Source organism: Salmo salar, chromosome ssa10, assembly GCF_905237065.1.
Source record: "Salmo salar chromosome ssa10, Ssal_v3.1, whole genome shotgun sequence".
Classification (NCBI taxonomy): Eukaryota; Metazoa; Chordata; class Actinopteri; order Salmoniformes; family Salmonidae; genus Salmo; species Salmo salar.
In genome coordinates, this window is record NC_059451.1 from 10,575,782 (window position 1) to 10,719,960 (window position 144,179).

Below are 144,179 nucleotides of genomic sequence, written 5' to 3' on the forward strand. Positions count from 1 at the left end.
GCTTTACCTAGCAAAGACTTGTAGATGACCTGGAGCCAGTGGGTTTGACGACGAGTATGAAGCGAGGACCAGCCAACGAGAGCGTACAGGTCGCAGTGGTGGGTAGTATATGGGACTTGGTGACAAAACGGATGGCACTGTGATAGACTGCATCCAATTTGTTGAGTAGAGTGTTGGAGGCTATTTTATAAATGACATCACCGAAGTCGAGGATCGGTAGGATGGTCAGTTTTACGAGGGTATGTTTGGCAGCATGAGTGAAAGAGGCTTTGTTGCGAAATAGGAAGCAGATTCTAGATTTCATTTTGGATTGGAGATGTTTAATGTGAGTCTGGAAGGAGAGTTTACAGTCTAACCAGACACCTAGGTATTTGTAGTTGTCCACATATTCTAAGTCAGAACCGTCTAGAGTAGTGAGGCTGGACGGGCGGGCAGGTGCGAGCAGCGATCGGTTGAAGAGCATGCATTTAGTTTTACTTGCATTTAAGAGCAGTTGGGGGCCACGGAAGGAGAGATGTATGGCATTGAAGCTCGTCTGGAGGTTAGTTAACACAGTGTCCAAAGAAGGGCCAGAAGTATACAGAATGGTGTCGTCTGCGTAGAGGTGGATCAGAGAATCACCAGCAGCAAGAGCGACATCATTGATGTATACAGAGAAGAGAGTCAGCCCAAGAATTGAACCCTGTGGCACACCCATAGAGACTGCCAGAGGTCTGGACAACAGGCCCTCCGATTTGACACACTGAACTCTATCAGAGAAGTAGTTGGTGAACTAGGTGAGGCAATCATTTGAGAAACCAAGGCTGTTGAGTCTGCCGATAAGAATGTGGTGATTGACAGAGTCGAAAGCCTTGGCCAGGTCGATGAATACGGCTGCACAGTATTGTCTCTTATTGATGGTGGTTATGATATCGTTTCGGACTTTGAGCATGGCTGAGGTGCACCCAGCTCTGAAACCAGAAATGGTCGGTAATCTGTTTGTTAACTTGGCTTTCGAAGACCTTAGAAAGGCAGGGTAGGATAGATATAGATCTGTAGGAGTTTGGGTCTAGAGTGTCTGCCCCTTTGAAGATGTCACCAGAATAAGACCATCAATATTTTTTGGAAAGGAGCATCAAGCTCATCACCATCCTTTGAAGTTAATTATAACTTATTTCATCTGAAGCCTAATTTACATTTTAGTCATTTAGCAGACACTCTTATCCAGAGCAACTTACAGTAGTGAATGCATACATTTCATACATTCATGCATTTCTTTTTATTTTTTGCACTGGCCCCCCGTGGGAATCGAACCCACAACCCTGGCGTTGCAAACACCATGCTCTACCAACTGAGCCACTGCATACTTTCCCGATTGTGGGAGGACCACACAACACATCATTGCGTGACTCACAAGTTTACCTCAGAGGGTTGTACTAAGTTCTGCAGGTGTTCCACAAGTGTGTTACTAACCAGGTTTCCATCCAACCTTTTTATGCAAGTAATGTACATGTAGGATAAAAAAAATTCACGACAGGCTTGATGGAAACAGCTAATTTGTTGATAAACTTTCGAAAGGTTGACAAAACAAAATATGCTAGACCAGGTGGGATCTTTTTGTGTCTGTAAAATGTATTATGCGTGAACTGACGGTGGAAACGCCTTTATTCGCAAATATTGATATACAGTAATAATCATCATATTGAAGTAGTCGAGAGACCTTGACCTCTTGGAAAATGCACAAAAGCTAGAGAGCAGGATCTGGTCTCTTACCACTAGTTTATATAACAGCATCAAAAAGACAAAGGACTTCACCATTCACCGGAAGAGGTCAGACATGCAGAGCAGAATGTCCAGCCATACACCCACAGAGCACTCGAACGTCTTGGGACTGAGGAGTACCTTTGTTTGACAAGCCAGGACTTGAGGCAAGCTAGTAAGAGTGTGCCTGTCCTGCCCAGTTTGAACCATGAAGTGGCGCTACACAGGTGTTAGCAAGAGTTCAAAACTTCTGAAACAGACGAGGCTCTTCTGACCAATAGTGCCAAAGGCCATTTCAACAATCTTGACCTCATGTGAGGACGAGATATCAAATTAATTACAATCTGATGTGTTCCTTGAGGTCAACGTGTTTGTAGGTGGTGTTTGGTTTCAGCTGAAGAACATCTCCTTGTCAAGATCCCCAACAAACACGTGATTTTAGTTACTCTGCTCCGTGGTCCTGGAATTCTCTCCTGAACATTAAGAAATGTGATGATCTAGTCACGTTGGTGGAGTTTAATGTTGTGTTAGTGTATGTAAGTCGTTTGGTCTGAATCGTTGTTCCCCCTGCTGCTATTGGAGCAGGTCTCTCTTGAAAAAGAGATATCTCAATGAGAAAAAACCTGTATTAATTAAGGTAAAAAAAAAAAAATACTTGTTTATCTACTGTACATCCACCACCTCTACTGATATTACACAAACCATGGTGAAAGACCTGCAGGAGCTCACCCAGAACATCCAATCATCTGACATGGTGTCTGGCACCTTCCAGCTCACCACTGGACAGATTTCTGAGAAAAGGATCTGGTCTGTTGCTTGTAACATCTATCACAGTCCGCAATTTAAGATGGAGTTCCTCAGAAAATATCTGCAAATCCAAATCTTTATAAAGCAGTTCTGCATCACAAAGAGCTAGTCTCGGCCATCTTGGGGTCAACCGGAGCAGTGTTATACCTTACGCAAAAGATAACTGTGTGGACATTCTGCATTAATTATTACCTAAGATCAAGTCCTCTGAAAAGATCTGAACAACCTGGAGGATATTGGCATTTGTCCATTGTAGGAGTGCTGACAGTCAAAATAAACTAAAGCCCTCTTCTTCAGGCTCCTCCATCTCTCCCACACCTACTTCAAAATCAAGACAGTCAGAATGGGACTTTGCCTTACCTGGTACTCCCATCCCCACTGAGTTGCCTGCTCAGAGTGACTGCCCAATTGTAAGAAACTTGATCATTTCAGGACTTGTTTCACACAGAGGACTTGCTTCCCGCACCTTTTTCAGACAAAGGCAAGCTGCTGGGGTGGGAGAAGACAAGATGGTGGAAAACACACAGGAAGATGGACCGGTTGCTTCTCAACCTGACGACCTCCAATCCACAGTTAGAAAATTGAGAAGAAGAATTTCCACTAGGACCATTCACATTTTCAGATAGGATAAGATAGCCACAGGTCCTCCTTCCTTTGACACCGCCTGATGTACTGGGCCGTCCGCACCACCCTCTGTAGCACTTTGCAGTCGAGGGCGGTGCAGTTGCCATACCAAGCGGTGATGCAGCCAGTCAAAATGGTCTCAATGTTGTAGCTGTAGATGCCAAAAAGAGCAAGGCCAGGTTAAGATTTCTTGTGAAGTTTCCCAAGATCAGCTTGAACCCAAAAGCCATAATGCATGTAAATCTTTCAGAAATAATACTTATTTAATTCAGTCTTCTTAGTATTGCTTTTTTGCAATTAATACTGAACAAAAAAATAAACGCAACATGTAAAGTGTTTCATGACCCAATTTTCATGAGCTGAAATAAAATATTTTTCATATGCACAAAAAGCTTTTTTCGCTCAAATTTCCAGCTAGGCAGGACATTATTTGGGATGTACTGGACCGTCCGCACCACCCTCTGTAGGGCTTTGCGGTCGAGGGCAGTGCAGTTGCCATACCAAGCAGTGTTGCAGCCATTCAAGATGATCTCAATGGTACAGCTGTATAACTTTGAGGATCTGAGGGCCCATGCCAAATCTTTTCAGCCTCCTGAGGGGGAAGAGGTACCCTCGTGCCCTCTTCACGACTGTACGAGTTTGTGTGGACCATGTAAAGTTCTTAGTGACAGCCCAGTCAATGTGGATGGGGGTGTGCTCACCCCCCGTTCCCTGTAGTTCACGCTCTTACTAATGTTGAGGGATTGTTGTCCTGGCACCACACTGCCAGGTTATGTGCCTTTTCCCACCAACCAGGGTTTCAAGAAAGTTGACAAAGACCTCTCTCTTCAAGAGTCCATAGAGAGCCTCTGAACACTTCCGTGAATGTGTACTTTACAGGTAAGTCCTACTGTTGCTTTGGCTGCTGCTCAGTCAAGACTAAGATATTATCCTTTAATCAGTTCATTCAGAAAGACTTTGTACTTACCTCTGAACTGCTACATATGACATACTGTACTCACCCATACTAGAATCTCTTTATTTGCAGAGTCAATGAAGCATTCTCAGCTCCTTGGCTCCAGAGGGAGAGGGTTCAAATCAAATTATTTTCCTCATTAAATGACATCGCATTTATTTGTTGCCATTCATTTGCATTTTACTTGGGGATTGTGTGGTCACATTACCACAACCTGTGAAATAATTTAAGCAGATGAGAATTTGTAAAATGATGCATCTGTTCTGCTGAAAAATTGAAATAAATAAAGTGAATGTGCACAACTGTGTCAAATTAGTTGCAAGTGTCAAAACAGAATTCAAGAATAGCACTTAACAAATATTCCTTTTATTTTCAAGACAGCAAATAGCCAATCAAATATCAACACGAGTGAAATTAAATACAGATTTAATTTGCAGTGAATAATTGTCTTGTCCAGCAACTCAACGACAGCGAATCAATGGCATCATTAGAGAAGCTTATTCACTACCCCAAAATGGAAAGGCTTAAAGACATTCACCTGACACCACATTAGATAATGCATATACACTAACACTGCCCAAGTGTTTCTTACCTGTCAAGAGGATTGATATCAAAATATCAAGTCGTTAAATATACTGAAAATGATGTGGAATCAAAAAGGAACTTAGCCCCCTCCTCTTTCTTCATAGCAATGTGACATGGTTTGTTATAGTCAATGTTTTCTCCATAAAATTATAAAAGACAGACATCAGTTTTTTTTGGTTTTTTTTTAAATCGTCAAAAACAGCAACCGTCCTTGGGTGTTCCTGAGTCCACAATAAAAGATTAAACTAGACACGTTGTTGGGAGTTCTGGAGGCAGCAGAACGTTGTTGGCGGTCAATCAAGGGCACTTTCTGTCCACACACTGCTTCCCGCCCTCCTCGTACTCTTGTTTCGAGATCCACATTTGCTGGAAAGTTCCCTAGGGTAAAAGAAAACATGACACTTATTAGGCCAAAGTAATATCATGTTATAAAATATATATATATATATACACACATAAAAATAAAACAAATCTGGCAAACACACAAATCATAGTGAGCAAGTGACCAGAAGCGTTGCAATACAGTAAAAGTATATGGAAGTGAACTCACTAGTGATGCCAGGATGGAGCCTCCTATCCAGGCACTGAACCTGCGCTCCACCGTTGTGTTGTTGGCTATCAACTTCAGCCTCATGCTCTGAACAGAGGAGAGAAGACAGGAACCATGATTACTAACATTAAGAGTACCACAAATGGATGAAGTAAGTCATTGAGAAATAGTTTAGTGTAGCACTCACAGGAGGGGTCTTCTGAGAGAGTTCTCTGGTGAGTCGGTCCGTGAAGCCAGAGATGAGTGTGTTGCCGCCGGTGACCACCACACTACCGTAAAGACCCTAGGACAAAGGTCAAAAGTCAGTTCTACAGAACCTCTTAATTCAAGTGGGGGAAAAGGTCAACTGGCCTCAACCTTGCTTTAACATGTAATTCTGAATAACATAAACATACCAAGTATCACTCACAAAATACATAGGTCTTGAATGTGGGCACCTACCGGCCGAATATCAATGTCACACATTCCCACACTGGTGGTCACCACGTGGCCGACTCCCAACATGGTGTTGCCAGACAGACCCTGTGGAGGAGAACCGGAACATTGAGTTAGAACACTGAACATTCTGAACACCACATTTCAGACAGGTCCAGAAGGATTTTTGGCAATCTGTGATTCTTACCTTGGCATTGGAGGGGTCGAAAAGGCCCTCTGGAATCTTCAGCCTCTCTGCCCCAAAGTCACAGTTGTATCCATTGGGCAGCTCGTAGTGAACTGTGGGCATCTGGGCTGCAACTCTGTGGGAGAGATGATTACATTTCAAAACAATGAGAATTAACTCTTTAAAAGGGACAGAACAATTCTGTGGTGGTTATTGTGAAATGTTTGAATGGAGTAGATTATGGTGGACTCACTGTTCATCGTACGGTGAGTCTGAAACCTGCAGCACGGAGGCCTGGAAATCCTGGATCACAGTCTGGAGGTAGGGCCAAAAACATCAAATATTCAAGCAGCAGGGCTTGACAAACCTTTTTAGCTACTTGTAGGACAGATTCTTTAACTTGTCCAAAAGCTCAAGTCCCACCCTCAAACAAATATCCGTTATAAATTAAGATAAAGAGGGGCAATCTAAAGATGCATCAAAGAGCATGGGTAATATGACTAGGATTATGCCTTTGACTACTGCACAATAAAATAAAGTTGATTTGAAAACCAACAGAACATAAGAAAAATTATAGTTTCAATGACAAAGTGTTTTAAATAATTCTCAACATTTTCATGGTCGGATTTTGGTTAAGCTAGGCTACTTTAAAACAAGGTAAGACACGCTTCATAAAATGTTCAGGTTTTAAACAATTACGTTTATGGTTAAATAGTTTCCAAATGCTGACCACCTACGCTCAGATTCAAGGTGGGTGATGTGAATGACTACCTCATCTCTGTAACCCACACATACAATTATCTGTAGGGTCCCTCAGTAGAGCAGTGCATTTCAAACACAGATTCAACCACAAAGAGCAGGGAGGTTTTGTAATGCCTCGCAAAGGGCACCTATTGGTAGATGGGTAACCGTTCAAAAGTTTGGGGTCACTTAGAAATATCCTTGTTTTTTAAAGGAAAGCACATTTTTTGTCCATTAAAATTACATACAATTGATCAGAAACACAGTGTATACATTGTTAATGTTGTAAATGACTATTGTAGCTGGGAACGGCAGATTTTTTATGGAATATCTTCATAGGCGTACAGAGGCCCATTATCAGCAACCATCACTCCTGTGTTCCAATGGCACGTTGTGTTAGCTAATCTAAGTTGATTATTTTAAAAGGCTAATCGATCATTAGAAAACCCTTTTGCAGTTATATTAGCACAGCTGAAAATTGTTGTTCTGATTAAAGAAGCAATAAAACTGGCCTTCTTTAGACTAGTGAACTAGAGTATCTGGTGCATCAGCATTTATGGGTTCGATTACAGGCTCAAAATGGCCAGAAACAAAGAACTTTCTTCTGAAACTCGTCAGTCTATTCTTGTTCTGAGACATGAAGGCTATTCCATGCGAGAAATTGCCAGGAAACTGAAGATCTCATACAGGCGACTCCGGGATGCTGGCTTTCTAGGCAGAGTTGCAAAGAAAAATACATATCTCAGACTGGCCAATAAACAAAAAGATTAAGACGGGCAAAAGAACAGACACTGGACAGAGGAACTCTGCCTAGAAGGCCAGCATCCCGGAGTCACCTCTTCACTGTAGACGTTGAGACTGGTGTTTTGCGGGTACTATTTAATGAAGCCGCCAGTTGAGGACTTGTGAGGCATCTGTTTCTCAAACTAGACACTAATGTACTTGTCCTCTTGCTCAGTTGTGCACCCACTCCTCTTTCTATTCTGGTTAGAGCCAGTTTGCACTGTTCTGTGAAGGGAGTAGTACACAGCATTGTACGAGCTCTTTAGTTTCTTGGCAATTTCTGGCATGGAATAGCCTTCATTTCTCAGAACAAGAATAGACTGACGAGTTTCAGAAGAAAGTTCTTTGTTTCTGGCCATTTTGAGCCTGTAATCAAACCAACAAACGCTGATGCTCCAGATACTCAACGAGTCTAAAGGCCAGTTTTTTGCTTCTTTAATCAGAACAACAGTTTTCAGCTGTGCTAACATAATTGCAAAAGGGTTTACTAATGAACAATTAGCCTTTTAAAATGATAAACTTGGATTAGATAACACGTTTCATTGGAACATAGGAGTGATGGTTGCTGATAATGGGCCTTTGTAGATAATCCATAAAAATACAAATAAATGAAATCGGCCATTTCCAGCTACAACAGTCATTTACAACATTACAATGTCTACACTGTATTTCTGATCAATTTGATGTTATTTTAATGGACAATTTTTGTTGTTGCTTTTCCTTCAAAAACAAGGACATTTCTAAGTGACAAAACTTTTGAACGGTAATGTGTATGTATATATATATATATATTTTAAACAGACACTGAATATCCCTCTGAGCATGGTGAAGTCATTAATTACACTGGATGGTGTATCAATACAACCAGACACTACAAAGATACAGGTGTCCTTCCTAACTCAGTTGCCGGAGAGGAAGGAAACCACTCAGGTAATTCACCATGAGGCCGATGGTGACTTTAAAACAGTTAGATTTTAATGGCTGTGATAGGATAAAACTGTGGATGGATGAACAACATTGTAGTTACTCCTAGGGTTACACATTTTGGGGAATATTCAGAGGTGGAAGCTTTCTGTGGGAATTAACAGGAATATGGAAATTAACAGAAATATTTAAATGTAGATGTTTTTTGCATGACATCTGGCCATATCATATGGAGACAGAAACATAAACCTTTTACCTTATCATAAGTAGACATAATTGCAAATTATTAAATCCTTCCAATAGAAAAAAAAGATTGTTTTTATTGAACTTCAATTAAATGAGTTGACTCTTCACATGGGATGATGTCACTGAACAACAAAAGAAATGGAATATTGAATGATCCCCAATGATCCATCGCATCTCCCAAAAACATTTTCAACATACATCTATAAAATTATAGTCTAGAAACTAAAGCTTTGGTTGTCTTTCTCTCAGGCTTCCATGTCTTCTCCCTGGACCTCCTCAATGTCCACCTCTTGAACATCAGACTCTGAGGCCTCATCTTCACTGTCACTTTCCAACCTTGTTGAGGATGGCACGTTGTCAGGCTCAAAAAGCCTCAAATTTGCCCAGATGGCCACCAATTTTTCAACCATTGTACTGGTCAGCCTGTTGTGTGCTTTGGTGTGTGTGTTCCCAAACAAGGACCAGTTGCGCTCTGAGTAGGCTGATGTTTGTGGGATTTGGAGGATGATGGAGGCAACAGGAGAAAGAGCCTCAGATCCAAAAAGTCCCTTCCACCAGGTGGCTGATGAGATATGTTGGCACGACTGCCATATTGCATCTCCATCGCAAAGCCCTTGCTTGGAAGTGTACTTCGCCAGACTGCCAAGAACCTTGCACTCATCCAGGCCAAGGTGGCGAGACACGGTAGTGATGACACCATAGGCCTTGTTGATCTCTGCACCAGACAGGATGCTCTTGCCAGCATACTTGGGGTCCAACATGTACGCTGCGGCGTGCATGGGCTTCAGGCAGAAGTCTTCATGCTTTTTAATGCATTTCAGAACTGCAGTTTCCTCTGCTTGGAGCAACACTGAAGTGGGCAGGGCAGTGCGGATTTCTTCTCTTACATCTGCAAGCATAGTCTGAACATCAGACAGGATGATATTGACTCCTTCAATCCATGCAATGGCTACTGCTATAGGTTTCAGGAGTTTCAGGCTGCTTACCACTCTCTCCCAAAATACATCATCCAGGAGGATCCTCTTGATGGGGCTGTCCATATCGGCAGACTGTGATATGGCCATTTCTTGAAGAGACTCCTTTCCCTCCAGGAGACTGTCAAACATGATGTGGTGCTCTTATTCTTCTCACTTTGCTTGGTGAGGTAGATTGCTGCTATAACTTGATGACCCTTCACATACCTAACCATTTCCTTGGCTCTCTTGTAGAGTGTATCCATTGTTTTCAGTGCCATGATGTCCTTGAGGAGAAGATTCAATGCATGAGCAGCACAGCCAATGGGTGTGATGTGAGGGTAGGACTCCTCCACTTTAGACCAAGCAGCCTTCATGTTCACAGCATTGTCTGTCACCAGTGCAAATACCTTCTGTGGTCCAAGGTCATTGATGACTGCCTTCAGCTCATCTGCAATGTAGAGACCGGTGTGTCTGTTGTCCCTTGTGTCTGTGTTTTTGTAGACTACTGGTTGAGGGGTGGAGATGATGTAGTTAATTCTTCCTTGCCCACAAACATTTGACCACCCATCAGAGATGATTGAAATACAGTCTGCATTCTCTATGATTTGCTTGACCTTCACTTGAACTCTGTTGAACTCTGCATCCGTAAAATGAGTAGATGAAGCATGTCTGGTTGGAGGGGTGTATGCTGGGCGAAGAACATTCAGAAATCTCGTCCAATACACATTGCCTGTGAGCAGAGGTGAACCAGTTGCATACACAGCTCGAGCAAGACATTCATCAGCAGTTCTCTGACTACGTTCCTCCAGTGAGTCAAAAAAACTTCTGATTCCAGGAGGACCATGAGCTGTTGCTATCAATAAGGTGTCTGATTCATTATTTTCACCCCGAATAAAAGTAGAGGGACTTTTGTCAGAGGAACTTTATGCACTTGGCCAGATGATTCTGCATCTTCGTTGCATTCTTCACATATGATTTGGCACAGTATTTGCAAATGTACACAGATTTTCCTTCTACATTAGCTGCAGTGAAATGTCTCCATATATCAGATAGTGACCGTGGCATTTTCCTAAAAAGATTAGAAAAAAAATTGTTAAAAAAACAAATACAATTCAATGTACAGATAAATAGTTAAGCAGTTAGATTAAACAGCTCCTTTGTAAGATAAATGTTTTAAAATGAAACGTATGGAAACAGGTGAATTAACACCCCTCAGTTAGCAGGCTCAGGCAAGCTAAAACCCACATGAAAGCAAAAACAAACTAACAGAAATTGTTAACAATTTAGAAATTATTTAAACACACATTGCTGTAGGCTAATATTTACTAGTTAACAAAAAATCATGGATGTCATAACATATATTCACCCCACCCAGTATTGTAATCAAAACTTACCAGAAAGCATATAGTCCTTGGCTCAGACAGTGTAGAAGTGTGGGCTCAATATCATCTCATTAGTGTGCAAGATCTTGAGAATCAGCTGCACATGTAATGGAAGAAAGCACTGTGCATGCAGAGGGTGGCAAATATATTGAAATAGGGATAGTTTAACCTAGAATTGCCTTATGTGCTTCCCACAAAAAAGGTTCACTGTCAATAGCTAACTTTTTTGATGAATTTAAGCGAAAGTTTCCAACCCTTTGCAACCCTAGCTGCTCCACAATACTAGCCCGTAAAGAATACAACATATTCCAAAACATGCATCCTGTTTGCAATAAGGCACTAAAGTAAAACTGGCAAAAATGTGGCAAAGAAATTAACTTATGTCCTGAATTAAAAGCATTATGTTTGGGGAAAGTCCAATACAACACATTACTGAGTACCACTATATTTTTAAGCAGAGTGGTGGCTGCATCATGTTATGGATATGCTTGTAAATTGTTAAGGACTGGGGAGTTATTCATGATTAAAAAAAAGGGCGGAATGGCGCTAAGCACAGGCAAAATCCTAAAGGAAAATCTGGTTCAGTGTGCTTTCCACCAGACACTGGGAGATTAATTAACCTTTCAGCAGGACAATACACTAAATCAGAGGGCCAAATATACACTGGCGTTGCTTACCAAGACGGCATTGAATGTTCCTGAGTGTCCTAGTTACAGTTTTGACCAAAATCAGCTTGAAAATCTATGGCAAGAATTGAAAATGGCTGTCTAGCAATGATCAACAACCAACAGCCCAAATTTTTTTTTTAAGAATAATGTGCAAATAATGTGCAATCCAGGTGTTCAAAGCTCTTTGAGACTTACCCAGAAAAACTCACAGCTGTAATCGCTGCCAAAGGTGATTTTAACACGCATTGACTCAGGGAGTTGAATATTTATGTAATCAAGATAATCTTTTTCTCATTTGAATTACATTTTTTTGCATTTTAAATCCATTTTAATCCTACATTGTAACAAAACATTTTGGAAAAAGTCAAGGGATGAGAATATTTTTCCGAAGGCACTGTAATAATAAATCCCCTACACTTTGACATGTAGCTAGGCTTTTTTGTTTATGTACATGAAAATTTGATTTCAATATTATTCCAATGTTGGCCTCTCTGATCCAATTCTGATCAGAGTAATTGTTTGATAGGCCTACTGTGATTTTTTCTTCTTCTTGTCCATACGGACAAAGTAAATCTATATTCTTCGTGTCCAACAAGAGGACACGTGTTAACTCCGAGCCCTGTAGCAGTAATGAAAATTCACTAAGAAAATGTAAATGATGAAGACAGGTTTATATCACGTCTATGATCCATATGATTTGGTGACACGTCACTGACCGCCTACATAGGACTGTTTATGACTTTCTGTTTATGATAGCACACATAACTACTTACATTACACATGTAGTTGTGCCAGGAACGGGTGACTTGAGGTAGTTTCTCCTTCTTCTTCCAGCTTGCTGGGGCTCCTTCACGTACTGCATCCTACAATGTGAAACACTAAGGTTAGCAGTGTGCCATCTTAATGGAAGAGGAGTACCCTGGTCCCAGATCGGTTTGTGCTGTCTCGCCAACTCCTATGGTCATTTCCATAGACAGCACAAACAGATCTGGGACCAGGCTAGAGGAGTAAAGAGAGTGTAATAATATAGAGCCAGTGATAAAAAGCTACCATGTCTTGATGTCAGGAATATGAGGAATTCCTGATAAATTCAGAGAAATCACATCTGAGTGTGACGGGTGAAGACAATCACAGGACAATTAAGAATGTCACATTTTGTGGTATGAGAAATCAAAATATGAAGGATGAATGGGATTCCTGTGAAGTCTGGTTCCTATCATGTTTCTTTCCCCTAGTGCTTATTAAATTATGGATATTGCTTTAGGTTTTTGGAAATTATGACTTTTTCAAGCATGCGTGTGACATGCTCATTTAAATTCATGCTAATGCAAGTACAAGACAATAGAGAATGACAAGGGAATTTCAATTAACTAGACCAATGTAGGGCTTTTGGTATGAATTCTGTCTATACCAATTTTATGGCCCATGTCAATTTGATGCTCATGCATGCAGTGTATGGGAACCAAAGACCTGAGTTAGAGCATCATTTGTATTAATTGTTATTGGTCAATCATTCACTTACAGACAGCCTTAATATTACATGCAGATTCCCAAACAGACCCAAGTGATTAATGAAACATTGAGTGGATGAAGGGAAATCCATGAGACAACATGAATATGTAAAGATATGTTTAAATATCTAAGTACTTACACCCCACCACCACCGTAACTTGAGGAATTGCACCAAAAAGTGAGATGTGGAATCTCTGAAATGAGTAGTTTTGACTTACTTTAGCAGGTCTCACCTTTGAGGCAATCATGTAAGGAGGGACTATTTCAACATTTAACTCTTGAAATAGCTCTCTACATTGCATGCTCATAAAATCCCCAGCAAGGGGAGACTTGACAATGCCTGAAACAAAATATCAAAAAGGTGTCACTGATTGTTTTGGGGAAAGAATATTGAAGACAGCATCATTTTCGTTTGTCGTCATGTCCAAAACACATATGTAGACAAAATAAATGATGTATCATCTATCATTTTATTTTCCCACCATTGGAACGTACACTCAGTGCACAAAACATTATGAACACCTGCTCTATCCATGACAGACTGGCCAGGTAAATCCAGGTGAAAACTATTATCCTTTATTGGAGGTCACCTGTTAATCTACACTGATTTAAGGATTTTTTTTTTAGCCTTGAGACATGGATAGTGTATGTGTGCCATTCAGAGGATGAATGGGTAAGACAAAAGATTGAAGTGCCTTTGAACGGGGTATGATAGTAGGTGCCGGCATACCGGTTTGTGTCATGAACGACAATGCTTTTTGCGGGGTTTTTCCACACTCAACATTATCCTGTGTGTATCAAGAACGGTCCACCACCCAAAGGGCACCCAGAGAACTTTACAACTGTGGGAAGCATTGGAGTCAACATGGGCCAGCATCCCTGTGGAATGCTTTCGACACCTTGTAGAGTCCATTCCCCAATGAATTGAGGCTGTTCTGAGGGCAAAAGGGGGGGGGGGGGGTGTTGCAACTCAATATTATGAAGGCATTCCTAGTGTTTTGTACACTCAGTGTATACACCTGCTATGATGGCTTATAACATTATGACATATACACAGGCCAAGGATACTGAATGACTTAGCACCATTGTGAACGGAGGCATCGTGTCCTCACGTTTGTCCTTTAATGACCCTAACCTAATACTCCTTTTCCAAATTAACATTCCCTCATATTATATCAACTAAAAAGGCTTCATTGATTTCTGGGTAACACAATCCCCTATCAATATGCCAGCCTGGACTCCTGTGCCATTCTCCTCAGTCTTGTATTTCAATGCAGCGCCGACTCAAATGCCCTCACTGCAGAAAGCCTAGCCCTTGATTCTTTGCCAAGATGGTTGCTATTACCTAATAAAATTAAAATATGCATATTTACTGTAAGGAGATGATTTGGAGGTGGATACAATGTCAAACCTCTTTCCTGCATTTCTTTACTTAATCTTACAGCTACCATAGTTTCTATCGGGGGTTCAATTTGTTGCAGGGAGGGACAGAAGTGTTACCCAGTTAATAGATTTTGGGGTTTCCACAAGCTTGAAGTATTCAAAACCAAATCTGTATCTATATTAATTCATTTCTACCCACATCATGAGACAATGGCTTCAATGTGGATGGATGACATTTCTGGTCAAGTGTGTCCAAAAAGATTGTTATTGCAACTAACTCATAAGGGTAAGAGTTTATCATTCCTTTATTAGACAAATGTGTGGACATGGCCCATGAAAAATAAAAACCCCAAACCAAAATAGAAGAGAGGGTGGTCGGAGAAGTGTACAATTTACCTTGCTGAAGCACGTAACCGTCATGCACTGGAATGGCTGTTGTGTGTGTGGCTCCGCTGTCTAACACCAACCCTGTGGATCGTCCATTGGCAAAGCTCAGGCACTCAGAGTTAAGGAAAAGGCACATTTCTACAGAGATCAAAATGTATTTTAGCCCAAACCCTTGTGTCAAAGTCACATGAGCAATAGCTAAAATGGCAAAATAAAAATCTACTTTGGAAGAGAGAAGTTCTCAATGAGACAAACCTGGATAAATAAAAGGTTAAATAAAAGGATTTGAAAAACAAAACTGTTAAGGAGATTTTGGGGTCATTGTCAAACAGCGGATGGATCGAATTTGACTAGTGTTTTATTACAGTAACACCATCAATCCACCACTTCAACCTTCCAACAACATCCCCATTTCATGTCAATCTACTCTGCAAGCCTGGATGGCTTAAGGATACGAGGACAGCACTGCCGTTTTACACAGGAAGAAGGCGGGAATGTTGTAATGCTCAAACATCAGCTCGGTTAGCTTCTCCCGCTTGGCTCGTGTGTTCCACTGCACAGAGATGAGAGAAAGAAGGGGAAACAGTGCTGTGTTCATTAGGGCACACCATAGCAAAACGTTTTTCAACTGAAAACGTGAACTAGCGTTTCTTACTGAACAAGTACAGAGACTCTGAAACAGAAGGTACTGTTTTCTTAATTTGGTGCCTAAACCAGCAGGACACCATATATACTTAATACCACAGAAAGAAATACTATATCACAGTATAGTAACTCTATAGTGGTTTGTTGTGATTCAAAATCAGAGGTGAGCCACTTTGGACATTGATGGCACGATTGGCAGTCGGTGTTCACTGTCATTTCAACTTACGTGGGGCTCATTCCATACTGAATGAGGTTATCACAAAACCAATGCTCTATTATGGGTGTGTGTGAACAAAACGACATGAGGCTCATTCCAAACTGAAGGTGAGGCCTACTCACCGAGGCTTCTGACATGAGTACAGGATGCATGCTGGGCTCGGACTTGAAGTGCATCTTGTAGGTGTGGTCTAGGATGGCCTGGAAGCTGTCCCAGTCCTCGACTTCACAGAGAAGAAAACAAAAACGCATATGAATGAGTAAGAGGATGTCATTGATAACCAGTGAAAAATTGGCACAAGAAAATCTATAGACAACGGGGTGGGCCAAGGTAGGTTTGCCTTGAATAAAAAAATTCATAGACCGGGCTCGACATTAACACTAAAAAATAGTCAGACAATAAGAATATAGATTTGAAAAAATAAATCACAGAAATCGCAATATCAAACAATTACTCCAATCAGAATTTGATCATTGTCCTATGGATGCAATGTATTGCTGTTTTCCCAATTTCTGCAAAGCACATCGAGTAGGATTGTATTGCATTGACAGGCAGGAGCGGGCTTTCAATCATCCCTGGTAGTGCGCTTTTGAGATCAAAGCATGTAGCCACGTGTGCACATTTGTTGATATTCCTTGCTAATTAGTGCGTTACTTGCACTGTTAGAGTTGTCACGATACCAGAATTTTGACTACGATGCCAGGTTTAGTCAGGCGTTGGAACTGGTTCAGGGAACAGAATTGAAAACCAGAAAATAACGAAATTATTCAAGCAACAGAATCAGAACGAAAGTGATCTGTTCTGTTCCGGAACAGAACTGTTATTTTAAAAGCATGGGAACTGGTTAATAAAAAAAAATTCCAGTCCCACAAAAATCGCAACAAAACGCCTTAGCAAAACCCATACTCGGTCACTCAGAAACGTATTCCAGCGTCTGCCTGCCAGCTGGAAATCTTTGCCGGTGATGTAGGGTACCTGCCCCTCTTCCTTCGAAGCCTAGGTTACTGTAGCCTACTGATGACGTAGGCTTTTAATTATAGAGGAATGGATCAACATTTAATGATCGCTTTAGTTGGGCTATCACGTTTCACATTGGATTAATTAACTACAAAAAGGTAAGACGTGTTATTAATTCTAGTGCTGCTCTGCACACACAAGCTAACTAGCTAACGTTTACTCTGGTCCAACGTTAAGCCAAGTCTCTGAAGTTCAAAGACTTGTCTGTCCATGGTGACTGATTAAACCATGCTTTTATGGCAAAATACAATTTGCTCTTCATAGCTTTCCTATAAAGATTAAATAGCTTACCTGCTCTATAGCAAGCTGCTCTATCTGCACTGATTGGTGAAGTAATTTTATGTCAAGCTAAATGTACAAAAAAAGATTGAGTTTTAAAAAGGAACAGAGGAGCGATATGGGCCTCCCGAGAGGCGCAGAGGTCTAAGGCACTGCATCGTAGTGCTTGAGGCGTTACTACAGACCCGGGTTTGATTCCAGGCTGTGTTACAGCCGGCCGTGACCGGGAGACCTATGAGGCGGTGCACAATTAGTTTAGCGTAGTCTGGGTTAGGGGAGGTTTTGGCCGGCTGGGATTCCCTTGTCCAATCCCGCTCTAGTGACTCCTTGTGGCGGGCCGGGCGCCTACAAGCTGACTTCAGTTGGCAGCTGGACAGTGTTTTCTCCAACACATTGGTGCAGCTGCCTTCCAGGTTAAGCAATCAGTCTGTCAAGAAGCAGTGTGGGGCGTTTAGGAGGACGCATGGCACTCGACCTTCGCCTCTCGAGTCCATAGGGGAGTTGCAGCGATGGGACAAGACTGTAACTACCAATTGGATATCACAAAATTGGGGAGAAAAAGGGATAAAAGTACAACAAAAATTATAATAATTGTATAAAAAAGGAACGATATAAACTGATACTTTTTTGATACGAACCGGTTCAGAACTTTATTTTTCTGGTCAGAACAACAACACAAAAACCAGTTCTGTTCAGAACGAAACGATGGGGAAATAATTTGTAATTTTTATCACAAACAGAGAACAAATATATAAAACGCAACAAGCAACAATTTAAGATTTTACTGAGTTACAGTTCATAAGGAAAATCAGTCAACTGAAAGAAATGTATTCAACACTAATCTATGTATTTCACAACTGGGAATACAGATATGCATGTGTTGGTCACAGATAACTTTTTTTTAAAGGATGTAGGGGCGTGGATCAGAAAGCAAGTCTGTATCTGGTGTGACCACCATTTTCATGCAGTGCGACACATCTCCTTTGCATATAGTTGATAATGCAAAGTATGCTTGATATTGTCAGGAACTGGAACACGCAGTTGTACACGTCGATCCAGAGCATCGCAAATATGCTCAATGGGTGACATGTTTGGTGAGTATGCAGGCCATGGAAGAACTGGGACATTTTCAGCATCCAGGAATTGTGTACAGATCCTTGCGACATGGGGGAGTGTATTATCATTCTGAAACATGAGGTGATGGTAGCGGATGAATAGCATGGCAATGGTACTCAGGATCTCATCACTGTATCTCTGCGCGTTCAAATTACCATTGATAAAATGTGTTTGTTGTCGGTAGCTTATGCCTGCCCATACCATAACCCCACCGTGGGTCACTTTGTTCACCCATCTACACACAATACCCCATAATGACAAAGTAAAAACATGTTTTTAGCAAATATTAGCAAATTTATTGAAAATAAAATATAGAAATATTTCATTTACACTCAATACTTTGTAGAAGCACCTTGGGCAGCAATTATGGCTGTGAGTCTTTCTGGGTAAGACTAAGAGCTTTCCACACCTGGATTGTGCAACATTTGCCCATTATTCTTTTCAAAATTCTTCAAGCTCGGTCAAATTGGTTGTTGATCACTGCTAAACAACCATTTTCATGTCTTGCCATAGAATTTCAAGTAGATTTAAATCAAAACGGTAACTCGGCCACTCAGGAACATTCACTTTCTTCTTGGTAAGCAACTCCAGTGTATATTTGGTCTTGTGTTTTAGGTTGTTGTACTACACAGAGTGAGTTCATGCAACTCATTATGACTTGTTAAGTACATTTTTACTCCTGAACTTATGTAGGCTTGCCATAACGACGGGGTTGAATACTTATTGACTCAAGATGTTACTGCTTTTCATTAATAAAAAAAACGTGTCAAAACATAATTCCACTTTGACATTATGGGGTATTTTAAATTCAGGCTGTAACACAACAAAATGTGAAATAAGTCAAGGGATGTGAATACTTTCTGAAGGCACTGCATCTCTTTGGGCAAGTCATACAGGTCATTTGCTGCTACAAATAAGGCCCAGTACTGTTGAATAATTAAGGTGTGCATGCATAGTGCATACGTCTCGTCACACAACTAAATTTTATTAGCCTACCTCTTTCATCTCTGTTGCTGGGTCGGATACTGGAGAAAAAAAAAGAAAAAAAGACTGATGAACTTTGCTAATTTTAGTGAAGTGTGCGAATAATGATCCAGGTCAGCACTCTAAGGAGGTCTCTGGTGCCATAGTGCTCCTCTGCGTCAATTAAGATTGCTGTCACACTTCTCTAAATAGTCCAACTCCCCTGTACTGAATTCAGATTAACATCAGTCAGGTCATCATTACCTCCATAACGACAGCTTGAAGGACCATGTAAGCAATGTCCTAAATGGCAATCTCATTTAAAAAAAACATTTAAAATGGGGTGGACAAAAACACATCAGCTCGTTTTCTTTTACTTCCCATTTTCCATTTGAGATGGCTAGCCTGTTATATTTACTGGCATCAAATCAGCACCATGGAGAGTTCATGAGAAAGAAACCCAACACCTACGTCATAACGGCTCTCAGTCTGACCAATGAACAACCGTCATTTCTCTTTTCTAACAAAGACCATCCTCTTCATAAACCTCTAATCAATGTTGAATGCTGATCATTTCAACATAGTGCCAAAGCATATACACAGGGGAAGCCTCTGGAAACACTGTCCAGATAAGGATCCTCTCCCAAAACATTGTGCAGTGTCATAGATGATGAAGGCATCACTGAGCCTGGCATTCCCTCTACCATACTATCTAGGGGCCACTTCACAGGACCAGCAGCATTTGCTCCACCAACTTTATGAGGATTTTAATTTCATCAAAGCAGAATGCTGTCAATACAACTTCCACATTGCCTACGATCACGTCGGGGAAGAGAGACTCACTCATGCCGTTTTTGAGCGGTGACATGACCTCCATGTTCTCGCGGGCCACCCTCAGCTGGTTGGTGTCGATGAAGTAGTTGGTGCCCTGCTTGCCCTTGTCCCCGCCGTCTGTCTCCATCGGGGTGCTGCCATCCTCTCTGTCCAGGGTCACGCCGATCACTGTGGGGAAGTCAGCCTATGGGCAGAAAGAAATGTATATAAGTGTCCATTCCATAAGTGTCAATTCCACTTCCTTATTTAGGTCACAACATTATAACATGGGCCAACTCAGAGGAATGGAGCAGGAGCACTTGGTTGTCTTAGTAGGCTAATTCTTGGGGCAGGTCTGAGAGAATGTCATTTTAATGCATTGTTTCTATCGCTACTGTCCAGAATGCTGTCGGTGAAACATGACTGTATTTTCTCCAACTAAAAAGGCGGAACCCCTTTTTGCTAGTTTGCAGAACAATGTAATTTGTTACGGCAAACAACATCAGCAACAATGAAACAACCATAGCCTCGCCCTTTGCCCTTGATCATGACCCTCAGTTCTATTACGTTACACATGTGGGGGTCATAAAGCAACGCGGAGAACACCATCGTGCTCGTGAGATTCTCATCTGTCCATAGAGTGGTCATATATTAGGCTGTAGACGGTTTGGACGCTACAGACATTTTCGTGAGCAGACCCATTTTCGGGATGTTTCATGTTCTGACAAACACCGCTGTAGCCTGGCCGCCGCAGATGCGGAAGGCTGACACAGGCAGATGGATTGAGACGCAGCCTATGCAAAAGAAACATATCTCTAGCTTAAACTGATTTTGATGGGGGACTTTTTTTTCTTATGTTACTTGGATTGGTCAATAGACTTCTTAATATAACATGTAAGGTCCTTGGACTAAGAAGTAATGTTAGGCTCCTATAGTCCAATATAGTGTGTTCACTGGGAACCAAACGGAAGCAAACGGCCAAAACAGGGAGGGACTAACCTGAACTTGTCCAATAAGAAACAACTTTTTGTTGATTATCGTTCACTGTTGCCAAATGTTTTGCTACTGTGTGCACTAATGAATAGACCCCTAGATAGTGGCACCTTGATGTCTACTGATGACAGAGGTGTTATTTCTATTAACGGGATGGGCAAATGGGCAAATCCACAATAACAGTGATTCTGAGACTCAGATTTTTCCCCCCAAAAAAACAATTATTGCAATATTAAATCATAAACCAATGCACGAGGACTGCTTTTAACAATTTCCACATCAAATGTTACAAAAACATATTTACTTGAAGAACAGTGCAGTTTCAAAGTTTGGTAACACATCAAACTTTGGATGGACTGTTCTTTAAAAAAGTCTCAGCACTTTGTTCCCATGGAATTGCCAAAATGCAAGTGCGACAGGAACTGACTACCTAAACCTAAATCATGCTCACTGTCATGGGTTACAGGCCTTATTTCCTGACATTGATATACCCTCTAAAAGAAAATTAATATGTAGAGGAAGATGCATAGTTAATCAGGTCACTAGACTAGGACACTTACCTTGGGACAATCTTCTCCAGCATAGCCAGCTCTCACTGTGTATGATCCTATGTCAAACACCAGGGCTCCAACCTCATCTGCAGAGAGAGTATGCACAAATGAATACATGACAACGGTAAGCAATGTGTTTACTTACGTCAAGACTAGAGGCTAGCTTAATTGACCACACTTGGCAACTAACGTTAGTTACATTTCTACTAAGAAAGCTAAAGAACGTTTTAAAAAGTCACTGCATGCAATCTAAACTTGTTTTGGTAGAACTTTCCAATAGCCTAATACCGTGGCCAACGAAAAACTAGCTAGCTAAAATAGCAAGCAAGCTAGCGTGTAATTCATCTGCAAAGGGCTGTTAGCCATGCAGCTAGCGAGTTAGCTAGTAGCATCTTTCACTCATTGTTGGCAGGCACGCTGGCAGTCATATTCGATAAATCACAAAGTAACAAGTGCATGAGAGAAAATAAATGATTATGCCCGTCATTGATAACTAGCTATATGCTAAAGATAACACCAGTCTGCAGATCACCTGCTAACAGGTTAGCTAGCTAGCAAGCTAGTTGTATGTAGTTGTCTCCTACTACTGTTAGCTAGTTACTGGTAGCTAACTACGGCACAACGTGGCGAATTCATTCATTTAATTTTGACCGCAGAAATTACACTCACCGCCTCCATACACTCCGCCACTCATCCTCTTAAATTATAAAAACAGACAAATATAACTTTGTGGATAATACGATTAAAGAAAATTTCCCGGCAGCTAGCTAAACGTTTTATCACAACAAAAGAAATTCATAAACGTGAATCAACCTAACGGGCGCCATATAGCTGTTACCAGGCAATCCAATCAAACGTTTCAACCGCATCACTAAATCCGCCTCTGTACGTGACGTCAAAGTTAAGTTACTATGAGAGGAAGAGGGGCTGTATTAGATGACAGGGAATACAATTTGATAGAGTGAACCTATGTGTGTTTGGCATTGTGTAAAATTTGAGCACAATTCAGTCCCTATACATCAATGGTTAGAGACTTGAAGAAGGTATGGAAAATATGACTTGTCAAATTGTCCATATTAGTTCATTTGTTTTAGAGTAATTGGCCTTATTATTTGACTGTCAATGGGTATGGCAACTAACTGTGTGTTTGTGTGTGTGTGTGTGTGTGTGCTCGTGCATGTCAAAGACATACATTTATAAATCAAAATAATATTGTATTTGTCATAAACTTTGTAAACAACAGGTGTAGACTAACAGTGAAATGCTTACTTACGGCCCTTCTCAACAATGCAGAAACAAAAAAAGAGAAATAGAAAAATAATAACACATGGAATAAATACACAACGAGTAACAGTAACATGGCTACTATTAGCAGCCATTATCATGTATTTGCATATTTTGGCCAGGTGATTCATTGAATCAGGTTGCTGTCAGCTCTGGCAGTTGCATTGTGCAACTTGCATGGTATTTTAATGATTGCCATTATGAAGCTGCTCTCAGAAGTAAAGTTCTATCCCTTTAAAAAAATAAATACTACCTACTGTCTCTTTTGCTCATGCCCCCCTCCACCACTCACACCCACCCACCCACCCACCCACCGCCTGCCAACACACACACACACACACACACACACACACACACACACACACACACACACACACACACACACACACACACACACACACATCCAGCCCTCAGCCTCATGCATCAGCTCTCTCTACATTACTGCTCTTCCTTGCAACATCCACAGTCACCGAGCATAGAGGAAGAACTGAAACCACACATCGTCTGTCTGCTTACAGTCCATGTACTTAAGGACGTATGTGGAAAACGCCTACTTCCTCTCCCACTTATCTGCACTGAAAAAAAGGTAAAAGCTGAATGCATTTTAGTGTCAATTCTGTTTTTGTACACGTGTCTTATGTGTGTATGGCATGAGAAGTTTATGTAGTAGGCAAGTCAGACTGACATCAGCTGTGAGTGTGGCTCCAAGCAAGGTGTGGTGTGTGTGTGTGTGTTTGTGTGTGTGTGTGTGAGTATGTGTGTGTGTGTGTGCATTTGTGTGTGCATCATTGCCACACAAGTCTGAGGTAATGCCTAGGTCTTATCTTATGTCTTGAGCCTGGGGTGCACCAAAATGTCAAATCAAATTAATTGCGGGCTTATGCCTACTAATGAATTAGTAATCGGGTATCACAGGGTTTCGACTGTGAAGGGAGGTGCAGTCTTTTTTTGTGTATCATTTTTTGATGAATAGAGAGGGGCCAAGTGGAATTCATTTTTTAAACATCTTGACAGTTAATAGAATCAGAACAGTTACTGTCAATTCAGATCTGGAATGACCTTTTCCTCATTTCTCAGAAAGAGATGGAGAGTTTAACATTTCAGTGAGAGTTGAACATTTCAGAGATTCAACAGAGACATGACTTTGTCTTGAGTCACTTCATAGGAAACATACTGCAGGTCAGCTCAAGCCTTGTATTGTTAATTCCATCTCTGATTTGAGCAAGTCTTATTGGGATTCCCCTGGACTGCCACACTGTCCTTTTCTCACTTCTTCTCACAGTCCATTTCCTCTTGAGCTTCCTCCCTAAAAACAAAAACAAATAATCATGGAGTTTAAGAGGCTACATCGCCTCAGTTTGGTTGTTGTCTTTGAATATGGAAACACTGCTGATAGGTTCTTCCACAACGTTAGAACCATTTAAAGTAAGGCACCATAGCAACTTTCCAGTGTATGTGCCTGTGTTTATCCCCTGGCAGTGTACATCTGGTGTATACTTGGCCAACTCCATCTGCATAGTACTGAGGTGCACTATTACGATCAGTGTCACGCTTCTCTAGTGTGTGACTCAGACACCGCACGAGAGGCATTATCACAGAAATGATGAGGACACTTCAGCAAGCTGCCACTGTGACAGCCTCTTATGGGCCAACAATAGCTCTGAGATAAGACAATAACCTTCCAATGGAACAGAGGTATTGCCTGTAGTTATGCTTTATGTTCACCAAGAGATTCGGATTGATTGTTTTGGAAAACGACAGCATCAGTGGGTCCCATTGGAATAGGTCATAGGGTTTATCACGTTTAGGATAGGGAGCAAGGTTTACTATTCATCTTATTGTCTTTTCAGACTTCGTTTCAGTGAGTATACAATCCTTTTATGCATACACATATAGAAATACAGAGCAGGGCCCATATTTTCTATCATATGCAAAAGAGCACCAGTGTATATATCAGCAACGCCCGCACACAAGGCGAGACCAGCCATCGCAAAACAATGGATGCCAAATTATATAAATGTTAAAGGATTTATTTTACAGTCAGCGACACTGTTCATCAGATGGCGAGATGGTTGATGAACAGTGGTTCCGAATGGCTCGTTTCAAATGGGTCCGGACATGCCAGGCAGTGAAAGCATGTGCAACTCTAGATGTGTCAATGTCTATTCTCCTCCACAGATGTAGAGTGGCAGAGAGGGAGGCGCTGAGCCCGAGAGGTGCGCATATTTTAAGTCACTTTAGCACTCTTCAAGAGGGCCTTTTTCAATGATCCATTATGCATACAACTCTGGCTCTCCCTGGTATTTCTCCTACCTTCTTGACGTCAGTTGCCATTTGTGAGGGTTGCCCAGGCAACGGCCAACCTCCCCTGGAGATATGTCTGGTGGCCTGATATAGCCTTTTAAGGGTTTACTGTTTGTACACATTTTAATTGCCTTTGATACACTGGCAGTATTACATGTAGGTCATTGGAGTACATCAGGCGTGAAAAAAAAATGGGAACGCATATAAAAATAGCATATCAAAAGCTATTCTGGCATGATATCCCATTAGTGCTTCTCATCTCCTCTCAACTTGGGCACCTACATATTGTGATAATGGCTGTTTCGGAGCAGTCCTCCAAGGGTATTATGTACCCTAAAATGGTAGCAATGAAGTTCAAAGTGAGATTATGTGATCTGGTATGATTGCTTGTTGCAGGCTATTCATTTGTAACAGCCTATGTTTGTTATTATAGTGTATGGTATTAAAGTAGGCATTGCCTAATTATTTTACCTACACTTGTTTTATTACAGTCCAATTTTTACCATAATGTAAATAATTCCAGCAATCAAGGGGAACTTTGTTAATTAAGGATATCAATGCATCATCTTCATCAGATACAGTATTTAAGCAAGCAAAATTCCCCAATCTCTCAATTTTCTCCTAAGTGTTTTACAAAGTGTTACTGTGTCTCAGTTTTAGACCGTTCCCATTGCAATGGTAGGTTAGGATGTGTGAAAATGGTTATCTGTCATGGCTGGAAGACAATAGAGATATTGTACACACAGGGTACCTGGTTCAGAGCTCTGCGGCTATTTATAGCTTCTGCAGCATCTTTTTTTTCTTCTCCAGACATCAAGCTATTGATGTTCTATTTTTAAAGTGCAATTCGCTCCCTCCCTCTCCTTTTGGTTGCCAAGCGATTGACCGAGGGACCAGATTGAAGAATGATGTGCAGCTTGCTGAACACCCTGACTCTGATTTTCAGTTGGTTAATGAACTCTTTCAATAAGGGATGGATGACACCTATGAGATGGTCGGAGGGTTGATTACAAAAAAACAACGTGATTTAAGATAATAAATGCCATTGCTATTTTACCCTTCACATCTAATCACCAAGCATGAGAGAAAAAATGCCACTGGGATGCATTTCAGTTAATTTACTTGATAGTTTACTGACTTGATTGTTGTGGCCTTGCTTTTATTGGAAATAGAAATCTGTTATGATTTTTAATAGATTCATCTGAATTTGATTATTGGCTACACAGCTACTAACATTATTGTATAGTTGTCAAGGTGAGCCAGGTTTGGTCTCTACAACATTTATATATGGCAATATTAGGGCTGCCCAGGCCAGAATATTACATTTAGCCACACCTAGGTGAAAGGGTTACAAAACAAAACATGACTAAATGTAATTTGCCCTGTATTGTGTTACAGGGGACGTAACTAACACCTCTCTTTTTCAGAGAAACTAGAGAGATATCAGCTAATATTGGAATATATGACGTTGATATAAAACTGCGAGAGTACTGCCAAAATTTGACAGGAATAGATTATGTTCTATCTTGTTGTGGTGATGTTCACACCTCAGAATAGTTAAATGTTACATAATTTCAGACATGAATTGGCAAAATCGTTCGGTTGAATTTAAAGTTATGACATCCTGTGATTTTCATCAGTCTTTTTGATTTATGTTAATGGCCTCCACAGCATATCAAACCCTGCAACATAGGTCCTACATCCTCGAATCAACAACATGTGACTCTCTACTAGCTATTATTTTAATCCTAATCCCCATAATGCATTTAGGAAAAGGGATCGATTGAGGTAATCTACTGCTGTGTGAATTCAATTAGACTTAATCTGACCCCATGCTATTCCAAAAGGAAACCAAGGGCTGTGCAACTTTCATCTCCCCTTCATTGATTATAGCTCTCGCAGAGATGAGGAAAAGCCTATCCCACTGCTCTCTTTCATTGGCCCCATAAAAAATTCAGCATGTCCTAATGGAGAGAAATCCTATTCTACTATTTACCCCCTTTACACTGGAACCAGACCAGACACACCTTTCCCTGGTGCTATCAAAAATGATCAGAAATGAATAAACACATACATGATGAATCATATGATACAGGTTCAGAACACCAGAAAGATATAGCTACATTTAACTGGCACTTTTAGTGTGTGCACAATATGAGAGATCTCCAGGATTGGATGAATGCGCAGGCCTATAGGTAGTCTGTTTAAGTATGCCCTAAGTGTGTATAATGGTTATCCCAATAATCCTTTTATTTCAGTACTACAAGATATCTAGATAATTAATTGGTACTTGCCTACATAAGCCAAAACCTTTAGCCTATTAGAGTAAGAACTAAATGTTTTGTATTGTAAGAACATAGTATTATATATGGCAATTCATGTTTTGGTTATGTTTTGCATATCAAGAGAAAAATGGTGAAGGCCTAATCACACAGAACTGACAAAGTCTTCAAAACAACTTGCATTGATAATCACTTATGGACATTTAGAAAACACTGAATTACATTGTAATTGCTTGATAGTAAAGTACTCTTTCATCCCCTTCCTGCACACTTTAGCCTACTTCCCAATGCTCAATCCACTGTATGGCTCAGAAGCCACAACTGTAACCATACAACATGATGAAGGAAGGAATAATACATGTAGTCGGCGTTACAAACTCCTTAAACTAAGAATAATATTTTAAAACAATATCGTATCGTTCAGACCTCTGCGATAGCTGTTCACCTACACTTGTAACAATTTGTTTCCTGTACTCCGTTCTTTCTTTTTGTTGAGGGAGCTAACAGTCAATACCATTTTCCTGTGGGTGAAACAAAGCTATTGCGACACGATTGATTTGGTCCTTATTGTACAAGAAAACAGGACACTTCTCTAAGCAGAGAAAAAATCACTGATAGAAATCAAGATATTGTCTTGGGAATACGTTTAAACATGTTTTAGGAATGAGTAAGATGAAAATGTACGACATCTCTGTGAGTGCACCCCTCGGCGTAGGCTGTTGCCATGTTCCCAGTTTCTTCATGGGTGTGGTGATTAGATTGCTTGGTGAACGTTCAGTCTAATCCTGCCAGAGTTGCGCGAGTGGCTGGCCCTTTAAATCTGTTAAATTGTCTTAAAACTAATACCGCTATCTTGACATTTCTTTCACAGCTGGGACCATGTATGCCATTTGAAAACGGACTACTGTGACACAGATTGGAACGACGTGGAAATTCCCCCAAAATCCAGTTTCAGGTAATAACGTGTGCTCTGGAGAGCTGTGTCTCTTGGCATTTTCTTGCCTTTATTTCCTGCTTTGGGTAAACCCCAGGCTATAGCCTACAATACGGCTTGATGTCGGCCTTTGTTTTGTATTGAGGTTTCAAAACATTAGGGGAGCAACTGATACATTAAAAAGCGATGTGTTGAGTAGTGGTCATCTTAATAGTTAATTATATCTATTTCAAGGCTTGCTGTTTTTCTCGAATAAGCTTTTATTGGTGAAAATTCGGTGTTATCGAAACGCGGCCTTTTACTGTCAAATCACCGTCAGACGGAAATTAACTAGCCTACTGTAGGCTATAGGATAAAAATCTATATTCACGAATATAACTAAGCCTTATTCAGATATGTAGAGCAAGATACCGGGAGTATTATATATATACATTTATTATATATATACATTTACATTCATCAATTATAGATGACATTCTGCCTTCATTCGAGCGGCAATTTGTAGCAAGGCTGCCAATGTAACGGCGCGCATATTGCTTAATTTCATAGTCTTGAAAATGCATGCCACAATCATTGATATTGTTTGGAGATTATATAAAATCTAATATATCTCAATATTTAATCTTGTCAAAGCAACACGTGTTCAAGATTCTGTCAGAACACTGAGAACAGATAACCTTCCAGTTCTGTGTGTGTGTGTGTGTTGTGGTGTTGTTACAATGTAACAATATTGTAACAACATTATAACAGTATTGTAACAAAGTTGGAACTTTCATGTATCTGCTAACGTTATCTGTCTAATATTATCCACAATCCGCATTAAAATGACAGCCATTTAACAAAAAAATAGTTATAGTCTAGGCCTATAACTAGCCCAGTGTTTGTTTTACCTGTAAGCCTATCAGTTATTGTTATACTTCTGCAGTATTATAGAGTTTTAAGCAATATCCTGACAAGACGGGTTTAATGAGTCCTCCAACAAGATTAGTGAGGTACAGATGTGGGACCTTAATATGATCACCCTGTTGCAGTAGAACTTGCCTGCAATGCAGGACATTTAAAACTTGTCGTGTATTTGAGGTTTTAAAAAGCTTCTGAAGTTTGTAATTTCAACTTTGACATTTCAGACTTGATTTTCCATTACGAAAATTGATCAACCCTTCCAAAAATGTCCTTTAATTATAATTCACATAATAATTCACATTTCCTTATAATTTTTCTGCTGTAGCAAACTGTCTCAAATTAAGATCCTACATCTGTAGTGAAGTGTTGTAAAGGGTAAACAGCATTACAACTGCTGTTATCATAGTATGCAAACTTTGACCAGTAATACTGTAGCTCTTTGTGCACAGGTAGGCTGTAGAAAAAACATACTGGGCAAATATTTTCGTGGTTACAATTACAGTGGATTTGTGGTAGGCCTAAGTGGCAAATGATTTATTAGAGAACATATGAAGATCATGATTGATATCCATATGCGTCTGTCATATACTGAATGTATTTAATGTATTTCCATATGGCTGCTCTTGACCAATGTAAATACTCAGCTTGTCCAGCAAATAATTTGGGAAGTCAAGTCACCTGATATTTCCGTCATTCTCCAGATGTTTGAATGTTCTGTGAACTGAACAAGTCGTCACCTGGTGGGGCTGCCCTGCCTCCTTTTGCTTTCACCCAATGTTTAGGCCACCTCCACCTCTCTGCAGAGATGTGTCACCTTATTGGAGTTAGAAGAACATATACATGTACATACGATTTCATCCCAAGAACATGTGCACCTACACCCGCTCAAACACAACACACACACACGTGTACGCACACAATGTTGTTTAATTCTCCCAAGACATTTCATACTCATATCACACTTTCATTGCATGATATGACCAAAATCTACCACTCCAAACATTAACAACAACAATTTCTACAAACATGGCTTTAGCCTATTACAGGGGTTTTAACATATATCAGACCAAACCCATGCATTACACGTTAATGAATCCTATTCAGCCAGCAATACCTATTCACCAGAGACAATGTTACTTGGAAAATCAATCCACTTATTCAATATAAAGCTTGATACATTACACAAATATGAAACCATGGTAATCCCTAGGATTAGGTTACAGACAAGTCTAACACGGTGACCTTCCCAGGAGAGGTGAAGTTAATAGCCTTGTGATCAGACACAATATTCCCAATAGTATTACAGTTCAAAATTGTAACTAAAAAATCTATTACTGCTCGGGCGACGTTGTTTAAATGGAGCGGATGTCAGGGAAGATGCAGCCTGGTAGTAGTATGTGCTTTGAGGTCATCTAGGCGTCAGTCTGTGTCTGTGTCTGTGTCTGTGTCTGTGTGTGTGTGTGTGTGTGTGTGTGTGTGTGTGTGTGTGTGTGTGTGTGTGTGTGTGTGTGTGTGTGTGTGTTTATTTGAGAGAGAGAGAGTGATATGCAAGTATTTATGTGTTTCACGTTGATTTGTGAATGCATTTATGCGCGCGCGCGAGCGTGTGTGTGTGTGTCTCGCCGTTGGTTACATTTGTGCTGAACAGGGCGGGCGGTGGCTGTCTTCACTGGGTAGAGTGGAGAGCTTCCCACCCATGGCCAGTCTTAGGGCCTGCCTGTTGAGGTGGTGCCAAGCAGCACTGCCACACACTAAACAATAGGGAGCCAGCGCAGAGCTCCCCTTTGTCATCCCTGTCTCTGTGCCATTCTCTGGGCCTCCAAATCAACCACCACCACTGGAGGAAAGCTACTCGGCCAGTCTGTATCCCACACACCACTAAATATGGGCAATTCGATTCTGGAATGGGGCATAAGTGTCATTTGACCACCAACTTAAGTTTTAGAATAGTTTACAAAATGCGAGAACAATTCAGATTGAACCATTAGGGCCAACTTTTAAAGTCTTTTCGTTGTAGAAATGTAGTACCTACCTATTGGGGATTGTTGTTTTCCATTTGCATTATTTTGCATGTCATATGCGCAAATAGGTTTAATTAAGCTTTTGTGCATAGTCTTCTGCCTAATAGTTGAAATTAAATTAGCTTTAATGTTGGCCAAGACATGTACACTAGTGTATAGCGTAGGACCCCCGTATTATTGTTATATTCAACAGTGTTTAAGAAATATATTACCTTATTTTTTTATTTTATTTTAATTTTCAATGATGGCCTAGGAACAGTGGGTTAATTGCCTTGTTCAGGGGCAGAACGACAGATGTTTACCTTGTCAGCTCAGTGATTCAATCTTGCAACCTTCCGGTTACTAGCCCAATGCTCTAACCAGTAGGCTACCTGCCGCCCCTAACAGTGTTATCTTGTGATCAAGCCATGTTTTGTGATTACTGGTGTCATAAAAATGTTAGCTAACGGGTTACCAATTAGCATGTTTGACATTTAAGTGGAAATACTACTACTATTAGCTTTTTGATAAGCGGTTTAGCAACAAAAATACTTACTGTATTATCGGCAGTTATTGGCGACCTTACTATTTTGTTCAATTACAAGATATATCTGTTTAATTTTGTTCAAAAAAGAGACACCAACCTCGTATCCGAAGTGATTACTTGATAGTTGACTAAAGTTAGTTGCCTAGCCTTCCAGTAAAAAAAAAAAGACTTGCCTGTCAACTGTTCAGTGCATAGCCTGGTGAGCCCTCCTGTAGACTTCTTCAGTGTTTTAACCAAATAATGTCTCATTATTTATTTTACAGATTAATCTTATGTTTTGAGAAAGTAGATAACAGTTTAATACTAACATAAATGAGTATGAATAATTTAGGTAAACAGTTATTAAATGATGTGTAGTCTGTCGCGCAGTTGAATTTTACAATATACAATGTGTCCCACAAAATGTGCATATATATAACTTTTTTGAAAACTCTCAAAACCTAACTTAACTTACATACACTGCAATGAAATTGGTGGTCAGCTAGCTAGAAGGGTGTCTTTAGTCGTAAAACATACCGTTATTTTCCAGGCCATTTAACTGTTGAGCTCAAAGTGATTTAATCCTCCAGCCGCTAGAGAGTGTCCGAAGTTAGGGGGTGTCCGATGTTGGGGGGAAATAAACTAGTGGATTATTTATTCAAAGAGCAGATTGCAGTAAGGCACCAGCAGCAGCACTTCACTGGTAAACTGACGTCAGGGGCTCTGCAGGTGGCTTGCGTCAGCAGGTGTCATGAAGGAAACGTAATTCCCAGGCAAAAGTGTGTTTCTTTCTCCACTGTCTTACTTTTGTTAGTGCGCCGAAAGGATGCAGACATCATTTTTGTAATTCTGCAGTCGGAAAAAATGGCAAACAGTCTCGACCTAAGCCCTAAATAGTGTCGATTTTGAATGAAGTTGTAAAATAGCATTCAAGTGCATGTGCATTATGTAGGCTATATGGAAGGAGTATGCTGTTATGTAAATTAAGATTATTTAAAACTGGGCAACCTGACCAAATTCACATAGAAATGTGTGTTAGATCTGTCATTCTACGAAGTCTAAGAAGTGGTGCGCAATTTCTGTGCTTCCCGTTCTTAAGTTTAAGTTTTTAAGTTTAGTTCTTCAGTTTAGTTTTTCCGTCTGTTAATTTCGGTTTTGTACACCAGCTTCTAACAGCTGAAAATACAATATTTTTGGTTATGAAAAATATATTTCACAGCGGTTTAGATGATACAATGATTCTCTACACTATACTTGCTTGTTGTGTCACATAAACTGAAATTAGGCGAACTATTCGAATTTTAACTACCAGGAAATAGCGGAGCGATTTCTGCATAGTGCAGAACGTGGTTTAACATGGTTATTAGCGAAAAGGCCATTAACGCTTGCTTATTAATGCTTATTTAACACTTATTTGTTAACCTTATTTCATAAAGCATCATACACCCATGGACATTCAATAAACAGAAATACCACCTGCTATGACTGCTTTGACGAGAGCTATTAAATGTGTAGCAAACTTTTTTTTTACTACATCATGAACGTTATTTGTTTTCCAATGTGGAACAAAAAATACATCTTACAGGCCTGCTGCCCTAGCTGCTAATTATAGAAATGGAACTAAAACATTAATCCAGGGCTGCATTCTGGACAGCAGGCTGCAAAATGTCCTGGAAAATGAGGGGGGCCCGGCGCTCCAAAAATTTCTGAAGAGTGTGTAAGTGCTCCGTGACCCACATTCAGAATCCCCTGGGTAAAGGATGTGGCGACACACACACAGCCCAGTGTGTGTATGTACAGTATGTGTGCGTGCGAGCGTGGGTGTGTGTATAAACCCAATCCACTCGATAGAGCTACAGTACAGTTACACCCCTCATTTGCACGTCAAATTATATTCAAACAGAATCAATTGCAGGACAGGGAGCTAAAACAGTACAATGCAAAACAGCCCGCCTGATTGAGTGGAAAAGGTCAGAGACTCAGAGCCTTGTGCTTTTAAATGGCCTTTTGAACCAGACTGGAGGTGATTGGTGCCTGTGTCTGGGTACAGGCCGACGCCCCACGATTCAGGCCAAAGCAGCCCTATCCGCAGGATGTCCGTGTTTGTTACAGCCCAGGGAAGTGCTCCTCTGAAAGTGTGTCTGTCCGTCTGACTGACTGTCTATCTATCTATCTGTCTGCGTTTTTCAGGTGTCAGCTGGTCTGTGTGATTTTTACAAACCCAGTTTTCCAAGTGGAGCGTGGCCTGAACACATCACAGAGGGACAATGAGCGAGCTGGAACAGTTACGGCAGGAAGCGGAGCAACTACGCAATCAAATCCGGGTATGGGGCGTGTGTGTGTTTGAGTGAGTGTTTGTGTGTGTGTGTGTGTCTGGATTGAATCCTTGACTCAAGAAATCTGAACAGTAAAGTTTCAGATGATCATTTGATAGCATTGCCTGGCATTATCAATCAGCCATTTAAATCATATTATAATATTAACACTGGACCACTTTCTGCAATATACTCTTTCAGTCTCTCGCGAACTCTGAACATTGCCATTTTGCTGTTGTGTTACAGGATGCTAGGAAAGCCTGTAGTGACTCCACTCTTTCGCAGGTAAGGGATTCAACAAATAAAGATTACACACTTACTTACAATACATATAAATGCCAGGTTATAGCTTGGATCAAGCTGTCATGTGTGCTTGATATAAAATACAGCCAAACATTTACCATTGTCTACATAAACAGGACCCCCCCCCTTAGGCTCTTTCCAATCACAACCAGTGAGCAGGTTTTCTTGTTACACTTGAATTTGATCCTGTTTTGACCACCTGAAATCCCAAGGTCTTTGTAGTCTTACCATGTACCATGTATCAGGGTGATTGATTGGATAGGGACCACTACGCTAAGACATAAATAGCTCTGAAACAAACATACACTGCATTCGGAGAGTATTCAGACCCCTTGACTTACTCCACATTTTGTTACTTTACAGCCTTATTGTTACGTTACAGCCTTTTTTTCCCTCATCAATGTACACACAATACCCCATAATAACAAAGCAAAAACAGGTTTTTAGAACATTTTCCACATTTATTAAAAATAAAAAACAGAAATATCACATTTCCATAAGTATTCAGACCTTTTACTCAGTACTTTGTTGAAGCAACTTTGGCAGTGATTACAGCATCGATTCTTCTTGGGTATGACGCTACAAGCTTGGCACACCTTTATTTGGGGAGTTTCTCCTATTCTTCTCTGCAGATCCTCTCAAGCTCTGTCAGGTTGGATGGGGAGTGTCGCTGCACAGCTATTTTCAGGTCTCCAGAGATGTTAGATCGGGTTCAATTCTGGGCTCTGGCTGGGCCAGTCAAGGACATTCAGAGACTTGTCCCGAAGCCACTCCTGCGTTGTCTTGGCTGTGTGCTTAGGGTCGTTTTTCTGTTGGAAGGTGAACCGTCTCCACAGTCTGAGGTCTTGAGCTCTCTGGAGCTGGTTTTCATCAAGGATATCTCTGTACTTTGCTCCGTCGATCTTTCCCTTGATCCTGACTAGTCTTCCAGTCCCTGCCGCTTTAAAACATCCCCACAGCATGATGCTGCCACCACCATGCTTCACTGTAGGGATGGTGCCAGGTTTCCTCCAGATGTGACGCATGGCATTCGGGCCAAAGAGTTCAATCTTGGTTTCATCAGTCCAGAGAATCTTGTCTCTCATGGTCTTGGAGTCATTTAGGTGCCTTTGGCAAACTTCAAGTGGCCTGTCATGTGCCTTTTACTGAGGAGTGGCTTCCGTCTGGCCACTCTACCATAAAGGCCTGATTGGTGGAGTGCTGCAGAGATGGTTGTCCTTTTGGAAGGTTCTCCCATCTCCACAGAGGAACTCTGGAGCTCTGTCAGTGTGACCATCGGTCTCTTGGTCACCTCCCTGACCAAAGCCCTTCTCCCCCGATTGTTCAATTTGGCCAGGCGGCCAGCTCTAGGAAGAGTCTTGGTGGTTCCAAACTTCTTCCATTTAAGAATGATAGAGGCCACTGTGTTCTTGGGGACCTTCAATGGTGCAAAAATGTTTTGGTACCCTTCCCCAGATCTGTGCCTCAACACAATCCTGTCTCAGAGCTCTAAGGACAATTCCTTCGACCTCGTGGCTTGGTTTTTGCTCTGACATACACTGTCAACTGTGGGACCTTATATAGATAGGTGTGTGCCTTTCCAAATCATGTCCAATCGATTGATTTTACCACAGGTGGTCTCCAATCAAATTGGAGAAACATCTCAAGGATGATAAATGGAAACAATTTAAAAAAAATTGTTTCCGCTTTGTCATTATGGGGCATTGTGTGTAGATTGATGAGGGAAAAAAACGATGTAATCTATTTTAGAATAAGGCTGTAACGTAACAAAATGTGGACAAAGTTGAGGGGTCTGAATAGTTTCTGAATGCGCTGTACGTATAAAGCAAATAGCCTAGCAATTAGTCTATGAAACTAACATGTACATATTTGGACTAGCGTGAAGTTTATGAATGACCGTGCTGGGTTATGCTGATGTTGTTTCCTTTGGGCCTGCGTATTGGCAGATCACAGCTGGTCTGGACTCAGTGGGCCGGATACAGATGAGAACGCGGCGCACTCTCAGGGGCCACCTCGCCAAGATCTATGCAATGCACTGGGGCACCGACTCCAGGTCTGACCATACTACTGTTACTACTACTACTACTGCAATACTACTACTGTAATACTTCTACTGCTACTATGCTTCTACTGCTAATATACTTCTACTTCTGCTGTTGTTATTTTACCCCCTTGATTCTAAATGATTTTTTATTGTCTTTTTATTGTTGCATAAGTCCTATGAGGTAACTCTAATGAAAAGTACTATACAAATGAAATGTATTATTATTAGTACTACTACTAGTTAGTACCACTACTACTAGTACTACTACTGCTACTATCCTACTAATATACTACTACTACTACTACCACTACTGCTGCAATACTACACAACTACTACTACTACTATTACTACTACTACTACTAAACCTCCATATTCTTAAGCACTGGCTGCTTGTGTCCTGTGGGTTTTGGACAGAAACTTTGTCCCAAACCAAAGCCATTAACATTTAAATTACAAAAAAGTCCATAGACTGTTAGAAGTAGATTTAACCCATAGCTAGCTATGTGCTACTAGTTCAATACTACAGCCACAGAGCAGTGGCACATTTTTACCAGTCAGTGTACTGTTGCCAGTCACACTAGTACAGTTGGACCGACTGATTTCCAATTGAGGCTCGATTTATATGTGAGCCACGGGACTACAAGTATGTATGCTTACCAGCTCATTCTTACTGCTCCCAAATACTTCTGAGTGTGCGTCTGCACTCTGGGTGAACCACCTGGAGGACAAACAGCCTGTGTTTATTTTATATACAGCAGTTGACATTTCAGCGGCACAGCTCTCCCTTTATTGTGTGCTTGGCTCGCTACAGATGGGTGCCAACCCACTTCCTATCACTGGAGAGACGGAAACACAAGCAGTTGGTGGCAGGGGGATGGGGGGTGGGGCAGGCTCTCTGTTTATCTTTCTCCCTCTCTCTTTCTTTCCTTCATTCTCTATCACCTCCCCTCTCCATTCTTCCTCCCTCTTTCTCTCCATTGTTTCCTCCCCCCCTTCTCTCCACTTTACTCTTGCTCTCCATCCCCTCCTCTATCCTTCTCTCGTTCTATCTCCCTCTGTCTCTCCCTGCCCCCCTCTCGACTGTAGAGCCTTTCAGATGACTGAGGCAATGAATATTACATGAAATGGCTCATCCAAAGTGGTCGCTATCCTGGACGGTTCACACTGCGATCCTGGCATGTGGGGTGTCCCACCAGAGAGAGGGAGGGAGGGGCTCTGGAGTTCACACCACATTTAAACTGCTTTGGAAGCAGCAGCTTTTCTGGCTACATTAGTTATGCATGCATTAGGTATGCTCTTAACTAGTTCCATGGCTTTTTTGTTCCTGTGAATATATGCCAGTGTGCTGTGCTGACAGGTCAAACTCTTCAATATATTGAAACCATACTCTTTTTTTAAATGGCGTCTAGGTTACTTGTAAGTGCCTCCCAGGATGGCAAATTGATCATTTGGGACAGCTACACAACAAACAAGGTGAGACCTACATTAAACTGCACCTGTGTAACCTCTCTCAAATAACATCAAAGACAAACAATCACCAGTAAAGTATCCTCGATATCTCCCCTCACACTGTAGCAAACAGTGCCACCCTCGTTGTCCTTGATTCTCCTCTGTATACTGCATCACATTCCACTCCCCTGGGTGATTGCGCTAAGCACGGTTGGGGTCAATTCAATTACCATTTAGGTTATATTAGGAAGTGAATTCGCCTGAAAATAATTTCCTCCTATTTTCTACCAGGATATTTCTATTCCCGAATTGAATGTCAATTCACTTCAGGAAGGTTCCTAACATAAGATCTGCACGTGTAACTTGGACTTGGAATTTGGAAGCCAAAATACAGGTTATGCGTTCAGATCTCAAGTCAGGATTTGGTCCTTCCTTTCAAGTCTTAACGCTTATGAATTTTGATTGCAACCCTGGCGGTAGCAGACGTTGATCGTGTGTGTGTATTCCGTAGATGCATGCCATCCCACTGCGCTCCTCCTGGGTGATGACCTGTGCATACGCGCCGTCTGGGAACTATGTGGCGTGCGGAGGCCTGGACAACATCTGCTCCATCTACAGCCTGAAGACCCGTGAGGGTAACGTGCGTGTCACCCGCGAGCTGCCCGGACACACAGGTACACACTGGAGAAGGCTCTTTTTAAGAGGCGGAATACTTCAATTTTAGAAAGGAAATAGCACAATTTCACCTCATCAACTTTTTTTGATTGGTTTAAACCCATATAACCTTCTTTCATTCCAAAAAGCTGCCGTCATTCCTCACCTCTGCCCTTATTCAATATCCCCTGCAGATCTTGGCCCGTTTCATAAAGCATCTCGGAGTAAGAGTGCTGATCTAGGATCAGTTACACCCATAATTAATATAATCTTATTCATTATGATCTAAAAGGAAAAACCAATATTAGATCAGCACTCCTACTCTGAGATACTTTATGAATACGGGTGAGACTAGTTCTTCTCCATATTGTTTACACCTGTCCATTACTGTCAAATATGTGGGGTGAACAAGGGCAATGGATGCACTGAGGACCACAGTGATGGCTTGTTATGGTATTGATGTGAATAGTGTGGATTAAGCCTGCGGGGTTATTTTCAACCTTTATTTTTCAGGCTATTTGTCTTGCTGTCGTTTCCTGGATGACAACCAGATTGTGACTAGTTCCGGCGACACCACCTGGTGAGTTTGTTGATCCAGTGTGGGAAGAACACTTATTCGGGGAACACAACTTGTGTCTAGATGATATCCTTTGTCCAATAGCTTCACATCGACCGCTCTTATAAGGTTGTTCTGGATCTGGTGCTACAAAAGCGCTATCTAAGCCAGCTCCCGTGAATTCTACTGACACAGACTATTAGGGTTATGATAATACGATAGCGTCGTCTATCGACGACGATTGACATCCATCGTCAATGGTGACGACATCGTGATGTGACCGACAATGGTTTAGCCTATTTGAACTTGACTGGCGCCCCGCAGTAAAGAACGGAGTCTCCAGCGCACAGCAGGGCAGCACACAAGTGACATTCTGAGTAATTTGCCTATTCCTATTTGCTATAGCCTATTTCAATAAATATGTGATACAGAACTCAAGAGAGGAATGTAGGGTAGATAGAGCAGAGAATTCCACCAAAACAGTACAAAAGGTCCAATATTCTCTCTCTCTCTCTGTTGGATGCATCGGCTTTTAGTCTATAGCCTGAACCTATTCATTTTTTTTTTAAATAAGACACTCCTTATTAACTATCTTGTGTTTAGCTGTTTTAAAAGAACGTAGCCTATATTCCCTTCTCTCTCCATTCGATAGGCTATGAATATGACAGAAGGCTATGCTTCATCATTTTATGCATGGCTTTCTCCCATCAAACAATGAATGTAACGGCATTCCATCTCATAAAGTAATTTGAGCCTAAAAACATAAGGTAGCCAGGGGACTTATAATGAGAGAACAAACAATATCAATAGCCTATAGAAAAATTGAATGACAATTTTAATCAAGTTTAAGTTTATTAAGAAAGAAATGATCCATACGGGCCGGGAAAATCCCTCCAAACGAGATTAAAAACCAAATGGCCAATAACTTATCCCCATTCCTCTTACTGGCCAATCATAAAAGTTTTAAGGCCAATTCAAGTTATGAACAGCAGCGTATTTCCCAAATATTCAAGCCTACGAAGGTGTTTTCCTAACGTTGTGGCTTTCAAGAATGAAAGTCAATAGCCTAAGCATTTCTGATAGATTTCTGATAGAAAAATAAATCATATTGTTTGTTCGATCTATTATTTTATGAGTCAAAATAAAGCAATTATTATCCAGTTTTGAAGACTGTAGACTTTTTCTATCCAGCCAATGATGTCACCACGTTAAGACCACCCATTCCTCAGACAATCACGGCTCCATCACACTGCGCCACACAGACACACACAAACAAACCTGCTCCATGCTGAAGCTCCTCCACCAGAAAGGAATATTAGGAAAAGATTTGCCTGCACTTAACCTCTGCCCAGGATTTCGTTGTGATCCGTCCAGTTGCATTCGATTTCACGCTATAGCCCAACTTATTTTCAATAAAAAACAAAATCAAATTGGGTTGGCCAATATGGGGCGATAGCATCGTATATCACAATGTTTTATGGGTACATAATCACGATAGGACAAAGGTTGACATCGCTCAACCCTACAGACTACACTGACACACACACACACAGAGAGGAGAACCCCATTCATCATCGATTAATTTCAAGTCTTAACATTTCCACTGTACACTCATACCTCCTCTCATTCTCGTCCCCCCCCACTCTCGCTCTCAGCGCTTTATGGGACATCGAGACTGGCCAGATGGCCACCAGCTTCACGGGCCACACGGGGGATGTGATGAGCCTGTCCCTCAGCCCTGACTTCAAGACTTTTGTGTCGGGGGCCTGTGACGCGTCTTCCAAGCTGTGGGATGTCCGGGACGGCATGTGCAGACAGTCCTTCACTGGCCACGTGTCCGACATTAACGCCGTCTGCGTGAGTAGGAGGCACAGGAAATATACGTTTCGTTTTGTTATGAAGAACCTTACATTGTAGGTACTGTAAAGCAGACAAACATCTGTTACCAGACCGGTTACCAAACTAGATATTCACTTTCTTTGCTAATACTGCAAGAATTTGACACAGATTTGTCTGACTATGTAATGTTAATCCTGAAAAGAGAAACTGAGCCTCAATTCGTTGGTGGTATGGACTCTACAAGGTGTCAAAAGCATTCAACAGGGATGCTGGCCCATGTTGACTCCAATGCTTCCCACAGTTGTGTCAAGTTGGCTGGATGTTCTTTGGGTAGTGGACCATTCTTGATACACACGGGAAACTGTTCAGGGTGAAAAATCTAGCACTGTTGCAGCTTGACACAAACCGGTGCGCCTGGCACCTACTACCATACCCCTACAGTGCCTTCGGAAAGTGTTCAGACCCTTTGACTTTTTCCACAATTTGTTTTTACGTTACAGCAGTATTTTAAAATTGATTAAATTGTTTTTTCCCCTCATCAATCTAAACACAATACCCCATAATGACAAAGCAAAAATAGTAAAAAAAATAAATAAAATGAAATATGACATTTACATAAGTATTCAGACCCTTTAGTTAGTACTTTGTTGAAGCACCTTTGGCAGCCATTACAGCGTTGAGTCTTCTTGGGTTTGGCACACCTGAATTTGGGGAGTTTCTCCCATTCTTTTCTGCAGACCCTCTCAAACTCTGTCAGGTTGGATGGGGAGCATTGCTACACAGCTATTTCCAGGTCACTCTAGAGATGTTTGATCGGGTTCAAGTCCGGGCTCTGGCTGGGCTACTGAAGGACATTCAGAGACTTGTCCCGAAGCAACTCCTGTGTCGTCTTGGCTGTGTGCTTACGGTCGTTGTCCTGTTGGAAGGTGAACCTTCGCCCCAGTCTGAGGTCTTGAGCACTCTGGAGCAGGTTTTCATTAAGGATCTCGCTGTACTTTGCTCCATTCATCTTTGCCTCGATCCTGACTAGTCTCCATGTCAATGCCGCTGAAAAACATCCCCACAACATGATGCTGGCACCACCATGCTTCACCGTAGGGATGGTGCCAGGGTTCCTCCAGACGTGATGATTGGTATTCAGGCCAAAGAGTTTAATCTTGGTTTCATCAGAGCAGAGAATCTTGTTTCTCATGGTCTGAGAGTCCTTAAGGTGCCTTTTGGCAAACTCCAAGCGGGCTGTCATGTACCTTTTACTGAGGAGTGGCTTTCGTCTGTCCATAAAGGCCTGATTGGTGGAGTTCTGCAGAGATGGTTGTCCTTCTGGAAGTTTCTTCCATCTCCACAGAGGAGCTCTAGAGCTCTGTCAGAGTGACCATCGGGTTCTTGGTCACCTCCCTGACCAAGGCCCTTCTCCCCCGATTGCTCAGTTTGGCCGGGCGGCCAGCTCTAGGAAGAGTCTTGGTGGTTCCAAACGTCTTCCATTTAAGAATGATGGAGGCCACAATGTTCTTGGGGACCTTCAATGGTGCAAAAATGTTTTGGTACCCTTCCCCAGATCTGTGCCTTGACACAATCCTGTCTCAGAGCTCTAAGGACAATTCCTTCGACCTCGTGGCTTGGTTTTTGTTCGGACATATACTGTCAACTGTGGGACCTTATATAGACAGGTGTGTGCCTTTCCATATCCAGTCAATTTAATTTACCACAGGTAGACTCCAAGTTGTAGAAACATCTCAAGGACGATCAATGGAAACAGGATGCACCTGAGCTCAATTTCAAGTCTGATAGCAAAGGGGCTGAATACTTATGTAATTAAGGTATTTCAGTTTTTTTCTAAACCTGTTTTTGCTTTGTCATTATGGGGTATTGTGTGTAGATTGCTGAGTATTTCCCAATTAAAAAAAAAATCTATTTTAAAATACATCTGTAACGTAACAAAATGTGGAAAAAGTCAAGGGGTCTGAATACTTTCCAAAGGCACTGTACAATCCATTTCTCAATTGGTTTAAAAATCCTTCTTTAACCCGTCTCCTCCCCTTCATCTACACTGATTGAAGTGGATTTAACAAGTGACATCAATAAGGGATTATAGCTTTCACCTGGTCAGTCTTATGTCATGGAAAGAGCATGTGTTCTTAATGTTTTGTATACTCAGTGTATATTTACTGTTTGGGGTATCTGTACTCGCTCGACCCTGTCGTGTTAAGGCGTCCGCATGCTTCCCAGCCGAAACAGTTCGGTAGAGTTCGTGCATATATTATGATGACATTTTGTGACGTTTTTCTTTCGACTTTTCGGGCACACAGCATTTCTTTCTGGATGCAAGCCGATGTTTGGAGCCGACGTCTTCGACGGTGATTGGTCAACAGTAGGGATTCTTCAATAAAGTCTTTGTTGTCATTCAACGAGAGACGACTCGTTTTAATGTAGATTATTTCATTGTAAAATACTGCACCAAACATCTTAGTTAGATGTAAAATTGCTATTTTGAGGAAGTGTATACTGGCTACGGTGTCTCAATATGGACAAACAGTACTATTGCCACTTTTTTGTCGTTTTTCAAGCAAAGGTCTTTTAAGGGAGTATGCCAGCACGCTTGTTCGTTTCGGCTAGCCGAGTTCGCGTTGCGCTAGCTGAACTGAAGCATGCTGACGCCTTTAAAAAGGAACACCATAGAATATGACTTTGTCCATGATACAGTAACACAAATTATTACAAAACATATTGTCATAGACATTAGATTAAACAGTGAGTATGACACAATACACTATAACAAAAATAACTTAATTCAATATATTCTCTCTGTCTCTGTGGTGCATGGTGCAGTTCTTCCCCAACGGCAACGCCTTTACCACGGGCTCGGACGACGCCACCTGCCGACTGTTCGACCTGCGCGCTGACCAAGAGCTTATGATGTACTCGCACGACAACATCATCTGCGGAATCACCTCAGTGGCCTTCTCCAAGAGTGGCCGCCTGCTGCTGGCCGGCTACGACGACTTCAACTGCAACGTGTGGGACACCCTCAAGGCCGAGCGCGCAGGTACAGTGGGGGGAGCTGAGGGAGCCAGTGCACTGATTCAAATCCTTTCTAATTCCAATCCCTTTTTTTAAATGCAACCTTTTCTTGTTACCTCCCTTGAGATTAGAGGAAGGGACATAATGCGGATTTTTGTGCTAGGCACTCATTTGGCAGTCACACTTATGGACAGCAACTTACAGTCAGTACATACAGTAGTTGGTGAAACACTGTCTGTACAATGACTCACAATGCCTCCTAATCACCCTTATATTGTTTCTCTTTCCCTCTCCCCCCTCTCTCTTTCTAGGTGTCCTGGCCGGTCACGACAACAGGGTGAGCTGTTTAGGCGTGACAGACGACGGCATGGCCGTAGCTACGGGCTCATGGGACAGTTTCCTCCGAATCTGGAACTAAACCCTCCACATCCCCCCCCCCCCCTCCACCAACCCACCCACCAACACCACTGGGCTGGACTTGAGGGTGAACACTGTGTCTTCTCCCCCCCACCAACCCACCACCAACTCCACAACACAGGCAAAGTCCCCCCCCCCCCCCCCGTCCAAATCCTCCCCTCACCCAACCACCCTCCAACCGCCCAAGCCACAGCCAGCGCCGCTGTGAGAAAGTAACAACTCTTTCTACCTTTCCAAGTGACGTTTTTTTACCCACCTATTACACAGAGGTTTTCAAGTACGTACAGTTAGTGTCCAATAAAAAATAAATGATGAGACGAGATTTTAAAACATTTACAAAAAAATACAAAAAACAAACCCTGGCATCCCCTCTTCTTTTCAGACAGGGGGGGAATAGAGCGCATGTTACCGTGGTTACCGCCAAATTAGAGGACAGTCTGTGTAATATGTAAATGTATATATAAATACAGTATATATGTATAGCATTATGTGTGTATATATGCATCATATATGCACATATAATGTGTATGTATATATTTTTGTAGTTTATTTCCCACCCTTGAGTTTTTTTGTTTTGTTTTGGGGTTTTTTGCCTTATGTTTTACTTGTTTAATGTATATAATATTCACAGTACTACACGATAACACAATTCCGATTTTGTCACTTGCCCCATGTACAACATAATGTACATGTCAGTATGCATGTGTGTGTGAGTGTGTGTATGTGCGTGTGATGGTCTACTGGCAAAGGTATACACACGTTCTATAACTATAATACTGTATATTCATATGTTGATGATTGCGGTAACGATAGGATTTGTGATCTGCTGGCATTCCTCTAAACAAACATGGCTTTCTTTTCTAAACAGAGCCGTTGTGGTCGTTTGTAGAGACAGCTTCTAGACTACAAAGGTTAGGTTTTAGTCTTGGCGGCGTTTTAGCCCAATCCCTTTTCTAGAAACTGGTTTAACTAGGATTTGATACACAGCTCCCGTAGTTGTTTGGAGGCGCAGTCTCGCTAAGCCCCTCTAACAAACTCAAACAGTGTGAAACGACGGCCTAGAGAGACACTCGCAGGGGTCTCGGGCTGCGTTCATAACCGCTGTTGTATGGCGAATAGTAGAACATCACTCCCACGCCTTGCAAATCAACAACAGTGTGATATGCAATAAATATGTTGCGATCATTCACTAATAGAGACTTTACTGCATATATCCCAAAGCCTTTACGTCTCTCCACTGCGGATGGAGACGGGGGGCCGGTCTGAAACCTAGGGCCAAAAGGTCTGAAACGTAGGGCCCCAAACTGACAGGGGGGTGGGGTGGGGGGGTTTAACTAGGAATGTGATCCTGGAGCTACTGGGAGCTAGCTCAAGCCTGTACCGTAAGACTAAATAAGTACTGAGAACCAGAAATGCTGGCAGTCTATACAATCTCTACCAGAGGCTGGTCAGTAGGAGCATTGTGAAAAGATGTGAAAAAGGAAAGACTGCTCACTATTTGAGCAGTGAGTGACTCTCGTAATTCCTTCCCTATGAGTGGACATGAGGGAAGATGCCTGTAATAGCTTCTTGCTATGTCCTCTTCAATTCTAGGGATTTTTTAAAAATTCTCGATGACCATCAATAGGGTGGTTTAGTTGAGTGTGGAATGTAAAGCTCTTGGTTCAGAAATCTCGTCAGCCACTCAAAATCACACTAGTGCCACCACGAGCCTGTAAAAAAAGAAATGCTTTAAAAAAAAAAAAAAATTGTATTTAACACGTAACGTTTCTTCTCACCAAAACAAATGTTATGAACAGTTTTAAGTATTGCTAGCGAAGAAAGTTCACTCGGTAGAAGAAAGTACACTTGCTAGAGAGCTAGATAATGCACACATACACAACAAACTGTAGTCCAATTGTAAGCAAAGAGCACATTCAACATACTCACCAATAGAGGAGAGGGGGTCTCTCTCACAATACTTTGTTAGTTTGTGCATTAGTCATTTTCCATTTTCCTCGCAAGATAACTTTGGTTGGGTGGCAACACTTCAATAAGGGTGCCTATTTTTGAGTTATACACCCTAACATCCTAAAATAACTAGATAACAGTACATGGATTGGATCCATGTGGAATGGATTAGAATGGTCTGTGGCTTGAGATCAGTTAAATCTCCATTCTGCCTTACTGTACATGCTACGAAGCCAATCCCATTGCCAACATTGACCGGAACTGGTCAGGAACTCAAATGTTGGTCCTTGCTTGTTCAAGACTTCGGCTTTTTCATCTCTACCTGTAGGCAGTTCACTTGACCTCAATCACCCAGTCGCCTAATGAGGCTCCACTCTTTCAAGTGGGCCCAAGAGAATGTGAAAGTAATTGTCCAGTGAAAATCGTATTTAAAAAAAAAGTTCATATTCTGTCAATTCATACCCAAATCATGTTGTTGACTCATCCTATACTCGTATTTGTGGCCAAAGCTTAACTTGGAGACAAAACACTTTAAAAAAATAAAACATTTCCTCATAGGGGATGAGCTGGCCAATCAGCGGTCTAATCTTTTTAATGACCGGTCAATGCCCACACAGTTCTGTTGTTGGGGGTATGCCCGCATCATTCCAACACAGAAAAGCGGCTTTTTAACATACAATAAAATAAGTGATTATAGGTTATATTTCATAGAAATCTGGAAACACTGGACAGTTACTTTAAAAGATAATTGTCTCCTTTTCAAATATTGGCACTGGGTAAAGAATGAGGCAGGCCATAACCTGCTATAACAAAGTCAAATGATTTGCTGAAATCAAGCAATTGTGAAGCAGAGACTCGTCAGTACTATAGTAAACACTAAAAGCCAAGCTTACAGATGACCACAACCGAAGACCTGCAAACAGCATGCATCTTCCAATAGCTTCTCGAAAGTGCTGTACATTATTTTATACAATTCTGCTTTCTATCGTACAATTTGTTGTATTTATTGATTACAAAGAAAACCCTTTGATCATTTAGTGATTTATAGTAGCCGTTTATTTGGTTGTACGTTTTTAGCTGTTTTACCTGGCTTTGCATTAATTAATTTGAGAATAAATGTAAAAGAAATGGCTGGCGGTTTATTAAGCCCCCAAAACACAAAAACACATCCTTGAGCTGACTTGGATGTAAAATGTATTCCATATCAGTGTTGAAATTTTCACTGATCTGTGTGGGTAACATACATGCCGGTTATAAGTGTTACTTTTCGCATTTGTGCCAATGTTACCCACTGACCCTGAGCTGTGAACTGAAAACATGTCATAATTGACAACTCATTGTGTTTCTTCGCTTGCTTACAGAAAGTGCCAGCTTTTTTCCCTGAATCAAAATCGAAATAATCAGTGTCATTTTTTACACTTGGCCTATAACAAGGTCCTCTGTTGACTTCATAAGGTGCCCAATAAAAGAGAAGTGTCCAGAACGTATGGATATTCCTTCAATGTTATTGAATCACTTTCTGTTTTGCGTTCATTTCCCCATATGAAATGAATCTACCCATTGTGAATGATGAGGATCCAATGAGAGACAGGAAATACAGATGGCAGATAAAAAGGCAGGATGAAGTTTGGTCATTTTACACCAACATGGCTGCCAGGGAAACCATACCCAAACTCCTGAAAGCAACTTTGAAGTTGGTTGTGTCGATTCCTCAGCTCAGACATCATCTGTGACAATACAGCACCACAGCCCTTGCTAGCCCAAAAAAGATATATTCTATAACACAGAGAACACCACAGAGGATTGACCACAGTGCTCAATAAGATGCAACAGTATTATTACTAAAATAGTGACCGCATTAAAATGTGCCTGTGCAGTCCCAATAGCTGGGACCAATGGTTTCTCGGCATCAATAGTCAAAGGTGCTCAATCTCCCTGGATTTGACCATGTCATTGTATTTCCTTTGTCTCCTTTAGTTGTTTCATATGATGAAAACAACTATGTCATAAGAGCAGTCGTGACAGAATGTGCTCTACCGGATGGGATGCTGAGACCCAGTCTGCAATGAACACAGCGTGTGTTGGTTTTCAAGTCTCCTTGACATACATAGTCAAAGTAATTGAAAAGCCTGAGCCTGGATTTACAGGTCTAAGGAAAAGTAAGTAAGCAAATCAGCATACGTTGCGTTTACATGTGAACTGTTTACTCGTGGACTGAGGTGGAATATTATCCATGCATCAAAGCAGTGTTTTAGAGGGTTTCTTTTAACATTGCTGAGTTTGGCGAAAAATCTGAAAACGGAGTAGCGCATATCAAGAGAAACAAACACAAGAGAATCAAACATTGAAGTTGTACCCCAGCTGTCCTTTTGATAATTAGCGTTACATTTAGCGATCACCACAAACACAAATTAATGCACTGCCTTTTGGCTCTGATCTATTCTGACAGTCTTATTTATTTTTTGTGTTTTAAGCCAGTGAAAACCAGGGACATGGTGCCATGATTTCTCTTACAGTGCTATTGTGTGAAATTATAATCACTTGTTATGGAATAATTTTTTATAGTCTTTTTCACACCAATTATTTTTGTGTATTTGTACAGTGGCTTGGTGATACTGATATGTTGCCATGAGTTGATATTGTAACCAATAAAACAAGCTTTAACCAAGGGTTTCTGTGTTGAAGCCTATTATGTAAAATAAAAAAAACGTAGAATTTGAGGTTAACAAATTACTTTTCCAACATAGTTGCTTGAATGCTGACCATCTACCATTCAGTAAAATCTTTTATTTTTGAGGGCAGTTGTTAAATCCTCTTTCCACTTCTAAGAATGCAAGTCTTCAGTTTAGTGTTTTTTCCATTAGAAATTCTACAGCAAACGCTACCCATGCAAAAAAAAACGAACAGAATCAATGACATAGCATTATATTTTAATAGATTCGGGTAAATCAGGATGTGTTTCAATTCACATTCATCATGAAAGGAAAACACTTTTTTATGTCATGTCAAATTAGCTGAAACGGCAGAGGAAGTTATACAATGCTTCTATTTATCAAAACACCATCAGCTGGACATTAGTAATTTTGATAGTTTTTTCTGAAGTGAAATGGATTTCCTCTGAATTTATGTAGGTCCTTCACAAAAAACACATATACACACACAATTATTCTTTTTTTTTTTACAATGGGGTAAACCAGAACAAATTCAGATCTGAATGAAAATCACATGCCTACATTTGTCTACACACACACACACACACACACACACACTTCAGGAGTTAGTGAAAGGCATATTCACAGTTATAAACGCAGTAGTGTCAATGTACAGGCTACAGCACCCAACCTTCAATCTCATGCCAACAGAGTTTTTATGTCCTGACCTTCGGAACTGTATTCACACGACTGATTCACACAGTTACACAGAGTGTGTATTTGTATTACAGGCAGTTTGGTTTGTTGAACTAATGGGCAGTTTGTTCTCTGCAAAGTCCTTTTATAAAGTGTGCGGAAGACTGGACACACTTAAACAAATCTCTTGGAGAAACATCTGTTCGGAGCTGGGGGAATCCCGGGAGCAATATTGTCGAGGGTGGACCTATTTTCTCTGAGTGGAGAGGGGAGGTCAGGGGGGAGAGGGGAGTGGAGAGGGGAGGTCGCTAGGGGAGCCAGTAGAGCCAGAGAGAGAAACCCAGTCCATCATTTATGGGGATTCAGATACTGGTCTGTAAAAGTCTCCAATTGCCTCTCAAACTCTGTGGCTTTGTGCCTGAAAATATATAGAAAAAGATGTTTACACATAGACCAACATCTATTGGCACACTAATGATGTAGAACCAATTATAATGAGGTGAAAATGCCTATCCAAATGAACCATGTTGAGGTTTACTGACAAATGAATGCTGTTCACCTCTAGTGAAACTAAAAAACTACACACATTCAGTTCAAAGGGCATATCTCTGACCTTGAACCTTCAATACAACCAATGGTGAAGTAACCTAACGGAGCAGGCTTATAAAGACGCCCAAGCAGAGTTCCCACTTCTCTTTTTTAAGGGAAACGGAAGTTAGGTTGAAAATATGGCAATGGTGAATAAATGCCAAAATGTGACAATATTTTTTTCTTGGAAAGAAAGACAAAGACTACCAAAGCACCATAAGCATCAAAATGTTAAATCAAATGCATTGGGGATGTAAATGTTTTAAGGGGGGGGGCAATAGAGCTATGCAAGGGGGAAAGGTATGGGGTAACACTGGACATTGGAGGTAGCTAGACTGACCGGAGGGTCTTGGAGTGGCTCTGGACGGTCTCCAGAGTCTGGACCTTGGCGGTCAGTCGGCTGATCTCTCCCTCCAGCTCCCTCTGTGTCAGGTCCACCTGCTGACACAACCTCGCAAAGGTCGTGGCCATCTCCCTGGGCAACAAAGGTCAAAGCGCTCTATCACTTATTTATTCACCACTTCACAGAAAAGAGAGGGGAACGGGAGGGAAGTAAGGTAGCAGAGGTGCATAAATTTGGCTTTCAGCAGATTTTGCACTTAATACATCAGTAGTGAATCGGTTCATAAAGCAAGAGTGTTTAGAAACATCTACATACGAGGCTCAAACATTAGTTACTGTACTGAGATTGAGGCCTGTAGACGTGTCCTAATGCAGGGAGCAGGGACCCACGCCCAGGCAAACCGGCGACCCATCAAATGTTAGCAAAAACATCATGTCTTATCATTAGGTGAATGATAATGGAAAGTAAAAGTAGGCTAATCAACATTTTAAAATGAATCGATTTGGTAGACAGTGTCATTATTTTGACCTCCCCAGAGTTCATTGGAAGAGGAAGAGTAAACTTAGAAATGCTTCCTGGCACCGTAGATAAAATGTTGCTGTTGTAAACACATTTTTCAGCAATTCTACAAATTGTTTCATTCAACTGAGAGAATATTTTGCAGCTTTGAAGCAAATTTCCAGCAATTCTACACAGTTTAGCTGTAATTAGCTCCAATGACAAATTTCTTCCATATTAAAACAGAGTTCGAGATTTTGGCAATGAAGCCATTTATCTACTTCCCCAGAGTCGGATGAACAGTCATTGTGCTAACGCTAGTTAGCATTGGCTCGTGAAACTACTTCTAACTTCCTTCATACTGGACGCAGAGACATAAAAATAGTATTCAGTTGCAGTTACGCAAGTCATGAAAAATTCACATAAAATGTCCAAATATTTCCAAGAGAGAATGCCAATAGTGTGCAAAAATATCATCAAGGCAAAGGGTGGCTACTTTGAAGAATCTCAAATATATTTTGATTTATTTAACACTTTTTTTGGTGACTACATGATTCCGTATGTGTTATTTCATGGTTTTGATGTCTTCACTATTATACTAGAATGTAGAAAATAGTAAAAATAAAGAAAAACCCTGGAATGAGTAGATGTGTCCAAACTTTGGACTGGTACTGTATATTATTTTTGTTAATAATAAAAATTGGCGGACCACCTGCAGTAACTGACCCCAGTTTAAAAACTCCTGTCCTAATGCACACAAAAGGATCTGATAACATGGAAATACTGATTGTCAGCCACTTTTCAGAACTCAAAACTGGTTTAAAATAGAAACAAACCTAGATTTTATAGTGAACTTCCCCCTTTAAGCTTATCCTTATTCCCAGAAATGGCATTTATACAGAATACAGCCTGTACTTACTGCTGGACCTGGTGGCTGCAGTTGGCACTGGTGAAGCTGACGATGAGTTGTAGTTTCTCTGTGGCGTAGTCCACAAACTGGCGCTTGAGCGCATGCTCCTTGGCCTTGGTGGTCCATGTGAGCTTCTCCCACAGGTAGAGCAGGCCGTACATGGAGGCCGACAGGGCTATGAGACGCCAGCCCACCGTCCGGCACACCTAGCACACACACAGGTAAGAGAGAGGTGGGTTGAATTTTTTTGTAGTGTAACTCTGTATGGAAAGCAGCACCCATATTAATCAGCCTCATCTGTTGTGTTGGTTACACATCTGTATAGATCCGTACATATACAATATACCAGGACTCTTGTTGAAAAATATTTTATTTTAGTGTGTGCTATATCTATACTATAAATCAAATAGTCTAGATAAGCGACTTATTTTTGCCACTTAATTTAAGATGGATTGAGATGTATGGATGCATGTATAGAGCCTGGTCCATACTGTATAGCCCATTATAATGACAGACGAGTTGCCAGATTAGGTGGGAGTAGTATTACGCACCACTCCTCCAACGATGACCACAGTCATGGAGGTGCGGGAGGTGAGGGAGGCCAGGTTGGTGGCCACGGACATCATCAGCTCCTCGTGGGAGAGCGCGGCGTCCTGGGGATGTGCTACTGCCACGCTGGAGGGGCCGCTGGAGGGCGTGGTGGACAGGGAGCGTGTCATCTTTAACAGGACAGGAAGGATGACAAAAGCAGACATTTTTGACATTTTAGAAAATGTATTAATAATAAAAAAATGGAAATATCATATTTACATAAGTATTCAGATCCTTTACTCAGTACTTTGTTGAAGCACATTTGGCAGCGATTACAGCCGAGTCTTCTTGGGTATGATGCTACAAGTTTGGCACACTTGTATTTGGGTACTTTCTCCCATTCTTCTCTGCAGATCCTCTCAAACTCTGCCAGGTTGGATATGGAGCGTCGCTGCACAGCTATTTCAAGTCTCTCCAGAGATGTTCAATCAGGTTCAAATCCAGGCTTTAGCTGGGCTACTCAAGGACATTCAGAGACTTGTCCTGAAGCCACTCCTGCGTTGTCTTGGCTGTGTGCTTAGGGTCGTTGTTCTGTTAGACGGTGAACTTTCGCCCTAGTCTGAGGTCCTGTGCAGGTTTTCGTTAAGGATCTCTGTACTTTGCTCCATTCATTTATCCCTCGATCCTGATTAGTCTCCCAGTCCATGCCGCTGAAAAACATCCCCACAGCATGAGGCTGCCACCACCATGCTTCACCGTAGGGATGGTGCCAGGTTTCCTCTAGACATTCCTCTGGCCAAAGAGTTCAATCTTGGTTTCATCAGACCAGAGAATCTTGTTTCTCATGGTCTGAGAGTCCTTAAGGTGCCTTTGGCAAACTCCAAGTGAGCTGTCATCTGCCTTTCACTGAGGAGTGGCTTCCGTCTGGCCACTCTACCATAAAGCCCTGATTTGTGGAATGCCTGCAGAGATGTTTGTCCTTCTGGAAGGTTCTCCCATCTCCACAGAGGAACTCTGGAGCTCTGTCAGAGTGACCATCGGGTTCTTGGTCACCTCCCTGACCAAGACCCTTCTCCCCCAATTGCTCAGTTTGGCCGAGCGGCCAGATCTACAAAGAGCCTTGGTGGTTCCAAACTTCTTCCATTTAAGAATGATGGAGTCCACTGTGTTCTTGGAAACCTTCAATGCTGCAGAAATGTTTTTGTACACTTCCCAGATCTGTGCCTCGACACAATCCTGTCTCAGGGCTCTACGGACAATTCCTTCGACCTCATAGCTTGGTTTTTGTTCTGACATGCACTGTCAACTGTGGGACCTTATAAAGACAGGTGTGTGCCTTTCCAAATCATGTCCAATCAATTTCATTTACCACGTTTCTACAACTTGATTGGAGTGCACATCTCAAAGATGATCAATGGAAACAGGATGCACCTGAGCTCAATTTCGAATCGCATAGCAAAGGGTCTGAATACTTTTGTAAATAAGGTATTTCTGTCTTACATTTTTTATATATTTGCAAAGAAAAAAATCAAAACTTTTTCCTTTGTCATTATTAGATATTTGACAAACTAACTTGTTGGAAAGTTGGCATCCTATGACGGTGATACGTTGAAAGTCACTGAGCTCTTCAGTAAGGCCATTCTACTGCAAATGTTTGTCTGTGGAGATTGTATGGTGTGTGCTCGATTTTATACACCGGTCAGAAACAGGTGTGGCTGAAATAGCCAAATCCACTCATTTCAAGGGGTGCCCACATACACACCTTTTACCAAAGTATCTATCCCCATCATTTCTCACATTCGTATCTTACTGGAATAACGAGAAGTTGCCCCTAGACCCTGATCCTGGGACATTTTTACATTTCCCCCACTAATGGTTAAGGTTAGGACAGTGGGAGGGAAAGCTGATCCTAGATCTGTAAGTTGGGGAAACTTCACCCTGTAGCTGTCTTACCTGCGTTACTTGGAAGTTCCTGTCGACCAGCATGAGGGCCCGTTTTGCATTGGTAGGCCCCAGGAAGCGGTTGACCAGTGCCGTCCAGCCCATTGAGAACTGGAACTCAATGTTCTCCTGGAAGTCTGAGCAGAGCGTGGCGCAGTTCAGGTTGTAGCTCAGGTCAAAATTGCGGCTTGGCACAAGCGTTTGTATCTGGCTCTGAACAGCAGGGGGCAGCAGAGGCCGCAGACTCTCTGGTGGTGGGGAGAAACAAGGAAGGAAATGCAGACAAGTCAGGTGACTTCACTGAAATAGTCTAGATGACTTCTGATCCAAATACTTCCTGCTTCCCTTGTTCCTTGCAGTCCTCAGAGATCTGACAGAACTGGATCAGTGGAAGCTATGTAGTAGAACCCTCTGAATAGGCTCCCTACCCAATTGTGTTAGATTACATAAAAGAAGGTAGGATTTAAAACAGGGCCTTCCTTTCCATGACAGTCTCTAAACACACAATGATCTGAGGGGAATACATGGGTGAGAAGTGAGCAATATGGGAAAATCTGGTTGGTTTACTCCCTCAAAGTAATTTCATAGAGGTCCATTAGATCTTCGTCAATCTGCTTTATGACTAGTTGCCAGGTCACACACACGGGATCGTGAGCCTATGAGCCTGTGTCATGACCAAACCTGAACCCAGATCTGTTTGTGTTGTCATGCCAACTCTTGACCATAAGAGTTGGCAAGACAGCATTAAACAGATGTGGGACCAGGCTAATCATGACCAGGGCTAGCCTAAACACAGCCTGTTTTATGGGGTGGTGTTACGTGCTGCACCAACTACCTACCGATCATGTCTCTCTGGGAGGACTGCACGGAGGCGTTGACGGCATTGGAGCAGCGGAAGGCCAGGTTTTTACCCATGCCCTCTTCAATATGGCTCAGTAGGTCCTGTACACAGGGTGAGGGTGGGCAACCGCAGGACATGGTCAGAGATGGAACAGTCAAGGAATGGTCATGGAACGGCCACAGAAATAGAGTGCATAGAAGAGAGGTCACTACTACGATGTATTAGAGTCATGACGCTCCTAACCTAAATGCTCAGTGTGTTACATTGGCGACAAAGCTTCAATTTCAAGGAGAAGCTGCCATAGAAAGCAGACCCGTGTCCGTCGTGGCAGTCTTTGGTGTAACGAAAATCAAACTCACTGATTTGTAGAGCTTGAGGACGTGGGGCGAGGGTTGGAAGTCCGAGTGGAACTCCTCGATTAGCACGTTGAGACGACAGATCTCTTCGCCCATGGCACTGGACACCTAAAGAAAACGGTTGTATTAGTGCCTGGGGAAAAAATTTAAAAATGCGCACCACTTGTGGTAACCCTTGGAATGGATTGAGAGTTAGGGCTGTAATAAATCCAGAAATTGTAGTTGGCAGTATGACCCTGGAGGGACAGAGTTGTGCTTCCCTGCACTGTTAAGAGGCCGAGGATGGGCATATTTCACAAACATATTGTAAAAATTCATGTTATCAGAATAGCATGATTTACCTTGCTCTCCACCTCTTCTGTAATGGCCTTGATCTTCATCTTGATGTCCTCTATGAGCAGGCTGAGCTGGTTCTTCACAAACTCCAGACGATCCATCTGATATTCACGGTCCTCCAATGAGGCCACTCTACACGGCAGACAGGAAGTGGTAAGGTGCTTTCGACTATACTGCTATTACAACAGATACCAAAGTATCGTAATATTCATTGGATAACAATATTGAATTGTTAATTAAAATGTTACCGTTTACATACAAATAGCACATAGAAGTGTCAAGTAAAAGTGTTACCAGAACATTTGGCATCGATTAAACAGAAGACCATCCCGGTAGAACAGAGTGATGTGAGCGGATGGAACGGGGGACACACCCACCTCTTCTCTGCCGCCTCGATGTTGATGGCATCCATGATGGCTTTGACCGTTTCAGTGATCTGCTTGGCCCTTACAGTGTGCTGCTCAAACTTTGTTTTCACTGCTGACTGCGAGATACACTCCTGCGAGGCCATATAATAGCACACACGTTACTGTGAATGGGGGCTGCGAAACACACACACACAGGGTGGTGACACACACAGTGGTGGTGGGACGAAAGGGGACAAGATAGACAACTGCTGAAGCAATTTAACAATGTGAAAAAAATGGCGTGTGCCATCAGCAGCTCTGTATCTAGAGTCCCACAGCCCCTTGGTTCTTAGGTTCACAGTAACGTGTTAGCGAAGCAATAGCAAAATCATAGGAACAAAAGTCAACACAAGAAACAACAATTAAGAAAAGAAGATCACTATTTAAAACATAAAACAACTCAGAAAAGACTAAATGCAGGCAACTAGAACAGAATCAAAACATGAGACAGGGTGAACAGAATGAAAATTTAACTGAAAGAAACAGATGATCCTCGCCTAAGCAAATCTAGACTTCAGCAATGAAGACGCAGATTGACGGCAATGTGCACATTGATTGGCCTAAGCAAGGGTTCTGAGGGGCGGGCTTGGCAACTCGTGATTGGTGGAGAGAGACTAGTAGTTCGGAGATGTGCTGGAGGTCGAGACTAGAGGCGTTTCTCACAGCAAAGGATCATAGAGATAGAGTGATTAGAATGGTTCACCACTCACATCTGTAGTGGGCATGGGACAGAATCTAGTTAACATCCTATTCAACAGTTTGTCCTTTAGGTGTCCGACCCAATAAAGAGGTAAACGGTATGAGGCAGCATAACTACGGAACAGTCTCTCTTGCAAATCTTTTCTATACCATTTCTCTACGCACACGCACGGGCACACCCTCATGCACACATCCACAAACAACAGCAGCTACCATTGTGCTTGAGCAGGTGCCCCTTGGAAAATCTCTGTCACTTTAGGAGGAAGATAACAGGGCTGGGAATTTCCAGGGACCTTACGATACGTAGGTGACGATATGATATGTGTTGCGATTGTATATGCATTTCCATTCGATACGGTGATTTTATTGCAATTGATGGTCCAAACATTGCTCACTATACGTCTGCTGCAGAGAGACGGGAGAGCATGAGAAAATTTGTTTTGATCAGTCAGGGAAATAAAAGTGCTGAAAACATGTTGGCTCACTATTTAAATAGAAGATGGAGAACAAGGTATAGGATGAAATAAAAAATAGTTTTGGCACTACCAATAGTAGCAAAAAAAATGATTGAAGTCAAATATCGATTTAATAATATTGTGACATGTAACTATCAATTATTTTCCCCTCATCACTAGAAGATAAATGTGATAAGTGCCCGTTCTAGCCATCCTCCCAGATCGCTCCAAAACTAAGTCCAGTGTCGCACTGGCAAAAGCCAGGCCGGAGAATTTAGAGTGAGAGAGTTTGACTGAGGAGGAGCCATGGTGTTTGGCTTGACTGGACTACACACCGATTTCACTTCCACCTTGATTCCTTGGAAAGTGCTTAATTTCGAGAGAAAAAAAATCCTACGTAGTTCTGCTATTTAATTTTAAATGAATTACTTCATACTGTGGGGTTTTCATATACATTTCAGATGAGTTGGAGTATTTAATCATTAAACAATCTCCATGTTTGAGGCTGAGAACGAGTGGTGGTAGACGTTGTCACACACACAAATAGACACGCACACACTAGAACTTGCCTCAAATATCCTCTCGAAACTCTGGAACTCCTTGAGCCTCTCGTGGAAGCCTTCTGCTAAAGCTCCACCTGAGAAAGCGGCACATTGTCAAACAAAAGACCACCACATCACAGCAGCATTCTCTCTCCATAACGGAGTGTAGCACACTGCCATTTTGGCTACAAACTCCTACAAAAAGAAATAATTTAAAAGGACAGTTCACTTTTGTTGTATCAGTTAGCGTAGGGTGACCACATTTAAAATACCTTATATCTTTCAGTCTATTTACCTAGTTTCATAGCTCTTCGTTAAAGCACACTTTTTGTAAGTAGGTAACTGTCCTCTCCAAGTTTAGCTGGAATTTAGCCCGAAAGGATTTGAAAAATGGGATTGGTTGACAATGACATTGGTCTACATTTCGTCTTGCGCTGCGCAGAATATCAGATCTCAACACCGATTGGAGAAGTGTTAAACATCACCAGTACCGCCACATCCTTATATCTTGTCATAAACACAACTTTACTGCAAAAGGGAGATTGGAATGTCATTTCTTATCAAATGAATGGAAAGACTGACTGAAATATGGGACTATTTGACCTTTTTCTGTAAATTACTGGTGTTTTAATTTGTTGATAAAATGCAGGAAACAATTGTTCGATTGCATGACAAAGGGCCAAAACGCTGGATTGTCGCACAATCCGGGACATGTGATCACCCTAATTCAAAGGTATGAGGAAAGAGCTCTGACGAGTGGCACTCTTCCCATGCTTTTGAACACATCACTAACTGATGCAATCCATTTCCATTAGCATTGCTACACTCTCAAAAAACTATACGGCATTAGCAGGGTTGGATGGATTACTTGACAAATGTAATCTGCTACTAGTAACAGTTACATGAAAAATAAAGTAATCAGTAACATAATCCTTTGGATTTCTGAAAAATGAGTAACATACTTTTAAATTACTTTAACTTCTAACACCCAGGCATACAAATGTGAAACAACTAATTATTTAATTTAGTAACATGACTATTTCCAATTTGGGGACTAGTGTGGAAGCATACTATAATTTACATAAGAGCACACACAGCCGCCATACTAGCTTTTTCCTACAGTTTCAGTTGGTGGCACAAGCCTATGATTTGGTTGCACCAAAACCTTGTTGTGGGGTCAGGCATTTTATTTTTGTAGTTTAATGATCTTATATAAACCGATTCAATGTGTTTCATTCAAAGTGTACTAAAATGGTGTGACTCAAGAAATACTGTATGTCCAAGCAGGAATGCATGATTCAAGATACTTAATTTTCCCCCCATCAGATTACGTAATCCTTGTTATATGTAATCAATTACTACCCAACCCTGACCATGAGAATCTACTAACTAAACCAGCTAACACAATTTGGATGAAACGGCAACAGGTATGTACAGTGAAAATAAGATAAAACTTGCAAAAAGTGAAACATGCCTTAACCTAGAAAGGATGTGGATAAAGTATAACCAAATGGAGAGAAGACGCCAGGCTAAAAGCAGAGCTCACAAGACCACATTCACCATAACACTCAAACGAAAGGTCATTTTGGAGCATGTGAGCCAATGGATTGCATAAGTGGCTTGATCCCATGTAGGTGGTGTTAGCCAGAGTTGATAGGGAAGTTTTAGTTTGATTGTTTTCTAGCTTGGCTGGGGATGTTTTGTTTAGATAGTACACTGTGGATCTAATTTGGGGAGGCCTATAAGACATTCTGCACACACAGTGTGGACAGGACACAACCTTTGACCTGAGTGAGCCTGCCACACACCCATCTGTCACTAATACAGCCACTAAGACACCCAGCAATTAATACTTAACAAATAGGACAATTCTGCTTAATTCTGCGTTTTCATGGGCTCCGCTCTAGTTCCCTGCAGCTAATCTGGGCGTATGATCACTGGAGATGGCTTGAGCTGACAGATGAGTTAAAGACTGCATTACATAGACAAGATGTGGTGGGTTTAACCGAGATAGAGATAGCCAGGAGGAGTTAGAACAATTCCTCATTGTCTCAAAATAATCCTTGCATCTGGGAAACTAAGCAAGGGTGGGGTTAAGACAACAACCCACGTGCAGATAACGACAGGATGAACCCAGAGTGGTTTATGATGCTCCTTGGTCTGCATGAGGGGGGTTGAACCAACCATGACTGAGCATTGTAAGTGTCAGCTATATATAGTACTCTGCATTTGTGTAAAGGTTAGGTTACTCGGTTAAACACTCAAGGGTGGGGGACGACGACCAGACTCATTATTGCAATAATTAATCGATATGAAATAAAGATGATTGTTTGAAGAAATGACCAAATCTTTCTCAGTACTGAATTTCCACGACACTACCTACTGAACTACTTACTAGAGGTGTGAACGCTTAAACGTTTAAATGAAATTGGGATCCTTAACATTAACAAAAATCCTTAAGAGTTTTTCGCCCACAAAATTTGAATCACAGTGCAGTTATCACAAAACGTATTTTCTGTGTTATAACCTAACTAACTGTAAAAGGCCTGGGGAAAGTTTAGTCATTTAAAGGTAGATTCAGTGATATGAAGTAGACGCAGAAAGTAAATGGCATAGTGGGTCAATTTCCGCAACAACTAAGACCTGGCTTCCACGCTGTGAACAGCTTGAATCAAACCCGTACACATGAGCAGATACTGTGTGTGACCGTGAAGTGTTGCATCTTGCTCATCTCAATATCCTAGCCTATTTGTTGATGATAGGCCCTGTTTTACTGAAGTTTTGAGACATTGCAAGCCCACAAATTGTGAGATACAGCATTACATTGCGAGATACAGCTTTTGATTGCCGATAGATGGGCCTAGTGCACAGTTCTGCCTGGTGGCCGACCTGCCTATTCTGTGCCCCTCCCCTCTCTCTCCATCCCTCACTAGCGCACTGAAAGATGCAAGTGTTTGTGTTTTCGGAAGTATGGCAACTAATCAGTCTCCTCCATTATAAAAAATACATAGTCTTAGGAGTCGATTCCATCGGAATCAAATCTTGACACTCAGAAATGGGAGTCGACATGTAAGGAATCAATTATTTTGGAGTCGACTCTCCACCACTACGTCATCAGTTTTAACAGTTGGAAAAAATGGCAGAGAAAGGCGAGCGACAGCAGCGAAGTCCTGTATGGTAACACTTTGAGAAGTTAAATGAGAAGGAAATGCAAACTTTGCGCGATGGAGTTGAGGTACTGTAATGGTAGTACAGGTGCAATGCTTAACCATCGAAAAGGGATGCAGCATGAGACCAAAACCGTTGCTGGCAGCAACACAGCTGCATTGTGAATTCACATGGAATTTTATCATTCTTTCGTATTGTTTTAACAGAAAACTCCCATAAAATGGCCGTTTAAACATTAAGAAAAAACAATTTGTGACATCCTTACTACCTACCAACAACAATACACACCTGGTTTGACCACTGCGGACATCAAAACACATGCCTACCCACCCATCAACACACACACGCATCCACACCCGCTTGCCTACCCACCCATCAACACGCCCACAGCCTCCTGGTTTGACCACCGCGGGGCTTACCGGACTCTGGCATACCCTGAGCTCGCTGCATGCGGGAGTTGAGCACCTCCTTGGCCGACACAAAAAAGATGCGGTTGGGCGCCTGCTCCCGGTCCATTACCTTCAACTCCTCCACCAGGAAGTTGACACAGCGGTCCGTGTGCTGCTTCCGCACCTGTAGGGGGAAACGTTACTGCATCATTACTACAACATTACCACAAAGCTCATAGCACTAACAAAACCTCTCATAGAGACATACATGTAATTTGCACTTCAGCTCTAGGCTTGAGTGGTATACTGTATATGCCATATATGGCAGTGGAGGCTCCTCAGAGGAGGAAGGGGAGGACCTCCTCCTCAGTGAATTTCATAAAAATAATGAAACATTAAAAAAAGTTATCCTTTATAGATAAAACAATACTAAATACAGTTGAAGTCGGAAGTAAATATACACCTTAGCTAAATACATTTAAACTCAGCTTTTCACAATTCCTGACATTTAATCCTAGTAAAAATTCCCTGTCTTAGGTCAGTTAGGATCACCACTTTATTTTAAGAATGTGAAATGTCAGAATAATAGTAGAGAGAATTATTTATTTATTTCATCACATTTCCAGTGAGTCAGAAGTTTATATAAACTCAATTAGTATTTGGTAGCATTGCCTTTAAAATGTTTAACTTGGGTCAAACATTTCGGGAAGCCTTCCACAAACTTCCCACAATAAGTTGACGATGATCTTTATGGCCAAACAGTTCTATTTTTGTTTCATCAGACCAGAGCACATTTCTCCAAAAAGTACGATCTTTGTCCCCATGTGCAGTTGCAAACTGAAGTCTGGCTTTTTTATGGCGGTTTTGGAGCAGTGGCTTCTTCCTTGCTGAGCGGCCTTTCAGGTTATGTCTATATAGGACTCGTTTTACTGTGGATATAGATACTTTTGTACCCGTTTCCTCCTGCATCTTCACACAGTCCTTTGCTGTTGTTCTAGGATTGATTTGCACTTTTCAACACCAAAGTACGTTCATCTCTAGGAGACAGAACGCGTCTCATTCCTGAGCGGTATGACGGCTGCGTGGTCCCATGGTGTTTATACTTACGTACTATTGTTTGTACAGAAGAACGTGGTACCTTCAAGAATTTGGAAATTGCTCCCAAGGATGAATCAGACTTGTGGAGGTCTACAATTGTTTTTCTGAGGTCTTGGCTGATTTCTTTTGATTTTCCCATGGTGTCAAGCAAAGAGGCACTGAGTTTGAAGGTAGGCCTTGAAATACATCCACAGGTACACCTCCAATTGACTGAAATTATGTCAATAAGCCCATCAGAAGCTTCTAAAGCCATGACATCATTTTCTGGAATTTTCCAAGCTGTTTAAAGGCACAGTCAACTTAGTGTATGTACATTTCTGACCCACTAGAATTGTGTTACAGTGAATTATAAGTGAAATAATCTGTCTGTAAACAATTGTTGGAAAAATTACTTGTGTCATGAACAAAGTAGATGTCCTAACCGACTTGCCAAAACTATAGTTTGTTAACAAGAAATTTGTGGAGTGGTTGAAAAATTAGTTTTAAATGACTCCAACCTAAGTGTATGTAAACTTCTGACGTCAACTGGATGTATTTTTTTTTAACAGCATCCCCTCGTCTGTACTGCCGGTAATACCATATGCCCAGGTACGGTACAGGAACAGAATAAAAGGTAAGAAAATCTTGATACTGCTCAACCCTATTTCAGCACCAGTGGCTATTTCTTCTATAATGAAATTTAAAAAAAATGTATTAATGCCGTTATTGTTGGTAAGACACTCACATCCTCCATGTACTCTGGCTCGTTGGCCGAGGCATCCCAGCGGTTGTTGAGGATGAAGATGTTAGGTTTGGAGAGTTTCTCGTTCACCTTGTGGAAGAAATGCTTCTCCTGGAGGACACACAAAAATGCATGGTCAGAAATAGTTAGTGCACCAACAAAGAAACATCCTTAATAATATCATAGTGCTGTGTTAACCTTTATTTTATATATATATATATATATAAGGAGAATTTTATTGATTTAATTTGACAGGACAGTTGGAAGAGAAATCGGTGGATAGATATTGGAGGAGGAGGCACAGACAGGAAGGGCACAGACAGCTGGCCGTTGTGAGACTCGAAACCCAGTTGCCAAGGACGTATGAGTGGTCCGGAGTCTAAAACTTTACCGACTACACCAGACTGCGGCACGTGTTGAACCTTTAGCCACAATTCAGAGAAGGTGTCCCAATGTACTTGTGTACATACAGTCTGTGTGTGTGGGTGACCCACATACATAAACACTCCAATACAATAGGGAACGTGCAGTACACACACACACACACACACACACACACACACACACACACAGTCTATACGGGAAGGAGATGTGTCAAGGGCTTTTGTCAGGTGTCACAAAGATAGGTCATTGGCTAATTCGATAGAGAAGGGCTCCATTCATTGAAAGACTTATTGTCTGTTGATTATCAAACAGTTGAGTTTCATTCAAAAACTAAACTTTGCTAGAACAAGTGCTCATTCACTTGAATAAGACATTGTGTTTGTCCAAGAGCAAAGTATTATCAGTCAAATAATGCTCATCTAATCTACTATATAGAGTCCTTCAAATATATAGGGTTCTATAATTTAATTAAACAGAAGCAGGGTATCCTAGGGTGCTTAGTCAAATAGTGATTTGGCACAGATAACGAGCGAGCTCAGTAATTGAGTATGTGCCCTGACATTCTGTGAATGCCTCGGCAGACAAACAGAGCTGGTCCTGAGTGCTGGACCAAAATGGAGCTGGCCCTATCCTAGACTATAACAAGCGTTGGAAAGAAAACAACCTCTCCTTCCTCACAAGAAAACACTTCCTTTAGTGTGTCAGTTCACATTCCAATTATCACACTTAGTTAAAATGAAATGCCCTTAGATTAAAAAGGCATCAATCCAATATGACAATTGGGTACAAGCTGCTTAATATGCACAGCTTTTCTTGAAAACATTGTTGAAATATGCTGACAATTCCTTTGGGTTGTTTCGAAGAACAATTTTGCTAATTTGTTGCTTCATAGAACACAGAGTGCATTCGGAAAATATTAAGACCCCTCGATTTTTTCCACATTTTGTTACATTACAGCCTTATTCTAAAATGTATTAAATTACATTTTTTTACTCAATCTACACACAATACCCCATAATGGCAAAGCGAAAACAAGTTCTTAGAAATTCTTGCAAATCTATTAAAAATAAAAAACTAAAATACCTTATTTACATAAGTATTCAGACCTTTTGCTATGAGACTCGAAATTAAGCTCAGGTGCATCCTGTTTCCATTGATCATCTTTGAGATGTTTCTACAACTTGATTGGAGTACATTTGTGGTAAATTCAATTGATTGGACATGATTTGGAAAGGCACACACCTGTCTATATAAGGTCCCACAGTTGACAGTGCATGTCAGAGCAAAAACCAAGTCATAAGGTCGAAGGAATTGTCTGAAGAGCTTCGAGACAGGATTATGTTGAGGTACAGATCTGGGGAAGATCATCAAAACATTTCTGCAGCATTGAATGTCCCCAAGAACACAGTGGCCTCCATCATTCTTAAATGGAAGAAGTTTGGAACCACCAAGACTCTTCCTAGAGCTGGCCGCCCAGCCAAACTGAGCAATCGGGGGAGAAGGGCCTTGGTCAGGGAGGTGACCAACAACCGATAATCACTCTGACAGAGCTCCAGAGTTCCTCTGTGGAGATGGGAGAACCTTCCAGAAGGACAACCATCTCTGCAACACTCCACCAATCAGGCCTTTATGGTAGAGTGGCCAAACAGAAGCCACTCCTCAGTAAAAAGGCACATGACAGCCCACTTGGAGTTTGGCAAAAGGCACATTAAGGACTCGAACCATGAGAAACAAGATTCTCTGGTCTGATGAAACCAAGATTGAACACTTTGGCCTGAATGAGAAGCGTCACGTCTGGAGGAAACCTGGCACCATCTCTACGGTGAACAAATGTGTAAAGTACTTAAGTAAAAATACTTTAAAGTACCACTTAAGTCGTTTGTTGTGGTATCTGTACTTTACTATTTATATTTTTGACAACTTTTACTACGCTACATTCCATACACATCCCTTACACCCAAAAGGACTCATTACATTTTGAATGCTTAGCAGGACAGGAAAATATTCAAATTCACATATTTATCAAGAGAACATCCCTGGTCATACCTACTGCCTCTGATCTGGTGGACTCACTAAACACAAATACTTTGTTTGTAAATTATGTCTGGGTGTTGGAGTGTGCCCATTGATATCAGTAAATGACAAAAACAAAAAAAAATTGTGCCGTCTGGTTTGCTTAATATAAGAAATGTGAAATTATTTATATACTTTTACTTTGATACTTAAGTATATTTTAGCAATTACATTTACTTTTGATACTTAAGTACATTTAAAACCAAATACTTTTAGACTTTCTCAAGTAGTATTTTACTGGGTGACTCACTTTTACTTGAGTCATTTTCTACTAAGGTATCTTTACTTTTACTCAAATATGACAATTGGGTACTTTTTCCACCACTGATTGTGAAGCATGTTGGTGGCAGCATCATGCTGTGGGGATGTTTTTCAGCGGCAGGGACTGGGAGACTAGTCAGGATCGAGAGAAAGATGAATGGAGCAAAGTAGAGAGAGAGATCCTTGATGAAAACCTACTACAGAGCGCTCAAGACTGGGGCGAAGGTTCACCTTCCAACAGGACAAAGACCCTAAGCACACAGCCAAGCATAATCACTTTACCTCTACCTACATGTACATATTACCTCAATTACCTCGACTAACCTGTGCCCCCGCACATCGACATTGTACCGGTACCCCCTGTATATAGTCTCGCTATTGTTATTTTATTGTTGCTCTATCATTATTTGTTATTTTATTTATTTATTGTTTACTTCAGTTTATTTAGTAAATACTTTAACACTCTTAAAACTGCATTGTTGGTTAAGGGCTTGTAAGTAAGCATTTCACTGTAAGTTCTACACCTGTTGTATTCGGCACATGTGACAAATAACAATTTGTGATTGGTCAGCTCTGTCAAGATCCCATCGGAATTAGTCAGATCTGTCTAGATCCCACCTGGAGGGTCAGCTTGTGAGCACGCTTACAGTGTTCATGAGGGTTGATTCTGAGTTCGCCACCAGCACGAAGACATCGGCGTCCAGGCAAAAATTGTCGATCCAGCTGTCCAGCTGCGTAGTGACATCTGTCCCAGGGCTAAAGAAGACGGAGGATAGGGTTAGAAGGTCAAGGTCATAACGTCTCCTAGTAATACAGTATAGTCAACCTCTGCTTATTGATGGTCAATCCTTCCCATGGGACTTGGCACACTGGTGGTTGACGGCTAGTGTAGTTAGGCTATTTAGCAATAGTTCAGATCATACCGTATGGCATAGCTACAATTGCAATCCTCATATACAGGGACACAGGAAAGCAAAACAGATTCACGCGGGTTCACTTCTTCTGTCTTCTATCGCTGTTCAGTTGATAGGTGATCCACATACACAGCTCATCAGTGTTTCGTTGAATAACAAATATATACAATAGTGTATATGTAGCTATAAAGCCATATCTAGCTTCCCTGTGGCTCAGTTGGTAGAGCATGGTGTTTGCAACGCCAGGGTTGTGGGTTCGATTCCCACGGGGGGCCAGTACAACAACAAAAAATGCATGAAATGAAATGTATGAAATGTATGCATTCACTACTGTAAGTCGCTCTGGATAAGAGTCTGCTAAATGACTAAAATCTAGCTATATAGCCTCAACGTCAGCAAGACCAAGGATCAGTCACTTTAACTATACATTCATGTACATACTACCTCAATTGGGCCGACCAACCAGTGCTCCCGCACATTGGCTAACCGGGCTATCTGCATTGTGTCCCGCCAACCCCTCTTTACGGTACTGCTACTCTGTTCATCATATATGCACAGTCACTTTAACTATATCTACATGTACATACTACCTCAATCAGCCTGACTAACCGGTGTCTGTATGTAGCCTCACTACTTTTATAGCCTCACTACTGTATATAGCCTGTCTTTTTACTGTTGTTTTATTTCTTTACCTGCCTATTGTTCACCTAATACCCTTCTTGCACTATTGGTTAGAGCCTGTAAGTAAGCATTTCATTGTAAGGTCTACACCTGTTGTATTCGGCGCACATGACAAATAAACTTTGATTTGATCGTGGACTACAGGAAATGTAAGCACACCCCCATCCACATCGACGGGGCTACAGTGGAGTGGGTCTTGAGATTTAAGTTCTTTGGTGTCCAAATTACTATTACTTAAAATGGTCCACACATACGCAAACAGTCGTGAAGAAGCCGCGACAGCGGCCATTTCCCCTCAGGTTTAAAAGATTTGGCATGGGCCCTCAAATCCTCAACAAAAATCTACAGTTGCACCATTGAAAGCATTTTGACTGGCTGCATCACTGCTTGGTATGGCAACAGCCCTCGATCATATGGCACTACAGAGGAGGGTGCAGACAGCCCAGTACATCACTGGGGCCGAGCTCCCTGCCATCCAGGACAGTGTGAAAGGAAGGACCTATACATATCTACCCCTACCACTCTAGTATCCCTGCACATTATAAATATGATATTGGCACTGACCCTGTATACACTGAATAAACCAAAAATTAGGAACAACTTAATATTGAGTTGCACAGCCCCATTTTTGCCCTCAAAACAGCCTCAATTCATCGGGGTATGGACACTACCAGGTGTCGAAAGCGTTCCACAGGGATACTGGCCCATGTTGACTCCAATGCTTCCCACAGTTGTGTCAAGTAGGCTGGATGTCATTTTGGTGGTGGACCATTCTTGATACACATAGGAAACTGTTGAGCGTGAAGAACCCAGCAGCGTTGCAGTTGACACAAACCTACTACCATACCCTGTTCAAAGACACTTAAATATTTTGTCTTGCCCATTCACCCTCTAAAAGGCACACTTAGACAATCCGTCTCAATTGTCTCAAGGCTTAAAAATCCTCCTTTAACCGGTCTCCCCCCCTTCATCTACAGTGATTGAAGTGGCTTTAACAAGTGACACCAATACAAATGACATTTAGCTGTGTTTTTGTAGCACATGTGATGGTGGAGATTGCAAAACAAATAACTACTGGATCGATGCAAATAATCATGATATCATTTTGCCAGGTAAGCACAGCCTACTTTGTAGTTAACATTTCATTGAGAAGGTTTTTGGGAAAGCCTTGCCATCTATCAGAAGATTTTTCATTAGCATAATCGCTAATGGCTACACAAAGTGGTAGATGCGTGTACCGCACATACACAGACAGGAGGAATTCTCCTTACCTCTTCATAAAGTTGCAGGAAATACCAATCACTTATGCATTCTGTTCATGTCTTAACATAAACTTGGGAACATTAATGAATTTTTAATAGATTTAGTTTATTCCCTACTAAGTTCAATACATTTTAGAATATTGTTGAATTCCATTTTAATGTCTGGTTTCTGTGATTCCGTCCATGTTCTCCACATCACAGATTTTATAGGGCCTTACTCTTAGGACCAGCGGTGTAAATGGAGGTCAAGTGGGGTCATTGGCAGCATTCCGTTACCATACCTGTCTACGAGAACCAGATCGTCTCTGAGCAGGGCACACTTGGTCTTGGGCCAAAATACTCGGACCAGGCAGCCTGCGTCCAGACTCTCGTCCATGTGCAGAGCGTGACCCAGCTGGTTCACGGTCTAGAACGAGAGAAGTCGTCACAGTATCATTTACTGGATTTCAATCAATTTCAAACTTTGCTTGCCTGACAATTTGTATGTAATGTTCAATGGCAGAATCAAATATAGATTTTTTTTTTCTTCCTCAAACAACCAGAGTAGAGGTGCTATTGCATTTTTAAAAAACATACTGCACGTGAAGGTGAGGCATCTCTTTCCATTAAAAAAAATACTGTTTGATAACGCTAATGCTCTGGTCCTCCGGATGCAGATGTGAAAACAATTCATGTGTTTGAGTGTTACAATCACATGGAGGAAAAGTATCTGCTGATTTTTTTATTTGATTTTATACAATGATTCTAATGGTCTCTACAGCATTTTTCAATAGACAGTGGGTTATATCATGGATAATAGGTTGAGGCTGAAGGTAGCTCTAGCTTAGATCTCTGTATTATGGATATCTTCCATACAGGGTTCAAGCATGATGTCATTCTTTAATGCCTTCCTTGTACCTATATTTGTCCTGTGTAAATGCAGGCTTTTGTTAGGATGTTGAAAGCCATCGTTTTTTATATTTTCTACAATGGAGTAGAAAGTTACGACTTCAAGTGTGCACTACCACTCAATACTTTTATAAATATCCATTACTTAACGTTTATTTAATGTTTACCTGTGCTTGTCCTGATTGCAATAACCTTAACTAGACTAAATAACCTTAACTAGACTAAAGTTGCTTAATGATTAATTGCTGAGTCAGAAATCAAAACGTGACTGAGGGTACACTTTATGAGTGGTAAGACGAGTTAATCATCTTCAGGTAGCCCAATTCCAACCTCACTGAGGATGTATTGCCTAGTATATGAGTGGTAATAAGAGCTAGCCTAATCTTCCATGCATCTAGGCCTAAGCCAGTGTATATCCACATCTCCAGTGAACTTACCTTGATGCTCTTTTCCTCCTCTGAGCCCTCGGTCTTGAGGTAGGCGTGGTCCGCGTCCGTGCCCTCCACACTCAGGAAGCAGTTGGTGGTGTGACCCATGCCACTGGGCAGCACCCGGTCCCTCAGCATGGCATTGACCACTGTACTCTTCCCATTACTCGTCCTAGGTACAGAAGATCATGTAAGAGGAAGTCTAACTATCATTCTTTTACCTCATATAGACAATCTCAAAATAATTTTTAATCAAATGACTGGTTACTTATATTATTAAAAAAAATTGGGGGTATTTTTCTTAAAACTGCTCTGTTGGTTAAGGGCATGTAAGTAAGCATTTCACTGTAAGGTGAAGATTACCACACCTGTTGTATTCGGCGCATGTGACAAATAAGATTTGATTTGAATTCATTATTACAGAAATGTTGGCCAAATGTGATTTACTGTACTGGATTATGAATAGGCAATTATGTCATGATGAATCTTGTCAAATAGCTAGTTTGTATGTATACAGAGTGGTAGATGACCACAATGGTTGAGACTTTTCAAAAATAGGTTTGGTTTTGTAAGATATAAGCCTGAGGGAGCGGAGCAGTTTCAATGCAGGTGTGCTAGACTTGGGCGATATACCGTTTACACCGCATATCGGGGTATTTCGACATACAGACGGTATGATTTTCAATACCGTACAAAATAAAGTACTTTTTGGGGAGTTGGGGGCAGCCCCGCCATGCGTGGGCTGTGGAGGTGCGTACTATGCCACTGCTTATAACAATAAGTTCAGTATATCTATAAGAACTCTAAGACTTGTCAAAGAACTAAGTGGCTAGTTGTCAAGAGAAAGCTTCTTGGTTACAGCAGAGACATTCAATACCCTCCTGGATCAAGAGCCCTGAATAAAAAAAATTGTGCATCCCCGCAAAAAAATAGCACACCTTGTGTGCACTTCTGGAAATACCGTATACCCTGGTACGAAAATCTGGATACCACCCATCCCTAAAGTCAGTGCCGGTCCTTGCCATTCTGCCTCCATAGGCAAGACCAAAAAATGAAACTTCTCGCAAAACTAGAATAGTCCCAGTAAGCAAAATGACATCTAAAATACTTATTTTCCAGACGTTGAAGAGGTTCAATTTAGGTTTTGAATGAAAGGTGAAAAGGTATTTTCCGTATGTTTAAAATACATCTTTTCTAGAATGTTGAAAGGGCATATTTTCCAGAAGTTGAAATCAGGTTCACTTTCGGTACTGAATGAAAGTTGAAAAGAAGTCATTTATAGACGTCTATGTTTGGGCCAAATTAAGGCTGGTCCAGACTGGAGAAAAAAATCTGAACCAAACATAGACATCTATGATGGACCGGACCAAAAATCTATGTCCGTGGACGTTGAAAACAAGGCTGGTCTACACTGCACCAAATCTGAACTAAACATAGACATCTATGAGTGGTTCAGATTTGGTCCAGACCAAACCAAAAGCCAATGTCCGTGGATGTGGAATCAAGGCCGGTGCGGAACTACACCAAAAAAAAAGACGTCCAAAAGGCATCTGTCCGTGCTTACTGAGGTGTAGCCTACCATGTCGACATGCAATGGAATTTTGTGGTAGACCCACCGTTTGTAAAACAGGCCATTGCATTGGCTTTATTAGTCCTGATTCTTGTGACTAATCAATTTGGCTATTTAAGCACTGAATATCAGCTACCCAACTTTATCAGGAGTTATCGCAAGCCTATTTGCACAGCGGAAAATGCAAAAGTATTTTTACAAATTTGAAACCACTGATCATGACAATGTCGTGAAACTCTTGGACAACAGTTGTGATTGTCCATTTTACTTTGACCTGTCCTGTTTTTAGGATATGTTGCTTTGTTAACATGACAGCTCATTTTATTTTGGGGGGGGTTGAGCGCCATTTCGGTTAGGCTATTTGATCGGAGAAACCTGCATGATGTAAAAAGTGTCCGTGTCATTACATTGTCATTCATTTTATCTCCAGGCTGTATGCTACAGAAAAGGCCACATACTCTTTCTACCATCTCTTATATCTGCTACATGATTTATGTTAGATCATTTTTGGACTGAACGAACATTGGTGGAGTGCTGCAGAGATGCGTTACTCCAACAGCAACCTGGAGAGGCACAAAAAATATTTTGGGCCCCTACCTTTGACAAAGTGGGTACTGCTTATCAAAGCGCTCACCTAAAAAGCCCTTATGCCACTAGTTGAGAGAAATTGTCATGGTTTTTGTGCAGAATTGTGAGGTTTTGTGTGTTGTTGGAGTCAGTTTAGCTCAGAAAATGCCGCCCTCGTCAATCTGCATCCAAATCCTGCCTAATGAGCGGGCCAGCCGTGCCCAAAGCGTGCTTCAATAAACCAGCAATAAAAAGGAAACTGAGTCCCACGTCACATTTTCTTGATTATCCTCAATTAGCAATGCTGAAAGCGTGGGAAATAAGCATCTACTACAGAACAATACAGTGCTTTTTATCCATTGGGTAATGAGAATAATCTTAAGTGATTAATAAAAGCAAAACTCGATGTCATGATGCATTGATCTCTGCTTAACTGCGGCTGTCTTATCTACCCATATTTATTTTCTAGTCTCTAAGCTGTGTACTACAGATTTGACAAATGGATCATTTTGCTTCAAGTTTAAAATGGACAGAAAAAAAATCTGTGTCAACTTACAATGTGGAATAATGGTCCGATTACGTATGTATGACTGCTAAGGCAGGGAAATGAAGTTATATCTACCACAACCCTTTACAAACATAGAACGCAGCTACAGTAACATGCTGACTGCGACAATTGATAACTTTTCCGACAATTTTTAATAAGTGCTGCATCAGGTCTGTACATTTTCAGACAGTAGAATTCTGCTCCAGCGTAAAGTTACTTGTTTCATGACAACAATAAACGTTGCTGACTGATGTTCTGCTGTGTTGTTTTTTTATGGTATGGTAGCTAGATGTGTTTTATTTCTACTAAATGTTTTGGTAAATCAAAGTATTTAACAAACTTTAAAAGTACTTTTTTGGGAGGTAGTGGTCTGCGCGCAGCAGCTTACAATTATTTGATTGACAGTTCTGGTTGCCTATTGATGGACTTTAGTCCTGCTTCAGAAGCGGCATTCCTTTACAGACAAGTAAAATGTTTGTTAATATCACCAGAGGTTTCGTGTCTGCATTTTAAAAACTGTAGTGTAGCCTACCTTAACAGACAAACACACCGTTGCCGAGGCACTTTCAAGCGGCCACATTCCATTACGTCTGAAAAGCGTAATCGATACAGGCTACCGGTAGCCTACTGTAATTTTATGAGGCAAAAACGAAGTAGGCTACCCTGTGCTCACAAGAGTGACCCGAAGACATCAGTGCCATGAATAGGCTAGGATATTCTACACACAACAGACCAAAGACTGAACACACACTTGAATCATTAGCAGGCAGGCCGGCAAGAGGGGGAGCCGCAGAAGAAGGCAGAAGCGTACTCATATGTTTTGGTAATCTGCATCTCACAATGTCTTGTCTTGCACACCTTGCAAATTCACCAAGTAGCCTAAAGTTCGCCTCTTCCTCTCTGGTTTTATTTGAATTACACAACTTCCCCTATCGGCTATAACACGGAAAATAATATGTTTTGTGATAACTGAACTGTGATTTGAATTAAGTGGGGAATAAAACAAACAAACAAAAATTCGGTTACGTTTCTTTACTTAAAGTTAAGGATCCGAACTTCGTTTAAATGTTCACACCCCTACTGTGTACACTAAACTCAAACTAAGCACATGCAAAACGGTGGAGAAATCAAAATGCATCCGACTACACTTATTTACCTGCCAAAGAAGGCCACCTTCATGTGCCTGCGTGCCAGCACATCTTTGATAGTTTGCAGTTTGCCAGCATACGCCTGAATCTGCTCCTGTTGGTCACGACTTGCAATGTTCTCCAAGGCTTCATTCTGACACGTTTCTGACAATCACACAAGGAAAAGTGAGAAGATAAGTGTTCTCAAGACATAAGAAAAAGCACGTTCACATTTATTAATTAGCCTACTTTGGAATTCAAATGTTGCCAACGTACCTGATTTACTATACACACTCACCTTCTACAAACGCTGAGCCTTCCTTCACATACTCCAGCAGTTGCTCAAACACATCACTGATCTTCTTTTTGGCCACTACAAAGCGTTTGAGTGGAGAGAAGTTCCCCTGAGCTGAATCCATGCTTCAGCTTCTGATCTTGGAGAAAGCAAGCAAACTACAAAGGTGGAATGGTTGTCATACTTTGTGCACTATCAAATGGCACCTCATATAGAGCTATACAATACGGACATGTCTGTTACTTGACATATTCAATAGTCCTTGTGCCCGAGTATGTGCCTTAACCAGGACAAACGCTAGAAAGAGCATTTCATCATTACTTTTCCCAGGAACACACAGCCTGCTAAGTGAAATGTAGACCACAACACAACTTCAAAATAGCTATAATAATTTAAATGTCAACCTTCATGAGACGTATACATGTGACTATTCATTACATGTACGTGGAGAAAACTTGCTTGCTTCCCAAAAAAACGTGCATCTGGTGTTGTGTTATGAAAGCTATAGACTGAAGTATGAAACAGTTGGCTAGCTACTGTACTTGTCTGGCTAGCAAATAAAAAAAACCACTGGCTACAAAACATCTCATCAGTAGACAACATTACCAGCTAGTTAAAGCACGAGTAAGTTAATCGTACACTGACAAGACAGATATTGTATGACACATGTCATCAAACATCTTTAGCTTAAACTGGCTAACTAACGTTAGTTAGCTACTGTATACTAGATAGTTGCACCGTTAGCTAATTAGCTAGCAAGTAATTAGCGGAAGCAAACTACCCAAGATTGACATTTCTTTACATAAACTGTTATTTGTTATATCACATTACTAGTTAACTAGCAACTTCGTGTATTATTGAAATGCATGTTTTGTAACGCGTGGCATGGTCTCGTGTCAGGTATCTACTGTAACGTAGCTAGCTATTTTCATGTACAATGAGGTCAGTCCATTGAATTTCCCTTACCACAACTTCAGGCGAGATGACCAAAGTTACCTTTTCATAACACAGACAGGGGTAAATCCTCTTGCCGACAATGAATAGTCAATATTTGGTAAAGTTACTAAGGTCGCTAGCTAACCTTTCATCTGTTATTCTGTCTCAGACAGCAGAAGATCCTAGCAGCCATGTCAAAGGGGCGGGGCTATAGATCAACGTGTTGACGTGTGACCATGAGCAATCCAATCAATGGCACAAAAAATGTTCTGACAACCCCTTGGTGTACCCTCTTCCAGGGTTGCCAGGTCAGAATTACATTTCTAGCCCGATGACCAAAAAAACCTGTCCAAGAGGACTGACAAAGAGCCCCCCCCCCCCCTCAAAAAATAAATAAAAATAATCACAGAAAGTGGGGAGTTCCCATATTTATACAATAAAACATTTTTGTTTGAGCCGAATAAGAATGAATATCGTTGTAACTTGTAACGACGTTAAAAGCAAAATTCGGTTTTCCTCAAAGTAATAATTATTGCAAGCTATGACATGCCATAAGAAAGGAATTTGAATATGTAGAAAGAAAAAAAGATAATTCGCCCTTATTAAACTCCCCAAATCATTTTCCATCCATGGATGTCTGGCTCTCCGACATTTGCAACATTGTTTCAATATTCAAATTCCTTCCCTACAACTGTCCCATAGTAATGAACGTGTAGGTGTCCGGACGAGAAAGCGAGGCAGGCAGTGTTTCTCAGCCAGTCGAAATCATGAATAAACGTGCATAATTTTTATGGATATATACAAAGAAATGTGAATTGAAAAAAGGTCAAACGAAACGAAGTGTAGCTATTTTGCAGTATTTCCAGCTTCAGTTTGAAGTTATTGTGTTGTTGGCTAGCTCCTCTGAACAACAGTGTCCTAACGAGAGAGCACATTTTCTATGCCAGGCGAAATCGTGCCTCATTATGCTCATTGTTACTGTTAAGGTTGAACTGGCTATTTGTATGCATAACTCATATAATATACTGGGGAAGCTATGCTACAATGTTAAGTATATAAACTACGGGTAAATCAACTGTTGAAGACAAGAAGAACTACAACCGGCAACAGGAAGTGCGTCACGACGCTGGGACCAGCCTACACGCCGACAATAGGAGGAGCAAGTTTAAACCACGCTCCTCCTCCCTCTGACAGGCCAGCATTGAGCGGGAACTATCTCTGTCAGAGTATAAAAGAGAGAACAATAGAATGTGACACCCTCTTCTTCTGTCTGCCCTGCGAGGTGTTACAGAGAGACCGTATACGAACGACATATTTACCATACACGTGTTTGCATTAATTAAAGTACAACTAAATCAGAAGTTACTATGTGCTGACTATTTTGTTCTGATACCAGAAACGAATTGACACAACTTTAACATTATGGATGTATCCAAATCAATGTCACTAGAAAACAGCTTAAACAAATGCAGCTACTGTTGTTATTCTGTCTGCACTGTTTTTGACATGACTGTAAATTAGCCGTAGTTGGCTAGCTAGCAAGGGATAAGAATGTTGCCAGCCAGTATGCCAGTGGAACATGTAGAACGAAAGACTGGGTCAAGTCCATAGATACAGAACAAAAAGACTGAACGACTGGGTCGCATCTCTGGCTACCGAACCAATAGAACGAACGACCAGCCGGCTTGTGTAGCAACCGTAGATATGTTTCAGGACTATATATTGTGGAAGGATGAAATAGTATGAATAAATTAGTCAATATAATGTTTTTCATGAAAATATGGCAATCATTATTTGAATATGTTGGTAACCCTGCCTAACAACTTCCTGCCGGTGTTTGGAGGATATATTGTCATGGTTTGCAGGTCTGAGACAATAACAACACCCGTGCCAATATATCCTCCAAACACCAGCTTCCCGTGCATTATCACATAAATAAACTGGTTACCAACATAATTAGAACAGTAAAACATAATTTTTGGTCATACCCTTGTTAGGGTCTACATAACAGAGTAAGAACTTGACAGACACTATAAAAGCTCCAACCAAATTTATTCACACAAAGGATCAAATGGCTGAACAGACAAAGACATATTTCCACCAGTGGTAGTATATATATACCCCAATTTCGGTGGAATCGCCTCCTTCTCGCTAAACATGATATCGTTATTGCTAGGCAGGAAGTGAAGTGATACAGGCAATAAACTGTTCCTTCTTCCTTAATGCGACCTGATCTCAACCCCCTTCCTCACTAAACCACTTCTCTCCACCCTTATCAGTGCCTGCCACATGTGATTGCCCTTCCTTTACTCAATACATTCCAAGCTTAATTGCCTCATATACCATATACATTCCTCCTACAGATAACCATTAACTTCTGGTGTAGACCCTAGACTATAGCACTCAATATTTCAATAGGATACCTAATAATTATCAACATTCAAAGTTTAGGAGTCAGAACCCATCACGTGGTATATGGTCTGATATATATATAAAACGCTCATCTAGAGGCGGCGCTCCTAGTGGCCTCATTTCTACCAGTATGTTACATGTACAACCAGAGGAAAAAAACAAAGCTCTCCCTTGCGCTCCATTTGAAAAATCTGACAATAACTCTATCCTCATGATTCCTGCTTACAAATAAAAACGAAAGCAGGAAGTACCAGTGACTCGCTCAATACGGAAGTGGTCAGATGACGCAGATGCTAAGCTACAGGACTGTTTTGCTAGCACAGCCTGGAATATGTTCCGGGATTCTTCCGATTGGCCTTGAGGAGTACACCACATCAGTCACTGGCTTCATCAATAAGTGCATTGATGACATCGTCCCCACAGTGACCATACGTACCCCAACCAGAAGCCATGGATTACATCCACACTAAAGGGTATAGCTGCCACTTTAAGGAGCGGGATTCTAACCCGGACGCTTATAAGAAATCCCGCTATGCCCGCCGACAAACCATCTAACAGGCAAAGTGTCAATACAGGACTAAGATTGAATCGTACTACACTGGCTCTGACACTCGTCGGATGTGGCAGGGCTTGCAAACTATTACGGACTACAAAGGGAAACACAGCCGCGAGCTGCCAGTGACAAAAACCTACCAGACGAGCTAAATGACTTCTATGCTCGCTTCGAGGCAAGCAACACTGAAGTATCCATGAGAGTACCAGCTATTCCGGATGACTGTGTGATCATGCTCTCCATAGCCGATGTGAGTAAGACCTTTAAACAGGTCAACATTCACAAGGCCGCAGGGCCAGATGGATTACTAGGACGTGTACTCCGAGCATGCGCTGACCAACTGGCAAGTGTCTTCACTGACATTTTCAACCTACCCCTGACCGAGTCTGTAATACCAATATGTTTCAAGTAGAGTTCGACCGATTATGATTTTTCAACGCCGATACCAATGCCGATTATTGGGGGGCCAAAAACCGCCGATACCGATTAATCGGCCGATTTTTATATATATATATAAATTTATAATAATGACAATTACAACAATACTGAATGAACAATGAACACTTTTATTTTAACTTAATATAATACATAAATAACATCAATTTAGTCTCAAATAAATAATGAAACATGTCCATTTTGGTTTAAATAACGCAAAATCACAGTGTTGGAGAAGAAAGTAAAAGTGCAATATATGCCATGTAAAAAAGCTAACGTTTAAGTTCCTTGCTCAGAACATGAGAACATATGAAAGCTGATGGTTCATTTTAACATGAGTCTTCAATATTCCCAGTTAAGAAGGTTTAGGTTGTAGTTATTATAGCAATTATAGGACTATTTCTCTTTATACCATTTGTATTTCATATACCTTTGACTATTGGATGTTCTTATAGGCACTATAGTATTTCCAGCCTAATCTCGGGAGTTGATAGGCTTGAAGTCATAAACAGCGCTGTGCTTCAAGCATTGCTAAGAGCTGCTGGCAAACGCAGGAAAGTACTGTTTGAATGAATGCTTACGAGCCTGCTGCTGCCTACTACCGTTCAGTCAGACTGCTCTATCAAATATCAAATCATAGACTTAATTATAATATAATAAACACACAGAAATATGAGCCTTAGGTCATTAATATGGTCAAATCCGGAAACTATCATTTCGAAAATAAAACATTTATTCTTCCAGTGAAATACGGAACCATTCCGAATGTTAGCAAACGGGAGGCAACCCTAAGTCTAAATATTGCTGTTACATTGCACAACCTTCAATGTTATGTCATAATTATGTAAAATTCTAGCAAATTAATTACGGTCTTTGTTAGGAAGAAATGGTCTTCACACAGTTTGCAACGAGCCAGGCGGCCCAAACTGCTGATACCCTGACTCTGCTTGCACTGAACACAAGAGAAGTGACACAATTTCCCTAGTTAATATTGCCTGCTAACATGCATTTCTTTTAACTAAATATGCAAGTTAAAAAAGATATACTTGTGTATTGATTTTAAGAAAGGCATTGATGTTTATGGTTAGGTACATTGGTGCAACGATTGTGCTTTTTTCGTGAATGCGCTTTTGTTAAATCATTACCCGTTTGGCGAAGTTGAAGTAGGCTGTGATTCGGTGATTAACAGCGACCACATTGATTATATGCAACGCAGGACAAGCTAGATAAACTAGTAATATCATCAACCATGTGCCGTTAACTAGTGATTATGTTAAGATTGATTGTTTTTTATAAGATTAGGTTATTATGACACAAGGCGAGACCCAGATGCAGACACAGGAGGCAGATGGTTGGAGTCTTTAAAATGTTTATTAATCCATAAGGAGTAGGCAAGAGAATGGTCGTGGACAGGCAAAAGGTCAAAACCAGATCAGAGTCCAGGAGGTACAGAGTGGCAGACAGGCTCGTGGTCAATGCAGGCAGAAAAGTCAGGCAGGCGGGTACAGAGTCCAGAAACAGGCAAGGGTCAAAACCGGGAGGACTAGAAAAAGGAGAATAGCAAAAAGCAGGAGAACGGGAAAAATGCTGGTTGACTTGGAAAAACATACAAGACGACTGCATGGCCAAGCACCACTCCAACACCATCATTAAGTTTGCTGACGACACAACAGTGGTAGGACTGATCACCAACAACGATGAGACAGCCTATAGGGAGGAGGTCAGAGACCTGTTATCGTGGTGCCAGGATAACCTCTCCCTCAATGTTATCGTGACAAAGGAGATGATCGTGAACTACAGGAAAAGGAGGGCCGAGCACCCCACCATTCTCATCGAGCAGGTTGAGAGCTTCAAGTTCTTTGGTGTCCATATCACCAATGAACTGTCATGGTCTAAACACACCAAGACAGTCGTGAAGAGGGCACGACAACACCTGTTTCCCCTCAGAAGACTGAAAAGATATGGCATGGGTCCTCAGATCCTCAAAAAGTCCTACAGCTGCACCATCGAGAGCATCCTGACTGGTTGCAACACGCCTGGTATTGACAACTGCTCTGCCTCCAACCGCAAGGCACTACAGAGGGTAGTGTGTATGGCCCAGCTTCCTGCCATCCAGGACCTCTATTACAGGTGCTGTCAGAGGAAGGCCCTAAAAATTGCCAAAGACTCCAGCCATCCCTAGTCATAGACTGTTCTCTCTGCTACTGTACCAGCTTCTACCCCCAAGCCATAAGACTCCTGAACAGCTAATCAAATGGCTACCTGGACTATTTGCATTGACCCCCCACACACACTTTACCTCAACCTACATGTACATATAACCTCAATTACCTCGACTAACCTGTGCCCCTGCACATTGACTCTGTACCAGTACCCCCTGTATATAGACAAGCTACTGCTATTTTATTGTTGCTCTTTAATTCTTTTCTATTTTTCTTCTTCTTAAATGTACCCATTTTTTGCTTCAGTTTATTTTAGTAAATACTTTCTTAACACTTATTTTTCTCAAGACTGCATTGTTGGTTAAGGGCTTGTAAGTAAGCATTTCACCTGTTATATTTGGCGCATGTGACAAATAATATTTTATTTTATTTGATATACTATGGCTTTCAGCCAATCCCCTTTACACATGTGCATAACTATAGATAAATCCGTCAGGAAAGTATGAGTGATGAGTTGGACAGAGGATCCAGAAATCTCTGAGCAAGAAACAATTATGCTGTTATTATGTGCCAGATTTTAAGACTACAAAATCTGGGTTCATGATTGTAATTCAACTTTGCCATGGTTTGTTTAGATATAGGCAGGTAGCTTATAGCCCCTGATAGGCCTACATCTCATTTCAGATAGTCTACAGTAGCCTAGACAAGATGTAGGCAAGATATAAACTGAACGATTTAGCAGCTTGCTTAGTTCAAATTAACAGAATAATTTAATCAACATGAATAGCGAGAAGATTTTGAGGTAAGAAGCGCTTGTGTTTCATAATAGCCTGCTGGAATAGGCTACTGAGGATGGGGGTCATAATTTAAATCACTTAATTAAATATTAATAATATGGATATGCTCGTCAACAACAGCCAGTGTTATTTTATTTAAAACATTTTTACCTGTAGCCAAATCTGACTACTGTTACTGTCAATTGAATGTGTTCGAACAACTTCCAATTCATTTAACTAAACATGTCCATTTATAATTGCATAATATCATAAGGCTACAACAATACATTGAAGTTATAGGCTATTTATTAAATTGGTTTGCCAGCTCCAAGTAGGTTACAGTGATATCGTGTATTGTATAAAATGGTCAGTGGTGTAAAGTACGTAAGTAAAAATACTTTAAAGTACTACTTAAGTTGTTTTTTGGGGTATCTGTACTTTACTATTTATATTTTTTGCCAACTTTTACTTTTACTTCACTACATCCCTAAAGAAAATAATGTACTTTTTACTCCATACATTTTCCCTGACACCCAAAAGTACTCATTACATTTTGACAGGAAAATTATCCAATTCACACACTTATCAAGATAACATCCCTGGTCATCCCTACTGCCTCTGATCTAGCAGACTTCACTAAACACAAATGCTTCTTTTGTAAATGATGTCTGTGTTGGAGTGTGCCCCTGCCTATCCATCAATAAAAAATAAAATTGTGCTGTCTGGTTTGCTTAATATACAGAATTTGAAATGGTGTATACTTTTACTTATAAGTACATATTAGCTGTTCCATTTACTTTTGATACTTAAGTACATTTAAAACCAAATACTTGTAGACTTTTACTCAAGTAGTATTTTACTGGGTGACTTTCACTTTTACTTGAGTAATTTTCTATTAAGGTATCTTTACTATTACTCAAGTATGACAGGTGAGTACTTTTTCCACCACTGAAAATGGTAGCCTACAATGGCATATCAATGAATAGGCTACTTGGTGGCTAACAGAGGCAAATGTATCATTCTCCACAGGTAATGTCAATTTCATTGAGGACGCGAGGGAGTTCCATAATTTCCATTTCAAATGTTCACTGTGGCAGCCCCCGAGACACAAAGAACGGATAATGCATAATCACTTCGCTTACTACCCTTTTGTTTAACTACTATCTCCAAGCGAATTTATGTAATGCGCTCTAGTGCGCCCAAAGTCGTTTTCCAGTGCTTTGTTTCCATGATTTATTGATGTGCATCAGTTCTAGCGTATTAATATGTTGTACGGAAAAAGGGTTGGAAATAGGTGCCTCCATAATGAAAATCTAAACCGCCAACATATAACTTGAAAAAAAAAAGAATTGTCACGACGTGTGCGCGTGACGCTCCCGTTCCTCTCGCTCACGTGACTCAGCCAATAGCTGCAGCGCTCTCTCAACACACACACACACGCACACCCCTCCGGCTCTCCCCACCACTCACTCACTCAGCAACAACCAGCCTCACTGCCTGACAGTCAGCAGCAGGTCACAGTGAAATATACAGTACCAGTCAAAAGTTTGGACACACCTACTCATTCAAGGGGTTTTCTTTATTTTTACTATGTTCTACATTGTAGAATAATAGTGAAGACATCATCACTATGAAATCACACATATGGAATCATCTAGTAACCAAAAAAGTGTTAAAGAAATCATGATTTTAGATTCTTCAAAGTAGACACCCTTTGCCTTGATGACAGCTTTGCACACTCTTGGCATTCTCTCAACCAGCTTCATGAGGTAGTCACCTGGAATGCATTTCAGTTAACAGGTGTGCCTTGTTAAAAGTTGATTTGTGGAATTGCTTTCCTTAATGCGTTTGAGCCAATCAGTTGTGTTGTGAGAAGGTATACAGAAGATAGCCCTATAAGATAGCCCTATTTGGTAAAATACCAAGTCCATATGTGACCGACCGGCTGGAATCGGTCTTATGTAGCAAAATTTGAAATTGTGTTTTTTACATTGGATAAAAGTAGAGACTCAGAGCTACAAAATGGTATATAATATACTACAGTTGAGGAACAATGGGAAGGTAATTTTGCTTTGAAAGTTGATAACTCACTTTTGAGAAAATAGCCTTTGAATGTTTGGTAATACTATAGTCCTTTTGCACAATGTAGCAACGCCCACTTCCACTCAACTTCCTACACGATACCTAGCTTCCTCTCCCGATCACGTTCTGTCAACCTGATTGTAGCCATACTAGTCTCGAAGTCACTTGTTTTATTATTAATATACTGAGGTAATCAGTATATTAATATGATCAAATTTCTATTGTTTTTTTTATCATTCTTGTTGAAAATTGTGTTTATCCGTTCAGTTAGTGATTTTTGTAATTCGATTATTGTGTTCTGTGTCTTTTTTTGTCTCTTAGCTAGCTAAGTATTAACAAGCTAACTAGTAAGGTGGCTAGCAATTCGCCAACGCCCCCCCTCCCTTACCAACCATGGCATTGTTTTACACAAGGTGCTTGCAAGAGCTGCCAAAGATAACATGTTAGTACATCGTCTGGCCAAGACAAGTAGCAAAGCACCGACCTCCAAGTTGGAAAAATAATTCAAACTTTATGTTTCCAGTTACCTTTTCAACTATGAAGGTAAGTGTAGCCAATTTGCCTATCAGATCAGACAAGGACGTTTACTCAAAGCTGTAACGTAGTTTAAGATATGCCTTTTACAGTAGCTAGCCTCTCTAGGGAAGGTGGGACGAAATCGTCCCACCTACGTAACAGCCAGTGGAATCCTGTGGCGCGTTATTCAAATACCTTAGAAATGCTATTACTTCAATTTCTCAAACATATCACTATTTTACACCATTTTAAAGACAAGACTCTCGTTAATCTAACCACACTGTCCGATTTCAAAAAGGCTTTACAACGAAAGCAAAACATTAGATTATGTCAGCAGAGTACCCAGCCAGAAATAATCAGACACCCATTTTTCAAGCTAGCATATAATGTCACATAAACCCAAACCACAGCTAAATGCAGCACTAACCTGTGATGATCTTCATCAGATGACACGCCTAGGACATTATGTTATACAATACATGCATGTTTTGTTCAATCAAGTTCATATTTATATCAAAAACCAGCTTTTTACATTAGCATGTGACGTTCAGAACTAGCATACCCCCCGCAAACTTCCGGTGAATTTACTAAATTACTCACGATAAACGTTCACAAAAAACATAACAATTATTTTAAGAATTATAGATACAGAACTCCTCTATGCACTCGCTATGTCCGATTTTAAAATAGCTTTTCGGTGAAAGCACATTTTGCAATATTCTAAGTAGATAGCCCGGCATCACAAGGCTAGCTATTTAGACACCCACCAAGTTTAGCCCTCACCAAAGTCAGATTTACTATAAGAAAAATGTTATTACCTTTGCTGTTCTTCGTCAGAATGCACTCCCAGGACTTCTACTTCAATAACAAATGTTGGTTTGGTTGAAAATAATCCATAGTTATGTTCAAATATCCTCTGTTTTGTTCGTGCGTTCAAGACACTATCCAAAGTGTAAAGAAGGGTGACACGCCCGACGCGTTTCGGGACAAAAAAATTCTAAATATTCCATTACCGTACTTCGAAGCATGTCAACCGCTGTTTAAAATCATTTTTTATGCCATTTTTCTCGTAAAAAAGCGATAATATTCCGACCGGGAATCTGTGTTTTAGTTCAAAGAGAGAGAAAATAAAAACATGGGGTCGCCTCGTGCACGCGCCGCAGTCTCATTGTCCTCTGATAGACCACTTACCAAAGGCGCTAATGTTTTTCAGCCAGGGGCTGCAAAGACGTCATTCAGCTTTTTCCCGGGTCCTGAGAGCCTATGGGAGCCGTAGGAAGTGTCACGTTACAGCAAAGATCCTAAGTTTTCAATAAAGAGAGTCAAGAAGCCCAAGGAATGGTCAGAGAGGGCACTTCCTGTACAGAATCTTCTCAGGTTTTTGCCTGCCATATGAGTTCTGTTATACTCACAGACACCATTCAAACAGTTTTAGAAACTTTACGGTGTTTTCTATCCAAAGCCAATAATTATATGCATATTCTAGTTTCTGGGCAGTAGTAATAACCAGATTAAATCGGGTACGTTTTTTATCCGGCCGTGTAAATACTGCCCCCTAGCCCTAACAGGCTAGCTAACATTATGATTGCTCATTAATTTTATTCAAAACAGTTTCGAACAAGGACAAAGTGACAGGAGAGGTCAGCATAAGGGCTTGCTGCTACAGGTCCATGAGGAAAAATGAGAAACCACACAGTTTGAGTGTAGAGTGAAAAGTCAGCTGTTTGTGACACACTACATGTCAGTTGCCTAGTCCTAGACTAAGAAGTTCCTGTCAATGGAGATCTGCATTAAGAGGCATTGCTTAGTCTAGGACTAGGCTTAACCCATGTCTATGAAACCATTCTTAGTGTAGTAATTGTTCAGTCGTCTTCCTTGCTGTTTCTGTAAGCTCTGCTATGTTGGGCGCATTAGATTAAATGTAAACAATTTAAATTGTTCTACCCTTAATAGAAAAGTTTAAACCCCGTATTGCTGTAATGAATTTAGTGGCTGTTGCATGTTGCGCCAGTCACTTCTGTTTGCTGGTCGTGACATATGTTGAGTGATTTTATAGTCTAATCATTTTCTTTTTATAACCCCACGTAGGTTGTACTGAAGCTCTCAGCCAGTAACAATGACACAACATCACTGTTGATGTGTTGTTGGCACTGCATTATGCAACCACACAGTTGCATTACTATTCCAGTCTGCACACTCTTCCCAGATTGGAACACCAGTCGTCCCGCCTGTGCACAGCTGCACAGAGGCCGAGCAGCAGTGGCATAAACCAAGGACTATGGTATGTTTTAATAGCTATACCACATATCAACATGATATGGTTATAATCACGTCATAATGCTAAGAAATTATTTAATGAAAACTTAAATCGTTTCATGATTAGATTTAGAATAGTGCCCTTGTACTGTCTTTTTACAGGGTCTGAAACCTGGGCCCATAGGCAAAATGACCATCACCAAGCCCAACAAAAAGAGCAAGGCAGAAGGAAGGATTAGGTGAGTATTCCCTAATAGCCAGTATGGTACGTATTACACTTTGACTATATACAATTATTTAATTTCAGGTGGTTTCAAGTACATGTTTAGATTGGCTAACCACAGCGGCTGCTTTGCTTTGCAGAAGCACACTCTACAGCGCCCTTTTTGGACCGCCCCCTGACCTCTCAGTTTTACAGATAGCAGAGGCATACAAGATCTTTGACCTTCTATCCAAGCCATTGATCTGCAGCATGGGGATGTCTGCTGAAAAGCTTTTATTCGACTCCCACTTTGGAAAGGTACAGGTGGGGAGCCTCCTGTCTTACCAGCAGCCTCCAATCACAATGCGACACATAGTTCACCATAAGGAGACACCACCATTCCCTCCACTGCCCCTAGATGGCTACAGACTGGAGAGCAACTTTCAAGGCTGCACATTTGTGCTCAGTGAATGAGACCAGCTTCACATAGTCTCTTCAGGTGCGCTTCGCAACAGCCCATAAAATAGAGGAAACTGCTAGAGAACAGTTGTCTCTGAGAACAGCTGTCTCTGACTGACAGGTGCTCCGGAAACCAAGACTGACCGAGTCACGATTCCGAGAGGCTTGCCATGTGAGAGGGCTGACATCCGCAGGCAATTTAGCTGAAAGGATCCTCAAAGGCACAGCACCAACAGCTGACATGAAGAGGGGACTGGAGTTGGAGATGGAAGCAGCTAGTGACTACTGCAAGATGCAGAATGTCAACTTCTCACCCTGTGGCCTCATCATACATCCTGACGTCCCTTGGCTTACCTCTTCTCCTGATGGTCTGGTCTACGACCCTCTCAAGCATACACCTTTTGGCCTAGTTGAAATTAAGAACCAGAAAGTAAAGGGTTTTGTGGATTGCAAGTATGTTCACATGTATAACGGTGAACCTTCCCTGAAGAGGCAGCATGCCTACTACTGGCAAGTTCAAGGTCAGCTCTACATCACTGGGTTGGAGTGTTGTGACTTTGTTGTTTGTGCGCATGTGGACATTCTGGTCGAGAGAATACATAGAGACCCAGTGGTGTTCTCAATATTTAGAGAGAAGGGTGACTGGTACTACTTACAGTTGAAGTCGGACGTTTACATACACTTAGGTTGGAGTCATTAAAACTCGTTTTTCAACCAGTCAACAAATTTCTTGTTAACAAACTATAGTTTTGGCAAGTCGGTTAGGACATTTAATTTGTGCATAACACAAGTAATTTTTCCAACACTTGTTTACAGACAGATTATTTAATTTATAATTCACTGTATCACAATTCCAGTGGGTCAGAAGTTTACATACACTAAGTTGACTGTGCCTTTAAACAGCTAGGAAAATTCCAGAAAAAAATGTCATGGCTTTAGAAGCTCTAATAGGCTAATTGACATCATTTGAGTCAATTGGAGGTGTACCTGTGGATGTATTTCAAGGTCCACCTTCAAACTCAGTGCCTCTTTGCTTGATATCATGGGAAAATCTAAAGAAATCAGCCAAGACCTCAGAGGAACAATTTATAGACCACAAGTCTAGTTCATCCTTGGGGGCAATTTCACACATCTGAAAGTACCACGTTCATCTGTACAAACAATAGTACGCAAGTATAAACACCATGGGACCACGCAGCCGCTATACCGCTCAGGAAGAAGACGCATTCTGTCGCCTAGAGATGAACGTACTTTGGTGCGAAAAGTGCAAATCAATCCCAGAACAACAGCAAAGGACCTTGTGAAGCTGCTGGAGGAAACAGGTACAAAAGTATCTATATCCTCAGTAAAACGAGTCCTATATCGACATAACCTGAAAGGCCGCTCAGCAAGGAAGAAGCCACTGCTCCAAAACCGCCATAAAAAAGCCAGACTACGATTTGCAACTGCATATGGGAACAAAGATCGTACTTTTTGGAGAAATGTCCTCTGGTCTGATGAAACAAAAATAGAACTGTTTGGCCATAATGACCATCATTATGTTTGGAGGAAAAAGGGGGAGGCTTGCAAGCCGAAGAATACCATCCCAACCGTGAAGCATGGAGGTGGCAGCATCATGTTGTGGGGGTGCTTTGCTGCAGGAGGGACTGGTGCACTTCGCAAAATAGATGACATCATGAGGGGTGAAATTATGTGGATATATTGAAGCAACATCTCAAGATATCAGTCAGGAAGTTAAAGATTGGTCGCAAATGGATCTTCCAAATGGACAATGACCCAAAGCATACTTCCAAAATTGTGGCAAAATTGCTTAAGGACAACAAAGTCAAGGTATTGGAGTGGCCATCACAAAGCCCTGAACTCAATCCTATAGACAATTTGTGGGCAGAACTGAAAAAGCGTGTGCGAGCAAGGAGGCCTACAAACCTGACTCAGTTACACCAGCTCTGTCAGGAGGAATGGGCCAAAATTCACCCAACTTATTGTGGGATGCTTGTGGAAGACTACCAGAAACATTTGACCCAAGTTAAGCAATTTAAAGGCAATGCTACCAAATATTAATTGAGTGTATGTAAACTTCTGACCGACTGAGAATGTGATGAAAGAAATAAAAGCTGAAATAAATAATTCTCACTACAATTATTCTGACATTTCACATTCGTAAAATAAAGTGGTGATCCTAACTGACCTAAGACAGGGATTTTTTACTAGGATTAAATAACAGGAATTGTGAAAAACTGAGTTTAAATGTATTTGGCTAAGGTGTATGTAAACTTCCGACTTCAACTGTACATGGAAGTGTCACCTCCTCATTCCTCAGCTTGGTTCTCCTTGCTCGTGTGACACGGACAATATTGGCAGTTGACGGTTCGATGAGAGACCAAAAGGCCAATAGATGGTCATATGAGGCAAATCTACATGGGAAAAAACATTGATAGGAGTTATTTAGTGTAACATTAAATGTAGTATCATAAATCTAATACAGAAATGCTGGTAGCTAGAGAAAATGGTTCCAGAAAGCAAATAGTGTAAAGTTAATGATGTAACAATACTAAGCAGGGCTAGGTTTACCCACCTTGTGAGGGACTGTATCTGTGCATCTGATCCCACAAATCGCTGCAGCCCAAAACGACTTCTCGCAGTCAACTCCTCTACTTTGTTCCATAGGTCCTCAATCTCTTTCTGCATTTCTTCCCTCTCAATCGAAATCAGGTCAACTACAGTGGGCCCAGGCATTGCACAGTAGTCGTGGTCATGGTAGTTATCCATCTTTTCATTCTCTCCATCTTCAACATGGTTGTCCTCTACACATCCAGTCCTTGGTCTCTCCCTTCTTTCCCAAAACACTTGCTCTTGCTTGGAAATGGTAGTTATTCCACTGGAATAGCAAAGATACTGCTCCCCTCTTCAGACGTCGAAGCCCACTAGAAGGTTCAATGAAATCATGTGGTAAAAAGTGTCTATCGTGTGGTAGACCTTGGAGGGACTTGTGCCGGTGAAGTTTTCCCTGTGAATGTTGATTATCCATTTTGCTCTTAGCTCATTATCACTGGGAAATGAGTGAAAACTCAACGAGTAGTATTTCACTGAGGAGGTACACAACGGAACGGAGCAATATTCCATGGAGCTGACCTTTCTCCTCATAAACCTGAGGTTGCTATTCTTCATTTCCTAATGTTCAATAAAGATGCCGCACCAACTAATAATGTTAACGTTAGCACTAACGTTAGCTAGGTACTGGTAGCTAACGTTTGCTAGCTAAAGATACAAACAAAAGACACAGAACACAATAATCGAATTACAAAAATCACTAACTGAATGGATAAACAATTTTCAACAGGAATTATAAAAATAACGCTATAGAAATATGATTATATTAATATACTGAGGTAATGATAAAACGAGCGACTTTGAGGCTAGTATGGCTACAATCAGGTTGACAGGATGCGATCGGCAGAGGAAGCTATGTATCGGGTAGGATGTTGAGCAGAAGTGGGAAGTGGGAGTTACTACGTTGTGCAAAAGGCCCCACCCAACTCTTTAAGTGTTGGACTATTGGAGATCCCTTCTTTGTCTACACTCATTCAACATCGTTCACACCCTCTTAAGCTTTAGCCCCACCCAACTCTTTAAGTGTTGGACTATTGGAGATCCCTTCTTTGTCTACACTCATTCAACATCGTTCACACCCTCTTAAGCTTTAGCCCCACCCACCTCTTTAAGGATTGATCCGAATGTATTAACAACAGCAGTCAAGCACCAAAGCTAACTTGCTAGCTACTTCCAGACATCTAAGTGAGAGAGAAAAGAAGAGACTTGCTTGGGCCAAAAACATGAGCAATGGACTTTAGACCAGTGGAAATCTGTCCTTTGGTCTGATGAGTACAAATGTGAGATTTTTGGTTCCAACCGCCGTGTCTTTGTGAGACACAGTGTAGGTGAACGGATGATCTTCGCATGTATGGTTCCCACCGTGGAGCATCGAGGAGGAGTTGTGATGGTGTGGGGGTGCTTTGCTGATGATACTGTCAGTGATTTATTTAGAATTCAAGGCACACTTAACCAGCATGGCTACGACAGCATTCTGCAGCGATATGCCACCCTATCTGGTTTGCGCTTAATAGACAATCATTTGTTTTTCAACAGGACCAAGACCAAACACACCTCCTGGCTGTGTAAGGGTTATTTGACCAAGATGGAGAGTGATGAAGTGCTGCATCAGATGGTACTGTCACACCCTGATCTGCCTCACCTGTCTTTGTGATTGTCTCCACCCCCCTCCAGGTGTCGCCCGTCTTCCCCATTATCCCCTGTGTATTTATACCTGTGTTCTCTGTTTGTCTGTTGCCAGTTCGTCTTGTTTGTCAAGTCAACCAGCGTTTTTGTGTCTCAGCTCCTGCTTTTCCCAGTCTCTTTTTCTTGCCCTCCTGGTTTTGACCCTTGCCTGTCTTGACTCTGAGCCTGCCTGTCTGACCACTCTGTCTGCCCCTGAGCCTGCCTGCCGACCTGTACCTTTGCCCCACCTCTGGATTATCGACCTCTGCCTACCCTGAGCCTGCCTGCCGTCCGGTACTGTTGCCCCACCTCTGGTTTACTGACCCCTGCCTGCCTTGACCTGTCTATTGCCTGCCCCAGTTGGATTATTAAACCATTGTTCATTTGACGTTGTCTGCATCTGGGTGTTACCGTCATACCTGATAGGTACTGTATATTTCTTTCTCTTTGTTCTTTTCAGTATGTCTAGCTCTGATAAGCTACCTAGGAAAAGGCGAAAAATAGCTATATTAACATTTTTACATTTTAGTCATTTATCAGACGCTCTTATCCATAGCGACTTACAGTAGTGAATGCACACATTTCATGTATTATTTTTTGTACTGGCCCCCCGTGGGAATCGAACCCACAACCCTGGCGTTGCAAACACCATGCTCTACCAACAGAGCCACAGGGAATATATATGTAGCATTAGAAATAAGGTTCATGAAATCAATAACTTGCTAACATCAGATAACATTCATATAGGTTCTACAGCTGCACCATCAAGAGCATCCTGACGGGTTTCATCACTGCCTGGTATAGCAACTGCTTGGCCTCCGACCGCAAGGCACTACAGAGGGTAGTGCGTACGGCCCAGTACATCACTGGGGCCAAGCTTCCTGCCATCCAGGAACTCTATACCAGGCGGTGTCAGAGGAAGGCCCTAAAAATTGTCAGACTCCATCCACCCTAGTCATAGCCTGTTCCCTCTGCTACCACATAGCAAGCGGTACCGGAGCACCAAGTCTAGGTCCAAGAGGCTTCTAAACAGCTTCTACCCCCAAGCCGTAAGACTCCTAAACATCTAATCAAATGGCTACCCAGACTATTTGCATTGCCCCCCCCCCACCCTTACACTTCTGCTACTCTGTTGTTATCTATGCATAGCCACTTTAATAACTCTACCTACATGTACATATTACCTCGACTAACCGGTGCCCCCGCACATTGACTCTGTACCGGTACCCCCCTGTATATAGCCTCACTATTGTTATTTTACTGCTACTCTTTAATGATTTGTTACTTTTATTTCCTACTTATTTTAAGTATTTTTCTTAACCGCATTGTTGGTTAGGGGCTTGTAAGTAAGCATTTCACTATAAGGATGTGACAAATACGATTTGATATATTAGCCATTTCTGAGACTCACTTAGAATATTAATTTGATACAGAAGTAGCAATAGAAGGATATAACATCTATAGAAGAGACAGAAATGCTTATGGGGAGGTGTTGCTGTATATATTCAGAGCCATATCTGTCTCGTGTGCTACCTCTCCAGGCTGCTCGTTAGGGCTCACACCTGTCCCCAGCTTTACACGCATAATGACACTCACCTGGACTCCATCACCTTTATATGTCACTACCTTTGGTTTCTTCCCCAGTCGTCATTGTTGCTGTTTCATGTCGGTGCGTTGTTTGTGTTTCTTGTTTTGTTGATTTAAAAAAAAAATAACATGTATTCACTCCCTGAACTTGCTTCCCGACTCTCAGCGTACATCGTTACAATATCTCTGTATGAATATCTCTATCTCAGGGCGGCAGGTAGCCTAGTGGTTAGAGTGTTGGACTAGTAACTGAAAGGTTGCAAGATTGAATCTCTGAGCTGACAAGGTAAAAAATCAGTTGTTCTTCCCCTGAACAAGGCAGTTAACCCAATGTTCCTAGGCTGTCATTGAAAATAAGAATTTGTTCTTAACTGACTTGCCTAGTGAAATAAAACAATATCTCTGTAGTTCTTAGAGAATATCTTATGTGAAGTGTTGTGGTTGCAGGTTCACTTGGAACATCTAAAGCCTTTTCTTTTGGGGTGTTGCTATAGGCCACAAGTGCTAACAGTCAGTATCTAAATAATGTGTTTGGAGTACTTCAAATGAAATCATGGGCAGAAAGACAAATTCAACTCATATTATCATCGAATCAGATGGCTTATTCATCACAAAACCATAAGACTACTTAATTGGCAAAGTGGGCAAACTTAGGTAGAAAATGCCAACAACGAACAGTGAGCCATTGTATGCATGCATAAAAAAACAAATAATGAAAGAAAAGCATTGCAAGTTTGAATTCTGTAAAGTTAGTGTGGGTGGAAAATTATTGTTATCGATCAATAATGACAAACCTCCTGGCATTGACAACTTAGATGGAAAGCGACTGAGGATGGTAGCTGACTCTATAGCCACTGCTATCTGACATATCTTTAATCTGAGCCTAGAGGAAAGTCTTTGTCCAGTAACCAATTGCACAGGTTTGGGTTGAGGCCCAGCCAGCTGGTCAGTGCATGCTCTGAGGATGCGGCTAGGGATACCGTCTGGGCCGGCAGCCTTGCTTGGGTTAACACGTTTAAATGTCTTACTCACGTCGGCCACGGAAAAGGAGAGGTGGGGGCCCGCAGTCCTTAGTAGCGGGCCGCGTCGGGGTCACTGTATTATCCTCAAAGTGGGCAAAGAAGGTGTTTAGTTTGTCTGGAAGCAAGACGTGGCTGGTTTTCTTTTTGTAGTCCGTGATTGCCTGTAGACCCTGGCGCATACGTCTCGTGTCTGAGCCGTTGAACTGCGACTCCACTTTGTTCCTATACTGACGTTTTGCTTGTTTGATTGCATTGCGGAGGGAATAAGTACATTATATTCGGCCATATTCCCAGTCCATCTTTCCATGATTAAATGTGGTGGTTGGCACTTTCAGATTTGAGCGAATGTTGCCATCTATACACAGTTTCTGGTTAGGGTAGGTTTTAATAGTCATAGTGGGTGCAACATCTCCAATGCGCTTCTTTATGAACTCACTCACTGAATCAGCGTATAAATCGATGTTATTCTCTGAGGCTGCCCGGAACATTTCCCAGTCTGCGTGATCAAAACAATCTTGAAGAGTGGATTCCGATTGGTCAGAACAGCGTTGAATAGTTCTTGTCATGGGAACATCCTGTTAGAGCTTCTGCCTATAGGACGGTAGTAGCAAAATGGAGTCGTGGTCGGATTTGCTGAAGGGAGGACGGGGGAGGGCCTTGTATGCATTGCGGAAGTTAGAGTAGCAGTGATCCAGTGTATTACCCGTACGAGTGCTATGATGGTATATGATGGTAGAATATGATGGTAGAATTTAGGTAGCCTTCTTCTCAAATTTGCTTTGTTAAAATCCCCAGCTACAATAAATGAAGCCTCAGGATATATGGTTTCCAGATTGCATATAGTCCAGTGAAGTTCCTTTAGGGCCGTCGTGGTATCAGTTTGAGGGGGGATATACACGGCTGTGACAAACACCGACGATAATTATTTTTGGAGATAATATGGTCAGCATTTGATTGTAAGGAATTCTAGGTCAGGTAAACAAAAGGACTTCAGTTCCTGTATGTTGTTACGATTACTCCATGAGTCGTTAATCATGAAGCATACACTGCCGCCCTTCTTCTTCCCAGAGAGATGTTTATTTCTGTCGGCGCGACGCATGAAGAATCCCGGTGGCTGTACAGACTCTGACAACATATCCTGAGAGAGCCATGTTTCTGTGAAACAGAGAATGTTATAATCTTTGATTTCTCTCTGGAAAGAAACCCTTGCCCTAATTTTGTCTACCATGTCTAGAGACTGGACATTGGTGAGTAATATACTCGGAAGTGGTGGGTGGTGTGCACGCCTTTGAAGTCTGACCAGGAGGCCGCTACGTCTACCTCTTCTGCAGTGACATTGTTTTGGGTCGGCCTCTGGGATTAGATCCAATGTCCTGGGTGGTGGTGCGAACAAAGAATCCACTTCGGGAAAGTCGTATTCCTGGTTGTAATGTTGGTAAGTTGACGTCGCTCTGATATCCAAAAGTTCTTCCCGGCTGTATGAAATAACACTTAAGATGTTCTGGGCTAACAATGTAAGAAATAATACATAAAAAAATAAAATAATGCATAGTTTCCTAAGGACTAGAAGCGAGGCGACCATTTGTCGGCGCCATCTTGCTTGTGGTTGAAATACTGTCTGGTTGCATACAGTGTCAAAGATAACGCACTACACAGGCTTTGCATTTTCTCAAGAGATGCTGAAAGAAATCAATTATATTTCTCCACTGCTGTTCCAGAGACAAAATTAACATATGTTGTATCATTTTACTGCAAGAAATGCATAATTCTGCAGAAGTTAATATTACGCTACATGTGAGAGGTTATAGGCCTACAGTCAGTGTCCAGATTTCAGTTACTATTCAATTTAGGAATATTCTGTTTATTCATGGTTACAGATATACTCGTGAGCAGGATATCAAAGTTGCATGTTAACAGATTATCCCGAATAAGACCTTACGCGGGATATAAGACCTTACGCGGGATATGAGTTACTATCTGGAATACTGTAAATGCTAGCTAGCATTCAGGGCAGCAGGTTGCCTAGTGGTTAGAGCATTGGGTCAGTAACCGAAAGGTTGTTAGATCGAATCCCCGAGCTGACAAGGTTAAAATATGTTGTTCTGCCCCTGAACAAGGCACTTAACCCACTGTTCCTAGGCTGTCATTGTAAATAAGAATTTGTTCTTAACTGACTTGCCTAGTTAAATAAAATGAAAATGCCCATGGGTAACATTGCATCTGTCATTTAGTAGCCTACCATATGTTTTGCCCAATACCACTGACTACATGAAATAGCCTAAATAAAATAAATACAGACAGGTAGGCTACATACTGCCCCCCTGGGAAAAAATGAATGTATAACTTAAGAAAATGGTCTATTGAAATTATATTACATCCTATTCAAAACAGACCTCATTATAATTCATAACATAAAAAAATATTCAAGGCTCAGCCACAAACTGACTTATGTGCATAATTTCCATGCCAGTGATGATAATTTGTTGCAGGAATGGTCAGTCATCTTACTACATAATATCAAAGCATTCTTTATTGATACACCATGAATAAACGCTGTCAGTGCTGCTATGGAAGGGACAGACCTCTAGCATCAGTGAACTGTGGCAGTAACCCGGCGACTGTCATCTGTCAAAGTCGATACCATACCACGACATATGCACATGAAACACTACCTACTTGCAGGACCTCAAGCACCGCTTCAATTTTCACCAAGCAATCAGAGGGACTCTAATCCGAATAAGTTAGATTTTCTCTCAGATAACAAGGACTTGGATTTAATTATTTTGCTCATCTGACTTTCAAAAGGTGCGGCTATAAATCATGGAGCACTAAAATGGAGAGGAAGAAAAAGGTGTTAGTTTTCGAGTAAGTATTACTTCTTTGTTTTTGTATACAGTTGAATAGTATTCTGAAGTTATAATAATGTAATACACATTTAGGCTATAGGACCTACATTGAATTATGTCAAGTATAATTTAATTTGAAGTACACAAATATTTATGTGATCATTTTGTAAATAACATCACTAAACATGGTTTAATGTTCGACCACATAGCTTCAGACTTATGAATTAATGATAACATGGATACACACACATAGCTCTCCCAGGATGATATAGATTTCATCACATGGCAGGTGTACTCATAGATATTCTCTGTGTGGCAGAATACAAATGACTGGACAGTTTATCTTCCCTTTACATGTATTTGACTATATTATCTCTAGTTTTACAATGCCCTCACATATATGTTCTTGAACTATGACTTTGACACTCATTATAAATGCTTCCTAAACATTTATATATGTTTTTTTCCAATGTCAAAGTCTGATTATTTTCAGTGGTGACAAACAATTTTTCTGTCAGTTTCTCTATTATGTAGGTGCTATTGTGACTGTGCGTGGCACAAGAGCTTGTGTGTATTGTCTCTGTGTGTATGTGTGTGACCTTACCCACTACATTGTACCCTGTTCTCCAGCACTTTCTCTCTCTGTGAAATTAGATCAACTACCATGATCAAAGAATATTACCACAAAAAAACATCAAAATTCAAATACATTTTATCGTCTCTCTCCTTTCCTTTTTTATTGATTGAACATGTTTTTCAGAGAATTGTTGTTACGAAAATACCATTTGGGTATGGCACAGATATGCATAGTAGGAATGCAGTCAATAGCAGAAGGATAACTATAGCAGTGTTTCCCAACCTTGGTCCTCGAGTACCTCCAACAATACACATTTTTGTTGTAGCCCTGGACAAACACATCTCATTCAGCTCATTGAGGGCTTGATGATTATTTGACAAGTTGAATCAGGTGTGCTTGTCCATTGTTACAATAAAAATGGTGTACTGTTGGTGGTACTTGAGGACCAGGGTTGGGAAACACTGAACTATAGGGTCTACTCTCAAACAGATGGTGATGGAGGGTGACATGGTTTCACCCATGTTTCTTCTTTCAGAATTTGTGGAAGCATGATGTGGGATGGATAGAAAAAGTGCAACCTCTACTGTGAGTAACATTTTCTGTGCGACAGTTTCTTATTTTCGCCTCAATTGTCTTTGTCATGATTAATATGTATTGGCCTATATCTACTGTATGTCTATGACCCTGTTGACCTTCATCTTAGCTACTGTATATGGGGCAGGTTGGGAGATAGAACCTTCAATGGATGGGAACATTTTAATTTTCTTTAATTACAATTATTATTCTTATTATTTGTATTATTAAATGTCTAACTAATTCCCTTGAGGACTGACTTAGTTGAAATGAATTGTCTGTAGAGTGTGCAACTGCCATTCTCTACACAAAGTCTAGAAATAAGAAAACTATTTGTGATTCATTGAAATAAATAAATACATGTGCACTCACCAAATACAGTTTTTATTTTTTATTTAAACCAGTAGCAGTAGTCACAGACACTGACGTGTTTTAGGGTATAACTTTTGTCAGTGTACATGTTCCTCTGGTGATATAGAGGTTTACCCAGGCCCTGTGTGTCCCCAGGCGCTCTCATTTGCTGACTTCTGCAAATGTAAAAGCATTGGGTTCAGGCATGTTAACCTCAGAAGTAGAGGTCGACCGATTATGATTTTTCAGCCCCGATACCGATTATTGGAAGGTCGGAAAAAGCTGCTGCCGATTAATCGGCCGATTTTTTTTATTTATTTATTTTTAATTATTTTTTTTATTATTATTATTTTATTTTTTGAAAATGTTTTTGTAATAATGACAATTACAACAATACTGAATGAACACTTATTTTAACTTAATATAATACATAAATAAAATCAATTTAGCCTCAAATAAATAATGAAACATGTTCAATTTGGTTTAAATAATGCAAAAACAAAATGTTGGAGAAGAAAGTAGAAGTGCAATATGTGCCATGTAAGAAAGCTAACGTTTAAGTGCCTTGCTCAGAACATGGGAACATATGAAAGCTGGTGGTTCCTTTTAACATGAGTCTTCAATATTCCCAGGTAAGAAGTTTTAAGTTGTAGTTATTATAGGAATTATAGGACTATTTCTCTCTATACAATTTGTATTTCATATACCTTTGACTATTGGATGTTCTTATAGGCACTTTAGTATTGCCAGTGTAACAGTATAGTTTCCGTCTCTCTCCTCGCTCCTTCCTACCTGGGCTCAAACCAGGAACACATCGACAACAGCCACCCTCGAAGCAGTGTTACCCATGTAGAGCAAGGGGAACAACCACTCCCAAGTCTCAGAGCGAGTGACGTTTGAAACGCTATTAGCGCGCACCCCGCTAACTAGCTAGCCATTTCACATCGGTTACACCAGCCTAATCTCGGGAGTTGATAGGCTTGAAGTCATGAACAGCGCAATGCATTGCGAAGAGCTGCTGGCAAAACGCACGAAAGTGCTGTTTGAATGAATGCTTATGAGCCTGCTGGTGCCTACCACCGCTCAGTCAGACTGCTCTATCAAATCATAGACTTAATTATAATATAATAAACACACAGAAATACGAGCCTTAGGTCATTAATATGGTCGAATCCGGAAACTATCATCTCGAAAACAAAACGTTTTTTTCTTTCAGTGAAATACGGAACCGTTCTGTATTTTATCTAACGGGTGGCATCCCCTAAGTCTAAATATTCCTGTTACATTGCACAACCTTCAATGTTATGTCATAATTACGTAAAATTCTGGCAAATTAGTTTGCAACGAGCCAGGCGGCCCAAACTGTTGCATATACCCTGACTCTGCGTGCAATGAATGCAAGAGAAGTGACACAATTTTATGTTAGCTGGCAATATTAACTAAATATGCAGGTTTAAAAATATATACTTGTGTATTGATTTTAATGAAAGGCATTGATGTTTATGGTTAGGTACATTGGTGCAACGACAGTGATATTTTCGCAAATGCGCTTGTTAAATCATCACCCGTTTGTCGAAGTAGGCTTGCAGTTCAAGCAGTGCTGACTACTTTTTGATCAGAGAAACAATGATTTAAATCTTTTCATTTAGGTCTTAACTAGTAATATCATCAACCATGTGTAGTTAACTAGTGATTATGTTAAGATTGATAGTTTTTTATAAGATAAGTTTAATACTAGCTAGCAACTTACCTTGGCTTCTTGCTGCCCTCACGTAACAGGTAGTCAGCCTGCCATGCAGGCTCCTCATGGAGTGCAATGTAAGGCAGGTGGTTAGAGCGTTGGACTAGTAACCGGAAGGTTGCAAAAACGAATCCCCGAATCCCCCCTGAACAAGGCAGTTAACCCCCGTTCCTAGGCCGTCATTGAACATAAGAATGTGTTCTTAATCTGACCATTCCGATTAATCTGTCGACCTCTACTCAGAAGCCTCCTCCCTAAGTTTGCTTTATTCACTGCTTTAGCACACTCCGCCAACCCTGTTGTCCTAACCGTGTCTGAATCCTGGCTTAGGAAGGCCACCAAAAAATCAGAAATGTCCATCCCCAAATACAACATTTTCCATCAAGACAAAACTGCTAAAGGGGGCAGAATTGCAATCTACTGTAGAGATGGCCTGCATAGTTCTGTCATACTATCCAGGTCTATGCCCAAACAGTTTGAGCTACTACTTTTAAAGATCCATCTCTCCAGAAATAAGTCCCTCACTGTTGCCGCTTGTTATAGATCCCCATCAGCTCCCAGCTGTGCCCTGGACACCATATGTGAATTGATTGCCCCCCATCTATCTTCAGAGTTCGTACTGCTAGGTGACCTAAATTGGGATATGCTTAACACCCCGGCCATCCTACAATCTAAGCTAGATGCCCTCAATCTCACACAAATTATCAAAGAACCTACCAGGTACAACCCCAAATCAGTAAACATGGGCACCCTCATAGATATCATCCTGACCAACTTGTCCTCTAAATACACCTCTGCTGTCTTCAACTTGGATCTCAGCGATCACTACCTCATTGCCTGCATCTGTTATGGGTCCACGGTCAAACGACCACCCCTCATCACTGTCAAACGCTCCCTAAAACACTTCAGCGAGCAGGCCTTTGTAATCAACCTGGCCCGGGTAGAGGATGCCTGGTTGTTCTTTAAAAGTGCTTTCCTCACCATCTTAAATAAGCATGCCCCTTTCAAAAAATGTAGAACTAAGGACAGATATAGCCCTTGGTTCACTCCAGACTTGACTGCCCTTGACCAGCACAAACACCCTGTGGCGTACTGCACTAGTATCAAATAGTCCCCGCAATATGCAACTTTTCAGGGAAGTCAGGAAACAATACACAGTCAGTTAGGAAAGCAAAGGCTGGCTTTTTCAAACAGAAATTTACATCCTGCAGCACTAATTCCAAAAAGTTTTGGGACACTGTAAAGTCCATGGAGAATAAGAGTACATCCTCCCAACTGCACTGAGACAAGGAAACACTGTCACCACTGATAAATCCACAATAATCGAGAATTTCAGTAAACATTTCTCTACAGCTGGCCATGCTTTTCACCTGGCTACCCCAACCCCGGACAACAGCTCTGCACCCCCCGCAGCAACTGGCCCAAGCCCCCCCCGCTTTACCTTCACCCAAATCCAGACAGCTGATGTTCTGAAAGAGCTGCAAAATCTGGATCCCTACAAATCAGCTGGGATAGACAATCTGGACCATCTCTTCCTAAAATTATCCACCACCATTGTTGCAACCCCTATTACTAGTCTGATCAACTTCTCTTTCGTATCGTCTGAGATTCCTAAAGATTGGAAAGTGGCCGCGGTCATCCCCCTCTTCAATGGGGGAGACACTCTAGACTCAAACTGTTACAGACCTATATCCATCCTGCCCTGCCTTTCTAAAGTCTTCGAAAGTCAAGTGAACAAACAGATCACTGACCATTTTGAATCCCACCGTAACTTCTCCGCTATGCAATCTGGTTTCCAAGCTGGTCACAGGTGCACTACAGCCATGCTCAAGGTCCTAAACGATATCATAACCACCATCGATAAAAGACAGAACTGTGCAGCCGTCTTCAATGACCTGGCCAAGGCTTTCGACTCTGTTAATCACCGTATTCTTATCGGCAGACTCAACAGCCTTGGTTTCTCTAATGACTGCCTCGCCTGGTTCACTAACTACTTCTCAGATAGAGTTCAGTGTGTCAAATTGGAGGGCCTGTTGTCCGGACCTCTGACAGTCTCTATGGGGGTGCCACAGGGTTCAATTCTCGGGCCGACTCTTTTCTCTGTATATATCAGTGATGTCGCTCTTGCTGCGGGTGATTCTTTGATCCACCTCTACGCAGACGACACCATTCTGTATACCTCTGGCCCTTCTTTGGACACTGTGTTAACTAACCTCCAGATGAGCTTCAATGCCAATGCATGCTCTTCAACCGATCGCTGCCCGCACCCGCCTACCTGACTAGCATCACTACTCTAGACGGTTCTAGTTAAATCAAGAATCGGCTTCCTATTTCTCAACAAAGCATCCTTCACTCATGCTGACAAACATACCCTCGTAAAACTGACTATCCTACCAATCCTTGACTTTGGCAATGTCATTTACAAAATAGCCTCCAACACTCTACTCAGCAAATTGGATGCAGTCTATCACAGTGCCATCCGTTTTGTCACCAAAGCCCCATACCCATCACTGCGACCTGCATGCTCTCGTTGGCTGGTCCTCGCTACATATTCGTCGGCAAACCCACTGGCTCCAGGTCATCTATAAGTCATTGCTAGGTATAACTCCGCCTTATCTCAGCTCACTGGTTACCATAGCAGCACCCACCTGTAGCACGTGCACCAGCTGGTATATTTCACTGGTGATCCCCAAAGCCAACACCTCCTTTGGCTGCCTTTCCTTCCAGTTCTCTGCTGCCAATGACTGGAACGAATTGCAAAAATCACTGAAGTTGGAGACATATCTCCCTCACTAACTTTAAGCGTCAGCTGTCAGAGCAGCTTACCGATCGCTGCAGCTGTACACAGCCCATCTGTAAACAGCCCATCCAACCAACTACCTACCTCATCCCCATATTTTTTTTCTGCTCTTTTGCATACCAGTATTTCTACTTGCACATCCTCATCTGCACATATATCACTCCAGTGTAAATTGTTAAAATTGTAATTACTTCGCCACTATTGGCCTATTTATTGCCTTACCTCCTTACTTCATTTGCACACACTGTATACAGATTTTTCTATTGTGTTGTTGACTGTATGTTTGTTTATCCCATGTGTAACTCTGTGTCGTTGTTTTTGTCACACTGCTTTGCTTTATCTTGGCCAGGTCGCAGTTGTAAATGAGAACTTGCTTTCAACTGGCCTATCTGGTTAAATAAAGGTGAAATAAAATAAAAATAAATATACGTCTTTGTGACCTCAGAGTACATGAATATTGTATTCAGGGAGCAAGGGGTTACTCTCCTCATTGAACTTCATTGAACCCATAGTGATAGGAGAGTTTGATGGTTAAATTAGCAGCGGTGACCTTAGCCCCTTACACATGTGGAGAGAGGTTGTGGTTTGTAAACCATTTGAATGGTTTTCGATACTAAATAATATTATATTGATTGTAAATGGAGGCAATATCCTACATTGTTGATCATGTGTGTAAATCTTCTGACATCACTTCCTTTCCCTATAGATGGCCTCTAATGACCCCAACCCTCTTGACCCCCCTGGGACCCCCCAGCCTGGTGACCTCATTGAGATCTTCAGACCGGCCTATCAGCACTGGGCTCTGTACCTGGGAGATGGTTATATCATCAACTTGACACCTGTTGGTCAGTGAAAGCAGTGTGGACATGAGGGCAAAACCTAGCTTGAGTTAGGATATGTTGTATGTGTGTCGTATTGGTGTTTTATGTATCGTATTTGATCTTATAGAACGTGAACGCTTCAAATGCACTAACTTGCTCAAAACGTTTGGGTTAAAAAAACACACTTATAACATGTCAACACCCCTTTGTGAATGTATTCAGCATTGTGAAAGGGTGGGATTCACTCAAATCCACATTTATCCATGCAAGTTTGAATGAATTCCAACCACTCAATAACCATAATAATGCTACCCCTTCACACCCATTTATTATTGTCTCTCTCCTGTAGATGAGAGTCAGGCTGCGGCCATCTCCAGTGTGAAGTCAGTGTTCAGTCGAAAGGCAGTGGTCCGAATGCAGCTTCTAAAGGAAGTGGTTGGAGACGACTCGTACCAGGTCAACAACAAATACGACGACGACCGCACTCCATTGCCTGTCGATGATATAATTCAGCGATCTCAAGACCTCATTGGCCAGGAGGTGTCTTATGATCTGTTGGGCAGTAACTGCGAGCACTTTGTCACATTGCTGCGCTACGGGGAGGGGGTATCTGAGCAGGTCTCTCAATCCTTCTTCCTCTCTTTCTCGCACTATTCCTGTCTCTATCTTCCTGTGTATGCTCTGTATTCTCTCTCTCAATGTCTTCGCTGAGGCCCAATCCCAAATCGATACCCAGCCACTCCCCATAGGTTTCAGTGTACAATCATGATTTGATAATATTTTACCGGTATTATACCTTCTTACAGGGCAGGTAGAGTTTACACTATATTTCATATACTTACACAATCCTCTCAGATTTACATGCATAAGTGCCAAGGTGACAATTTGGATATTTGGCATTACTCTCTCCTTTGTTCTAATGTATAAAATGCCCTTCTAGCCCTCATCACAACTTGAAATCTATATATTGTGGTATAAGTCACTATTGTGTCTCCCTTTCCACCACCATTCACTTATAATTTCATAATACTATATTAGATGTTTTTGTACTCAAGTTACAATTGTGTTTTTCCATTGTCCACAGGCCACACGGGCCATTGGAGCTATCAGTTTGGTGACGGCTGCTGCAAGTGCCTTCTCTGTTCTTGGAATGATCAACACACGCTCCAGAAACAGACCCTTCTGAAGCCCCTCAACAATAGCAGCACTGTCTTGTTCTACTACTGTTCTGGGAAACAATCTTCTTTTGGTTAAGAGGATAGATGGATACTCATTTCTACCCACTGTCATAAAACATGGATGCAATGACCTTTTGTATCATAATTTGTATTGAAGGCCAAGCAGACAATGTACTGTATACAGTAGAGATGTTGCCAACATTACAATTAATGCAGTATCTTGCTGGAGATACACATTTGGAGATGTTCAAAGGATTGGTTGTGTGAAAATGAAGTTAAAATGAAATATAAAATGTAACAAAAGAAGAATCAATAAAGAACTGAACTAGTATCGCATCCCTTACGAAAAAAGACTGCTGTTAGAGTGCAGTATAACTACAGTATGTTGCAAATACTACATCCAAAGCAACAGTTTTTTTTTACTGCAGTAATTGTGCATTGTAACTGCAGTTAGAGTGCAGTATAACTGCAGTTCAACTGCAGTTATTCTGCAATTACTGCATCCAAAATACCACAGTGAACTGCAGTTATTGCACTTTTACTGCAGTTTCAAAAAAAAAATTGTAAGGGATGTAACAGTTAATCTGTATTCTTTATTATGTTGGGTTTGATTCTTCATATAATACAATCTTTTCAAGCACAAACAGTTTAAAATATAATCTAAAATTCTAAGGTAAAAAAACTGACAAAACGAATTGAATAATAATAAAAAACAATGTAACGTGAATGTACTTGACATATACAAATTAAAGGCATACTGTTTTTAGTTACAAAAACTCAATAACGTTTCCAGGCGTCAAACTGATATGTGAGTTTGATTTCATACACATTGAAGCCACACGTGTTATGTTTTAATGAAGGTGGTTGACGATATGCCTCTGTCATATGTAAATCATAATATTCCAACGGAAACGCACAATTTTCATCGTAAGTGATCAACAACACCGGCAAACATGGGGAACAAACTCAAAGTTGGAAAGACCAGAAAATATCAATTCTACCACTTAGCAAAGGAAACAGGTAGGATCTGTCATCTTTCTCCAGACACATCGTGCTATTAGTATTAACGTTAGCCCCATTTAAATGGACTAACTAGCTAGCTAGCTAAAGATACAGAAAGCTACTCTTGCTGTACTGTGTGCTTCTGAGTTTGAGAAGATACACTGTACCTAATGTTGCCAACCAGTGATTCGGGTGCACTTGACTCATATAGCCATCAATACTCAATAACTTAGCTAGCTAGTAGTTTCTAACTGGCTTTTCAGGGTTCTGATACCGTAGTTGAAGCCAGCTGGTTTGTTTTGAAACAGCTAACTTAGCTATGTAGACATTGGCTTGTTATATGTGTTTAATACTTGCTTTCCACTCCTTCAGGATATCGTTCACGTTCTTCCTTTAAACTTATTCAGTTGAACCATACATTCCAGTTCCTACAGAAGTCCAGGGCTCTGGTGGACTTGTGTGCAGCTCCAGGTGGTTGGTGAGTAGCTAGCAGCATCACCTGTAAAGTATTTCAATATACACTCAAACTCTACTGAGTGACAGTCAAGTTGTACTTTAGCAATAGGATTGGGGCGGCAGGTAGCACAGCGGTTAAGACTGTTAGGCCAGTAACCGAAAGGACATTGGTTCGAATCCCTGAGCCGACTAGTTGAGAAATCTGTCGATGTGCCCTTGAGCAATGCACTTAACCCTAATTGCTCCTGTAAGTCTCTCTGGATAGGAGCATCTGCTAAATAACAACAAAAAATTATCATAGACCTGTCATGTCGTAGTCCAATGAAGTATTGTTGTTGTTGTTGCTTGTTTTGAATAGTTGCTACGGTTTATATTTTGTTTACATTCTTTCTCTCTATCATACCTTAGATTACAGGTGGCATCCAAGTTTATGCCCATCTCATTTTTGGTGAGCCAAACCTCCTCTCTTCCACCACCAATATACAATGCATTCGGAAAGTATTCAGACCCCTTGACTTTTCCCATATTTGTAACGTTACGTTTGTAAAATTGATTAAATCAAATGTTTTCATCAATCTACACACAATGTCCCATAATGACAAAGTGAAAATAATTTTTTGCATATATGTGTATATATATATATATATATATATATATATATATATGTTTATAAACATATATATAAACATATTTACATAAGTATTCAGACCCTTTGCTATGAAATTCCAAATTCCAAATTGAGCTCAGGTGCATCCTGTTTCCATTGATTATCCTTGAGATGTTTCTACAACTTGAATGGAGTCCACCTGTGATAAATGCAATTGATTGGACATGATTTTCAAAGGCTTTACCTGTCAGTAAAAGGCATGCCAGCCCGCTTGGAGTTTGCCAAAAGGCACCTAAAGACGCTACGATCATAAGAAACAATATTCTCTGATCTGATGAAATCAAGATTGAACTCTTTGACCTGAATGCCAAGCGTCACATCTGGTGGAAACTTGGCACCCTCCCTACGCTGAAGCATGATGGTGGCAGCATCATGCTGTGGGGATGTTTTTCAGCTGCAGGGACTGCAGCTGAAAAACGAGGGAAAGATGAACGGAGCAAAGTATAGAGAGATCCTTGATGAAAACCTGCTCCAGAGCGCTCAGGTCCTCAGACTGGGGCGAAGATTCACCTTCCAACAAGACAACAACCGTAAGCACACAGCCAAGACAATGCAGGAGTGGCTTCGGGACAAGTCCCTGAATGTCCTTGAGTAGCCCAGCCAGAGCCCAGACTTGAACCGGATCAAACATTTCTGCAGAGACCTGAAAATAGCTGTGTAGCAACGCTCCCCATCCAACCTAACAGAGCTTGAGCAGATCTGCAGAGAAGAATGGGAGAAACTCCCCAAATACAGGTGCTCCAAGCTTGTAGCGTCATACCCAAGAAGACTCGAGGCTGTAATCGCTGCCAAAGGTGCTTCAACAAAGTACTGAGTAAAGGGTCTGAATACTTATGTAAATGTGATATTTCAGTTTAAAAAAATTTGGAAGCATTTGCTAACATAAAAAAACAAAAACATTTTTGCTTTGTGATTATGGGGTATTGTGTGAAGATTGAGGGGAAAAAAACAATTGTATCTATTTTAGAATAAGGCTGTAATGCAAAATGTGGGAAAAGTCAAGGGGTCTGAATACTTTCCGAATGCACTGTATTCCAACTAATTAATTTTGTATTACTACTATTTCAGTTAAACATGCTGTGATAGTTTTTTTATGGAGTTATGACGTTCCTCTTTTTTCTCAGGTGTCGACTTGGTCCAAATCAAGGATATTCCCAATGTGGTCGCTCTGACAGAGGACATCACCACAGAGAGCGCGGACAGGTAGGTGCTTATGCTAAGGTCAAATGAGTGACAGTGTGTTACTTGACCATACAGAATGGCGTTTTAAATGGGTGCTACAAGATTCTGGCAATAATGAACTTGTGTGTTTGACGTCACTGCTGTTTTCGCCAGGCTCTGGAAGGAGCTCTTGACATGGAAGATGCACATAGTCCAAAACGACGGAGCTCCAAATGTTGGAGCCAACTGGGTGCATGATGCCTTCTCTCATGGTAGGTAACAGCACGGATAACACCTACAGTTGAAGTCGGAAGTTTACATACATACCTTAGCCAAATACATTTAAACTCAGTTTTTCACAATTCTTGACATTTAATCCTAGTACAAATTCCCTGTCTTAGGTCAGTTAGGATCACCACTTTATTTTAAGAATGTGAAATGTCAGAATAATAGTAGAGAGAATTATTTATTTCAGCTTTTATTTCTTTCATCACATTCCCAGTGGGTCAGAAGTTTACATACACTCAATTAGTATTTAGTAGCATTGCCTTTAAATTGTTTAACTTGGGTCAAATGTTTCGGGTAGCCTTCCACAAGCTTCCCACAATAAGTTGGGTGAATTTTGGCACATTCCTCATGACAGAGCGGGTGTAACTGAGTCAGGTTTGTAGGCCTCCTTGCTGGGATTGATTTGCACTTTTTGCACCAAAGTACGTTCTTCTCTAGGAGACAGAACGCGTCCTCCTTCCTGAGCGGTATGACGGCTGCGTGGTCCCATGGTGTTCATACTTGCGTACTATTGTTTGTACAGATGAACGTGGTACCTTCAGGCATTTGGAAATTGCTCCCAAGGATGAACCAGACTTGTGGAGGTCTACAATTGTTTTTCTGAGGTCTTGGCTGATTTCTTTAGATTTTCCCATGATGTCAAGCAAAGAGGCACTGAGTTTGAAGGTAGGCCTCGAAATACATCCACAGGTACACCTCCAATTGACTCAAATGAGGTCAATAAGCCTATCAGAAGCTTCTAAAGCCATGACATCATTTTCTGGAATTTTCCAAGCTGTTTAAAGGCACAGTCAACTTAGTGTATGTAAACTTCTCACCCACTGGAATTGTAATCTGTTTGTAACCAATTGTTGGAAAAATTACTTGTGTCACGCACAAAGTAGATTTCCTAACCGACTTGCCAAGACTATAGTTTTTTAACAAGAAATTTGTAGAGTGGTTGAAAAACGAGTTTTAATGACTCCAACCTAAGTGTATGTAAACTTCCGACTTCAATTGTATATAAGCAAACTGATAGAAAATTATCTTAATACAATAATCTTAATAAATACCAAAACATGTCTGTCAGTCAGCTGTATCTTGTTGTTCTCTCATAACAAAATATGTACAGTAGAGCTGTTTATTAGATTAACAGGACATTAATGACGTTCACAGTTAATAAATCAGTGTAAAGTGCCGAACAAAATCAACATTTAATAAAAGAAACAGCAGATTGTCCATTTAAGTCATACCTCCACCCTACCCCCCCCTACCAGCTCACCGGACCCTGATGGCTCTGAAGCTGGCGTGTGACATCCCGGCCAAAGGGGGCATGTTTGCCACCAAGGTGTTCCGCTCCAAAGACTGCCAGCCGCTGCTGTGGATCTTCCAGCATTTCTTCAAGAAGGTGCGGGCCACCAAGCACCAGGCCTCCAGAAACGAGTCGGCTTGGTTCGCCTCGACTCTATTCAGCAGAGTTGAAAAATTCTTTTTTATTTATTCTAATTTCAACTACAATTCACTTCCTGAATTAACTGAATTTACACCAAACCTGCTCCTAGCACCAGTTATCTAGTGTAAATTGAGAAATATATACTTTGGGTTTATTATGGTAAAGGCTGGTCTTGTTGAGTAACTGAGGACGGGACTTCTTTCCATTTCAGGTTACCCGGCCTCAGACAAAATCGACAACAAGTTCTTTGACCCCAAACCTGCCGTCATGGAGGTGGAGGTCCAAGCCAAGGCTATCAAAGACCTGGTGCCTGTGATGAAACCCAAGGTGTGTGTGTGCATTTGTCTGTAAAAGGTTTGCAACTGAATTAACTGTATATTTCAGTGGCTTCATTCATGTTGCTGTGTTTCAGGCGGAGGGATACACAGATGGTGATCTGACCCTGTACCACACATTCTCTACGACTGCCAACCTCAAGGCTGACAACACTGTGGAGTTCCTGAGCAAAGCCAACGAGGTGAGACACAACATACTGTACAAATAAACTAAAGTAAAAAAGAATTACAAGTAACACAATACCAAGGCTATATACAGGGGGTACCGGTACCGAGTCAATGTGCTAGGGTACAGGTTAGTCGAGGTAATTTGTACATGTAGGTAGGGGTAAAGTGAGATAATAAACAGCGAGTAGCAGCAGTGTAAGAACTAATGGGGGGGGCCATTGTCCGGGTGGCCATTTGTTTAATTGTTCAGCAGTCTTATGGCTTGGGGGTAGTAACGGTTAAGGAGCCTTTTGGTCCTAGACTTGGCGCTCCGGTACCGCTTGCCGTGCGGTTGCAGAGAGAACAGCCTATGACTTGGGTCACTAGAGTCTAGAGATTTTTGGGGCTTTCCTCTGACACCGCCTAGCATATAGATCTTGATGGCAGGAAGCTTGGCCCCAGTGATGTACTGGGCCGTACACACTACCCTCTGTAGCGCCTTATGGTCAGATGCCGAGCAGTTGCCATACCAGGCGGTGATGCAACTGATCAGGATGCTCTCGATGGTGCAGCTTTAGAACTTTTTGAGGATCTGGGGACCCATGCCAAATCTTTTTAGTCTCCTGAGTGGGAAAAGGTGTTGTCCTCTACACGACTGTCTTGGTGTGTTTGGACCATGATAGTTCGTTGGTGTGGACACCAAGGAACTTGAAACACTCAACCCACTCGATGTTAATGGGGGCCTGTTCGGCCCACCTTTTCCAGTAGTCCACGATCAGCTCCTTTGTCTTGCTCACATTGAGGGAGAGGTTGTTGTCCTGGCACAACACTGCCAGGTCTCTGACCTCCTCCCTATAGGCTGTCTCATCATTGTCGGTAATCAGGCCTACCACTGTTGTGTCGTCAGCAAACTTAATGATGGTGTTGGAGTTGTGTTTGGCCACGCAGTCGTGGGTGAACAGGGAGTACAGGAGGGGACTGAGCACGCACCCCTGAGGGGCCCCAGTGTTGAGGATCAGCATGGCAGACGTGTTGTTGCCTACCCTTACCACCTGGGGCGGCCCTTCAGGAAGTCCAGGATCCAGTTGCAGAGGGAGGTGTTGAGTCCCAGGGTCCTTAGCTTAGTGATGAGCTTTGTGGGCACTATGGTGCTGACGCTGAGCTGTAGTCAATGAACAGTATTCTCACATAAGTGTTCCTTTTGTCTAGGTGGGAAAGGGCAGTGTGGAGTGCGATGGAGATTGCGTGATCTGTTGGGGCGGTATGCGAATTGGAGTGGGTCTAGGGTATCCGGGATGATGCTGTTGATATGAACCATGATCAGCCTTTCAAAGCACTTCATAGCTACTGACGTGAGTGCTACAGGGCTATAATCATTTAGGCAGGTTATGTTCGCTTCCTTGTGCACAGGGACTATGGTGGTCTGCTTGAAACATGTAAGTATTACAGACTCGGTCACGGAGGGGTTGAAAATGTCAGTGATGACACTTGCCAGTTGGTCTGCGCATCCTTTGAGTAAACATCCAGGTAATCCGTCTGGCCCCGCGTCTTTGTTAATGTTGACCTGTTTAAAGTTCTTGCTCACATTGGCTACCCAGAGCGTGATCACACAGTCATCCAGAACAGCTGGTGCTCTCATGCATGCTTCAGTGTTGCCTGCCTCGAAGCGAGCATAAAAGGCATTTAGCTTGTCTGGTAGGCTCGCGTCACTGGGCAGCTCACAGCTGGGTTTTCCTTTGTAGTCCGTAATAGTTTTCAAGCCCTGCCACATCCGACTAGCATCAGAGCCTGTGTTGTAGGATTCAATCTTAATCTTGTATTGACGCTTTGCCTGTTTGATGGTTTGTCTGAGGGCATAGTGGGATTTCTTATAAGCCTCTGGATTAGTGTCCCGCTCCTTGAAAGCGGCATCTCTAGCCTTTAGCTTGATGCGGATGTTGCCTGTAATCCATGGCTTCTGGTTGGGATATGTACGTACGGTCACTGTGGGGACAACGTCGTCGATGCACTTATTGATGAAGCCGATGACTGATGTGGTATACTCCTCAATGACATTGGATGAATCACGGAACATATTCCAGTCTGTGCTAGCAAAACAGTCCTGTAGCATCCGCGACATCTGACCACTTCCGTATTGATCGAGTCACTGGTACTTCCTGCTTTAGTTTTTGCTTATACGCTGGAATCAGGAGGATATAATTATGGTCAGATTTGCCAAATGGAGGGTGAGGGAAAGCTTTGTATGCATCTCTGTGTGTGGAGTAAAGGTGGTGTAGTTTTTTTTCCTCTGGTTGTACATGTGACATGCTGGTAGAAATGAGGTAAAACGGATTTAAGTTTGCCTGCATTAAAGTCCCTGGCCACTAGAGGCGCCGCTTCTGATTTTCTTGTTTGCTTATGGCCTTATACAGCTGGTTGAGTGCGGTCTTAGTGCCAGCATCAGTTTGTGGTGGTAAATAGACGGTTATGAATAATATAGAAGAGAACTCTCTTGGTAGATAGTGTGGTCTACAGCTTATCATAAGGTACTCTACCTCAGGCGAGCAATACCTCAAGACTTCTTTAGTTTTAGACATCGCGCACCAGCCATTATTGACAAATAGGCACTCCCCGCGCACCTCGTCTTGCCAGACGTAGATTCTCTGTCCTGCCAATGCATGGAAAACCCCGCCAGCTCTATATTTTCCGTATCGTCGTTCAGCCACGACTCTGTGAAACAAGATATTACAGTTTTTAAATGTCCTGTTGGTAGCAAGTTCTATTGAGATAGGGGTTGAATTTGATCTGGGACTCTAAGGCCACTGGTAGATCAGATACAGGTAGGTGGGTACAGTATGTAAATGTGTGTATGGCACCACCTAGTCCTCTGTTTCCTCTATATTGTTTACACCCATCCAGTATACAAATATGAGTTTATCATGAATTGCCTATCTATGGGTTGGGGCTGATTTTGGTGGAGAAGATAATCTATTTTACAAGGGTATGAAGTATTTGTCAGGTTATAAATTAATATCCTTTGAAGCTGCACAGCCCTTTTATAAAGAATAGTAGTCTTCAACAACATTGGCCTTTATTGTTGTGCTTGTCTGCAAACTGAGTTCAGGTGATGAGGCGAGCGACGCAGAGGAGATGAAGGACAAAAAGAAAATTACGGTGGCTGAAAAGAAGGAAAAAGAGGCAGAGTTGGAGGAGGTAGAGATGGAGCAGAAACTGGCCGAGCTGAATGCGGAGAAGGTGGCAGAGCTGAGAGGGTAAGTCTTTATACTCTCACTGCTCACCTACTTGGTCTCCAATGAATATACCAACAATGGTATGTTGTGGCTCAATATAAAATAACTTATTTTTTCCTAAGGGGAACTTGGGGACTAGACAGTACAATACATACATAATAGCATTTATGCGCAAACATTTATAATAACCAGAATATATAAGTAAACTTGGAGTCATGCGGTGATATGGTGTAGTCTTTCCACTACGACTCAGGAGACCATACAGTTTATTAGGCTACAGATGAAATAAATAATGAACTTCACAGGGTGGTGAATGTGCACGGTGATGAGCTTGATGCGCCTTTCCAATAAATAGAGGGTTTTATTCTGGTGACATGATGATCAATGCTTGACTGCCGTTTGACAAATAAAAATGATCCATAATAATCTTATCATGCAGACTAGCCTACCCGCACTGTATCTGCGAGCTGTTGGCTGGAGCCAAGACCAAGGTAGGCACATTTGCTATTTAACGCAACAGTTTTTGTAGATTTGAAAATGCAATGGAAACACACTGAATTTTAGATTTTTATTCGGTACATGAAAACTTATGCGAAAAGTACATTTTGTGTGCACTACATCATCACGCACTGATTTTTATTCGCAACTAGTCAGTTTAGTGGAAACACACCAATGAGGGGAAAATGTGCAAATGTTATTTATGCAGATTTTAGAATATTCACTTGAAAATTTGTTGCCAATTGGATGGAAACCTAGCTACTCATCTGTTTATCGCAAGTAAGAAACTGCTAACAGCTGAGAACTGCTAACTTGCTAGCACAACAGGTTGGTCAACAACTTCTGGAGGGCAAGCTTGCCAAATGGAGATCAATGGAAATCGACTGACTGCCCTCTAGTGGTGAAAGTACAAACTGCAATACCAATCAAAGAGGAGAATAATTATTCTGATAACTTTTCTTTTTTTTTATAAAATTGAGACATACTAGCACAAAATAAATGTGACAGTGTGTAAATGATAACAAATGAGGGCAGGAAATGAATAAATAACTATGCAAATGGAAACAATTGGTGGAGTACCAGAGTTTGAAGCTACATAAAATAGGATTTTGATGCAATGTTCTACATATAGGACTTTCACTATCAGTTTTGTCTTATTTTTGGTTGAACAGTATAAAGCAATCAGAATGGAGAAAGCCTGTTATAACAACTTAGAAGTAATTTCCATTGCCATCCTAGGCCATTTAAGGGTCATGCATTACCCATAAAGCATATTTAGAACTTTTATTATTCATAAACATCATACCGTCAAAAATGTGAAAAATACTGTGATGTTATATTTTGGCCATATCGCCCAGCCTTAACTTAAGAGTACACACGCGAACATGCTTACACACAGATGTCCTCATCCATATATAGTGCTTTAAATTGACTGTTGTAATTATAAACCCATTGGTTCTCTTACTCCGTGACCTCTGACCTCTGATCTGATATGACTTCCTGTCCCTGTTTGATCTCCACAGGACATATTTTCTGAATTGGATCTGGAAGAAGATGCAGAGAGCGAGCTACGGCAGACACAGGTACTACAGAACTAGGACCCCACAGGTACATAGTGCATGGCTGCATTTCAATATACTCAAGTGGCTTCCTCCCCTCATCTCCTTTCCATCATTGCGTGAAAGTATTTGATGGGTGTAAGTACACTCCCAGTAGGTGTCCGCCATATTTCTTTCACTGATCTTGTGTTTTCAGACCAGTGCGTTTTGGAGGAGAGGACTCCACTTTAGACGATTGCGATTCATCCATGGAGAGAAAGTGAAGGAAAGTGAGAGATGAGTGTTGGATGAACCTTTTGTAACACCTTTGTTTTGTCTCCAGCCAAGGGGAAGAAGAGAAAGGCCCAAGAGGAGCTCGGGACGGCCCAGCCGGAGGAGGAAGAGGTGGGGCCATCAAAGGAAGCTGGGGCAGAGGGGGACAGCAACTCGGATGATGATGACGACAGCAGCGACTCAGATGACGAGAGGTCAGGGCTCATGTTACATGACTTATTAATGAATAGACTTAGTTTATTGTCCCATTTGTCAGATTTACTAAATACCTATCAACGACTTTGCAGGATTCTGATAGCAAACAGCTAGTTAATGGATTTGGCTATTTCAGCCATACCCGTTGCAAAAACAAAAATCAAGCATACAGCCATGCAATCTCCATAGACAAACATTGATAGTAGAATGGCCTGACTGAAGAGCTCAGTGACTTTCAACGTGGCACCACCATAGGATGCCATCTTTCCAACAAGTCAGTTCGTCAAATATCTGCCCTGCTAGAGCTGCCCCGGTCAACTGTAAGTGCTGTTATTGTGAAGTGGAAATGTTTAGCAACAACAACGGCTCAGCTGCGAAGTGGTAGGCCACACAAGCTCACAGAACGGGACCGCCAAGTGCTGTAGTGCGTAAACATCGTCTGTCCTTGGTTGCAACACTCACTACTGAGTTCCAAACTGCCTTTGGAAGCAATGTCAGCACAATAACTGTTAATCGGGAGCTTCATGAAATGGGTTTCCATGGCCAAGCAGCCGCACACAAGCCTAAGATCACATTGAGCAGTGCCAAGCGTCGGCTGGAGTGGTGTAAAGCTCACCGCCATTGTACACTGGAGCAGTGGAAACGCTTTCATCTGGAGTGATGAATCACGCTTCACCATCTCACAGTCCGACTGATGAATCTTGGTTTGGCGGATGCCAGGAGAACGAAACCTGCCCGAATGCATAGTGCCAACTGTGAAGTTTGGTGGAGGAGGAATAATGGTCTGGGGCTGTTTTTCATGGTTTGGGCTAAGCCCCTTAGTTCCAATGAAGGGAAATCTTAAACGCTACAGCATACAATCACATTCTAGACGATTCTGTGCTTCCAACTTTGTGGCAACAGTTTGGGGAACGCCCTTTCCTGTTTCAGCATGACAATGCACCCGTGCACAAAGCGAGGTCCATACAGAAATGTTTTGTTGAGATCTGTGTGAAAAAACTTGACTGGCCTGCACAGAGCCCTGACCTCAACCCCATCGAACACCTTTGGGATGAATTGGAATGCGGACAGCAAGCAAGGTCTAATCGCCCAACATCAGTGCCTGACCTCACTAATGCTCTAGTGGCTGAATGGAAGCAAGTCCCCGCAGCAATGTTCCAACATCTAGTAGAAAGCCTTCCCAGAAGAGTGGAAGCTGTTATAGCAGCAAAGGGGGGACCAACTCCATATTAACGCCCATGATTTTGGAATGAGATGTTCGACGAGCAGGTGTCCACATAATTTTGTTCATGTAGTGTATCTTCGATTTGATTTTAGATGGATATTAGATGGCACCACCTATTATTTGACAGATTCCAATGGGGGTAATGCTGGTAGACATTGTCACTTGGCTTATGACCAAATGATGCACTTTGCGAAGATCAGCTAAAAGTGTAAACAACGTGTGGTCTACAGGAGCATCGCTCAGTTGTAGAAGGCTAAAGGGTCCGGCGGTATTCAAGGCGATGCCAACAGTGATGACTTCCAGGTGGTGCCAGTGGAGAGCACCAGTGAGTAAAGAAAACATGGCTAGGGGGAGGCCCTTACAGAGTGACTGATAGCTGTTTAGACCAATGGCAAGATTTAATCTGTTCTGAAGCTTTAACTGGTGTGTGTGTGTGTGTGTGTGTGTTACCCCAGGCAAGCGTGTTCGCGTCATGAATTCAGAGGCTATGGCCCTGGGCTGTCAGATTGCCGCATCCAAGAAGCGAAAGAGGGACCTGGTAGATGGCTCCTTTCACAGGCAAGATTAGATGATTACTGTCTGTGTGTATACACTAATGACGCTTGCAGGCACACTATATGAATGAACAATACAAATTTTTTTAGCAATGCCTTGTATTATTTCTGCTTTCAAGTGTGACGGTGTCTGTCTTCAGGTTTTTTAGTTCAGAGGACCAGTGCGAGGTGCTTGAGTGGTTCGTGGATGACGAGAAAAAAACACAGGAATAAGCCCATCCCCGTCACCAAGGAGATGGTGGAGGAGAACAAGGCAAAATGGAAGGAGATCAACGCCAGGCCCATTAAACGAGTGGCCGAGGCTAAGGCCAGGAAGAAGAGGGTAAGAGAGGGAGCGATGTGGATGGAGTTTTAGTTTCTTATAGTCTTCTGCAAGATCTAGGTCTGAAATACGCAGCTTGCGCATGCTCGGACAGAAAGGGGACCAGCATCCCTGCCCACTGCTCCAGGGCCCATAGTTCTCTTACTGCTGACTTCTCGAATGGAAAACAGATAGGCCTCAATGTTATCTTGTTCTTGTAGCCTAGGTATATAGGTCCCAACTCCAGGCATACTGCCCTTCCCCGCCTAAGCTAGCCTGGCTATTTCAATTCTCTAGAGGTCTGTGCTTTCCTTTTGCGCAATGGTGCACATAGCCAACTGTTTTAACAATGTGCCGTCCATCCTTATTATAACTTATAGTAACTCTGTCATCACTTCTACTGCCTGCATTCTCCACTCCTGCATCTCTGTTCTATTTTTTTCCCTATGCGTAATTGTCCCCTCCCTTCCCATTGACCCCCACACCTCTGAATGGTTCACAACTTAATGACTGCAGACATAAACATAATTCCACATTATGGGGTATTGTGTGTAGGCCAGTGACGCAAAATCTAAATTTAATTCATTATAAATTCAGTCTGGAACACAACAAAATTTGTAAAACGTCAAGGGGTGTGAATACTTTTGTGAAGGCATTGTAGGAAAGTTCAAGACTTGTTTTTAGTCGGAGTGAGGATTTCAGAATAATATAACCTGAGAAGTCTCCATAAGTGTCATGGATGCACTGGGTGAAGTGACGTCGGTGAGGGTCAGAAAGTGGGCTTATTTCGATTTTTGTTGTGTCCGTAGAGCAGAATAATTGGGCCTCAAGAAGATATGAGTGGAAGTTTTGTGTATGGATCTTCAAAGTAGAGAGCCAATCAAGGTTCTCTCTGGGGGTGGCACATAAAGTGCGTGCAGATGTAATACCTGAGGAAGTAGGTGGAGTGGTTGGTGCATGTCAACTGACCCCTATGGTAGATGGAGTGATGAAGAAATTCACTTCATCCATACTTTTTTGTTCTTTGATGAAGAGTCTCTCCTTTCTCATGTAAAGTTGGGCTATATGAGATACCCTGTAAGAGCATTCAAACCCCTTCAGTGCCATAAATGCAAAAAATGTCAAATCAAATTTTATTGGTCATGTACACATATTTAGCAGATGTTAATGCAGGTGTAGCAAAATGCTTGTGTTCTTAGCTCCAACAGTGCAGTAGTATGTAACAATTCACAACAATACACAAATCTAAAAGTATGGAATTAAGATATGTACAAATATTAAGACGATCGATGTTGGAGTGGCATTGACTGAATACAGTAGAATAGAATGCAGTATATACATATGAGATGAGTAAAGCAGTATGTAAACATTATTAAAGTGACTAGTGTTCCATTATTAAACTGGCCAGTGATTTCATGTCTATGTATATAGGGAAGCAGCCTCTAATGTGCTAGTGATGGCTATTTAACAGTCTGATGGCCTTGAGATAGAAGCTGTTTTTCAGTCTCTCAGTCCCAGCTTTGATGCAACTGTACTGACCTCGCCTTCTGGACGATAGCGGGGTGAACAGGCCATGGCTCGGGTGGTTGATATCTTTGATCTTTTTGGCCTTCCTGTGACATCGGGTGCTGTAGGTGTCCTGGAAGGCAGGCATTGGGCATCAAAGTTGGGAGTGAGAGAAGCTGTTTTTTTAGTCTATCTCAAGGTGATGCGTTGGGCAGACCGTACCAGCGGTTGCGGACAGTTGCCGTACCAGGCGGTGATACAGCCCGACAGGATGTTCTCAATTGTGCATCTGTAAAATTTTGAGGGTCTTAGGGGCCAAGCAAAATTTCTTCAGCCTCCTGAGGTTGAAGAGGCGCCGTTACGCCTTCTTCACCACACTGTCTGTGTGAGTGGACCATTTCAAATTGTCAGTGATGTGTACGCCTAGGAACTTGAAGCTTTCCACCTTCTCCACTGCGGTCCCATCGAAGTGGATGGGGGGGTTCCTCCCTCTGCGGTTTCCTGAAGTCCACGATCAGCGTCTTTGTTTTGTTGATGTTGAAAGAGAGGTTATTTTCCTGGCTCTCACCTCCTCCCTGTAGGCTGTCTCATCATTGTTGGTAATCAGGCCTACTACTGTTATGTCGTCTGCAAACTTGATGATTGAGTTGGAGGTGTGCGCAGCTACGCAGTCATGGGTGAACAGGGAGTACAGGAGGGTGCTGAGCACGCAACCTTGTGGACCCCCTGTGTTGAGGATCAGCAAAATGGAGGTGTTGTTTCCGACCTTCACCACCTGGGGGAGGCCCGTCAGGAAGTTCAGGACCTAGTTGCACAGGGCGGTGTTCAGACCCAGGGCCCCAAGCTTAATGATAAGGCTGAGCTGTAGTTAATGAACAGCATTCTTACATAGGTATTCCTCTTGTCCAGATGGGATAGAGCAGTGCGATTAGCGATTGCATCGTCTGTGGATCTATTGGGGTGGTAAGCAAATTGAAGTGGGTCTAGGGTGTCAGGTAAAGTAGAGGTGATATGATCCTTAACTAGCCTCTCAAAGCACTTCATGATGACAGAAGTGAGTGTTACGGGGCGATATGCACATGTGTCAAGTGTATGCAGACGGGAAGAGTATCGAATGCCAGTGGAGGTTAGATGTTGCAATTGTAGTGGCGAACATGCGCCTGAATTCACAGATTGCCCTGTTAGGGTGAAGGAGACAGAGGTGGCAAGAGTAAGGGCTCTCCAGTGTGTCTCCTACCTGGAGGCATTGAGAAGAGTCGGAGGAGCGATTAGAGCTGAAGAAGTAATGGTAGTAGCGCTCACATCAGTGAATGTTTTGTACCTGTTTCCTCCAGCATCTTCACAGGGTCCTTTGCTGCTGTTCTGGGATTGATTTGCACTTTTCGCACCAAAGTACGTTAATCTCTAGGAGACAGAATGCATCTCCTTCCTGAGCGGTATGACGGCTGCGTGGTCCCATGGTGTTTATAGTTGCGTACTATTGTTTGTACAGATGAACGTGGCACCTTCCGGCATTTGGAAATTGCTCGCAAGGATGAACCAGACTTGTGGAGGTCTACAATTTTGTTTCTGAGGTCTTGGCTGATTTATTTTGATTTTCCCATGATGTCAAGCAAAGAGGTACTGCGTTTGAAGGTAGGCCTTGATATTCATCCACAGTTACACCTCCAATTGACTCAAATGATGTCAATTAGCCTATCAGAAGCTTCTAAAGCCATGACATCATTTTCTGGAATTTTCCAAGCTGTTTAGAGGCACAGTCAACATAGTGTATGTAAACTTCTGAAATTATGATACAGTGAATTGTAAGTGAAATAATCTGTTTGTAAACAATTGTTGGAAAAATGACTGACTTGTGTTATGCACAAAGTAGATGTCCTAACTGACTTGCCAAAACTATAGTTTGTTCACAAGAAATTTGTGGAGTGGTTGAAAAATGAGTTTTAATGACTCCAACCTAAGTGTATGTAAACTTCTGACTTCAACTGTATATATACACACACACACAATATATATATATATATATATATATATATATATATATACACACAATTAATTTTTGTATATATATAAACAAATGATAGTGGGACTAAGCGCAAACCAGATGGGATGGTGCAGAATGCTGTGGTAGCCATGCTGGTTAACTGTGCCTTGAATTCAAAATAAATCACAGACATTGTCACCAGCAAAGCACCATCACACCTCCTCCTCCATGCTTCATGGTGGGAACCACACATGCGGAGATCCGTTCACCTACTCTGTCTCACAAAGACACCGCGGTTGCAACCAAAAATCTCAAATTTGGACTCATCAGACCAAGGACAGATTTCCACGGTCGGCCTAATGTCCATTGCTCGTGTTTCTTGGCCCAAGCAAGTCTCTTCTTATTGGTGTCCTTCAGTAGTGGTTTCTTTGCAGCAATTTGACTATGGAGGCCTGATTCACGCAATCTCCTCTGAACAGTTGATTGTGAGATGTCTGTTACTTGAACTCTGTGAAGCATTTATTTGGGCTGCAATCTGAGGTGCAGTTAATTGCCAATTTCTTAGGCTGGTAACTAATGAACTTATCCTCTGCAGCATAGGTAACTCTGGGTATTCCATTCCTGTGGCGGTCCTCATGAGAGCCAGTTTCGTCATAGCGCTTGATGGTTTTTGCGTCTGCACTTGAAGAAACTTTAAAAGTTCTTGAAATTTTCTGAATTGACTGACCTTCATGTCTTAAAGTAATTTATTTTTCCTTATTTGAGCTGTTCTTGCCATAATATGGACTTGGTCTATCAAATAGGGCTATCTTCTGTATACCTACCTTGTCACAACACAACCGATTGTCTCAAATGCATTAAGAAGTAATGAAATTCCACAAATTAACTTTTAACAAGGCACACCTGTTAATTGAAATGCATTCCAGGTGACTACCTCATGAACAGTGGTGGAAAAAGTACTAAATTGTCATACTTGAGTAAAAGTAAAGTTACCTTAATAGAAAATGACTCAAGTAAAAGTCACCCTGTAAAATAGTACTTGAGTAAAAGTCTGAAAGTATTGTGTTTTAAAAATACTTAAGTATAAAAAGTAAATGGAATTGCTAAAATGTACTAAGTATCAAAAGTATAAATAATTACAAATTGCTTATAATAAGCAAACCAGACAGCACAATTTAAAACATGTTTTTATTTTTTTATTGACAGATAGCCAGGGGCACACTCCAACACTCAGACATAATTTACAAACAAACCATGTGTTTAGTGAGTCTCCCAGATCAGATGCACAGTAGGGATGACCAGGGATGTTCTCTTGATAAGTGTGTGATAACGACAATTTTCCTGTCAAAATGGAACGAGTTCTTTTGGGGGTCAGGGAAAATGTATGGAGAATAAAGTACATCATTTCTTTTCAGAATGTAATGAAGTAAAAGTTGCCAAAAATATTAAAAGTTAAGTAGAGATACCCTGAAAAAAAATACTTAAGTAGTATTTTAAAGTATTTTTACTTATGTACTTTACACCACTGCTCATGAAGCTGGTTGAGAGAATGCAAAGCTGTCAAGGCAAAGGGTGGCTACTTTGAAAAATATTTATTTGTTTAACTCTTTTTTGGTTACAACATGATTCCACATGTGTTATTTCATAGTTTTGATGTGTTCGTTATTTTTCTACAATGTAGAAAATAGTACAAATAAAGAAACCCTTGAATGAGTAGGTGTGTCAACACTTTTGATTGGTACTGTATATTTACAAACATATGGAGGATTGGAAATGATGCAGACAATTACATTGATTGAATATATCTGCACTATTAAAGCTAGAAACTGCCCCGGCCTAATTCCAATACATCCAAAGTATACAGTAAATAAGGATGATATTGATACCATAAAATATGAATGATTTCCGTTATAATGATCGTTCACATGTGCACAGTTTTATGATAGGTTTGGCCAGCAGGGATGTTCTTGTCCCATCGCGCACTAGCGACTCCTGTGGTGTGCCGGGTGCAGTGCATGCTGACACGGTCACCAGGTGTACGGTGTTTCCTCCGACACATTGGTGTGAGTGGCTTCCGGGTTAAGCGGGCATTGTGTCAAGAAGCAGTGCGGCTTGGCTGGGTTGTGTTTCGGAGGACGCACTGGAAACTAAATATATAGGTAACTAAATATAATAAGATGCAATCATTTGCTGTTAGTGAAAAGAGGGAAAAGCAATTTATTTTATCTTTGAATGCTAAAATAATAAGAAATAGGCATCAATATCCTATTATTTATTTCAGGGGCGCAACTTTTGTTTTAGAAGGGGGGGGGGGCATAATATTATTATATATATTTTTTTTATCCAGTCGGATAAACACTCAAACAGCCAAACCAACCGCATCCGCATGATCCTAAAGCACACCGTTGCCTTGTTTTGTATCACATTCCAATGATTAAACTGGGGGGGACAAAATTGCTTTATTTGAAAATTGCGCCCCTGATTTATTACATTGCCATGATCGTTGCTGAATAAATTCCTCACCTTTGCTGGGGTAATTTTCTTTAGGAATGCAATGAAGTAAAAGACAGTAAAGATACCCCAAAAAACAACTTAAGTAAAACATACTTTAAAGTACTACTTAAGTACTTTACACCACTGCTTTCGAACTATTTAAAAGGCCTAAATGCTGCATCCCACACATCTATGAAAAGACTAATTGTTGTTCAAAATTTTGTTTATCAATAGATAGAAACACAATCTCCTGCCTTGGTATAGGCTATGATGTAGTGCTCAGCAATACTGTAGTCTACCCATACTGTCAAATATTTTAAATAGGCTACCGTCTATTTACATTCAGGGAATACTTGACTATTTAATGGCTGAATGGTAATATTTGTTGTCTAGTAGCGGGAATAAACCAGTCAGAAAAGGAGAGATGTACTGGAATACGATTATTAATACAAGCAAAATAAACATTAGGTTATATGCTGCTCCTTACCAATGGCAAATGCACCTGTTTTATCATTAGGTCAATGTCTTAATGTTTATTATCCTACCATTATTATAATTCCCATGCATCAAACACCTCCATTTCCCCCAAAATTATATTGATGCCTCAGTTCAATGGTGCCACCTGTCAATGATTTGAGGGACGATTGAAATGTTTGGATAATCCAGATATGTTTACAATTGTAAGATATGTAGATATAACACATTCCGACTACTGATCATAATCAGTTATTCTACATATACCAGTCTAAAAATGAAGGCACAATCAGAATGTGGACAAGATCTGGGCCCGTATCCACAAAGTGTGTCAGATAAGGAGTGCTGATCTAGGAACTGTTCATATAACCTTATTCATTATGATCTAGAAGGCTAAACTGATCCTAGAGCAGCACTCCTACTCTGAGATTATTTGTGGATACGGGCCCAGGACACATGTTAGGACCAGGTATAAATGGGGCAATGAACTCCAGCTCAAGCTACTGATTAGTGACTGATGACAAAGCTTGCTTGGTTAGCAGAAAGTTAGAAAAAAGTGCATGTCGCAGTGTCTTGTATCAACAGAAACCATGAGCCCTCGTGACAGTTTGTGTCACTCATCCACCTTAGTTCCACTGATCTTCATGTCATCATGAATAGACTGACTCATCTCACACACACACACCAGTGTTTCACATATCAATACAATACAAATGTATTGTCCATTAGTGAGAAACAGAAATGTGTCTTCTGCTCATTTCTCAGCCCCCGATAGCACACATCACATATACAGTTGAGAGGAGCAGATGGTCAAGCCACAGTGCATATACACTGAACAAAAATATAAACTCAACATGTAAACTGTTGGTCCCATGTTTCATGAGCTGAAATAAAAGATCCCCGAAATTGTCCATACGCACAAAAAGCTTATTTCTCTCAAATGTTGTGCACCCATTTGTTTACATCCCTGTTAGTGAGCCTTTCTCCTTTGCCAAGATAATCCATCCACCTGACAGGTGTGGCATATCAAGAAGCTGATTTAAAAAGTAGGGTCATTACACACATGAACCTTGTGCTGGGGACTAAAGGCCACTCATGTTTCAGCAAGATAATGCATGGCCCCACGTCACAGGGATCTATACACAATTCCTGGAAGTTAAATGCCCCAGTACTTCCATGGCCTGCATACACACCAGTCATGTCACCCATTGAGCCGGTTTGGGATGCTCTGGATCAACGTGTACGACAGCATGTTCCAGTTCCCGCCAATTTCCATCAACTTCGCACAGCTATTGAAGAGGATTGGGACAACATTCCACAGGCCACAATGAACATTCTGACAAACTTTATGCTAAGGAGATGTGTCGCGCTGCATGAGGCAAATGGTAGTCACACCAAATACTGACTGGTTTTCCGATCCACGCCCCTACTTTTTTTTAAGGTACACTACATGACCAAAAGTATGCGGACATCTGATTGTAAAACATCTCAAATTATGGGCATTGATATGGAATTGGTCCCCCCTTTGCTTCTATAACAGCCTCCACTCTTCTGGGAAGGCTTTCTACTAGATGTTGGAACATTGCTGCGGGGACTTGCTTCCATTCAGCCGCAAGAGCATTAGTGAGGTCAGGCACTGATGTTGGGCGATTAGGCCTGGCTCACAGTCGGCGTTCCAATTCATCCCAAAGGCGTTCGATGGGGTTGAGGTCAGGGCTCTGTGCAGGCCTGTCAAGTACTTCCACACCGATCTCAACAAACCATTTCTGTATGTACCTCGCTTTGTGCACGGGGACATTGTCATGCTGAGACAGGAAAGGGCCTTCCCAAAAACTGTTACCACAAAGTTGGAAGCACAGAACCGTCTAGAATGTCATTGTATGCTGTAGCATTCAGATTTCCCTTCATTGGAACTAAGGGACCCGAACAATGAAAAACAGCCCCAGACCATTATTCCTCCTCCACCAAATGTTACAGCTGGCACTATGCATTCGGGCAGGTAGCGTTCTCCTGGTATCCGCCAAACCAAGATTCGTCCGTCGGACTGCCAGATGGTGAAGCGTGATTCATTACTCCAGAGAACATGTTTCCACTGCTCCAGAGTCCAATGGCGGTGAGCTTTACACCACTCCAGCTGACGCTTGACATTGCGCATTGTGATCTTAGGCTTGTGTGCGGCTGCTCGGCCTTGGAAACCCATTTCATGAAGCTCTCGACGAACAGTTCTTGTGCTGACGTTGCTTCCAGAGGCAGTTTGGAACTCGGTAGTGAGTGTTGCAACTGAAGACAGACAATTTTTACGCGCTTCAGCACTCAAACGGGACCGCTTTGAGGCTGAACCGTTGTTGCCCCTAGATATTTTCACTTTACAATACCAGCACTTACAGTTGACCGGAGCAGCTCTAGCAGGGCAGAAATTTGACAAACTAACTTGTTGGAAAGTTGGCATCCTATGATGGTGCCACGTTGAAAGTCACTGAGCTCTTCAGTAAGGCCATTCCACTGCCAATGTTTGTCTATGGAGATTGCATGGCTGTGTGCTCAATTTTATATACCTGTCAGCAATGGGTGGGGCTTAAATAGCCAAATCCATTCATTTGAAGTGTCCACATACATTATATATACAAAAGTATCTGTGACCAACAGATGCATATCTGTATTCCCAGTTATGTTAAATCCATAGATTAGAGCCTAATGAATTTATTTCAATTGAATCTTTGAAATTGTTGAATGTTGCATTTATATTTTTGTTCAGTATAGAATGAAACTGCATCGTTCTAGGAACCTCGTAGCAGCAATTAAAATCAAACAGGTGCTTCAGTACACAACAGAAATCAATAAGGAATTTTGGTCGTTCTACGCAAATTCATATTCCTTTCAAGGGAAGCTCGACAAGCAAAAGCCGGAACGCTTTTTGACAAACTTAAAACTACTTCAGTTATCAGAAAAGGACAAAGCAATGCTAGAACAACCCATTGAGTTACAGGAGATCTTACTAGAAGTGTTCAAAGACTCCTACATGTCTTCAACACTTCCTCCCTCAATGCACTTAGTCATTATTGCTTTAAATTCACAAGACCAGGAAAGAACCTCTGGCTCCAGGCAACTATACCCAATTTCTCTCCTCCCCTCTGATGAAAAGGTGCTGGCTAAAGTACTTTCTAGTAGATTGTCTAAGGTAGTGGGTATTATCATTAACCCGGACCAGTCTGGGTTCATACCACAAAGATTTAGTATCGACAACCTTAGACGACTAGTCAATTTACAGTAGCCTACGCAGGACTACTTCTCCAAGTATTGATCTGTCTCTCAATGCCAAAAAGGCTTTTGATGGTGTTGAATGGGAATATTTGATGTAGATAAACATATTTGGATTTTGTAATCATTTTATTTAATGGATTAAGACTTTATAGGATTCCCCTTCTGCCTCTGTGTTAACAGCCTCCTCTCAGAGCCCTTTGTGCTTCAATGTGGGACCAGAATAGGTTGCGCATTGAGTCCACTAAATCAAATCAAATGTCATTTGTCACATGCGCCGAATACAACAGGTCGTAGACCTTACAGTGAAATGCTTACTTACAAGCCCTTAAACAACAATACAGTTAAGAAGAAGAAAAAACAAACAATTATGGAGCAACAATAAAATAACAGTAGTGAGGCTATACACAGGAGGTTCCGGTAGAGTCAATGTGCGGGGGCACCGGTTAGTCGAGGTGATATGTACATGTAGGTGGAGGTAAAGTGACTATGTATGGATAATAAACAGAGTAGCAGCAACGTAAAAATGGGGGGTGGGTTGGGGACAATGCAAATAGTACAGGTAGCCATTTGATTAACTGTTCAAGAGTTTTATGGCTGTTAAAAAGCTTAATAAATAAACTATATATTCAAAAAAAGCAGCAGTGCAGCGCCCCTGGATGGACAGCATGTTCTGATCTCACTCTTAGAATATACTATATTATTAGCCATGCTCCATGTAGAAATATAGTACCCTCTACAAAAGTGTTCCTCAGTTCAATGATTAGGCCGGGATTCAATACAACCACAGACACTGCGGTCTTAAAGGCATTAAAGGCAATGTTCCCGCATACGCGGAGATCGCGTTCACAGTTAACGCTGCATATTTCGGCTCAACTGGACATTGCCTTTATTTAAAGCCGCATTTCCTGTTACTAGTGAGCGGATTTAATCCCTGCCTTACTCAGTTTGGCCTGATGTTCAGAACACTGCAGATAGAAATACAAGGTGTACGCAACTCTACTCCACATGATCTAGTCCATTGTATGCATTACATTTAGATCTGCAATACTCTGAACTGCTCTGCATCCTAGCGTTACTATAGAACTGCAGGTCATGGACCATGGCAGGCGTAAACCCAATTCAAATTCTACCTGGGATAATCTCTGCATTGTCTGTTGGGGCAGTTGTGCCCTCCAAGACCTACACTAGGCAACAGTGACCAGAGGGTTACCACTGACTAGTGCAGGGTTAGCCAAAACCGGTCCCCGAAGAGTTTGTAGGTGTTCAATCCAGCCCTGTTATAACACACCAGATGAAAGTATTCCATATGAAACTATCAATCAGTGTTACTATAGGGCTGAACCCTGGACCAGTGAGTGACCATGTACTGTACAGCATGACACGCTGACCCTGGGTGGTACCCACTACCCACCATGGCGGTAATGAACATGGTGAACCCAGCCCTGGCATGGCCGAATCCGGGGGGTGTTGTGGCCCTCTATCCACAAAAGAGTCCCACGATGCCAAGTGCTGCCTGCCAGGGCTAATCAGCTACTTTCTAAGAGGAAGGCAGAAGAGGTAACGAGGAAGAGGCCATGAGTGAAGGTGTAAGAAATACAGATGGAGACTGTCTGATGGAGAGAGCAAGCAAGTGTACAGGTTAGAGGGAGAGAGTGGAGGCAAAGGGGTAATGGTGCGCGATAGAGGGATGGAGAGGGAGGGAGTGAACGAGAGAGAGGGATTACCATCATCACGTTGCACTCGATCATTCCCTCTATTGTACAGGCAGACAATGAGGGCCATGGGTAGAGGGTTTAAAAAGGATAGACTCACGCAGACAGCAAACCACCCAGCACAGAGACAGCAACCAACAGGTATCTGCAAACATTCCTATTTTTTTACATGGATATAAATGGACTATATACAAAAACACATTATAGCTAAAAGAATATGAGGGAACTGCTCTTTGGAGACAACTCACTTTATATCTTTGGTTTGGGGCCCATTCCTGTTATTTAAATCAAAAGAACAAATATAATTTAGACTATAAATGGGCCAGTTAACATTTGATTTAGCTTTTGGTCTTCGGATGAATTGAGGCTGCTGCGGGAATTGAAATGGCAACTATGGAATATTGTACCCTTTTTTTCACCATCGTGCTGCCCCGAACAGCTTGGATATTTCTTCACACCATATCTTTTCACATTGCCCTTCCGGCAGGGTTCCAGCAGCATATGGTGGATGGTTTGGTTCGGCTCAGTAGTTTGAAAAGGGTATTTGGTACCCCATCACGCTGGTCACAGAGCAACATGCTGACAGATCTATTGCTCAGCATTAGAAGATTAGTTGTGATGCGCTGGGGGAATTAGTTGGAAACAATGGTTTGAAATCAGCCTGTTCAGCGCTCTGATTGACATGCAGTCATTTTGGTTAAGTGCTTTGTTTGGTTTGGCAAAATTTGCAAGTGTTTGCTTTTGTTCTTGGTGGCTCTTGATCAGATAGATGGAAATATGCATTCAAAAATGTTGAAATGACATTTTAATGGATTAGAAATGGAGTTTCAACTTGAGCAATCTTTTTTGCAAAGACGCTTTGCATGGTGAGTAGAAGTGCAGTTGTTGGTGTGCTTATAGGTGTCACGACCACATGCCATTAAAACTTGATGTATCCGCTCTAAAGCCTAAAGGTGTTAGTGTTGACTAACAAATGAAGGCCCTGCTTGAACTTCAAAAATGCATCCTTCCTTCAGTTCTTCTTTCAAGCCTAATCACAGATTAGACTAAACTGCTTTCGCCTATGAAAGTACGTCAGATAAGACCCAAGTAAAGATGCATTTCATAAAATTGAGCTCAAGGCTGTTTGCATTGCCACCGTTGTAATGTTCACCCCAACACATGTCCACCCATGTGTCCCCCCCCCAACATTTTTTTGTGTGACTTCCTCACCCAGTCTTCTATCCAAAGTATGCCATAAGTTTGAAGCATGGTTCCTTTCCTTCTGATCTGTTCTACAAACAGGCGGTAAAAACTCAACACATGGTACACTTTTTAAAAGTAACAAAATGTTATCCTCCACTTCGAGATGATTTTGTTCAAGCTTGTATATGGTTAGAGTGATACATAGTGATGAACTCTTTCAAATCTCCTTTTTTTTTTACCTCAAAACAGTTGCGGTGCATTTAGGAGGACTGTGCTATCCCAGGCTTCTCCTTGATGCTGTACACTTTAGCAGGAGGGGGCACACTCTGTGGTCTGGCCGCCCTCGTGCTCCTCATAGTCTCCACGGCGACCGACTTCTGGATGCAGTACCGCTACTCAGGCGCCTCGGCCAACCAGGGCCTCTGGAGGTTTTGCATCAATCACAAGTGCCATGCCCACACCATCACTGTGGGTGAGTAGTACAATCTACCTTTAACTAATCATTTAGGATCCACTCTGAATTTTTCTTACTTTGAGGGGATTTTGGCATGCAAATAAGAGCATGCTACCTGGGGTCCATTGATTCTCAGTGCTTTTTTGTTGTCAATGCTAATGTGGCTAAGGCAGATAGTGGCTATGGTTATTTATAAGCTGGGTGGTTTTGAGCCCTGAATGCTGTTTGGTTGACAGCCGTGGAATATGAGACCGTATACCACGGGTATGACAAAACATTTATTTTTACTGCTCTAATTATGTTGGAAATCAGTTTATAATAGCAATAAGGCACCTCGGGAATTTGTGGTATATTGCCAATATACCACGGCTGAGTCCCGAACAGTCCTTCGCCGTGGTATATTGGCCATATGCCACACCTCCTCGGGCCTTATTGCTTAAATATACATGATTTTTCTTGGCCCATAAACTACTTTCAAGGTAAGGAACCTACAAGTTATTTTGAATTTTTGGTGAACTACCACTTTAACCTCAACTCTTGTGATCAAGAGCCATATATTTAGAATATATGGCTCTGTTTTTGGCCTAACCACTAAAACTGACCCTGAACGATAACGATTATGAATAGCCTATAGAGATACTGTAAGGTGAGTCAAATTATAGTTACACAAAACTGTTAACTATTTGGATTTTATGAATCACACTTAACTACAATAGACATGTTGGCCTACATACCAACCTATAAATAAAACACTTTTGAGAGATACAAATGAGATTTCTTACCAGTGTTAATATACTAAAGTATTCAGACCCCTTGGCTTTTTCCACATTTTGTTGCGTTATAGCCTTATTCTAAAATGGATTAAATAGTTTTCCCCCTCAATCTACACACAATACCCCATAATGACAAAGCAAAAATAGTTTTTAAATTTTTGCGAATGTATAAAAAAAATGTGAAATATCACATTTACAGTAATCAGACCCTTTACTCACTACTTTGTTGAAGCACTTTTAGCAGCGATTACAGCCTCGAGTCTTCTTGGGTATAACGCTACAAGCTTGGCACACCTGTATTTGAGGAGTTTCTCCCATTCTTCTCTTCAGGTCCTGTCAAGCTCTGTCAGGTTGGATGGGGAGCGTCGCTGCACAGCTATTTTCAGGTTTCTCCAGAGATGTTCGATTGGGTTCAAGTCCGGGCTCTGGCTGGGCCACTCAAGGACATTGAGACTTGTCCCAAAGCCACTCCTGCATTGTCTTGGCTGCGTGCTTAGGGGTCGTTGTCCTGTTGGAAGGTGAACCTTCACCCCAGTCTGAGGTCCTTAGTGCTCTGGAGCAGGTTTTCATCAATCTCTCTGTACTTTGCTCCGTTTATATTTCCCTCGATCCTGACTAGTCTGCCAGTCCCTGCCACTGAAAAACATCCCCACAGCATGCTGCTGCCACCACCATGCTTTACCGTAGGGATGGTGCCAGGTTTCCTCCAGACGGTTTCATCAGAGCAGATAATCTTGTTTCTCATGGTCTGAGAGTCCTTTAGGTGCCTTTTGGCAAACTGCAAGCGGGCAGTCATGTGCCTTTTACTGAGGAGTGGCTTCTGTCTGGCTATTCTACCATAAAGGCCTGATTGGTGGAGTGCTGCAGAGATGGTTGTCCTTCTGGAAGGTTCTCCCATCTCCACAGAGGAACTATTGAGCTCTGTCGGTGACCATCGGGTTCTTGCTCACCTCCCTGACCAAGTCCTTCTCCCCCGATTGCTCAGTTTGGCCGGGCGGCCACCTTTCGGAAGAGTCTTGGTGGTTCCAAACTTCTTCCATGTAAGAATGATGGGGGCCACTATGTTCTTGGGGACCTTCAATGCTGCAGAAATGTTTTGGTACCATACCCTAGATCTGTGCGTCGACAATCCTGTCTCGGAGCTCTACAGACAATTCCTTCGACCTCATGGCTTGGTTTTTGCTCTGACAACTGTGGGACCTTATATAAACAGGTGTGTGCCTTTCCAAATCATGTACAATCAATTGAATTTACCACAGGTGGACTCCAAGTTGTAGAAACGGCTCAAGGATGATCAATGGAAACAGGACGCACCGAAGCTCAATTTAAAGTCTCATAGCAAAGGGTCTGAATACTTATGTAAATAAGGTGTGTATATATATAATATATACAACTGCACTGTCCGGTGCGCTCTTCCAGACAGTGCAGTTGTGCTTCAAGTCTGCTCTCTGTGTGGTGACTTGTAAGTGGGTAAGCCTAACCCTTTACCTAACCTTAACCTATTTCTCCTAACCTGCTATGACAAAGTGACTTCATGACAGTAGCTGTATCTCACCTAGTTGAAAGCTTGTCAGTCCTTCTCCTAAAAGGCAACCTGTGTTCCTTGATGTACTAAACCGAGGCCTGGCAGCCAGTAAGTAGAAGTAAGAGACAATTATGGCAACAATAAGTTGTAAGATGAAAGCTAGTCAGATTTGAGATGTTATTAAAACTGCAGTGATTGATCATATTGTCTCAGCAGCTCACAGATCACTGCAGCTGTACATAGGCCATTTATAAATAGGCCAAACAACTACCTCTTCCCCTACTGTATTGATATTTTTATTTTGCTCCTTTGCACCCCAGTATTTCATGTACTGTCAAATCTACCATTCCAGTGTTTTAATTCGCCACCATGGCCTATTTATTGCCTTTACCTCCCTTATCTCACCTCATTTGCTCACATTGTGTTTGTTTTACTCCATGTGTAACTCTGTGTTGTTATATGTGTGGAAGTGCTTTGCTTTATCTTGGCCAGGTCGCAGTTTGTAAATGACAACTTGTTCTCAACTTGCCTATCTGGTTAAAGAAAGGTGAAGTCAATTGAAATCAAAAATGTCTCCCTTTTGGAATGACCTGTTGACATGGGCCCTCCTCCTGTGGCGGTCATTTTCTGCAACATCTGAGGCCATCTGGCGGGCATAGTGCTATCTGGCCTATAAATGATCCACCTCATAGCAGTAATTCCATAATAAGACGCTTTGTTATTGGTTTGTGAAGAAAAGCACAATACGATATTTGCACATCCCTATCGCCTCTGTACACATAGGAACACTAGCCCTTCATTGGGTGGGTGTCTGAGGAATGTGTTACTGCGTTTCACCTTACAGAGGTATCACCACCCTTCCCATCGGAACCTCAGGTCCTCTTGGCTCCCTGACTGTCAGGCTGGATCGTGTCTAGGGAAGAAAAAAGAAGATTGATGTTACATTACATGGCCTTCAATAGCAAAATGACTGATGAGGTGACATGACATGTGCCGTCTTCCCTGTGGCTCAGTTGGTAGAGCACGGTGTTTGCAATGCCAGGGTTGTGGGTTTGATTCCCACGGGGGGCCAGTACCAAAAAAAAAAAAAAGACATTGTATGAAATGTATGCATTCACTACTGTAAGTCGCTCTGGATAAGAGCGTCTGCTAAATGACTCAAATGTCTACAAAATATATATATATATTTTAGTTTTTGCTTAAAAATATAAACCTGTTTTCGCTTTGTCATTATGGGGTATTGTGTGTAGATGGATGAGGAAAATAATTAATTGAATCTATTTTAGAATAAGGCTGTAATGTAACAAAATGTGGAAAGTCAAGGGGTCTGAATACTTTCCGAATGCACTGTATATGACATTGTCCTCTCTGCACAGCCTTCTGGGATGCGACGAGGGCCTTCATGCTGCTGGCCGTGCTGAGCTGCTTCGCTGGCGTGGTGCTGGGCCTGAGTGCATTCGCCAATGGCACCAAGAGCAGGAGGGTCCGGATGGGGGGCATCGCTCTGCTCCTGTCAGGTAAACACCAGTAACATCATAAAGCAATAAAAAAAAAAATAAGAAGAAGAAGAATAATAATAAGAATAATAAGAATAATAAGAATAAATATATATATATATAAAAATAAAATAAATCAGGAATTACATTTTGTAGAATTGTATAGACTTGAACAAACATCACCATTATTTAAAAAAAACTGTCTTGGCCACATCAACATGTTTCTCTTTTGCCCCATCACATGTTCTTTCATCCCTCAGGTTTTCTTGCTCTGTTAGCTCTGGCCATCTACACTGGTGTGACTGTCAACTTTTTTGGCAAGCGCTTCCTTGATTGGCGCTTCTCCTGGTCCTACATCTTAGGTTGGGTGGCCATCATCTTAACTTTCGTTGCTGGTAAACTCCTCTAATAAACCCTTTGGTCTTTAAAGCGATAGTTTGAGATTTTGTCAATTAAAACCCTCTAGAGTCTAAGCGGGGTGGGGGGCTAACATGGGATTGTTTTAAGTTGGTCATACCAAGAATCATTTAGCTATTTGATTTTAGGACCCCTGTTGAGGACAGACGTTCCGCTAGCGGAACCCCGTTCCACCAGCGGGACCCCTCACCAACAGCCAATGGAATAGCAGGGCGCGAAATACAAAACAACAAAAATCTCATAATTCAAATTTCTCAAACAATCAACTATTTTACACCATTTTAAAGAAACTTCTCGTTAATCCAACCACATTGTCCGATTTCAAAAAGGCTTTACGGCGAAAGCATAACATAAGATTGTTAGGACATCACCTTGACAAGAAAAAACAGCCATTTTCCAAGCAAGGAGAGGCATCACAAAAACAAGAAATTCTGCTAAAATTAATCACTAACCTTTGACGATCTTCATCAGATGACACTCCCAGGACTCAATGTTACACAATACATGTATGTTTTGTTCGATAAAGTTCATATTTATATCCAAAAACCCCATTTACATTGGCGCGTGATGTTCAGAAAATGTATTGCCTCCAAAACTTTCGGTGAATGAGCACATCAATTTACAAAAATACTCATCATAAACGTTGATCAAATTTACAACAGTTATTGAAAGAATTATAGATACACTTCTCCTTAATGCAACCGCTGTGTCAGATTTCAAAACAGCTTTATGGCGAAAGCACATTGTTCAATATTCTGAGTACAGAGCTCAGCCATCAAAGCAAGCTATACAGTTACCCGCCAAGTTCTGGAGTCAACAAAACTCAGAAATAGTATTATAAATCTTCACTTACCTTTGCTGATCTTTGTCGGAATGCACTCCCAGAAGAAATGTTCATTTTGTTCGATAAACTACATATTTAGGCCCAAATACCTCCTTTTGTTCGCGCGTTCCGATCACTATCCAAAGGCAAAATGCGCGAGCGCAAAACCCGAGACGAAAAGTCAAAAAGTTCCATTACCGTTCGTAGAAACATGTCAGAAATATTCGATAATATTCCAACCGGACAATAGCGTATTCATTACAGAGGAAAAAGAAGGAACGGCGCGCCTGCGTGACCACGCAGTAAACAACTCATTGGCCTCAGGCAGTCCACTTGTTTAGTCAGCTCTTATTCTCTCCCCAGTAACAGTAGAAGCATGAAACAAGGTTCTAAAGACTGTTGACATCTAGTGGAAGCCTTAGGAGGTGCAAAATGACCCCACAGACACTAGTTTGGATAGGCAATCACTTGAAAACTACAAACCTTGGATTTTTCTCAGGTTTTTGCCTGCCATATGAGTTCTGTTATACTCACAGACATCATTCAAACAGTTTTAGAAACTTCAGAGTGTTTTCTATCCAAATATACTAATAATATGCAAATATTTGACTCTGGGCCCCGAGTAGCAGGCAGTTTACTCTGGGCACGCTTTTCATCCGAACGTGAAAATACTGTCCCCTATCCCAAATTAAGTTATCAAATTGTTTATTTTATTTGCCCATAGAAACACCAGTGGTGGAAAAAGTACCCAATTGTCATACTTGAGTAAAAGTAAAGAGACCTTAACAGAAAATGACTCAAGTAAATGTAAAAATCACCCAGTAAAATACTTGAGTAAAAGTAATTTGTTTTAAATATACTTAAGTATCAAAAGTCAATGTAATTGCAAAAAAAACAAGTATAAATCATCCCATTCTTTATATTAACCAAACTGCACAATTTTCTTGTTAACTTTTTATGGATAGCCAGGGGCACCCTCCAACACTCAGACATAATTTACGAACAAATCATGTGTTTAGTGAGTCCGCAAGATCAGAGGCACAGTAGGGATGACCAGGGATGTTCTCTTGATAAGTGCGTGAATTGGACTATTTATGTCCTGCTAAGCATTCGAAATGTAACAAGTACTTTTGGGTGTCAGGGAGTAAAAGTTGTCAAAAATATAAAAATGGTAAAGTAATGTACAAATACCCCCAAACAACAACTTAAGTAAACTTTACACTACTGAGAAATGCATTGAATAACAGCTTTGTACATGCATAAACAGATAGTCCCCAAAAACATTTTAAAGGAAGTTTGTTCTAGATCTGAGAGATAAGAAAGATCAGGAAACTTTTTTTAATTTACATGCATTTAACCTTTTATTTTAGGCACAAAACTATCTTCATATATTCTTCCATTCATTATTATTTTTTTTAAATCTGGTACCGGTCTACCTCTTCCTAGAGCAAAACAATCGATAAGTACGTGTTAGTGTGTAGCCCAAATGGTTCACGCTACAGACAATGTTGCAGATCAGATGTACTGACTTAGAAGAATCTCGTGTTTGTGAAAGTCTCATCTTTCCATATAGGGGTCATAATAGTTTGTGGGCCAAACCATTCAGACGTTTGTGAGAAGACCGATTTTCGGAATGTCTCATGGTCTGACAAACACAGCTCTAGCTCTGCCCCATTTCACCGCAGATGTGGAGGGCGACATCGGCGGATGTAGTGGATGGAGACGCAGCCCATGCAACAACAAAAAATATCTCTAGCTTAAACTGCTGGATTTTGATGGGGATATCTTTGTTATTATGCAAATTGGATTTCTCAGAACCACAGACACAGACTCTAGGGGGTAAGCACTTTTTTCTACTTATCCAGAGTGCATGCAGTTTGAAGGATGTTGAAGGTAGCTTCCGGTAGCTGCTCCTATAGACTTCCAGTCATTGCGCCAATGCTAGTTAACAGTGGCTCCAGAAACTACCTTCAAACTGCATGCAGCCAGAAAAATGGTATCCATGAGTTCATTGGACTTTAATCTCAAACTATCCCTTTGTGTTTAAGATCAGCTACATTACAATATACAAGCTGATTGAGAGAATGCCAAGAGTGTAAAGCTGTCAACAAGGCAAAGGGTGGCTACTTTGAAGAATTGCTTAACACTTTTTTGGTTACTACATGATTCCATGTGCATCATTTCATAGTTTTGATGGCTTCTTCAATGTAAAAAAAGTTTTAATTTTTTATTACAAAAAACTTGAATGAGTAGGTGTCCAAACACTTGACTGGTACAGTACCAATCTGGTGGTACTGTTGTAGTGGGGTTAGGATCAGTTACAATCCATTGATTAGCAACACTCACGATCCTTCAATGTACATACTGCATCTTCTGTGGTTAGGATGGATCCAACTTCTGCCACCAACGGACAGTGCTGTAGATATTGTGTCTAGGTCCCACGGGTTAGCTGGGTTGCAACTAGCTTTTCAGGCTGTCCAAATTCAGACTTTAAAAGAAGTCCCTCACAACACAGGCTCTTGGAATATTTTCAATGTTGTGACTCATCCATTTCATTGTTGCTTGATCTTTCAGGTGTGTTCCAACTCTGTGCCTACCAGAAGAACATTTCAGAACCACCTAACATTCAAGAAAGCTAAATGGAGCAGATCTTTTACTTGCACAAAAGAATAAACGATCAACCTCCTTAGTCTTTACCATTACCATTGATAGCAATGTGACCACAAAGGAAACTACTCGTCATTTGGCAAAATCTACTGAACAGAATAAATAGGAATATTTGACTGCGGCCTGGTCTCTTTACTTCATTGCTTACACATATCTTTTGATCTGTTTTCTGGGTAAATGGACAATGAAGCCACCTTCCAGGTCACAGAGTGACATCCTTAAGCCTGGGGCATGGTTTCAAGTGATGTAAACAAAAAAAAAGTCCCTTTTTCCAGGACACTGTCTTTCAAAGATAATTTGTAAAAATCCAAATAACTTCACAGATCTTCATTGTAAAGGGTTTTAACACTGTTTCCCATGCTTGTTCAATGAATCATAAACAATTAATGAACATGCACCTGTGGAACGGTCGTTAAGACACTAACAGCTTACAGACGGTAGGCAATTAAGGACACAGTTATGAAAACTTAGGACACTAAAGAGGCCTTTCAACGGACTCTGAAAAACACCAAAAGAAAGATCCCCAGGGTCCCTGCTCATCTGCTTGAACGTGCCTTAGGCATGCTGCAAGGAGGCATGAGGACTGCAGATGTTGCCAGGGCAATAAATTGCATTGTCTGTACTGTGAGAGGCCTAAGACAGGGCGGACAGCTGATTGTTCTCGCAGTGGCAGACCACGTGTAACACCTGCACAGGATCGGTACATCCGAACATCACACATGCGGGACAGGTACAGGATGGCAACAACAACTGCCAGAGTTACACCAGGAACGCACAATCCCTCCATCAGTGCTCAGACTGTCCGCAATAGGCTGAGAGAGGCTGGACTGAGGGCTTGTAGGCCTGTTGTAAGGCAGGTCCTCACCAGACATCACCGGCAACGTCGTCGCCTATGGGCACAAACCCACTGTCGCTGGACCAGACAGGACTGGCAAAAAGTGCTCTTCACTGACGAGTCGTGGTTTTGTCTCACCAGGGGTGATGGTCGGATTCGCGTTTATCGTTGAAGGAATGAGCGTTACACCGAGGCCTGTACTCTGGAGTGGGATCGATTTGGAAGTGGAGGGTCCGTCATGGTCTGGGGCGGTGTGTCACAGTATCATCGGACTGAGCTTGTTGTCATTGCAGGCAATCTCTACGCTGTGTGTTACAGGGAAGACATCCCCCTCCCTCATGTGGTACCCTTCATGCAGGCTCATCCTGACATGACCCTCCAGCATGACAATGCCACCAGCCATACTGCTCGTTCTGTGCGTGATTTCCAGCAAGACAGGAATGTCAGTGTTCTGCCATGGCCAGCGAAGAGCCCGGATCACAATCCCATTGAGCACGTATGGGACCTGTTGGTTCAGAGGGCGAGGGTTAGGGCCATTCCCCCCCAGAAATGTCCAGGAACTTGCTGGTGCCTTGGTGGAAGAGTGGGGTAACATCTCACAGCATGAACTGGCAAATCTGGTGCAGTCCATGAGGAAGAGATGCACTGCAGTACTTAATGCAGCTGGTGGCCACAGTTACTTTTTATTTTGCCCCCCTCTTTGTTCAGGGACACATTATTCCATTTCTGTTCGTCACGTCTGTGGAACTTGTTCAGTTTATGTCTCAGTTGTTGAATCTTGTTATGGTCATACAAATATTTACACGTTACGTTTACTGAAAATGAACGCAGTTGACAGTGAGAGGACGTTTCTTTTTTCTCTGAGTTTGTTATAAACATTGTATAGATGGCGAAACAAGAGTTTGCTGCCACAAGTACTTCTCCACTCACCTCAGTGGTGCTTTAGTATTGTGTAAAGGCGATATTGGAGTGGAGCGACTTTTTGAACAGAAACGGAACACAGGAGCCTTCAAATACTTTATGCTACATTTCCAGGCCAGAAAAGGTTGCTTCCATGAATATGATATGCAACTTCTTATTAAAAAAAAGTACTCTGTGCAACATTTGATTTATTTGTTTAACAATACCAAAACAATCTCACAGAGACAAATACTTTGAATTACACAGAACGCAAATAAATACATATGAACATAGAAGAATTAAGGACATTACAATTGATTCAATCATTTACACCACTTCAATAGTGCAAAACTGCACTCATTGAGATTCTTGCATTGTGTCCATTTGAAGACGTGTGCTGTCTCCTGTTGGGGAAGTACAGTAACTGACAGTACTGCTTTATGGCATGTAGTTGAGCCCAACACCTGACTACAACTACCCAATCATTAGGACATAAGACGTCACTTCAACGCATTTCATGTCTCGTCAATAGAGAAAAAGTGTTTAAATTTAATGGATTTTTCTTTCTCATGTTTTTCAACCAATCATCCCATGTCACTAGATAAGTTCAAACAAATCAGAGAGACTGACATATTGCAAAGTTACAAAGTGATGCTCAATGAAAAGTAGAGAACATTATCGCGAAGGAAAAGCAGTGAACCTGAAACTGTGGCAGGTTGCCCCCACCCCTGAGAAGAACAAAAAGGTCTTAGCACCATCAAATACTAAAGAACAAAACACCTGCTTCCCCACCATCTGTCAAATGTGATGTCTTTGGATTGACAGGTTCCCAACTTTTAAAGTGCGCTTGCTCGCTCGCGAGCCATTCTTTTTGCTTTCTTTTTTACAAATTAAACATAAAAACAACCTACAGGTTTGCCAATACATCTTTTTGCCTGCATGTTTTTTTTGCATATTGAAATAATTCTCGACCACATTTATTTCCTTCGTTGGAAATAGGACCTCCGTAACATCGCTTAATTAAAGTGTGCATAATATATCAGTCAAGTATCTGATGTTCCAGACACATGCAATAATATACAATACATTATGGCTCTTCCTAATCTAAATAGCCATTGAACAGTCCTGAAACACCTGAACCTGTAGGAACAAGCATTTAGTCATTGACAGGCCTGTTGAGATCGGAGGTTTGATTCTTTGCTTTTACACAACATCAGTTCATTCTATACAGTACGGAAGTCATCAGATATTAATCTGAACAAGAATAGTATTGGTATATCAAAAACTACTTTGATGATCAAAGTAATAAAATAAAAAAAAGTAGAACATTTCTACTGCTACAAAAGCGACAACACTCAACCTGATCGTACTTTTTTTTGTGCATTGAAGATGCATACATCCAGTGAGACTGGAGGGAGTGGCCTCCAAAGCATTGATCATTAAAACTGGTTTAAATCATGCGAATGCCAGGCTAAATACTGCTGATCTTTAAAGAGAGGAGAGACCGTCAGGAGATAAGCGCAAAATGGCTGCTCGGCTGGCTGATCCGTGTAAGAGAAGATAACAATGAATTATCATTATGGCTGATTACCAGGAGAATCATTCAAGAGTACCTGCAGATGGCTTAGTAGTGAAAGATTAAATACAGATAGACTTAACACCGTGATGAAATGCTGAGATAGAGATGCATTTGATTCTATACGTCCTGTGTACTCATGCCAAAGACGTACACTCTGTGTATCTTTGGTTCTGCATAGCACTTGTACCTTACGGTAGGTGTTAAAAAAATTAATAATTTAAAAGCAAAATGTAGGACTACAGTCAATTCAGCTAGTCTGCACAGACCACATGCTCATGAAGAGAATACAGAATGGAAGCGCGCACACACACACACACACACGTTTCAGAGTTCTCTTGGAAATCAGAGAAATCGCTTCGTCAATATGATGTGAGAGCAGATAGTCAACTCTATCGCCTCTCTTCTTCAGTTTATTCTTAGTTTAAGAGTTGGCTTTGGTTCCAAGTCACACAGCTTCTCATTTGTGTGCATATGTGTTGGCTTGGCTCCGCTTGCTGTGAGTTGTGGCTGGCCTGGGTCTAGCTCTCTTAAATATAGCCCTTTGAGTTTACCCGTCTGTGTTTGAACTCATACAGGGAGGTGCTCCAAAAGTCCTATACGCAAGGGGACGACGGGCCAACTCTGGAACACTTTCAAAATTGCTCCTAGTTCTTCTAGGACGAGGACAGAAGAATATCTTCAACACGAGAGCTCCAGTTGGCGCTATATTGTCACGTCCTCCAAACATGAGTCATCAATCTCTCCTCTGGCCAATCACGGTTGTGTCTTTGTACCTAAGAAAAAGAAAGGAGGCCGTTGAGTATACTTGGAGAAAGGTTTGAACACACAATACACCGCATGTGATACAAAAAATATTTGGCTCCGCGTCAGCTGAGCTGCACCTCTTACGGGAATTTGAAAGTCACAGCTTTGAAAGGGAGGGAGAGGCAATTTGCATAACCACAAAATGTCAGTTACGATATCTTAAAATAATCAGAAGTCTCAGTTACGCCTGTATAGAACAGTCACACACAGATGAGGCATGTCTTCCAATGTGCAGAAGCCTGGTCCAAGATCTGTATATGGTTTAGCGGACTCCTCTCAATATAGCTGTCCTGCCATGGTCAAAGATATTCAGAGGGCTAAAGCCCATCAGGATCAGTTGGCAGGCAAAGAAAATAGTTGTTGTGCTTACATTCATACATAAAGGATGAGTTTAAATTAAGCAATTGTGGACAAGGCTTGCTTGAGACGTGACATGGTTGCTGGTTGTCCCACGTTTGTGACCTGTTATGTGGAGGTTGTATTATGGTTGCTGTGGGGGTTGTCATACCTGCTCTGTAGGGAGAATTCAGGGAGGGCGCCCAGAGAGGTCAACTGCTCCTCCAGAGCCACGATACGGAGGCCGATGTACCCCGATGATAGCAGCAGTAGTACCACCCTAAACACAAACAATGTTTAGTCACACCCTCATATGCGGCTTCAATTCAAACTCACGGTAAATACTGTCCAGCATCAACCAAAGTTAGCAACAGTCTGACGCAGGCACAGCATGCAACGCGGGTTTTGTTTTGTTTGAAAACATGGCGGAAGGCAGTGACAGTGCTCAGGAGATTTTTCAGTCTTCTAAGAGGACCAAATCTGAAGTGTGGTCGTATTTTGGGTTTTACAAGAGTGCCGAGGGAAACTTAATCAAAGATGGTCACCCTGTCTGCAGAACATGCAAAAATAAAAATCGCTGCCAAAGGGGGTAACACTTCAAATCTCTCGAGTCATCTTTGTGACCACCACCCACTACTTTATAGCGAATGCAAGGTAAGTTATCTTTTAGCTCAATGCATGATGTGGGGACTTCGTGATGGGGGAAAATGTCATTATCTATCCAACTTGCTAATAGCTGGGTCAATAATGTAAACTGAAGTTTTCAGTGTTACCTACTGTTGTAAAAACACTACACGTTGTTCTGCTGCTGTATGGGTCGTGTGTCTGCAGACTATTCACCCATTGCACATGATAACACGTTGTAGTTTAGTCACCCAACCAACATATTTTGTTCATTTAAAATCAGTCAGTCATGGACTTGGTTGTAAAAGTGTTCCAACAGGAGAAACACTATAGACTCCTATACAAGACTCCTGTATTTATGTCAATTGTTGGGCTCATTGCAATTACTATCACTGTCTTAAGACTTATTTGTATTTCTGTAAATTGTGCATGGGGTCATCGCATATACTCAAATGCAACACAGAAGATTGTGTGTGTAAGTGAATAATAATGTAACACCAATAATACATTTGCTATTCCCTCGTTTACAGAGTGGGCGTGCAGCAGGTAAACCTATTGATGCTACT

General features: G+C 41.5%; 7 protein-coding genes and 1 long non-coding RNA gene across 20 annotated transcripts in view; 5 read left to right on the forward strand and 3 right to left on the reverse strand.

Moving 5' to 3' along the window:
- Positions 1–4,470: 4,470 nt before the first annotated feature.
- On the reverse strand, positions 4,471–22,309 carry actl6a (actin-like 6A). 2 transcript variants are annotated; one of them, XM_014215710.2, is made up of 14 exons: positions 22,108–22,309; positions 21,448–21,524; positions 19,925–20,099; positions 15,829–15,929; positions 15,300–15,397; positions 14,854–14,948; positions 13,308–13,414; positions 12,336–12,425; positions 6,116–6,177; positions 5,884–5,998; positions 5,703–5,783; positions 5,449–5,544; positions 5,262–5,348; positions 4,471–5,089 (listed from the first exon to the last, which is right to left on the reverse strand). In XM_014215710.2, the coding sequence occupies exons 1-14, from the start codon at positions 22,130–22,132 to the stop codon at positions 5,009–5,011; spliced, it is 1,290 nt and encodes a 429-aa protein (XP_014071185.1). In that variant the 5' UTR covers positions 22,133–22,309; the 3' UTR covers positions 4,471–5,008.
- Positions 22,310–23,209: 900 nt separating this feature from the next.
- LOC106613499 (guanine nucleotide-binding protein subunit beta-4) lies at positions 23,210–48,885 on the forward strand. The gene is made up of 11 exons (XM_045687285.1): positions 23,210–23,308; positions 28,180–28,263; positions 33,862–33,995; positions 34,233–34,271; positions 36,236–36,342; positions 37,743–37,806; positions 38,294–38,456; positions 38,950–39,016; positions 40,648–40,849; positions 43,658–43,874; positions 44,161–48,885. The coding sequence occupies exons 3-11, from the start codon at positions 33,939–33,941 to the stop codon at positions 44,265–44,267; spliced, it is 1,023 nt and encodes a 340-aa protein (XP_045543241.1). The 5' UTR covers positions 23,210–23,308; positions 28,180–28,263; positions 33,862–33,938; the 3' UTR covers positions 44,268–48,885.
- A 244-nt stretch (positions 48,886–49,129) lies between these two features.
- On the reverse strand, positions 49,130–75,547 carry LOC100380721 (mitofusin-1). Of its 7 annotated transcripts, none has more exons than XM_014215790.2 (18): positions 75,350–75,547; positions 74,387–74,522; positions 74,118–74,253; positions 70,287–70,449; positions 69,243–69,367; positions 66,752–66,860; positions 63,390–63,497; positions 61,598–61,751; positions 58,038–58,105; positions 56,285–56,406; positions 55,913–56,039; positions 55,575–55,679; positions 55,214–55,316; positions 54,387–54,622; positions 52,454–52,621; positions 51,912–52,108; positions 50,492–50,626; positions 49,130–49,981 (listed from the first exon to the last, which is right to left on the reverse strand). In XM_014215790.2, exons 2-18 carry the CDS (start codon positions 74,505–74,507, stop codon positions 49,912–49,914), a joined length of 2,247 nt encoding a protein of 748 aa, XP_014071265.1. In that variant the 5' UTR covers positions 74,508–74,522; positions 75,350–75,547; the 3' UTR covers positions 49,130–49,911. The 7 variants fall into 7 exon arrangements, with proteins under 7 accessions (XP_014071265.1, XP_014071270.1, XP_014071264.1 ...); XM_014215795.2 differs by having other exon boundaries at positions 61,613–61,751; positions 74,387–74,541; positions 75,350–75,543; XM_014215789.2 differs by having other exon boundaries at positions 74,387–74,541; positions 75,350–75,543.
- A 21,054-nt stretch (positions 75,548–96,601) lies between these two features.
- LOC106613501 (phospholipase A and acyltransferase 1) lies at positions 96,602–105,724 on the forward strand. 3 transcript variants are annotated; one of them, XM_014215799.2, is made up of 5 exons: positions 96,603–96,921; positions 98,015–98,064; positions 103,651–103,789; positions 104,115–104,305; positions 104,850–105,724. In XM_014215799.2, the coding sequence occupies exons 2-5, from the start codon at positions 98,038–98,040 to the stop codon at positions 104,949–104,951; spliced, it is 459 nt and encodes a 152-aa protein (XP_014071274.1). In that variant the 5' UTR covers positions 96,603–96,921; positions 98,015–98,037; the 3' UTR covers positions 104,952–105,724. The 3 variants fall into 3 exon arrangements, with proteins under 3 accessions (XP_014071273.1, XP_014071274.1, XP_014071272.1); XM_014215797.2 differs by having other exon boundaries at positions 96,608–96,921; positions 104,115–104,383; XM_014215798.2 differs by lacking the exon at positions 98,015–98,064 and having other exon boundaries at positions 96,602–96,921; positions 104,115–104,383.
- Positions 105,725–108,185: 2,461 nt separating this feature from the next.
- Positions 108,186–115,876, forward strand: LOC106613456 (pre-rRNA 2'-O-ribose RNA methyltransferase FTSJ3-like; the record flags this gene model as incomplete). The annotated part of the gene is made up of 9 exons (XM_045687288.1): positions 108,186–108,271; positions 108,404–108,501; positions 109,774–109,948; positions 110,138–110,276; positions 110,362–110,466; positions 113,535–113,682; positions 114,101–114,152; positions 115,182–115,241; positions 115,540–115,876. Coding segments are annotated over 6 exons (633 nt in total), but the record flags the coding sequence as incomplete, so codon positions are not given.
- Positions 115,877–117,629: 1,753 nt separating this feature from the next.
- LOC106613457 (lens fiber membrane intrinsic protein) lies at positions 117,630–138,656 on the forward strand. Of its 3 annotated transcripts, none has more exons than XM_045687286.1 (5): positions 117,630–117,786; positions 130,630–130,852; positions 134,509–134,649; positions 134,889–135,023; positions 138,443–138,656. In XM_045687286.1, the coding sequence occupies exons 2-5, from the start codon at positions 130,675–130,677 to the stop codon at positions 138,505–138,507; spliced, it is 519 nt and encodes a 172-aa protein (XP_045543242.1). In that variant the 5' UTR covers positions 117,630–117,786; positions 130,630–130,674; the 3' UTR covers positions 138,508–138,656. The 3 variants fall into 3 exon arrangements, with proteins under 3 accessions (XP_045543242.1, XP_014071211.2, XP_045543243.1); XM_014215736.2 differs by lacking the exon at positions 117,630–117,786 and adding an exon at positions 129,223–129,336; XM_045687287.1 differs by lacking the exon at positions 117,630–117,786 and adding an exon at positions 129,520–130,061.
- Positions 138,657–140,462: 1,806 nt separating this feature from the next.
- The window catches only part of LOC106613502 (GRAM domain-containing protein 2B), a 16,969-nt gene continuing 13,252 nt past the window's right edge, over positions 140,463–144,179 (reverse strand). For both annotated transcript variants that reach the window (XM_014215801.2, XM_014215802.2), the window contains exons 11-12: positions 143,162–143,269; positions 140,463–142,622 (exon numbers count right to left, since the gene is read on the reverse strand). In XM_014215801.2, coding sequence (XP_014071276.1) covers positions 142,583–142,622; positions 143,162–143,269 — 148 coding nt within the window. In that variant the 3' untranslated portion in view covers positions 140,463–142,582. The remainder of the gene's footprint in view (positions 142,623–143,161; positions 143,270–144,179) is intronic.
- LOC106613503 (uncharacterized) overlaps positions 143,321–144,179 on the forward strand; it is a 1,198-nt gene continuing 339 nt past the window's right edge. Inside the window, exons 1-2 of the long non-coding RNA XR_001330492.2 lie at positions 143,321–143,643; positions 144,144–144,179. The exon at positions 144,144–144,179 is cut by the window's right edge and continues 339 nt beyond it. This is a non-coding gene — a long non-coding RNA (uncharacterized lncRNA). The remainder of the gene's footprint in view (positions 143,644–144,143) is intronic.

Coding starts and splice junctions, on each gene's coding strand:
- LOC100380721 (XM_014215790.2), bottom strand. CDS start 74,507: ATGGATTCAGCTCAGGGGAACTTCTCTCCACTCAAACGCTTTGTAGTG. Junction 70,450..74,117: donor AAGGTGGCCTTCTTTGGCAG/GTAAATAAGTGT, acceptor TTCTGTACCTAG/GACGAGTAATGGGAAGAGTA. Junction 56,407..58,037: donor GTTTCGAGAGGATATTTGAG/GCAAGTTCTAGT, acceptor ATGGCCTCGCAG/GAGTGTATCTCGCAGTCAGC.
- actl6a (XM_014215710.2), bottom strand. CDS start 22,132: ATGAGTGGCGGAGTGTATGGAGGCG. Junction 13,415..14,853: donor CGGTTACGTGCTTCAGCAAG/GTAAATTGTACA, acceptor ATTTTGTTTCAG/GCATTGTCAAGTCTCCCCTT. Junction 5,784..5,883: donor TCGACCCCTCCAATGCCAAG/GTAAGAATCACA, acceptor TCTCCTCCACAG/GGTCTGTCTGGCAACACCAT.
- LOC106613501 (XM_014215797.2), top strand. CDS start 98,038: ATGGATAGAAAAAGTGCAACCTCTACT. Junction 98,065..103,650: donor GAAAAAGTGCAACCTCTACT/GTGAGTAACATT, acceptor CTTTCCCTATAG/ATGGCCTCTAATGACCCCAA. Junction 104,384..104,849: donor GGGAGGGGGTATCTGAGCAG/GTCTCTCAATCC, acceptor CATTGTCCACAG/GCCACACGGGCCATTGGAGC.
- LOC106613499 (XM_045687285.1), top strand. CDS start 33,939: ATGAGCGAGCTGGAACAGTTACGGCAGGAAGCGGAGCAACTACGCAAT. Junction 36,343..37,742: donor CACTGGGGCACCGACTCCAG/GTCTGACCATAC, acceptor AATGGCGTCTAG/GTTACTTGTAAGTGCCTCCC. Junction 38,457..38,949: donor CGAGCTGCCCGGACACACAG/GTACACACTGGA, acceptor TTTATTTTTCAG/GCTATTTGTCTTGCTGTCGT.
- LOC106613457 (XM_045687286.1), top strand. CDS start 130,675: ATGCTGTACACTTTAGCAGGAGGGGGCACACTCTGTGGTCTGGCCGCC. Junction 130,853..134,508: donor TGCCCACACCATCACTGTGG/GTGAGTAGTACA, acceptor CTCTCTGCACAG/CCTTCTGGGATGCGACGAGG. Junction 135,024..138,442: donor CATCTTAACTTTCGTTGCTG/GTAAACTCCTCT, acceptor TTGATCTTTCAG/GTGTGTTCCAACTCTGTGCC.